Source organism: Xiphophorus couchianus, chromosome 16 (genome assembly GCF_001444195.1).
Source record: "Xiphophorus couchianus chromosome 16, X_couchianus-1.0, whole genome shotgun sequence".
Taxonomy (NCBI): domain Eukaryota; kingdom Metazoa; phylum Chordata; class Actinopteri; order Cyprinodontiformes; family Poeciliidae; genus Xiphophorus; species Xiphophorus couchianus.
Window position 1 is genome coordinate 11,223,253 of NC_040243.1, and position 127,727 is coordinate 11,350,979.

The window sequence follows — 127,727 nt, forward strand, 5'->3', positions numbered from 1 at the left end:
CCTAACAGGAAGATTTAAGCCTTCGAAAATGTAACTCATCATATACAAAAAGAACACTAAAGAAATATTGAAAGTCATTCTTTTAAGAATAAAATATACTTCTACTTTTGTTTATATATTTTCATGTAGAAAATTCCTACACTCCTTCTACCCACAGAGAACATGTTTTGTGAAATACATTTTTACTAGAGAAATTTGTAACACAGACATTACCCCTAACAGATATTTATTACATGGTTTTAAATATAAAATACGCAGCATTCAGTTAACATGACACATGCAATTTATGCAACTGTTTGTGTAATCATGATTTGCAACAATCTAATTAGAAAACCGATGTAAAAAAAAAACAACAAAAAAAAACATTTTGATGTATATGATCCACATAATAGTATAACTGGTAGAACCAGAAATTGAACTCTCTGGGAGAACATCCAGCAAGAGAACGTCCAGCCATCTGTCTGTGACCTACAGTTCAAACATCTGTGGTTATCCAACAGAACAATAAGGTGGACCCCACCTGCTCCTTTGGCTCTTGACACATTTTATTTTAAAAGCAAACATGGTTCTTTGGATAGTAAAGATTACTGACTTAAACTAATGTTTCAAATCAGAAAACAAAAAAATCCTGCTATGTTTATTTCAACCATGTGTTGAAGTAAAAAAGGCAGATATCAAAGGTTTTGCTGAGTGTGAAAAGTGAAGATGGTACCTGATGCTTGAAATAGAGTTCAAACTTCACCTACCCATAACCCGACTGCAAATTATACTTTGTGGCTGGAAGGCTTGATGAATGTCAAGCCATTAATATACTATATCATGGAAGAATGATGTGAAGTGTGACCTGAAATGCATATTAAAAACTCAATATCTATGTGTAATATACACATTAATTATTGTGAAAACAGGCATTAAATTTGAGGATTTTTTCAGATATCCTACAAATGATTTTTGCCTAACCGTCTCAGTTTTGGAAACATTAAATTACTATTTGCACAACTGGGAGTCTTGATTTACATATACATCTAATTTAATTCTGACACATACAAATGTCATTCGGAAAAATTCTCGACAGAAATCTGGTGTGGTTATATTCTACACTGGCCTGCCATAAACTTTGCATCATTGTGCTGAGAAAAGTAGCAACCATTACTGGTTCATTACCACTTTAATATCTCCGATTCCCTGTGCAATTTCCTGTTCTCCGTGGACTTTGTAGTTGGATAGCTATAAACATATTAAATGTTCATTACAGTTTTATTGTAAGTTAACTGTATGTGTATTTATAACATGATGGGTAAACCCAATAGTTTTAACGCACTAGTGTACAAACATGAGTAAAAATGATGAATAGTTAAAAAATAAAAATAAAATCTCAGATAAACTGCTCTTCTGGACACATGATTTGCCTCGTGAGGCTTGATTTTCTGTGTTTTTGTCACTAGGGGGCAGCATTTTGCTACTACAAAGTCCATTGTTCCATTATGAGTCAAACTGCTTTCCCGAGCAATTAGTTATCACAAGGTCATGCTTAATTTCTGCTTTTACCTGAAATGAAAGAATTTAATCTTTCAAACAAATGCTTAATTCATGCATCAACACTGAAATAATCAATATCCAGCATATTAACACAGCATTTACATTTTAATAGCCAAATGTACAAAAACAATCTGAGCTGGACATGCATGCAAAATTCTTTTGCCTCCAAAATCCCATGTGAAACCAGCACAAGATATCACATTGCAAAACACAGAAAAAAATTATACAATTTTATATTAAAGTCAAGTGACAACTATTTTCAGCATGTATGCAAGAAAAATGATTGGTTACAAACCCTCAATATGCAACAACCCTAAAGGTTTAGTCAGACATTTAACACTGATCTCATTTGTCTTTTTTAATACAAAATCTGTATATTAAACTAACACATTTGTTTTTCCATATTTTTATCAGTGGCATTACTTGCCAAAAGAATGATCAGAATGTGCGCTTCTTTTCCTAGAAAGTTTGAATAAATGTGTCACTTGCCCATTGAAAGTGTTTGTAAAAACAAAATGGTTCTAAAAGTGCATTTTTTCTCTGTTCTAACAGGTGGGCAGGGGGTTGAGAGGCACTATAAACTTGGAATGCCATGAGAAAATTTCAAGTTTCTGAATGCTGCATTAAACATTTCCATCCCACTTTAAATAAAGCAAAATTAATTCATTACAGATGAGAAGCACATGAGGATAAATACTATAAAACGGTAAACTAAACAGGTTATTTCAGCTGGAGAATAAGTGGTTGATGAGGAAGTGCTTCAAAAAAAGGTTGAAGTGGGGAAAGGTGCAGAGTTTTTCATAACATGCGACCTGAAGTAATTAATAGCTTTCCTCTTTCCAGAGCTCCCACACAACAATTAATAATAAAAAAAGTCTACAAGGATTTTTTTTTTAATTTGTGTGTGTGTGTGTGTGTAGGGGTGTATGTAAATGTGTGTTGGAACATTTAAACTGCAACCATCTCCAGATTGTTCCATAAAAGAGGAGTTATGGATCTTCAATGTCCAGGAAATCCTTTCTGGGTGGCACGCTGCCTCTGTACCAGGCGCACGAATCATCGCTCCTTTTGATGCAAGCGAAGTGCTTGGCTTGCTCCCCGTTCACCGTCTTCTCAATCACCCAGTCTGTCCAAAGGCACTCCGTCGGGCTGTTGATCATGCAGGGGATGGAGGTGCAACGGATGATCTGAGGGTTTCAAAGGAGACTGAAGTGAGGAAAAGCTACTTTTAGACATAGTTTAAGTTTATCAGAATAAGGGAAAAGGTTTGTACCCTGCAGTCACAGCCGGTCTCATAGCGTTGAGTCAGGCTCTTCTTCTGCATGGCGCTCAGGGCCTCCCACTGCTCAATGAAGTCACACAAGGTGATGTGCATCGTCCCATCTGTCTCCAATTTACCTACATTTAGGGAAATAATGTAGAAGAAGAAATTCTAAACGTCAAAAAGGGGACATACAGATCCATTTTGAGCAACGTTGCAAATGTTAAAACACATATTTGGAGATGAGGCAAACATAATACCAGTAATGAGGTACTCCTTCTTTCCGTTAGTGTCCAGGGTCACTCCACACACTGCTGAAGTTGGTGCAGTGTAGATGGCATCGATATCCTGAGTGGGACCCTTGAACATCTGATGATTCAAAGAGTAAAAAGCAGATTTACTATAATGATTATTTGTAGTTGTAAAGAGAATCAAAATAGTTTGCCCTTGTACCTTGATCTGTTTGACATCAAACCGGATACGTTTGATGGGATTCCCATAGACGTCGTTGCCGCTCTCAACTTCTTGCATTCCAACAACCTTTGCCCTAATAACTAAACAGACACACACAGCAACCCAGATGAGCAAATTTTATTTCAACGGACAAAAACTGACAATGCTAAATTTTCGTCCCTTTTCAACAACATATCTGAAGACATCATCGCCACCATTTCATTTGGCAAGGGAAGACAAAGATTAAATACATCTTTAATACAGATCAAAGATGTATTAAAGTGACTTGAAATCTGATCTCCACAGATGCTACTCATCTAATCTGACTGAGTTGGAGTTGCAAAGAAGAACAGACCAAAAAATATATTCAGTCTATATATGCATAGATGGTAGAGACATAGCCCCAAAAAGTTGTACAAGTAATTGGACTTGAAAGCTCATTTTTATAAATAATGAACATAGGATGAGATCAATTCACAAAAAAGTTCTGGATACTTATAAAAATATTTAAAGCATCAAAGTTTGTTTGTAGAGTTTTAAGTAACATAAACATTCAAGGGGCATAAACACGTTTGCAAGGCACTGTAAATCTGAGGGCTCACATGTGCCAACTGCTGAGAAGCCAGAAGCACGAGTGTTTCATCAGCTGCAGTCAAAGAGAGGAATGCGTGCTGCCTGCTTGGAGGTTCTCAGGCCTAGTTAGGAGGAAGCCAGTCAGCAGTCTTTGAAAAGCTGAACAAAATATCTTCCCTTTTGCCTGCCTGCAGGCCTCTTTCTATCAGCCGGCTTTGCCATCTGGATAGAGGTGCTGACGTGCAAATCAAGCACTTCCTTTATTTTTTTAATGCATGTTGCCTCAGCTCCTCCCTCGTGAGCTCAGAGAAAAAAAAGAAAGAAAAAAAAACAGCAGCTCATATTCTCAGTGCAAAATATGGCACCAACTGGAACCAAATACCTCTGGATTACCTGCATAATGCATAAAGTATTACTGTAAATTCCTAACACCACCGCAAAAGGAAAGGGCTTACAGTTTACATTTTTAAGAGGGGGAAACCAGCGACGGAGTTAATGCTAACCAGATGTTCTTTCTCAAATTCCAGTTTGGTCTATGCTTTCTCAAGGTGGCAGCTGCAGATTTCCGTGGATCAACACTTACCTACTGCTTTACCAAATAAGAACAACTATTTAAATTACGCCGTCTCTCATAAGTGAGCCAAGTTTCTTTACTCCAAGTTTTTAGAAAACTTTTAATTTTCTTTTCAAAGTCTGTTGCAGACTCGAGCCAAACGGCAATCATTAAACTTTTCTTTGTACCAAAACAGCTCTTAAGAATGTTTAATGACCTTATTTTATGTTTGCTCTGAGATGTCAGCTGTCTTGGTGCTTTTAGACTCTGGTTCTGCTCTTGCCACTGTAGAGAGTAGTATGAAGGCATAAGGGCGGGAGCATTAAGGGGCTTGGTATTAAGAGGAGTGATCTTTGGTTGGCCAGGTCTTATTTATACAACTGGAGCTTCTCAATCCATACTTTCTCTTCAACAGCAACAATTTTTACTCAAGGAGTTCAAAGTTCTATTCTGAGCCCAGTCTTGTTTTCACCATTTTGAGAGTGATATCCAACTCTTTTTTTCCTTATTAATAAAATAACTAACAATTTCTTGAAGCCTTCACTTGATCATCAATCGTGCGAAGGCGTGGACGACTTTAAATTCCCTGCATCTCAAAGTTACCAAGACAGAAGTTATTGTACGTTTGGACTTTCTTCACAGGCTTTGTGATCCTTTCACTTCATACAGTCAATGTTTTATTATAGTTTTGGATCTCTCCTTTGAATTCAAAAAGCAGATCAGTTCTTTTAGAGACAAAATAGTTATCCATACATTTTTAAAACAAAATTTAGTGTATTTTAAACCCACTAACCAGGGCTTAGATCACTAATATCCTGAAAGTTGTAGAAAACTTTGCTGCTGCTCAACAATTAAAAAAAACATATGGGAGTACATCACTCAACCGTCATCCTTACAGCAATAACTTCCTTGTAAGTACAGAATAGAATTTATTACTCTGTAAGATTCTAGTTGACAACAATGTTTAGACTTTTCATCATGAGGAGAAAACTATTGTTTGAAGATTTCCTCCCCAGCTGTTCGCTCTGGAACCCATGCTGAGGTGCTGAAAAACACTTGGAAGTTTTCTGCCCAAGCAGAGGATTATTGATAATCCTCTTTTGCTCAAATGTGCAGAATTATTCAGATCACTGCTGGTAAAGCAAAGTAGGACAGATGCAAAACACATAGGAAAACCATAATAGAGAAAGAAACTGGAGCACAAGACTAAAGGGAATAAAAACATGAAGTTGTAAATATGTGTGGGCTGCAACTTTTTATTTAATTCTGTTGTAGTGGATTGCAAATTAGGTTGAGCTATATTATTCCATCAAGGTTAAGCATATACCCCTGTCCTCGCACCTCATCTCTATTTTAAAAGTAATCTGAAGTATTTTTTGCAGCTCAAGGATTTATCATACTTAAAAGAGATTTTATATATAAATCAAAACCAACCAATTAGTTTACCACAAAATAGATTACTAGTGGCTTTTTTTTTCTTAAGTCACACTGCATCTTGCTTCCTTAGAGTTTAATCAATATACACTAATTAAAGCAAAATTTCCATGGCCAACAATGATTTTTCCAAATATTTTAGAGATATTTTAAGACTTAGGGTTTAATCAGAAATTTGATTCCTTTCTGTAGTGAAAAGAAGTGTTTTCAATTTTTTAGAACTGACTTTGTATTATTTTGAGGTTAGAAATTGGGGTAGAAGAGGTAAAAAACAAAAACAATTCCAAGTTTCCAAAACACTTAGGCAGGTCAACTTCTTAGCCAAGGAAGATTGTGCGGACTAGATTCTATTAGATGCTCTTAGATTTTCAGCACACAGCTGTTTTCCAACAAAGACGTTGTCCTGCTATAGGGAACTAGTGGTTTTCTTGTTTTACTCAAGTTGAACATTGATGAGTTAAGGAAAAAAGAAACCAAAAATGTAGATGATCAGGCGTTTTTGTAAAACAATTTTTTATATTTTTTAAAGTCGAGTTTAATCATGAATTAATTATGGATTGCCGCAATGCTTTTCCATTTGAATGAGATCATTCAGATTCAGGAACTTTCGAAAATTGATAGGTAGGTGCATTTCAAATTTATGGACAAACATCCAAACACAGAGCTTTTGATTATATCAGCATTGCAAGTTCTTAAAATACCTACATCTTGAAGATTTGGGGATTTTTTTGAGGAATAAGAGTTTCAATTGACATGCGTTAATGTCTTGGCAAAAGCGTTTTGAAAGCCTTGAGGGAAATAATTAAATGTGTAAAAAGTCAGATCTGTGAGTTTGTAGCCACTAGAAACAGAAATATACTGAGAAAAAAACCCCCAACTTCCTATCAACCATTTCAAAATAACATGAATTTAGCCAATATCATCATCATTCATTTTCCTATCCCGGTTTGTTTTTCGTACCCAAAGGTTGGGTAGGGAGAATGTGGGAGGAAACCCACACAGGAACGGGAAGAACCTGCATGCATACAATGTCCGCGTTTGTTCTGGAGTGACAATGCAAACTATCACACCACCATGTTGCCCACAATAATCACCAAAAACTATAAAAGTGTTTATTTCATCACTCCCATACCACATTGTTTTTTCTCCTCCACCCCTTTTGCTGCAATTGATTTGATGTCCTTTACTGGTACACAATTTATATACATCTCTCCTCGGATATGATAATTACTGAAAGAGGCTGACAAAGCCCCTTAGAAGGCTGTGAGGTTGACAAAACTGGGAACTGAAGGAAGCATTGAATTTTCCAGTTACTCAAACAATAAACATAACTTTTTGCAAAATGGCATCGTGGTTATGGGAGTGGATTAAAACAAAAACAAAGAGGCGAAAAAGAAACATGCATGTCATGTAATTGCACCCGTTTTCCTCTGAAAAGTCACAAAGGCTGAACGAAAGAAATGTGAAAGAGACTCACAAACAACTCTCAGTTCTGTGTGAGCATAAAAAAATACAACTTTTTTTGTGCTACAAAAATCCCTCTGCAAAGTAAGTTATTGAGGGTTTTTTAATGTATACATTTCTTTTAATCAACCCTCCTGATCAACATCAAGCTAAAATGTAATTTTATCAGGCTAACAAAAGCTCATTGAATGCATCAAGCGTCCAAGAGAGATAAACAAACACATCAGTAAGTGGAGGTAGCAGAAAATGTTCTCAGAATTTGGACAGACTGTTTCTCTTCTGCTCTTCAGAAAATGACAGCAGTGAGATTTGAAAGACTTCAAACTTCACACCAACAGTTTTCCATGCCAGCGCACAGTGGCAACTGACCCTACTCTGCAGACTGATGCAAATTTTTAACTAGTTAAAATTGAGTAAAATAAATAAATAAATCATGCAGTGTCTCCCTAGCTTCATGGGTCCAGCAAAGAAACATTTTCCATACATCATAGTAAAGTCATTTAGAGCTGGAAGAGTGGAAACTGAAAAGCCTTTTCAAGACTTGCTTTTCGTAGGAAATGCAGGGTTGCCCATCTTGACTGCATGAGTCAAGTTGGGCAAACGTTCTGGTAATTTACAATTACCATCAAAGTAAAAAGAATAAAGCATAAAAATAAACTAACCCTGAACTGCCCTTTGCAGATGTTACCAAGTGGTTGCATGTGTTGTTTTTGAAGGCAAGTCTCTCAACAAGTTTCCTGAATAAATCCAGTGCCTTATTGCTTGCAGGACGCGTTGGATTCGGGCAGCTTTAGTGAGAGAGAAAGGAAGAAAGGAAGTAAAGATTCCTGGTTTCAGTGTCAGCACTGTTTGCACAGCTTGAAGAGCTGTGTGTTTATCTGGGAAGCAAAGTTTAGGCTCAGTTCTACTTTCATGGTCTCAAATGATTCACCCTCCTTGTACAAAAGGGAGATTATCTTTTTTTTTATGAAATAAAGAAGTGCAGAAGTGCATGATGAAGACACCATCTGGCTCCTGAACATTCTTCTGCCTCAGGCAAAAAGCTAGGAGATGGAGTTTCATTAATCTGTAATGTTTTGATACATCCTCCGATATGATAGGATAAACAGACTCGAGGGCTTCTAACTAAGCATTACGTTTGCTATAATAGTGTAAGAATGACACACTCCAATAAGAAAATGGTAAAGCTTCTAACAGGGACTGTATCAGTGGATTGTGACTCTCATTACTGTCACTTCACTGCAGGAGTTCATCTTAGAGTGAAATTGTGATGAAATGTTTCCATTTCTACATTTTTTAGGATCCTCTACGCAGGAGGTTGAGCAACTGGTGTTAGTGAATGTTCTGCACTGCTGGCATTCTGACCGTCCCTATATCTTGGCAAATTAAGAAATTTGAGATTTAGCAAATCTGCATACCAAGCTAGTTTTATACAGATGCATTACTCTCAACGCTTCATCTTCACATAAATGTTCTACAGCTCACAAAGTGGACCATGAGTTAAATCAAAGCACTGAAAAAAAAAATCATAACCCTTCTGTTTAGTGAGTTCGACCTCCCAGAGGTTTTAAGTTTAGATTTTTTTTTTTTTAAGGGTCTATCCATGGTGCTGAAGCTGCAGCGGAGGTGTCAGCGTTAGTGTCGTGTCAGGGCCTGACCTCAAAGACTCTGATTCAATGAATCAGTCAGGAAGTTCAGGTGACTATCCGCATCCTGGCTTAGTCAGAGCTCCACATTGTCTGGGTTTAAAAAAAATATACATATAGTGCCTTATAGAGACAATTTTGTTGGTTTACAACCACAAGTGTCAATGGATTTTATGAGACCAACACAAAATAGTGTGCAACAGTGAAATGAAGGGAAAATGATACATGGTTTTTGACAATTCCTCTTTGGAAAACTGCTCAGACTCAATCATATTGAATACGGACAGACCGTGAACATCATTTGTCAGGTTTTACTACAGATTAATAATTGAATTTATATTGCATCTGTAGTTAGGCAGATGCATCATAAGAGACATGAAAATGCTATTAAGTAAACCACTTCCTGTAGCGGTGGCTTTATGATTGTTGTTCTGACAGAAGGTTAACCTCATCCCCAAATGTAAATGTTTTCTTTCATAAATCCTCTACATTTAGAGGATTTAGTAATTCAGTAATTTCAGCCAATTACTGAAGAAAAACATGCAAACAGAATAATGCTGCCATCACCTTGTGTGACAGTAGTGTCTTCAATGTGATGTCCAGTGTTGGTGTTTCACTACACAGCCTTTTGTAGTGATGAGACCAAAATGTCTCATCACTCTCATCTGACCAAAGTAACGTTTGTCATTCAAAGGCCAGCATGTTCCGACAGTAGTCTTTGTAAGGCTTACCACAGAACAAACAGTTTATACTTTTAATGCAGTGGTTTTTAATCTGGTCCTCGGCATCTGCTGTCCTGCGTGTTTTTGAGGTTTTTCTGTTCCAGCACACCAGATTCCTACACGGCCTAAAGAAACTGCAAACGGGGAGCTTTCTTTCAAAAATGTCTCTCTTCTCACGACTTTTCCAAGGGTCCGATTTGTGGAGTGCAAGGGTTAGAGTTGACCGGTTCACAGGCACTTATGCAGGAGTTACCATTAGCTTCCCGGCCACATCACTGGCTTCATTTAGGGGTACAAGTGTAAGATTTTTATTGGTACTTGTATACGTTTTTACAAACATGCAATCATTTACATTCCATTTCACCATGATGTGCTACTTTGTGTAGCTCTGCCACATAAAAGCCTATTAAAACATATTAAAGCCTGTGGCTGCAAAGTGAGTTAAAGAGTAAAAATGCATTTCTTCTATTTACTCACAACGATTAAACATGACTAACTCATTTCAGGAAGAGAGAGGGGGCGAGGGCTCACTTAAAGTCAACAGGTAGCTAGGTGGATACCTGTAATTAGAGGTGTTGGGTTTTTCCCACTGTAAACCTTATCCAGCAATGGCAAAACAACCATTTCACACACTGGAACACTCACGGAATGATGCAACCACGTAAAGAAGTAAAATCGTCTTCATGCAACATCATTTGAAATATTCGCCTTTTTGATGTAGCAAAAACTGGGCTCTATAGTCTGAAACATTCGTGCCCTGTTCCCCAGCTATCAAACTGCTCCATCTAAACGACAAAAAGAAAGAAGCAAAACCAGCCTTTCGTTGGCAGTAAATTCTTCAGGAAAAAAAAAAAAAAGTTTCTTTAATCTCCATAGCAGAGGAATCCCACGGCTAAGGAAAAATCACTAAATGAGTTCTCTTGTGTATAAATGCCACACATTCAGGCTGCTAGGGAGTAAGGAGAGAGGGCGTGTGTGTGTGTGTGGGGGGGTGGGGGTGGGGGGGTGTCTCAGAAACCCTAATTCAAATAACAGCACAAGCTGGTCCCTGTTAGCTCAAGGTATTTCTTAAAAGGAAGAAACGAGCAGTGTTTTGTAAAAGGCAAAATGTTTACTTCACCTTCGGAAAATGAAAGAAAAAAATAAATAGCCAATAAGGAATCTTTCATATGTCGCCAAATCTCTATGTTTGCACAGAATATCAAAGGGAAATACTACAATATGTCAACGTTTTCAGACTTCAGAGATGATGTGTGTGCGCTATATAAACACAATTAAGACAGAGAAAAGAAATGTAGCAAAAACTTTTTAGGAGATTGACGGTATTTCTTTAAACTTCACCTTATAGCATGTGGTTTGACTATAATATATATATATATATATATATATTATAGTCTATACCATTAGACTATAATATATATGAGGTTTTTATATTATATATATATATATATATATGGGAGAGAGTGCAGAAAACGCAAATGCAAGATTCAGGAATATCAACAGATGATGATTAGCTGGGTAAAAGGGGAGGGACATGGAAAGAAAACTTAATCCTCCTACATTTTTTTTTATACCGTAAATAGAAAGTAAACATTCTTTCGAGAGACAGTGGACGACTTATGTGCAACATAAACAAATGCATCTTTTGCTTAACAGTTGTATTAAATATTAGCCGTAAAGTCAACTCACCGACGTCTGAGTTGCAGAATGCCTGTTGAGGATGCGCAGGGGAGCAGCTGCAGGCTTCTGCCATTTCTTCAACGCGCCACAGAAACAGGATCGACAGAGCGACCAAACAGTTGTTCATTGTGCAGCTCATCTTTAAAAACTTTCAACTTACAAAGAGGGTTTAGAAGAAGGCGGTTGCGCAGTGGAGAGTACCCTGTGAAGGCTAAAGCCTAACAAAGACGTGAAATGATCCCCTGCTGTAGAACAGACGGCGCAGACTGACTGTCAAAAGTATGAGGCGGCCAGTGGGGGCGAGCAGAGGGTCTTTCCGGTTGCAAAGCCGATCACACTTGATCCCTGTCTGTTTTCCACAAGAAGAAAGGCGAGTTTTATTTGCAGGCATCAGGCTCCGCCTCTTCTTCAGGGCGGCGAGCTGAGAGGTCAGGGCCTCCCAGTTTTTCACATGTGAGGGAGAACTCCGTCAGCTCCGATCTGACGTACGTCAGTTACACGAAGAGGCCGGATTTTGTACAATTAAGTCACACTCCAACGTCTGACCTTCTCCTTTTTTACATACAGACAGAAAAAACTGTATTTCTTAAATCTATGACTTCTTGAACTAAACTTAACCTGTGTCCCGTAGTTGGCTGCCTGGTTTGGTCTCCATGTTTCTGTAAAAAAAAAAAGAATTTTAATAAGGATAATCTTTCTGGAGTGTGCACGCTTTGTGCATATATTTTTGGTCATACACCTGAGGTGGAAAACATCAGTTGTCTTTCTTTTTGAAACACAAATGTAATGACTACAAGCTATTATGTTTAGGGCTGTAACGGGTGATTGACCGCACATTTTAAATTGGCTTGAATTTCTTTTGACATGTTTTCACATGAAATCACCGGGAAACAGAACCAAAAGTTTGATCCCTTTTGTGAAATTCTAGGTTCTCTTCACACCTGAACTTGAACTAGCAAAGTAAATGTTTGCTGACGTCACTGCCCATTTAAAGGACGAGCGTTTTTTAGCATAAGGCTCACACGTTTTTTTAGAAACATTTTCTTGTCCACTCATACTCGTGAAAATATATATATATATTTTTTTAAGACCGACATCTCAAGTTTTAGTAGTCAGCAACCAGTAAGGAAGATTTCTGTCATGTTAAGAGCAGCGGAGCAAAATTGTTGTAAATGTGCTCTGATATTTGTTTTCTACAGAAAAGATAAAGAAATTTAAACAAACTCATCAGCAAAAAAGTAGATATGATTTCTAAAAGTCTGACACCCTTAGCCTGTTCTAGTAAAGTTTGTTCTTTGATAATGTGCCCATATGCCGATAAGGTGGTTTTGACATCATGCTCATATTTTGATAAGGTGATTTTGACATCATGCTCATATTTTGATACGGTGATTTTGACATCATGCTCATATGCAGTGAAAGCGCAACCATTAAAGTGGATAGCCGTTGATAAGTCTCATTGAATTTTGTGTTTATCCTAAATGTTTTTGAATCATTTAGATTTGTTGGATTTTTTTTTATTATTATTTTTTTTTATCAGAAACTGATTACTCCAAACTACAAAACATTAAATTGAAGTACAAACAGTTTTTTTTCTGTTTTTTGGTCGAAGCTGGATGAGCAGAAACTTAGATTAAGATTCCCTTCATATTTAAAATTTAAAAAGTATCCAGCAACCTAACCAGAATTCTCTTATTCTGACATCCTCCAAACGTCAACCGGCACTAATGCGTCATCCCTCGTGACATCACTGCCCGTATAAGGTGCGGTTGAGAGTTTTTGAGTGCATGCTCAAATACCCTAAAAATAATAAAATAAAACAAACAAATACATCAATATTCTCATCTAAGCTCTTCAAAGTTTTTGACGTGTTTACGATATTTTCTTGTTTCATGTATTTTTTGTGGTGAAAAATACACAGAACACTTTTGAATTGAAAAGAAGAAACAGCGCCTCTTACTGATAGAGTATCTAATGTTTGTCTAAGACAGTATAGGATTTTGTTTCTCTTACTAATGCTTTTTGACGTCATTAAACCAAAATGCCTTGTTTTCCTTTTTCAACTTTCTTAAGATTATAAAGTTAAACTATGCCCGACCATTTGTGCACTAAAGATTAATATTTCAAAAATTAATATTTCATGATTAAGTATATTTTTTAGCATAGTAAAAAAACCCAGCAATATATTTTTTAGAAATTTTAATTGTTTGTTTTTCAGCTTTCTGCAACAGCCAACCTTACAGCAGTGTGAATATTCATAAACAGAAACAAAAATGGTGGATTCAGATTCTTTTTATTTTTGTCCAACTCTATAACAAAGCTACATCCAACAATATGTGGATTAGTAACTCGACTTATAGCTTTGCTGCTGCTTGTAGTTTTTCTTGAGTTTAGTTGTTTTTTTCCTTCAGACTTTTCATGAAAACCAGTAATACCAGACAAAGATACAAGAAAGAGAAAACTAGTCATTTGAAACTGTAATTTAATTTGTTTTAGGGGATTAAAAACCCAAATAACCAAACCTGGCCATTTGTGAAAAAGTAGTTCCTCCCTGTTGATTACTGCCAGAATGGTCAGTGGAAACAACAAATCACTCAGATAGAGCTAGTCTCACTACATGAAGTAGGCTAAAAGATGATAAAAAGTGGTAGGTCATGCCCCAATCTAAAGAAATTAAAGAACAGCAGAGAAGCAAAGTTCTTAACATCCATTCATTTGAAAAACATTTTCAAAGGCTATGGGACTCAACCAATTCACAGTGAGACTCATCATTTACAAATGGGGAAAACAAGGAGCAGCAGGATAGCCAGATTGGCACACCTGTAACAATTAGCCCAGGACATCACAAAGAACTCGAAGCAACATTTGAAGCATTGCAGGTTTCATTAGTTGACTTCAGGTTTCAACAGTAGAAACAATATTACTTGTCCTATTGGATTTTGTTTATTTGTTTATGCATTTCAGAAAAAAATAGAATAAACAATATAAACAATTTAACACAGTACTGATAGTGTGATGGCATGAGACAATATTACTTCCTCAGAACATGGGCAACTAGCTGTCATTCATAGACCTCTTCATTCTGCTCTGAAGCCGATTTAAAAGGAAAAAAAGCCACAAAAAACAAACAAACAAGCAAACTAATGGTAAATGGCCTGTGGTTGTCTAGGGACAAAGGACTCCAAAGTGCCTCATAAAACATTCAGTGTTTCACCCGTTCATACACACATTCACACACCGATGGTGGCAAGCTACTGGACTATAGCTCCTTCTGCTGATTTACAGAGTTGACCTGGATGAGGCAAATACTTTTCAAAAAATTGCATCATAAGAGATCGTTGGGGAAATGAGAGCAAAGTTCAGCCAGGCGGTTTTAGGAAAATTCACAAGGTCTGTGCAGCTGGATAGTCTAAAGCTCCTCTAAAGCTCCTGAAATGTAAATTTAAAGAAAGTAGGTGATATTAGTTTAGAACTGTTATTGTCATTCTTCATGCAGTTGACTAACAAACAACTAGCAGGGATGAAGCTAGTAAAGGGCAGAAACAATTTCATAACATGGACTCAAAAACTCTCATAAAAACCATACTAACAATGGCAAATATCAGCATCAATTTTGTAAACTACAAATAAAGATTAACCACAATAATCAACCACGCATACAAAGTATCTGTAAATGCAATAATAATAATATCCAGCTTTTGACCTAATTACCCATATTGGTTTATGGGTAATTAGGACACCCATAAACCAATTCCCTTTTAAAATGGCTCAAATAAAACATGAGTACCGTAGTCTCGTATTGCTCAATCCGGTGAGCAATACGAGACTAGGAAAGTCCTAGGCGGAGTAAAATCTCAGATCTTAATCTCGCTGAGATGCTGTGGGGGGACTTGAAACAGGCTGCACACACAAGAAAACCCCTCAAAGGTCTCACAGTTGAAAGTGAGGCATGAAGCAAAATTTACTTAGAACTGTGTCAGAGACTAGTAGATGGCTAGAAACAATGCCACTGAACATATTCCAGCCAAAAATGGGTAAGACTAGCTATTAGGGATTAGGATTTCCCAGTGCTTTCCACAGTGAGAATATACATTTTTGTTGGTGCTGTTACTTTATTGAGTAAAACAATGTCTATTTTTGAATTCTTTACCAGCGTCTATAAAGAATGAAATTTTCTTGGATTTTATTTTCCACATTCCAATACTGAGCAGCAGCTGCATTTTTTCTCCTAATATCTTTGAGAATGTTTTACTGTAATCCTGAATAGTTCCCTTCCCAATATAGCATGCTGAAGATAACTGCTCATCCCACACAGCAGTTATCAATGATTTGTTTCAGTGAGAGTGTTTATGCATGTAGACTCACTATCAGGAACTTCTAAAAAACCAAAGATGTCTGTAGGAGACTTGGCATGGTGGTGAACAGTGACATCATCCCCTCATGCTTAATAGATTCAGTCTGGTAAGTCCCTCAGAGTAACCAACCCAAAGGCCTCCATTTCTCCGTAGAAGAAGCATATTCTCATATTCTTACATTATTTTTATTTCTAGATGCATGGACAGAAATAGACTGTTCGTTTATTGGAAACTTCACCTCTTTGACAGTGCCTCTGGAAGATGAGGAATTGCTGTGTTTAATAGCGGTGATGACTGACAATAAAAATAAGAGAAGGGAAAAGATGGAACAAGGACTGTGGCTGCTTTGCTCGCTGACATCATATTTGGCCGCTCACTGTCAGTGGTCTCGCCACTCTGGCAAATATTTCCACTGTTTTTTATAGTTTAGCAGTTTTCCTCGATTCTTTCCACAGGTCTCTCACTGGATGCCTGACTAAAAACTAGCAAAAGGATGACACAATCAGTGTATCGTCCCTCTTGTGTACTTCCATTTCACTTACCCGTAAAAGTGGAGACAGTTATATTAGGAAAATTCCTAGTTAGCCGTGTGACTCGAAAACAGCGTGGAAGTTACCAGAAACAAAAGGCGTATCAGGGACAATAACACATACGTCAGGGTGTGATACAGAGATCAAGGAACACGAAAGGAAGTGACGCATCCCGCCTTGTTGGGAATTTGATTCTGTCTCACTCAGGAGGTTTACTGGAGGCAGCAGAGGGGCACCAGATGCCGCCTTCTGGGCAATAACCTGCCTGTCCCTTCTCCAAACGTTCAGCTTCCTTTTCTCAAAGATGCTGAAACACTGGGTCAACAAGCTTCTGGGCATATTTGAAATGACCTCGCAACCTGACCATTCTGTGTATCTTTCCGCATTGCAGATTTCATTTTAGACACAACATTTCACATGATTCAAGACCTGCATTATTATATCAACATTTGGATTTAATTTTGCTGAAATGAGGTGGATTTGTCCAAGAAGTGCAATGTAAGCAGTCCCCCTTCTTGAAATGCTAAAAAGGGCCTGAAGCTGGCCCGGTGAGCTGGCCCTTATGCCTTAAATTACAGACTTTCTTAGCCAGGAATAGTCTCTAAAGGAAGAGCTCAATAAGGCATAAAAAGAGGGTCTCATTGTGGGGAACTGGTGGGTGCTGTGGTAGAGGCCCACATCCTAACTCACGCCTCCTGTTCCCGGGTGCTTGCACACTTTGTGCATGACCTGACCATTTTGCAGCTTTTCAACCAATTATCCATCCATAAACACAGGGGATTTCCGAAGAGTTTTCCATTCATCAGTGCAGCCATACACATATGAACAGTGACAATACAGGACAGTGAATCAGTCTTACGAACTGCATGAGGGACATAATGGAGGTGGGAAAACATCTGCTTTACAGATCCTCAAACAATAAATAACATAACCACATCACACACTCAAGGGTCAACTGGTTTGACCTGTGGTACAACGTAGGGTCAAACCACATTAGTCACTGTGAGTATGCTGAAAGGTTTCACAATGTTTCCTGCAAGTCTTCATGGTGTTACAATAGATCTGTTGGGCAATTCACATGCACGCTCGCAGGGACTTTCACTTTTACCTCATGAACATCTGTAAACGTTCGTAAGAGATTACTTAGTCATTTCCTCTGCAGAACACAATAACACCAGTCCCTGATTTGCAGCCATGTTAATGGCAGCTCTTGAAATGACTTGTAATTTAATCTACTTTGTAGAGCTTAGAAATGAGTTTGAAAGAGCCTTTGATGGGCAAAGAGAAAAGACATTTACCTTTCTTAGAAATGACACTGTAAATTTCAGAAGGACTATTTTTTTCCAGTAAAACCATTATGACCACCTATTTAAAGCTGATATCTGTTTCTTAACTTGCCATATGCTTAGGCGATTCTGAAAACACTTGTAACAATGGTCCAGATGTGACAAAGTGGATTGGATCCCATCATCTCTGTAAGATATGTGTGCCACTTTTAATAACCCCCTGTGTATTTACATATTAACTTTTTCCTGATAGGGACAATACACATTAACATAGACAAGATGAGTAAAACAAGTGTTCCAGGCCTGTATAAAGGTGCTTATAGTGGGAGCTAATTATGCAGCACTTTCTCTGTAATGTATTTATGCGCTGGGGTGATTTATAGTTGAAATCAGAAGTTTACATACAACAAATAAAAAGAGAATTTTATTTCTGACTGTCCGAAGTTGAATCAGAACAAACGTTTTGTTTGGTCTGATTTTTTCATCTTCGCATTAGCTGAAAACAAAGCCTTAATTTTCCAAAATGTAGTAATATTATATAATATTATATTAGCTGCTGACAAGTATTTGCATCTTTGTTTGCCACGTTTTGAAAGTAATCATACATTTCCATATTTTAGTTACAATAAACATTCCGCATGTGTTCAGATTTGGTACACGTGAATGCAAGACAGAATGCGAATAGCAAACGTTTTCTGCATTAATACATTTTGTTACTCTCCTTGTTATTGTTCTCATGAGCAGGTTGGTATTTTATTGCCATTCCAAAGATTCATTGCTGACATGACCCTCTAAAGGGGGGTTATATTTGCTTTATACTGTGCCATTATTGCATTAAACATTGGGTTGTTTCTGTTTCTTTTATCAGTATATTGTCTTTTGTTTAAATATGTTGAATGTTTGTCACTCGCATCTAGGGATTCATAAAGCCTTATGAGTCCTTTTCATCTTCACAAACTGTGTTGTTTGTTATTGGGTGTGTTCTTTCACATGTTTGTGTTTTGTTGTAGCCAGCTTGGAAAATTGAGAAATTTTGGAGTTCAAGTGATGAAACTACATGCAAAGAGTCATGTTCATAAATGCCACTCAAGAGAATTTCACAATTTTGGAGCGAATCAGACAAATAAACAGTCATGACTTGTTGAACGAAATATTTTGTGGGTAAAGAATTAAATTATGATAAACAGTTAGTCATACCCAAATGATAACCTATAATGAAATATCTGAACTTTTTATTGTGGTAAAAAGTTTCTGAACAGGAATTCCTCACATCCAATACTCTCTCCTCTCTCTGACTAATTCACTTCTGCTAGCTTACATCAGACTGGTGGAGCCATCATGAATCAGTTAAGCATAAACAAGGATCACCTTTTTGTTGCACGGAAGTTTTTGCAGTCGCCAACAAATCTTGACTAAGTCAGAAAACTTAGTCACAGTTTTCTGACTTTATAAACCACATGTCCATGCATGTATGTGAGACTGTGAGACTCGGTTGTGTGTAGCTGAAATTTAGGAATGTGAAAAAAATTATCCTCTGTTTGTTGAAAGCGTAACTGCCTTGGGAGATTTGATGATTCATTGGGAGAAAACTGTTCAGCTTCAGCTTTCTGGCAGACAGCTCAAGTGTTTGGGCCTAAACAAACCAGTATTATTTATAACTTTCCTCACTTTAAAAAAAATCAATGAGCAGGATTATGTGTTTCAGTCATAGAGAAATAGGCCTTTTATAATTTTCCTCACTGATACCTTTGTATAATGACATTATTAGGACAGGTAAACATGGTACCAGTCACCATAGGTGATGGTGGGTGTGAACATGAGAGGACTGAAGGTTGGCACATTTGGCACATTCCTCCCATCGATTGTTGTAGCTTTATTTTAATTTCTTTTATTGTATTTTTATTTTTATTTTTTACCTCAAATCATTTTATACTTAACTTGAGCTGTAAAGGAAAAATGACCACATTGCAAAAAAAGCATTAAAATGATTTTCCAAACAGGTCATTGCAAAATTTTCAAAAGGGCGGTTTCATATTTGAGAGCCAATGTCTGATCCACCACCTCTTCCTTACTGCGCTGTGAGCCAAAAATCTACTATGTTGTTCCCAAACTAATCTTTTTAGTTTCAAATTTCCTGACGCACGTAAAAAAAAAGAAGCAGCAACACTTTGAAGACATTTTGAATCACTTTAATTGTTTCCCCAAATGAAAGATATGATACCAAAATTCATTGAAATACAATAGAAAATTGTAGAAATGATTGGTTGTAGGGACAGAAAAAAACATTTAAAAGCAAATTTGCTATTTGATTTAAATCAGTTAAAGATTAATAACACAACGTATCATACAACTTGTAATCGTCATTTTTTTAAGTGCCCAGACCACCCGCTTCGTGAGGCCATTCAATGGGGCTGATAACCACTGATAATCGCCATTCTATTGGATGATAACATCCGAAGCGGGTGCCCAGACAGGAAAGTAGGTAATAAGAGAGAGGGAAGACAATGCGGCAAAGGTCACCAGGCCAGGATCCGAATCTGTGACGGTCACGTCAAGGACTAAGGCCTCCTTATGTGGGTTGTGCTAAACCCCTGTGCCACCACAGCAACCCGAAATCATTATTTTATGTAATTTCCTGTCATTGGATCACACAAACTCTGGTCTCACCACAAATGTGTAAATGTAATTGTCGTCAGGACAGGGATAGACAAGAGCCTGATCAATGTGAGCCATGTCACTGTGGAAGGCCTGAATCTGACAGATGTACCTATTCTGACATGTCAGCAGGATGCGGTTATCAAAGCTGATGTTGCGGCTCAAAGTGTTGTTCCGCTGAGTCAGCCTTGCTGCAGGAAGTGAATTGCAATGAACACCTTCCCTTGAACACTCGTTACTGGTTTTGAAGATATTTGCTGCCCAGGTGACCTTGTTGTCCTCACATACAACAATACTGTGGAGAGATGTATGAAGCAATTTTTCTGATGATAATGGAATGCTATTGGAGTATAGGCCATAGTAATAATGATAGTTGTACTGGTTTAGCCCTTGATCTGATGATGACAATTTTGATGAATCAATAGCAATACTCCAGGTGTTACCGGTGTAGATTCTGGGCTTATAATCATCAATCTCTTTGACTAATTTTAATTGGGTCAGATTACTGTAGAGTAGAACATTGAACTGATATGCTTTCAAGACACTGTCACGATATAGATCCCTGTGAGCACTGAAGAGAAGAGATTTGGTCTCCAGCTCATACAGCTTCTCAGCAGGAATCATGGGGAAGCGAACGAGACGGAGCAAGTTGGCCTGCTTTTCTGAACTCAGGGAGCCGCCATTGTTGTTGATCCAGTCTTCCAGTGTCTGAAGTAAAAAATACTCATCGGCAACCACCAAATCTGAGCGAGTGAGGAGGCTACGAAGGAGCTCCACAGGAAGGTCAGGCCAAACAGGAGAACTGGTCAGGTTTTGGAAATTCCAGGCCATGTACTGGACACAGTTTTCCTCGAGGACCAAGTCCTTTGACTCCACAGCATATTTGTAAAGTGAAACTTGGGAGTAAAAAGAAGCATCATCTGGGAGACTTTTAGAGATCACCTGACCTACATCCTCTAACAGTTTCCTTAATCCAAACTCTGAAGCAAGCTGATGGAGGCACATTGCAGAGGAATAGGTCACATTGATCTGACGAGTATAAAGGTACCTGTAATGGAACAGATTATGAAACATTTCCAAAAGAACTAAGTGCTTACACAATAAACAAACAGACATAAATTAGGTTCAGCTTACCTTATTATGGGAGTGGAGTATGACTGGCAGGTTGTGTTAACAGTCACTGTGATGTTATTTTCACCAACTGAAGCATTGAAGTAAGGGTATAACATGAGGATAGCTTTGTGTGCACAGATTGTAATCATAGTCTCTTCTGGGACGCCGTCTTCTTGTTTGGCTCCAGTTGAGGTCTGGAATGCGATCAGGAAGTCACAAGCGGTACCACTGTCAAAGATTTTTCCGAGATCATCTGAGAGGGTGGTGCTGTGATCCAGAGAGTGTATAGAGTCACTCTGGGTGCTATCGTAATCTGAGAACCAAAGAGGCAAAAAACATATACAAGAAATGTATTTATGATATCATAAGAACAGCTAGAAAAAAATACTTTAATAAAATATTAGACAATAAATAAAGCGATATTTAAGGAATCTAGAACACAGTGATCAAAAATTGTTAAAAACAGCCTAAATATATTTCATTGAAAGATAATGGTAATTATAACATGTAATGAAGTGGTTAGCTTCATTACATGAAAAATGTATTCCAAGCATTGGTACTGAGAGGGCAGAACAAATTCTTAATCCACCAACATCTGCAGTGGAAGTTGACACTTTCTTAGACAGGAATGTGAGTTCAGTGTTCCTTACAGCAGTGAGTGAGTAAGGAATTTACTTTAATTTAATCTGCTTTTAAATTTACAACTAAGACGTACTGACTGTGATGATAGAGATACATGCTAGACCTTAAAAAGATTTTTGAGGGAATTTCTAAACTATTACTTCTGTATCTTACTGTTTCAAACTGGTATATTTCCAAACAAAATGAAAGTTGCAAAACACGTACTGTACCTCTGTATAAGACTGGGAATTAACACGCCTTTATGAACCACGTGTGACTTGGAGAACTACCTCGGTTCTCCAAAATTCTAGAAAATTCTCTTTAATAAGCAGTTAGATAAATTCATTGACAAAAACAGAAACAAACTGTAATTTTGACACCATAAATCACGAATCAAACATGAACGTTATGTCAATAGGGGCAACATGTCAAACTGGAAGAAGAGCTATCTTTGTGACAGGAAGCAGTTTGTCAAGTTGGGTGATTACTGTTCCTCTTGCTTAGACATTACTTATGGCGTCCACCAGGGGTCAGAATTGGACCAGTTTTGTTTATTAACGGTTTGTGTACACACTCAGAGGGCAGCATAAAGATGGATGTGGCCAAATGTTGCATCTACTTACTCTTTAAACGAGTGGAAAAAGAGATTTTGGTGAAATGAAAGACATTTTTTTTTCCATATTAGAGTTAACATACTTTGTGTGTCACAGATAACTCCAGCATCCTCCTCATGATTGCAGTTATGTACTCCCCAGTTACTGGATCTACAAGACACAAGCTGTTGCTCTTGGCCACTACATTCGACGTCATCAAGCCAAATGTGTCCATGTGCTATATTAATGACAAAAAAAGAATAACAATTATTAACTACTTAATAATTGTAAATCTTCTAGAAATGACAAAAATGACCACAGATGAGTTTAAACGTAGTTCTGAAGTTACAACTCTCCATAGATAGCTCTCTTTTCACTGCCATCTGGCAGTGAATGACTGGAAAAAAAGGGTACCTTGTCCTAAGTGTCCCCAAGTCATTGCAGCTTTGGCCCCCTGGAAGTTCAGTTGACGACAGACCACCTGGGCGTCAGACAGGTCCCAATTGTCGTCACACACTGATCCCCATTGCATATGATGGTAAATCTCAACACGGCCCTCTGAGGGGAGGCTTGAGTTAGACAGCCTCACATCGCCTTCCTTTGGCTCACGGCTGCTTTCTATTTAGCAAGATCAGATAGAGATTTGAAAAACAAATATCTGTCATTCAGTAAGCCAATATGCATCAAAGAACTTAAGTGACTTACTGTGATTGTTGAGCACACAATCTCCTTCAGAGAAATACAGAAGTGCAAGAAATATTGCAGCAAGTAGTTTTGTCAACATGTCCAAACTCTAATGTAGAAATCTATAAAGAAAAAAGAGAGAGAGAGAATCATTCATTTAGATGTAATTTTTAAAATTATCTCTAAGAAATGGATCTGTTACATACGGCTTTCATAAAACTTATTTTCTTTTACCCCAAACATATTGAAACAAGGTGGTTTAAAGGGGAGATGCATTAAATTGGTGTCTGATGCTCAGATGTTTTTAATTGGATCAAGAGGAATATTCTAAGATATGTACAGTGTTTGCTTCAAAAAAGAGGCACTGTTGGCAGAGGTTGTAGCACATACATAAGACAGATTAAAGAAATGTAAAAAAAATAAAAAATAGGACAAACAAATTTGAATACTTTATTCAAGATGTACATACCTGCTATTATTGAGAAGGAATTGGCATTTGTGAGAGGCGTTAACCTTCTTTGCATTTTGACTTTTTAAAGTTAAATATCTTGACTAATGCTCATTAGCTACTAATGCATATGTTATAAATGAAAAACGATAATTTTCTGAAGCTTGCAGAAGGATTAAAAAAAATCCAATTAAAAGTCAAATACAAACCTCTATGACATTTTCTGACAATTGCATTTCAGTTAAAGTAAAAATAAAATAAATTCAACATTCTTTTTCTGTATGTCTTACTGCACTGGACATAGGATATCCAGACTAAATAATAAATTGTTGCCCTATAAAACAATACCCACCTTCAGGCCTCTGATTTTGATCCTCTGGAGGTGCTTCTCTTTTCAATTCTGCAGTTCAAACTTCTCCCCTTCTCACCTGTGAAAGTATAGTTAATAATGAGGGATGTCAAATATGTATGTTCTGTCACCAGATTTGCCACTCCCTCTGCTTTCCCACCAATTTGTTTTAGTGAATTTATTAAAGTCAAGCCGTTGTGTTTCAGTTTAGAGCCGTCAACACCTGTTTAATGACAGTCTTGCTTAAAATGTTGTACTGGAAATATGTAGTGACATGTACTTAATAATTACTCAGAAGGCTCAACGAATAACAAACTCTATTTTCACTTTCAGATTGGTTTAACAGCCACTTTAACCTGGGGAAGTTTTTGTAACACTAAAAATTTCTTAAAACTTAAACACATTTAGAGAAATAACCAAGACAAATGAATTGTTCAATTATCATGTCTTACTGTTTCAATAGGATATAGCTTAAAATGCAAATATGAAAATGTAAAGCTTTTCTCATTTGCTGTGGCGCATTAATCTAATCATTCTCAGCATTTGCTAAACATGAAGTGCATTCTCAGAACAAGTCATAAAAACAGCATTGATTACTTGCAAAAACCAATTTCTTTTTCAAAGTCGTCTGTTCATGTCTAAAAGAAAATATCTGTGTCAGTGCAAATCCTTGTTTCATTGTGTTGTCAATATTAGTCATTAGTCATGTTGTCAATATAACAGTGGAAGGATTTTCTTATGTGAACTATGGCTACGGTTTTTCAAATATAACCTGTTGAATTACCTGTCAACTCTGATTATATTCTGCTAATTTTACTCACAGAAAAGCCGATCAATCAAGAGGTTCCACTACCATTTGTGGTCGTGTCAAAACATGTTAGGAGGCTGTTTGAGAAACATACTCTGTCCTGATGTGAAAGATTCAAGATTACCAAAAAACCTAGAGAAAATTTGATCTGTAAAGGGGGAAAGCAGTTTCTCACAGACCTTTATAACATATCAGCCTGGTGAATATTTCATATAGGGTAAATCAATCAAATCCTGGTCCCGTGTTGACTGAGTAAACCCCTCCAACAGGCATGGTCTTGCCCAAGGACACAATGACAGAGACACCGATTGCAGGACAAAATCCTATCCCCCTCAGATCTATAATTGTGGCGTCATTTTTAAACACCCAGAGCCAACATCCTTTTTTTTTTTACCCATCCAGGGGGTCTTTTGTGGGCTCTAGTGTCCCTTATATGATAGTAGGCAGACAGGAAACAGGGAAGGAGAGGGGGGAAGACATGCGGCAAATGTTGTCGGGTCCGGGAGTCAAACCCGCGACGGCCACGTCGAGGACTCAAGGCCTCCAAGTACGGGTCGCGCTAACCCCTACGCCACCACGGCACGCCTGCCAACGTCCTTTTTTGCATGTGATCAACCAGTTTGCTACACATCTAGAGGCCATTCCATCTAAAACCACCACTGTGTACTGCCTCCTTGCTTACTTGCCCTGGCATGCAAACCTAAACGTTGTTGTGAATTGATGACTATGAGAAGCGAAAATGTAAGAAGGCAATAAAACAAAATAATTTGCTGGGAAAACGCAACCCCATGGGAATAGCCCACGTTTCACTTTATGAGGAAAAAAAACAACACTATGTTCAAGCAGAACACAGTCTTACTGGAAATGTCATATAGTGACATGCACTTAATAATTATTGATGAGGCTCAAAGAATAACAGAAACTATTTTTCACTTTCAGATTGTTTTAACGGCCACTTGAACTTTTGCAAGTTTTTGTTACACTAGATACAAAACACACAGGTAAAAATATATATTTTTTACTTACTTTTAAATGTTCTGTTCTTCTCCTCTAACCAATCAATTTTCATCTGTATTGGTCTCATATCTTTTATTTCAGGAAAACAATTAATGTGACTGTAATCTAAGAGTTGCTGCATCATTTTTCACATGTTTACCAACTGAGAAAATGTGGTGTACCGGGAGAATCCGGACAACAAAAGTTGTACCCAACAGGTGTGCTTTTGGACTTCAGGAGGAAGTGAAAGTACCCAGAGAGAATCCAGACATGTATGGCGATAATATGCAAGATCTATGCAGAAAAAGCCTAGGTTGGGATTCAAACCCAGGATTTATTGTTGCAAAGCATCAGGGCCACAATAAACAAAAAAAAAAGTTAACTGTACTGCAGCTATGAACCAGGCTTTTAGTTATTTTTCACATTTCCTAGAACATTAAAAAAAATTCAGACTCAGAAAGGTTTTGTTGTTGCTTTATTTTTTCTCCATAACAAAAAATGTATAATGGATTGATACAACAGATATATAAAAATGTATTATAGAAATTACTGATCATAGGAATCACTGAAAAAAATCATTTAATGCTTTGAATTGGCTTTGAATCAGCTGATAATTATTGATACAAGGCAATTGCTCTGTTCGTGGTCATTATTTTATGAAACTCCCTTTTCATTGGATCACACATACTCTGGTCTCACTACAAATGTGTAAGTGTACTTATCATCAGGACAGGGATAGGCAAGGACCTGGGTATCATTTGTATTCACATAAGCCAGGTCGCCTTTGAACCCTTGGATCTGACAGACGTACTTGCTCTGGCACGTCAGCAGGAGGCGGTTTCGAAAAAGAACACCGCTCTTCGACTGATACTGGTTCTGGAGAGCCAGTCGGGCTGCAGGAAATGATTCACAACGCAAACCTCGCCATGAACAGTCATTCTGGGTTTTCAAAATATTTGCCTCCCACGTGATCATGTTGTTCTTAAACAGAAGGCTGTTGTGGAGAGGTGTGCTCAGTTGCTTGTTAGAGGATGCAGTAGGATTTGGGTAATAACCACCGTAACGACCATAACTATCTCGGTAGCCATAATTCTCGTAGCGGTTTCGACTTTGAGATGACAAAGAATTTGCCAAAGGGTTAATAGCAATGCTCCAGGTCTCACCTGTGTAGATTCTGGGCTTGTAATCATTATTCTCTTTGACTAATTTTAATTGGGTCAGATTACTGTAGAGTAGAACATTGAACTGATATGCTTTCAAGACACTGTCACGATATAGATCCCTGTGAGCACTGAAGAGAAGAGATTTGGTCTCCAGCTCATACAGCTTCTCAGCAGGAATCATGGGGAAGCGAATGAGACGGAGCAAGTCTGTCTGCTTTTCTGAACTCAGGGAGCCGCCATTGTTGTTGATCCAGTCTTCCAGTGTCTGAAGTAAAAAATACTCATCGGCAACCACCAAATCTGAGCGAGTGAGGAGGCTACGAAGGAGCTCCACAGGAAGGCCAGGCCAAACAGGAGAACTGGTCAGGTTTTGGAAATTCCAGGCCATGTACTGGACACAGTTTTCCTCGAGGACCAAGTCCTTTGACTCCACAGCATATTTGTAAAGTGAAACTTGGGAGTGAAAGGAAGCATCATCTGGGAGGATATTAGAAAACAGTCGACCTATGTCCTCCATTAGTTGGTTAATTCCAAAGTCTGAAGCAAGCTGGTGGAGGCACATTGCAGAGGAGTGGGTGATTTCAGTCTTACGGGTGTAAAGGTACCTGTCAATAAAGAGATTGGGAAATCTGTTTAAAACAAGAATTAATTGATTTAAGAAGAAAAAAATAGCACATTAACTTCAGTATACCTGATGAAGGAGGTAAAATATGACTGGCAGGGTCTGCTGACAGTCACTGTGACGTTGTTTGCCCCCGCTGAAGCACTGAAGTACGGGTATAACATGAGGATCACTTTGTGTGCACAAATTGTAGTCTCAATCATCTCTTCGGTCCCATCATCCGTTTTGTTTCCATTGGGGGTCTGGAAAGTGATCAGGAAATCGCAAGCGGTACCACTGTCAAAGATTTGACCCAGGTCACCAGAGAGGCCGATGCTGTGGTCCAGTGAATGTGTAGAGCCACTTAATGTCACGTCATCTGGAAGCAAACAGATATCACAAAGAGCATTTGAAGTGCAGGAAAAAACAGCTGTTCTTTAACTGTTCTTTAACCTTAAATACTCTGGTGATGTTTCCCTTGCCTTTTAAACAAGATCAGGCCCATACAGAATGACAGGACCGCTACTGAGCATAACATCGAGCCTCACAAAGCACATTGTGAAACACAAAAAAATTTTCTGATAAGCATAATGGAAACATGGTGCCCACTAGAATATTGAAAATATCGTTAAATTCAACCTAGTCTTTAAAAGAATGAATAGCAGCAGTTAGATGATACAAAACATACATATTTTTCCACATATGTTTGGAATAAATTTTCTAACTTACTTCTTGATTCACAGATAACTCCAGCATCCTCTTTATGGGTACAGTCAGTTTTTCCCCAGCCACTGAACTGGCAAGACACAAGTTGTTTTTCTTTCCCTGTACAGGCAATTTCATCAAGCCAAATGGGTCCAGATGCTAAAATGATTTTTAAAAATGGAGAAAAAAAAAAAATGAAAGATTTAAAATAAATCTTTTAGCAATACCAAACACACCTAAATGGAGAAGTGAATTGAACTGAAATCACATCACTCTATTGATGGGAATCATTTTACTGCCATCTTGTGGAGGAAAAAAAAAAGAAGTACAGGACACCTTTTCCATAGTCCTTCCCAATCACAACTGATTTGGCTCCAGGGAAGTTGAGTTGACGACAAACCACCTGGGCTTCAGCCATGTCCCAGTTGTCATCACACACTGTTCCCCATTTCCCATCATGGTAGATTTCCACACGGCCCTCTGAAGGGCTTTCAGAACCAGACAGTCTCACATTGCCTTCATTTGGCTCAGAGTTTCTCTCTAAAAGCAAAAAGTCCAAGGACACATAGCAGCGTTAAACAAATATTCACAGAGTCTGAAGTTTACCCTCAGCTCATGAATAGCCAGAGCATTTTCATCCTACAGCACATGCTTGACAATTACTTATTTACCCACAAAAGCATTTTTCCTTTCTCATGACTACCAAAAATGTTGTTTTCTTAACATGAATGACAAACCATTTCGATGACTTACTTAGAATGTCAAGTCTGTATGCTCTTCCAGAAACATACAGGAGAGAAAGGACGAAAGCAACAAGTAGATTTTGTGGGAAAACGTCCATATTCTAGTGTCGAAAAAATAGAAATATGATAAACACATTATCGACTGGGATTTAAGTAAACAATTTCTTTCACACTATATAAATATATAATGCTAAATGTCCGTATATCAAGTCATTATATTGAATACAAACACCTACCTTTGCCACCTCTGAGCCTCCACTGTACTCTCCAGCTAAAGGGGGAACGTTGAATATATACTGTCGCTGCAGTCGGCTACTCCCACCTTCTCCCCTAAGTTTCATTTTGCAGCAAAACAGAAAAAGCCAACTGTTGCACAACTGTTAGTGGATCTGAAAGTTATTTGAGGACACAACTTATTATTGACCAAGTCTTGCTAGAAGTGTCTGGCTGTCACATGCACACTCGAAGTAAAAAGACAAGACTCTTGGAAGAAGAATCAATATTTTACTGTGAGCCCCCCCACCTGTTCCATACAAATAAAACAAAAATATCCCATACAGCGAATTCCAGTTTTATAAAAAAAAAACATCCTTCAGATTTTGTTGAGACAAAAAAAATATGTTCAGAGTGTTTACATTGGAGCAAAGAAGAGAAAAACAATGTTCAGAGTGTACAGTGCGAGCATGAATTTGCATTACTTACTGAAAAGAAAATAAACCTCACAGCTTCATAAATCAATCCTATGTATACATTCATTACAAGAAAGGCTACAGTACTGTCAAAAGCCACATTTCATCTTCCAGAAAACAAGCTGACAATGCTCAAATGGTCTTACACAATTCCCAAACTCACAAGACAAACATTTTTTGCAGACTAAGTCTTAAAGTCTTTTGTCTGCAATGAAGACAACCCTACAAGGGCTTTAGTGATGGATTTCCAGGAAGCAGCAAGTGTGTCAAGTCCAACAGTGTCTGGATTGTAAACAATCTTCAACAGTGCAGTGGCCTCAAGACTAAGAGTCTCCATCGTTAAGCCTTCTATATAAACTCTAAACCTTCGTATTTCACATCACCAATCTTAGTCTCGGGTAAGAGAATGCGTCCGTCAAGAGTGAAGGCCGTGATGTAGGTCGCGATCTTTCCCGCGTCTTCCTCTGACTTGAGTGCCAGAATGATTTGGTCATCTGTGTTGGGGATGAACTTGAATGAAGAGAAACCGTGCGTGGGGATATGTGGCCCCACACGGCTCACTTTGATGTCTTTGAAATCGGGCGAGCAGCTCAGGGCGAGGTTGGTCCCGCGGCGCTCGTCCGCCGTCTCCTCGTAGCGCTCTTTGCTGGCGCGACGTGGGAGGAAAAACCATCGCTGTAAGGTGTCGCTCCAGGCGGCCGACTCGTGAATAAAATATCCTGTGGAGATGAATGAAGTGTGAATGAAGTAAAGAAGAGAGCCAGAAGTCGATTGGATAAAAAAAAAAACAGAGTTTCCTCACCTGGCGGCTCAATTCCCGCAGCTACTTTCATAGATTTGTACCTGGGAACCCAGTTTTCGTGCTGCACATCACCCCGGAAGCCCACCACTTTCACCCACTCTGGGTTGTTGTTGACAAACTCGCCTTCAGTGGTTGTCCACTCTTTCCCCAGGCCACCAATGTACAGGTGTTCATCCTTCACTGCCAGCCACTCAGCTTTAAACCCTGCCAAGCGAAAGCACAACTACATTTAATTTGACATTTAATTGAATTGTTCTTGTGGGCAGCTGCAAGTTAATAGTCAAGTTGCACAGTATCAATTACAGTGTAGATCAGCAGCTTTAGTTCATGACGATGCAAAACTGGTTTCATCATAGACTCTGGTGTAGTTTATTGCAAGCTTGAAACTTGAAGGTTCCTGTTTTTTTTTCTGAATACAGTGTTTTTCATCTTGGGGTGACAGCTCAGGTCAGATGGTATAAACTCAGACAAAATCGGGGAATTGCAATATGATCTTAAACTGTTATCAAAACTTGTTAAATGATGGACAAATTTAACTTTGACTAAATCAAACGTTCCCCCAATCTGTTCAGAATTTGTGGACTCTGGTCATAAAGGCCACGACTGTGTCAGGAACCCATCAAATGTACATTAAAGGCAAAAACTCTTCAAATATTCTTGCTGATGGCTACAAAAAACCACATGGCTGAGGTACAACTTACTAAGCAACATTTAACCAAATATTTTGAAGGTGAGTGTGTATGTTTGAATGTGACCCAGAATTAATCGTTTTGACTCTTTGTAAATTAGAAAAAAGGAACAATAAATTCAGACGTGTATATCTCTGCAATCGTGACTCAGTGGGTAGAGTAGCCAACTTGCAATCAGCAAGTTGCAGGTTTAATTCTAGGCCTCAAGTTGCCTGCCGTGTACAAATGTGAATGTGGTTCTATGTAAAGCATAGTCTCTTTCTTCCAAAGAGATTTTATGCAAAATTTTAAAGTGATCTTGTTTGATGACACTCTGGACGTCTTCCAAACAAAAACCTTGAAAGAACTTTAGAAATTCTGAGGAACTATTAATTTAGACCATGTTAACAGGTCAGGAGGCAACATTTGTTCTTGGAGGTATCAACTAAAAAAACTGAGATTATGTTTAAAACCTTGTCAAAGTACTGCCTGATAAAAAGTCCATTCTTATACCTTTGGCAACATTCCCATCTCCATCAGGCAGGATAACCCAGGGCACGGCCTTGTCTCTGTCTATATGGTAGATGATACCCGTTCTATCGTCGACGGAGTAGAGTTTTCCATTGAACCCCACCAATTCAGAAAGCTCCATGCCCCTGCCCTTCTCTGACAGGTGACTCTCCAGCACCACTTTGTCGGCATCCCATTCAACCGCCACCTTGTCTCCACTCTGCGACACCAGCAGGTGCCCCTTCCGCATGTAGCTGAACCACGTCAGCTTCTTCTCACTGGCAGAGTTTGTGTCCAGGTCCGCGATAACCCCGATGCGGTAGCGCATTCCCTGCGATGTGCGCTCAGGTGCAGTTAGAGGGTAGGTGTCGTTGTACTGCGAATCAGTGTCCCTGACCGCGCTGCCGTGGCAGGGTCTCGAGCCCTGCGAGCTGTATGAGGGGCCTGAAAAAAAGTGCATGAGGAGAAGAAGAACCAAGGCCAGGGATGCGGCCACGGCCACGATGGGCCTCCACTTGAGCCGGAACCGAGGGTCGGTGGGACTGGCCATGGTAGTCAGGATGGGGAGGCCTCCTACAGAGATACGCAAAGGGTTCATGGGCTCATTCTGCTCCAGTCGAGTGTAGCCTGGAGGAGCAGACATGGAGGACAGAGGCCGAGAGCGACCTATGCAAAAGGACAAATTACAATTCAGAAATTGGCATTAAAAAGACATGATCAAAAGGTCTGCATGTACAGGTCAACAAAACAAAAATCAGATTTATCACACTGAGATATAATTAGTTAAAGCAACTCAAAAATTTGGTTTCTTCAGAAGTGATTACCTGCTGCAATAATACTGTAATTCTCACAAAAGGAACCTCAAACACATTCTGATTGAAAATAAATTGATTTAACAGCAGTCTGACATTTGCATATTAGAAATCCTTTTCTGACTGCTCATATCCTATACATTAGCTGATGCCATATTCTTCAAAGTGAAGAGAAATTAACACTTTTTCATATATTACACAACATATAATAAATGCCAGTTTTACATTTTGAAATGAGTTATTTAAATGACTTTATTTTTCAAGGATATTCTAATTTATTAACATGCACGTGTAACGTGGCACTACAATTAGTGAATGGGTAGGTTGTTCTGGTTCCACAAGTTTTACTCTTATTGCTTTGCTTGCTTACCATCCTTAAAAATATTCAAATACCAACGGCAGGAAGAAACCGGGCCCAACTTCTAATTTGCAACCAACAGGTGAAAGGACAAGATGTTCCTATGAATCCTAAAAACATATTTAGAACTAATAACAATAGAGAAACAAATAAAATGTGCTTCATGCAAAGTGGATCACTACATTCTAAAGTGCTATATTTACTGCTCCACTGTCAGGAAAGCAAACTGATTTTGTTGTCATTAAGTTACTAACAAATACGTTTCATTCAGACATCCTTCCAAAACACGAATACGAGTTAATTACTCACCGCCTTCTTTCGGAGTCTTTAGTTCAGACTGTATTCAGTTAACTTTTTCTCTATTATACGCTCTCACAAGTGTGGTTGTTAAAGCATAACCAGGAGCAGGAAGAAAACTAGCTGTGGGCGGGGTAAACATCAGAATAGCCACCAATGTGCTTTGTCTGCGTGGACGTTAGGAAGAGATAATGCAAATCAGAGGCTCTAACAGGAAAATCAGGAAATACAGCTCTAGGTGTGTTTATTACAAGGTCCAAAAGCAGACACTAATCTTTTTTCACTTAGACTTTACTGATTCTTTCAATTATACATATTAAATTTTAAGTAAGATTTTCAATGTTATCTAAATAAAAGATTTAAGAGAGACTGAGGTTTTAAAAAAAACTGGTTCTCCAAGGAATCTCTTCAGCTGTTGTATGGATTTGTAGCGCAAGACAAAGACGTTTTAGAATTCAGAAATAGATATGAAAAGATTCTAAACCGTCAAATAATTGATTTTCTATATTCAAATGGAGACTCAAATTATCGCCAAGTTGTTGCTCAGCAGCTCTGTAGTAGCAATCTGCGTATGGAGTTTGTTGCTAGGTGTCAAGTTTGTTGCTCAATCCTGACAAATAAAATTTCCAAAGACCTAAGAAAAAAAAAATAAGAAAGAGCATCTAATAATCGTCTAAAAATACAGCCACCTACTTTGAGCAAAGCACAGAACAGGTGGAATGACATGAAGTTAAGTGCATTTTATCTTTAGAATCATGGATACCTCACACATCCACAACACAAAACACATTGCGTGCGTTACGACACTACAACCAAATAGCAAAATAACAAGTAATCACTGTCTTATTTAAAATTTAACTTACTTTTCTCCACCAGCAATAGTTCTTTTAAGTTGTCTTATTTCTTGCTCTATCTGTATGTGGATCCGGTGAGTTGAGCTGATGTTTTCTTATAGCAATTTCTTGGGATTAAGATTAACACCAGTTCTCTTGTCTTTCCCATTTTGAAAAATGGTTAAGAGAAATAGGCCTTTTTCACATTGTATTTGTACCTCAGGGAAAAAAGAAATCATAGATCCGTACTTACATTTACATACATAGCCTCCACAGACATGATTTTTAAAAAGTCATTCAATAAGCTCTCTTTTTTTCTCACTTGCATAAAGATTTCATGACCTGAACAAAGGTTGAAGCCTTAATTTGATTCGGGGTTTTTTTATTTACAAGGCATGACACACCACAGAAAGCTGCTGAAAGAGCCCATAAACTACTGTAACCTTCATCTCGGTAAACAATGACAAGAAAACTCAAAAATGCATGTGTTCTTTCACGTTTTAGAGAGCCTGTAACATTAAAGCTCGATTTACTTCAGTACTAATTCAGCCTGAGGGCATGCGGCATTTTTACCAAGACGAGACCCCGATCTGAAAGACCCTTTCATACAAGGGACCTCAGCCAAAAAGCAGCCCGTTATATTTTCAACATCAGGGGCCACACCGACAAATCTGCCCACCTCCACTGAAAGCTGGAAAAACACAGCTTACCTTTTCGCCTCCGTCCCCCAGAGTTCTTAACCTGAGTCATTAAATCTGCTAAGGAAGGCCCTCGCAGTCAAATCTGAGCTCCAAACTCCCTCTCTGCTCACTGACGATCTGCTACGCAACCGGGACGTGCAGCCATTTCAGCACAGTGCTTGTGAACTCTGCCTACACTTGGAAGATTATGAACCAGTCCAAAGGGGCAAGTCCAACACTGGAACAACCTGGCTCATTCAGCTATCGTTCATCAGAGTAATCCCTCCAAATCACAGGAGTTAGGGAGGCACAGGCTGAACAAGAGCACAACCAGGTGAGAGGGGAAAGGCGGTACCTCGGTCAGGAGAAAACAAACACAGATCTTTGAATGGATTTTACATAACATGGCAGTTGCTGTGATGCAACCATTACTCTGACCGAGGCCACAGATCACTCGGGTTGGAGCAACACAGCTGATGTTTCTGGCCTATAATACCCTCTGTTAATTACTGACACACTCCTTCTAGGCTTTGGGTCAAAAAAGATATTCTTGCTCATAATCGATGGACACACAATCAGTGAGGCTGATATGAAAAAGGGCAGCTGAGAAACAATAAATGCTTTTATAAATTATTAGCTAAAACCCTCCAAGTGCAGTAGTTTTTACCAAGCAATATTACAACACAGTAAAACGCAAATTTCCAACATGGTTGCATCCATATATGGGATGTGTGAGACTCTGGATGAGACCAACATGCACATGCTGGTCTGTTTACTTTTATATGCTATAGAGACATTAATAAAATGCTTTGGTTTCATTGTTGGTAAAAACTGACCAATCAGAACCCAGTTAGGAGAAAAAACATGAACATGCAACAAAACTTGTGCTGGTTTGACATGTTCTGCAGAAGCTTGATCTTCCCAGTCAGAGCAGACTCGCAGTGACACATGTGCATCTCTACAAAATATAGAAAGAAGCAAAAATATAACTTCTGCATGTACTTTTTAAAATCTGTAATTAAATTCCTGAATTCATATTTGAAATTGTCATGCGCACAAATTGAGACTTAAAAGTTTGCACTCCCACCTTTAGGAGGACAAGACACGACAGTGGTTTGACCATCAGCTTGAAATACCACAATCCGGTGCATGACCCATGAAGGTCACACAGATCCAAATGTCCTTTCATCATGGAGATACTCTGCCATCAAAGCTTCTTAAACTGGTTACCTATGCGGAATCTATTAGATACCATTTTCACATTCAGTCTGCAGATCACCTCCTGCAACTAACTTTAGGATTCACAAGCATAAAAGGCACAACTCTGAAATCTTATAGGTGATTTTACATTAATTCAGATATTGCCCTCTACTAAAAAAAAAAAAATCTTGCTGCTGATTGGGAACCCTATGACTTTGATTTTATTTATTTTTTAAGAGCACATTTATGTTGGTACATAAATATCAAGTATTGACATTTTTATTTGTTGTTGTTATTGTTTGCAGACAGAAAATGTAAAGATTAATTAGATTTATTTATTTGACCTCAGATGACACAGAAAAGCAGGTGTGGGTGTGTTGTAACTATCAGCCAAAATGAAGTGGCTGAAAAGTAATTAATGAAAGTAATAATTATTGCTCAGTTGTACACCATATGTCAGGTGGCTTAAAGGAGGATCCTGTAATGTTCCCTTGCTCACAAGGTAACCTAATGTTTTTATTATTATTATTATTTAGCCTCACTCTCCCAAACATGCAAACAAGAACAAAAAAACTGAAACTTAAATGAGCACGACCATCTCTCTTATTACAGCAACACTGTCTGCTAACCAGCCCACTGACAAAGCATATTTCCCCTGACTAGTTAACCAGGAAAGATCAGTACATCATAAACAAGAGTAAGAAAATGTTATAGATAGCATTATTAGAACTGTAACACATTATTTTGGCATCAAACAACAAACAGTTGTTGCCTTTCTGTTTAAAACTGAGGAAATTAGATCATATGAACCATTTTTGCTGTTGAAATAGAGGACATAGTCTATAAAGTAATAAACAATGCTATTGGTTTGTAAACATTCTTTCTTTATTTGCTTTTATTCACAACCACTCTGCAGCATCACTAAAGCTGATGATTCCAAGGACTTCCTAAAAGTAGGATCGGACACATGAAGTGATGAAAGGAACTTCATAGATCTGGTCTTGTCCAATAGGAGGGCTTTGCTTCCAAGAGGTTTCGGGTTTTGTATCCGGGAGACATTTCCGTTTTATTTATAGGCAGACCTATGGATATTAATGTTAAATAACCCAACACCTGAACTCCGACAGCTTCACTGAGGGTCTCAGGAAGAAAGGAAGTCTGTTCATGTTGTATCCCTTTACAGTTTGTAGATGAAGGGACGGACCTGAGCGAGTGCCACACTCGCTCACACACGTATGACTGGAGCTGGGTTATTATGTTTGTGTCCTGCCAGAGTCACCAATTAGATACAAAGATGCTGTGACGAGTCAGATGACACCTGAGATGTTTCAAGTCGTACACCCTCCTTCAAACTCACCTCAGATATTAGATCTTCACCTTGTGACAGCAGCCAGCGACTTCGAGCACTTCAGGTGTCATCATCGCGTCGCTTCCTCCTTCTTTCTTACACAGACAAAACTGGTCGCTACTTCCTATCATTGCCGATGACGACAGCAACGTGTCAAGTGACGTGTTGGTCTCAACCGAGCCGACAAAATATGCCTGTTCGGTTATATCGCGCTGGATATTACATTTTTGCAAATATTCCTGGAAGACAAATATAATTTCAACCATTGGTGTAAACATCTGACCAATATTTCTCATAACGATAAATCAGGAGTTGGCAGAAGCGAAGTGTCATTTAGCTGCAGACGGAGCTGGGACAAATTGTTCAGATCTCATGGAAGGGCCGGAAATCCCATTTCATGACGTAGCACAATAACTAGCGTTGCGTTCAGGTTCTCTGGAAAATATTAATCTGGGAAGTAAGTCTTCGTAGTACAAGGTGCATGGCTTTGTCTCAGGAGAGGGTAGACTACCCAAAAATTGTCCTCAAGTTAAAGTAGCACTACATCAATATATTTTTACAAGTAAAGGTAAAAATTACCCATCTGAAGCGCTACGCAAGTACGTATAGAAGTTTTCTGCAAAAAAGATAAGCAATGTCATGCAGAAACTTCTTTTTCAAACTTCTTATTAAACTAATATTTAGGTAATTTATTATGTTAAACAAGGTGCAGTACTTCCAATGACAATATGTACTGTATATTCACAAGAAATAGCACAGCTTCAGCAGATATAAAAAATAACAGCTTGTGTACAAACAAGAAGTTTCATCAACATGTAGGTGTATGTATACCTATCTTTGGTCCATTTTTGTTAAAAATATTGCTCTTCATTCAGTGAAATTACTCAGAATGTGAAAAAGAGCGAGACATTTGACACTAGTTTAGCAATACTTCATGGTAATATCGCTCAAGTAAAAATATGACATAGTAAAACTACTTTTAACTGTAATTTCTCTGGTAAATATAACTAGTTACAACACACCACTGCTCAGTTTACAATAGTTGTTGTTTAGCATGCTGTCACCCACTTCAGTAAAGACCTTGTTACTGACAGGAATCTAACTGCAGGATTTTATATATATATATATATATATATAAGCACATGTGCCAAAAAAAAAAAAAAAACCTGAAGCCTGGACCAATGCCAATTGTGTTATTCTAAACACAATTTATTAATAATGCTGGGCCTCCTTTCATTCAAAAGAGGTTCCTCTAGGCATAAACTATAGTAGTCAAACACAGGTATTAAAACAGTCCTTTTACAGTTTAGGAGTTTCCTCACATTCACAAAGACAATCCCATCTCAAATATTTGCACAAAGTAACTGCACAGGATATCAATTATGGGCTGACCCGGAGAACCTGGAAAAGTTTTTATTTGGCAAACCCCATCTGATACAGAACACTGTATAAGGCACTTGAACAATTTATTTTAATAAGAACAATAAACATGTTCAAAAAGTAATCTAGAAGAGAAAAAAAAAACTGGATTGCCATGTATCTGTTTTTAAAACAGGATTATAATATATATATATATATATATATATATATATATATATTATTATAATATAAATATGTCTTCAAATTTACCCAAAAATCAAAAACCTTCCACAAATTTAGCCTCAAATATATGCTAAGAATTGCTAATCTAAACTAAAAACATGCTCACCAACCAGTTTGGGCAAAATGGAAAACAACCCAAAACATAAAGAAAGATAACAATCAACGTAAAAACGATAAACTTACAAAAAATGACTACCAAGCTAAAGGAAGATTACTCAAACTGCCAATCGAAGACATTAAATCTTTGAGGATTAAAGCTTTTCAGTGGTTGATCATAAAAAAGAAAATACAGTAGTTCAAGCAGGGATTTTAATAAAAATAAAATAAAAAAAAAAAACAACTTGTGACTACATCATGTGCATTTGCTTATTCATTAAACAACACTTGCCAAGCTAAACTGACAACTTATGGTTGTGGAACAGCTGCACATTAACATCAGAATACCAAACTAAAGTACTGAACAGTAACACATTTGAAGAAAAACTTCACTTTCCTATTTAAAAAAAAAACAAAATGCATTTCTCGAGAAACATATAATTCAAATCACTTTGTTATCATTTGACACAAAAACATCTCAGTTGTACACAAAATTGAAACCGAAGGAGCTGTGAAACTGTGGCAGGTGTCTTGGTTTAAAGATAAACATTGGCATCTTACTTTGTCCTAAAGGGTAAAAAAAAAAAAAATCACCTTTGAACATGGAAAAAAAAGGAAAAAAGAAATCTCTCCAGATTTCATTTGTTTGTCAAACAGCACAACAACACATCCACCATACAATGTGCAACTATAATGCAGCAAACTAAAACTCAGTGCCCAAACATATGCAAAAAAAAATGGAAGTGCTGAAGACAATCCCAATTTGGAACAAAACCATTGGCACATTTTTTTATTTATTTATGTATATATATATTTTTAAGAAGAATCCCCTCCCATTAGGATTCATGTGTGTGAGTCCTTCAGTAAGTTGGAGGTCGATACTCCCCCTGTGGCCCTTGGTTGTTGGTGAAAGGCGCTTGCTGGTAGTTCGACGGGGCAGGCGGGTACGGAGAAGAGTGGTCCTGGGCGGGGTCTGTGTAATCCTGATTAAACTCACTCACTCCTTGGCGATATCTTCCTAATGCAAAATAGGACAAAAGAGCCTGTAGAGAGAGATGTCTGTATTTACTAAGTGTAAGAGGTTTCAATCCCTACCAAATTCTAGCAAGATCAAATTCTGTGAAGTCCTTTGAGGGGACCAAGAGGCTCACCCAGGTAACGATCGAGAAAAAGGAGAATGCGATCACGGCCCTGGCGGCGTCAGCCTTGACAAACTCGACGTCGGTTTTGGTCCACTGGTTGGTCAGGACACAGAAGCAGATGAACCAGAGGAATGTCCAAGCCCCTGTTTAAAAGATTAAAAAAAAAAAATCAGGTTATTGGTAGGGCACAAAATCCTGAAAATCACCTTATTTCTATTTTATCCATGTTTTACACAAATACAGTGAGAACACTCCATGTTAGGACCACATATATGTCACAAATGTACCGTTATTTTGATATAATTGTAAGCAATATCAGTTTGATATAATTGTATGCAATATCAGTTTTGCAAATAACTGCATGGTTGACTGGTAATTATACTCTGAATTCTTTGAATTTAGAAGATGTTTTAGGAGGGCAGGTGTGATGCATGTGATGTAAACTAAGAACATTTGCTCTTAATTTACATCTGTCAACTAAGGTATTTCTCAACCAAATTGCAAAATTTTTAATACAACCAATTATTAGGATAGACATAAGGATTAAATTTTATCCATCTTGGGGCTGTGTCTGCAACTAAACTAATGCAGTAAGACAACATTATATAGTTCAGTCTATTCAGTGCCATGAGTATTTTCTAACACATAATCTTTTCTAATATCATGCAACAGTTCTTGGCGTTCTCTTCCAAATCAAAAACATGACTTTTTTTTTTTTTTTTACTACTAAACTTGTTATTAGGGTTCTGAGCCCACAGGAGTGAGTGGATGGCCAATGCCAGGGACGGCTGTTCGCCTGCTCCCTGCGGAGGTAGCGCTATGTTACAAAATATGCATTTCAGCTTATAATGCCAACACTAGAAGTCACATGAAAAAAATTGATGGGGGAAAAGTTTCTTAGAAAGAAATTCAATTAAATTCAAAAATACTTTTATTTAATCCCATAGGGAAACAAAATGTGTTCTTCGAAGAGATACAGATGGCTGTGGGCAGGAAGGAACTATAGCGGTCTGTAATTGGACAAGCCTTTAAATTGTAGATTTAACCAGGCTGATAAACTTTAACTTGTTGGGATGTTTGCAAAAACTAAATGACCATTTATCATACATGCATCTCCTTTTTTGTTTAATCTGACACAAATACATAAAAAGGAAAAAAAACAAAAACAAAAAATACAATCACCTGAAAAGGATAGATCTCCAACAACAATGTATTTCCTCTCTTTGGCATTACTGATGTTTGGGAAATAGGCGTCCAGTAGCAAGAAGATGACACAACCCAAGAAGGCCAGGATTCCAATTCCCACCGCATAGCTGCAAGCACTGTCGTTACTGTTGAACATGCATTTGGTTCCTCCCTCTGTATGTGGGTTAATGTAGCCTTCAGCTGTAATGCTTGCAAAAACCACTATGGAAAATACCTGCGAAAGAAGAAACAAGTAGGGTCAATTTCTGCTAGGCTTCCTCTTGTGTAGCCCCATAAAAAGTCCCCAAAAAACCCAATAAAGAACACGTGTGTTCCCTGACCCAAAGAAGTACAGTCAGCAGACCATGCTTGTTAAGTTTCAATTCCTGCCTGGTTTTAACAAAGATATTATTAAAAAGAAAGAGGAACGAGTCTGTAAGTCACTCTACAGTAGTACCCATCTCATAAAAAAAAAGTCAGACCTCACTGTCTCTACTATTTCTTCACATCTGCATTTGTGTACATAGTATGGCTTTTTTATATAATTTAAGAGCACCGACCATAGTTTTTCAAAGCCCTTCACTTCAATCATTTATATAGTGATCCTTTTTTTTAAATTGAACTTTTCTGACCTACATTTGAGAAATGACTAAATGCATTTTTTTTTATAACCCTATATAAAATATAAAAACAAAAGATGAAGCGTTTGGGGGATTTTTTGTTTTGTGTTTAAAACAGAATACCCAGTTATGTGATGAATAACCTGTAAGGTGACTCAGTGGTTAGATCTGTTGCCTTCCAGGTTAAAATTCCAGTCTGGACTCTTTTTGCATGGAGTTTTCAAGCATAAAGATGGTTTATCTTCATTCCACGCACATGACTGCAGGGCTAATTATTCACTCCAAGTGGACTTTAGGTATAAGTGACCAATTGTGAATGTTGCACACATTTTTAATTAGGGCTGTAGCGACACACTAATCTCACGATAAAAAATTATACACGATGTTCTGCTCACAATACAATATATATCACAATATTCAGCAAACAATATGATTAAATATGATTAGACAAATTTTTAAGATTTTCTGAAAGATTTTAGAGGGACAGAGTGATTTTGGTGACATTTTGTCTGTTCCATAGACTTGGACTGAGTTAATTGAACTGATGGTGTAATACTGGTGTAATAAATGTTGTTTTTGTTATACATTTGCTTCGCTTTGTTTAAATGTTAATTGTGTGGCTTTGTGTATATGGTTATGCAGAAAAGGAACCTTTTTTTGTCTTATTGACTTATGTTAGATAATGCAAATTATCTATTTAATTTCATTTTTTAATTAATTGTAACTAGCTGCTTTATTACATGTCATTTTTAATGTACATGTGCAAGTTGGGTAAAAAAATGTCATGTTTGATAGCAGTCAATTCATGACAGGTCTCACATAAAACTCAAAGTGGGATTTAATGTATCGATACTCGCGGATGAAAAATCAATACTTTGAGGAATAGAATATTGATAAATATCGTAGAATCGATAAAATTACGCAGCCCTATTTTTAATCAAAAACTGCATTGTGAGCCCACATAATGCTCGCATAATGCAACTTTCCCTGCGTCAACAATAACGCATTTGAAGCTTTGAAATATATTGAGATTTTTCTAAACTGTTAAACGCGATCAGTCAGTAATCAGTGTAAAGTCGATTGACCTTTTTACGTGCTCTGAAATGCTCCTCCTGTGTAAAACTTAACTACCCTGGTATAGAAAAGCAAAGAAGGAGGAAGGCAGGCAGGCAGCAACAGATGACGCTGGGACATTTTCACAGTTCCTGTGAACTACCAACACAAAACACAGCAATACGTGCAGAAGCAGAGCTACATGTTTTGTTTCCCTACTCTTTTCTTTCCCAGTTATGTACTATTAGTGTAGCTTCCAAGCATTAAGTGGACCACAGGTCAGATCCCCCTGTACTGTATTTGTCTCTTTTACTGCAGTGACACAGCAGTGCACATGCTAGCCACAAGCTACAATCAACTAACGACAGCTTAAACATATTATGGACACTTTTTGAAAGTTCATAATCGGCTCATACTTGAGAAACGCTTAATGTGCGATTCAAAGCGCACACACAGCCAACAAGCAGTTTAATCCTTACTTCGCTGTGAAGCCAGGAAGCTGACATATGTTAATAACCTTTAAGGTTGACAGTTGCTAACGTTAACGTCCAAGTCACTCACCCAGCTTAGGAAGCGCAGAATAGTCTGTGGTTTCTTCACAAAGCTCTCGAAATCAAAGGCCCCGCCGGCCAGAGAGGCACCGTAAGCATTGCTCTGCATTATTTCACGCTCTGAAAAAAAAAAGTTGTCAGGCAAATTTAAGACGAGTTGTGAACTCTTTCTGTCAAAGTTCGGGAGGAGTTTCGATCTATAGCAACCTACTTCCTGAGAACTTTTTTTTAAAGACCGCCCCCTTTTTGATGCGTTTAGGATTAGCTCGGAAAGATTGGATCATTTAGCAAGTGTATTTGTTGCATTTTGTTGCATAAAAAACACAAAAACAAACAAACACAAAAACAACAACAAAAAACATTCACGGATAAAAATCTTTGTAATTAATCTATACTTATTTTTCAATATAGGAAAGTCTAAATATCAATAAATGTTTCCAGGAATCAATAAACAGTGCAAAAGCACTTTTGCATTTAACAGTGCAATAGGACTTTAGCACAAAGGTCGACCTTTAGCATCGACCTTTGGCTTCCTTAACTTCTTCAACCACTTGTGGTGCGTTGCCCACTCCCCCCCACTCCTTTTTTTTTTTACACTGCTTACTATGTGAAGAACACAGGAGGGTGCCACAACTGCGCCGCCCATAAAATCTAATCTAATATTACGATTGAATATCATGTGATATAATTGTACACTATTGGCTTGTAGCAAGAAGGTTCGGGGGTCCAGCCTGAGGCCTTTCTGCATGTGTGTTACAAAACAGATTGTGTGGACATTCTAAATTGTCCATTATGTGTGTGGGGGTACGCGTGGGGGGGGTGTGCGTGTGCGTGGGTGGGTGTGTATGATTGCGTGTCTCTGTGTTGCCAGATTTATTGGCAATCTGTCCAGGGTGCATCCTACTCCTGACCTCACCTAATAACTGCTGAAGATCATGTGCCCATAACCTGGCATGGACACGTGGTATGTGCTGTATAACATTTTGGTCTTTGTCCTTTTGGCGTGATAAAGTAAATTGCAGTTCTAGATTTTGACCACTGGATGGCAGTGTGCACTCAGGTATGAAGGCATTGCAGCAGATTCGAAGGAATTTCAGAATGCAAGGGGAAACAAACCAACAAAGATATAAAGTATGTGATTGGATTTTAAAAAAAAAAGCATATATTGTCATCATTTTTGCATACAGTTATCAATATTATTAGTGATAATATTAGCACTACCACAACATGTCGCGGTGGAGGACCCAATCAGTTTATTCATAAATTACTGAGTAAAGTTCAAACTTTAAACAAACCTGTTTAATGCCAGAATCATAGAAATCATCAAAATTATAAAATCAAATGTGCCACTTCAAAAACAAAATGTTAATCTCTTTATATTTGACATACAGAAACCTGCAGAGATATAAGAGACCCCATTCTAATTAAAAAATATGACCAATTTTATATTAACTTGTTTTTCTGTCGTTTCCTCTGCACAGAACATGTCAAAGATGCAAGCATACACTAATTGCAGATAAGCTGCAGCTGTAAGAGAGAAAGAGGAAGTGTAGCTTTGTCTTTTGTTTAATGTTTCTGCCCTTTGACCAGTTTATTAAGTCTTTCCTTTTTGACATATTACTTATTGGTGTGAGACATTGAAGCCCATGCAAATACAAAAGCCTGAGAGAAGCATTTATTCTGTGCATATTCCAGGAAGAAACAGAACCTTTTACTCTTTCTTGCTCCTTAAGCAGCTTTGCATGATAAGAAAAGGAACTGGTAAGCTTTGGTTATCTATTTTCAGTGTCTCTGATAATTTACTACCCCTAGCAGCTATATGCGGTTGACGTGGACTAAGCCAGTGTAAGTTTCACAGAAAACGGTGATCAGCATCAACCATGGCAAACGGTGGGAGCTTCAGCGTCAACATTTATGAAGAGGATTATGACTATGAGTAAGTTTTGTTTTTTTTTCTTTCCATGTGATGTGAATTATTTTAATTTTTTTTTTAGAATATATTCAATGTTAAACAGTATTAAATGTTTTTACTCAAATTTAAGTAGACATTAAGCAAAAGGTAATGTTTCTTTAAAATCTTGCAGTATTTAAAGCCTTTCCTCCTTTTCAGAATTGAAGCATCAAAGGATTAAGCTAATTTAAAGGCGTAATTCAGTTTAGTGAAATCAAAATTCTCTATTATTGAAAGTTATCCAGGAGGGCTTTGCTGAAAGACTGTGGGATATTTACTCAGTGTTATTTCCACTCGCTTGCAGAAATCTTGGCGAAAGTGGACCCAGTCAGGACCCTTTCCAACTCTTCAAAGAACCAGCATGTAATGTTCAGGGCAATCCTGGAGACATACAGATGGAAATGTTCACAAAAAACTCAGACACATCTGGTATTCACTCCAACCAAAGTTTTCAACTCAGAATATTGTTTAAAATACCAATAAAATAAATGATGTTTTTCAGACAGCGAGTCAACAAGCAGCAGCGAAGAATCATATAATGGATGCCGAATGAGATCTTTGCAAAGAAACAACTGGTCAGCCGCTACAAGGAGGGTACTCTCCTCCATGCCCAGTCGTAAAATTGGTTAGATAAAGCCCACTTTTTGACAATTTTTAATCTACACAACTGAGATATTTACGGTTTCTTTCCTTACTTTCACAGGGTTACATAGTTCTGCAGGCATGGCTGTGCGAGAAACATGTGCACTACCGACGCACCAGACCTCGTCCCGTGTCTCCCTCCACATCCCCAGAGTGACCCAGGATGATATCACATCACCAGAGTTTGAGGAAATTAGTACTGAAGGTAAACAGAAGATATGAATTGACCAAATGGAAGGTATAAACAGGCAGCACTCGCACTCTCAGGCCGAGGTGAAACTGTTTCTATATTGATGATATCCACAGACGGAGCAAATAATTTGGCTGGTTCAGGCTTGTGGTGCACTGAAACCAATAAGGAGCAGCTGGTGTCAGATCTCCGAGGCCTCTCTGAGAGTGAAGGCTTGCGTAAGCTGCGAGCCATGCCACTCAGCCTGGCGGACAAGATGGAAATCAGGTAAATGGAACAAAGATCCCATTCACATATGGGACAAATATCCTGAGCAATCCAATCAGACAGTTTTTAAACCGGGCGTGACCATTGTCCTAAACGTTGGGATAGCTTCCCACAAATCGCATTTGGATGTAACTAATGAGGCGAAGTGTGGATGAATGTGTACCAAGGATCTCCTAAAAATAAATTTACTTTTCTGAAATGACTCCCCTTGAACAGCTGCATTACCTAGGATTCTCTTTTTAAAAGATGTATAAACAAGATCAGCTAACCTCCAATAATTGAGCTTTTGCATGGAATCGTCATCAACAGCTTTAATTTTTTCGTAGTTTTAGTGGCTAGAATTCTAAGTTAAAAAGGAAGCTCTTTTTAAAGTAAAGGATGTTTTCATTATTGGATATTATTTAGTAGAGAGAGAGAGTTTGTTTTGGGGGGGGGGGGCGGTATTTGTAGGTTTTGAATTCTTTTTGTGTCTGAGTAAATTTGGCATGCTCACCAGGTTGTAAAATCACTTCTGTTATTTACAGGCCCTCACTGTCCTTCTCATGAAGCACATGTGATCTATTGCTTGTTTACAGAAATCCAATCGCATAACAAAAATGAAAACTCTTTAGGCCTCTAGAATGGGATTTAATTTTGAAAGGCTGCTGTTTAATGAAGCTATTATGGCACTTGTTGATACCAGGTCTGAACACGCTAATTTTGGAGTTTGAATAAAAAGTTGTGTGCTTTTTGCCAACATTTGGAGTAACCTATTTCTACTTATCTGTTTTCACAAGGAAGCATTTTTTTAGCCCTTTAGCTAAGAATTCGGTCATCAACAGGAACTTCCCTTGTCATAATCTTCCATGCATGTACCTTTCAAGGGTAGGTTTAAAAAGATTTACTGCTCCTATAAGGTTTGAACTGTTTATTGGCTATTGATCACTTACTTGTGGTTTGTTTGCTTCCTCAAAGATGTGGCGCCATTGCAGATATACCCCCCGATTTTCTACCTCTCTCAAGTTGTGGAACTCATCCATGAAAAAACTGAGTGGACGTTATGGAACTGGAGTTCTCTCCTACTTCACTTTTCTCCGAACGCTCCTGTTCATCAACCTGCTTTTCTTCATTACTACCTTCTTGTTTCTGGTTCTTCCTCAAGCCATCCACCCTCCACCTGATTCCCATGGCAAGTCTTTCTCTTGGATTGAAATTTTCACGGGCATGGTGAGTTGGTTGTACTAAATTACTAGATTATTTGTTTCTATAGATCCTATTTTACAAATTTGATCTGAAACTTGTCTCAATGTTTCATCTTTGGCAGGGTTACCTTTCTCGGAGCTTGATGTTTTATGGTTACTACTCAAACATCACGATTAAAACTACGAGCATAACATCTATGGTACCTTATTGCATACCAACTGCCTATTTTTTTACCATCACAATTTCCTTCTTTATTATCTGCATTATTCTGGTGTACAGGTTGGTATACAATATTCACTTTAAGATATTTTGCTTTTTTTTTTTTTTTTTTTCATCAGTTGTGTGTATGTAACAGTCATTTTCCTCCTTGCAGCATGTCCAAGTCTTTTGGGAAAAGCTTTCAGGTGTTCAAGTCAGACGGGAATCTGTCAGAAAACGTTTTCTGCTCCTGGGACTTTAAAGTCACCAAAAAGCCGTCCATCAGACTTCAGTCTGAGAAGATCAGCACTCGGCTCAAAGTATGCAATCATTTTATTAGTACGTTTGTAACAACAAATTTATACTTGCTGTCTGAGCTTGTTTTCTTGCTAAGACTATTAGATTAATTCAGTGAAAGTAATTCTAACACAGGAAATTTCTTATGCATTTGTTTTCACACCTCTGGTTTTGTCTTGCTCTTTTGCAGGAGCAAAAGATCAAGCATGGTGTTTTGTGTGAGATAAATTTGGTCAGCATCTTGTTTGGGAATGGTTTCACCCTAAGGTTTACATAATTTGTACACAGCACAAGAATCAAATTTAGAAGAGTTAAGTTTGAGTGGTCATTTTCTGTATAACTTTATCAATCTTTGCAAAGGAGTTTTATCCTATCCTTGCAAAATTTACTGCATTTTAAACAGGTTGGGGTCTGGACTTTGATTGGACAGAAGGTTTCCTTTTTTCACATGACAGCCGTGTCAGTTGTTGCAAAATGGGGAGCAACAACCTAGCCTAGCCTTCATCTAGCCTTTATCCACTACTTTGACTCAGAAGATCCAAACAAAATGCATTTGAGTTTACAGTGGCAATGTGAATAAATCCAAAGATGGTGAAAAATTCTACAAGGCAGTGCACAGCGAAGTTCACAATTTACTCACTGACAAAGATTCAGTCATATAGCTACAAAACAAGCTCCAATAATTCCTCCTCCACACGTGTTTGATGGCTATAAAATGTATTTGTGCTAATATGCTTTTTGAGTTTTTCCCATACTATGACCAAACATCTCAACTTTAGTCTCTTTTGTCACTGGTAAGGATCTTGTGGCCCATTTGCAACTTTGAAAACTTCATTTACAAACAAAAATGTTTTCGTCTCTATCATACTACCTAAAAGATGTAGCTTTTTAAAAAAATTGACATCGAGGTAAATGTACCAGGACACCCACGTCTGAAATGAATGCCAACTTTAGTGTTTTCTTCGCATTAGTGATCACTCTGACTTTAAGTTTTAATCCTTACCATATTGACATGCAGCAGCAATCATTTCTCTAACAATCTAGCGATCATATCTAAGGCGATTAGGTATTGCTGATGTCCTTCTTGGCATCGTGTCATCACACAACAGTTCTCTCCAGACCAACTGAATATTGAAGCTTCTGTTTTGATGGAGGTAGTGTCCCCTGTACTGCTCAATTCATTAAATTATTTCCCCTCTTGAATCCTGCAAATACAGTTGGGGTGTAGTATTTTATTTCCTCTTTGACTGTACTGACACTAATGTAAAGATCCTTTTTCTCGTGTCTATATGTGTGAGAGTAAAACTGTTAAACACCACTGATAACGGTGGTTAACATTTAATCACTAGTTATCAGCGCCACCTCAAGCAGACTGCTCTTCCAACAGGAGCAGCTTTCTGAGCTGACCAGCAGAGAAGAGGAAAGGACTCTCATGCAGCGGTTCTGCAACTTCCTTGTGCATGTGGCAGCATGGTTCATTTGCCTAGCCAGCATCTTCTTCAGTGCCTTGGGTGTCTACTTTCTTTCAAAGGTTAGAGGAAAAGTCAGAGACTTGACAGATTTCAAGCGTACATGAGAACTCCCTTGAGTCTCCTCACCACTGAGGCATACAGAAAAGACTTCCTGTCACATTGATTTAGTTCTGCTTTTCTCTTCTGCCATGTGTTATTATCAGAAGTACTTTTTAACACCATCAATTTTACCATCAAATGCAGGGTACGGATTTCCCATGTGACATTTATTACACTCGAGACAGCATTTTATAAATACATATGTAGCTTCCTTCTAAGAAGTCTTTGCAATGTTTCAGTGTATCATTAAATGGGAATTTAGATGGACAATAAAAGAACTAAGTTGGAAATAAAAGTTGAATTTTATGTATTCTTATTTTGTCCCCATCACAAGTTGCTCTGAACTTTATGCTCCTTACTGTGAATTATTCTCCTTCTTCTACAGAAGACCATCAGTAAAGTGCTTCAGAATCTTGATTTGCTGTTCATGGCTGCAGTGGTGTCTGGCTTCAACCTGCTGCTGCCTGGGATCTTCAATTTCTGTGCTTGGATGGAGAAGCATAACTCGCCCAGCACACGTGTTTATGTCTCTATCTTCAGGTGAGAGGCAGTATTTAATCAGTTAAGCTTATTTGTATTGCAGCAAGGCAGCTGAAAGTGCTTTACATCATAAAAACACTAAAATAAAAGTTCTAAAATAAACATGCAGTCAACATAGAAACCAGTGATGCATATTACATTTTGGATAGTGCAAATCAATATGAAAATCAATACAAGTTGAATATATTGGTCAGTTCTTCATTTGTTATGGTCCAAAAACATTTCTAAACAGGTGAGTGTTTAGTCTTGATTTAAAGGCAAGGCAAGGCAAGGCAAGTTTATTTATATAGCACTTTAAAACAGTACCACTGACCAAAGTGCTGTACAATCACAAAATTAAACAAATAAAAACAAAATTAAAACACATCAAAACCAACAATGTAGTGACGTAAAACACTCTATATAATACATAAACATACCCAGATAAATACAGAAAAGCAGCATCTCAAACCGAATCAAAGGCCAACCGAAAAAGGTAAGTCTTAAGAGCAGATTTAAAAATTGCTAAAGAAGGGGCCTGTTTTACCAACATAGGTAAAGAATTCCAAAGTTTGGGAGCTGCAACAGCAAACGCCCTGTCTCCTCTCTGCCTCCTGGAAGTCCTCGGCACCTCCAGGTTCATTTGGCTCGCTGATCTAAGAGCTCGAGGAGGACAGTGTATATGTAGCAGCTCAGAGAAAGGAACTCAGTGTTTCAGCTGTTTAGCAGTTTTCTGGTAGTTCATTCCAGATTTGTGCTGCATAGAAGCTGAATGAAGTTTCTCCATATTTCGTTCTGGTTCGGGGGATGCAGACCTGAAAGGTCTTATTTAAAACAGACCTTTAATGGATTTTGGTGCTAAACCATTCAATGATTTACAAACTAATAACAGTGCTTCAAAATTCATTTTCTGAGCTACAGGAAGTCAGAGCACAATTTCCTGATGGTAAATCTTCCTGGTCTTAGTGAGAATGCGAGCTGCAACTTGCCACTCACATTCTCACTAATGTGAGTTGTAGCTTTAGTGTTTCTTTCTCTCTTTGTTTCTTTGTTTCTTCCTTTCTAAAATATATTTTAAAACATTTTAGAAACAATGAATTATTTTCCTTCCACTGTACTATTATGTTGTGCTTTGGACTCTTATTTTATTGCGACAGTCTGAAAAAGTTTATTTGCATGAGTACCTGAGCAAATATCTTCACGTAAATTATAACTGTAATCTTAAACCGGATGATAAATATATTCTTACTGCAAAAGGATGTATAATGTTATTTTATTTTGGTCACAGATGCAGGAACATTGTTAAATGGAAATGTTGTTTCCGTCTTGAATTCACAGGAACCTGCTGCTGAAGATCAGCCTTGTTATCATACTGTGTTACCACTGGCTTGGAAAAATTGCTGTGGAACAAGACCCTCAAGTTTCAAAGGTTATTAGCCTCCTCATTCTTAAACCTGTCAATGTGACACCACACAGTTATAGCATAAAAAAATATTTGGTTCTTTCCCCACATTGACAGCAGGTGATCTCATTAACACTCGTTCGTTTTTTTTTTTTTTTTGAACTTCTTAAAAAAGCAAATAGATTTTTCTTCTTTGTGTGTCTGCATAGTGCTGGGAGAATTTTGTGGGGCAGGAACTTTATCGCCTGCTCCTGATGGACTTCATCTTTACAGTGCTTTACACTTTTCTAGGCCAGTTTGTATGGAGGTAAATCTGAGCTTCATGAGTCATGTAAATACATTGTAATGTTTTCACCAGGAGGAAATGACTTTCATTCACAACATGCTGTCTACCCACCAGGATTTTCTCCCAAAAGATATTAAGAAAGAACAGAAAGCCAGTGTTTGACATTGCTCGAAATGTTCTGGAACTTATATATGGACAAACGCTGACTTGGTGATTGTAATACATTTGAAATTGATCAGATCATTAACAGACCTGCCTTAGACTGATTTCCCATTTTCTGCCTCCAGGCTTGGAGTGTTGTTTGCTCCTCTCCTCCCCGCTGTCCAAATTGCAAAACTGTTTGTGCTGTTTTACATGAAGAAGGTTGGCAAAGCATATGTCATTGAATCATTTCCATAAAGCACACATAAATATCCAGATGACTTACTTTCTCTTATCTTTCTGTTTTTGTCTCCACAGAACAGCCTGATGCTCAACTGTCAGGCATCTAAAAAGCCCTGGAGGGCAACTCACATGACAACAGCATTCATTACTCTCTTGTTCTTCCCCTCATTTCTTGGTGCTGCTGTTTTTGTTGCGTATACAGTTTGGATGTGAGTGCCATGTTACTTCTTGAATATGCTGCTCACAGGAAATATTGCCGTTTTACATAGCAGTGGCATGAAACCCAGAGGAGACCCGTGAATGTTTTCATGTTTATTCTGTCAAAAAACATGAAAACTATTTTGGAAGTGAATATTGTATATTATGTGTCTTGACCATAATGTCTCAGAATCTCTGTCCTTTACAGAATCAAACCATCATCAGGATGTGGCCCTTTCAGGAACCTAACCAGTATGTTAGAATCCGTGATGCTGTGGGCTGAGAGGATGAAGGACCATCACCAAATTCTTTCTTGGCTCATTCGAGCTTACAATGCTTTCACAGATAACCCGATCTTCTTGTTCATGCCCTCTGGCCTATTTTTGTAGGTCCTCATAATCATAACTAACCCAGATTATGTAATTTGCCTGATGTGGTCTAATGTTTTTAATATTTTTCTCCCGTTTTCAGACTGTTGATATATTTCCGTATTCAGGTAGTAGATGGCCAAAGGAGAATCATCAGACGGTTAGAAAAGCAAATTGACGATGTAAGTAAATCCTGACCAGTGTGTTGGAGTCTGAGAAAAACAAAAGAAATAAAACAATATATTTTCCTTTCACTTCACCATTATGAGCTATTTTGTGTTGATTTATCTCATAAATCTCAACAAAGGGATTTGTTGGAAGCAAATTGACAATGTAAGTTAAGCCTTGCTTTTTATCTAGTTTAAGTCTAGATTAAAAGACCGAAACTATATTTTGAAAATATTAGTCTTGGATTTCAACATTGAATTCCTAGCTCTATTTTAGCTCAACATATGGAGACTTTAGATTGTGATAAAAGCAAGACACCAGTAAAATGTGAGTTGACCTAAATATTGTTTTCTCTGTATTCAGGAAGGTAAAGACAAAAAATTCCTCATCACCCAACTGCAGTATTGGTATGAGGAAAATAATCCAAATTCTAGTAAGAGACAAAGGTGAACTGGGTTCACTTCCTTCTTGGAAACCTTTCTGGTAATTGCAGCACCCATCACTACTAAAAAATGGCAAATTGCACTGATAACTGTCATGTATTTTGAATTTGTTTTCTTTTCAGAGGAAGATGATACCTCCATGTTGTCATGCACGCTTGTCATTAAATAGTGTTATCATCACTGAGATGTCTAGACACTGAGAACTTCCCTCATAAATACCGTAGAAAAAAACCAGGAAAAGCAGCAACATGCTTTGTGAAGTTTTGATATACTTTGTGATATTTGATTAATTTACAACAGGCTGAACTCTTCTGCATCCTTTCACTATTCTAAATAAAATACTTTGTATACTATGTAATTTTAGATTCACTTTAAAGTTTTTGTTTGTAAAATGCAAAAATAAAATTTTACCCTCATATTATAATTCTCCAAATGTGTCATGGGGCTTTACACAATAGTCCACAGGAGAAATTCTCTGAGCTGTGATGTTGTCTTTCTAGAAATATTCCAGAGATGGTGTTTGCAGGTTTCTGCAGAAAATCATATATTGGTATAACTTCATTATTTTTCATGAAGGAAAATTTTCCTGTCGGCCTGGTGGAAAAACAATTCTACACATTACAAATCTTTACTTAAAATTCTACAAGATTTTAAAGCATGCACTGTCAAGTAATTGCTGGCCTTTTTCCTGAGATGAGTCATTTATCTTCAAAAGAACAAAATATTTTTACTGAGAATTTCTTTAGTTTATCATTGCTGATCAATGCCACGCTAAAATGCGTAGAAGAGAACTAAATAGAGCTTAAAGTGTCTGATAGAAATCCGGAATGACTGGAAGGCTTTTATTTGGAAGCTTTAGAACAGAGAAGTGGGTGTTGAAAACCTTTTACTAAACAATCTCTGTCTGCAAAACATATGGACTTTTGTAACAGTGGCAACAAAAATGTTTCACATATATCTAATTTATATAGTACCAACACATTCATTTGCACTACAGAAATTATCTCAAGTTAAAAAAGGGATAATTGGGATTTATGTTTTGTAGTGAGGTTTTATGAAGTTACTATTAATATTTCCCGTAGAAATAGTCCTATTTGTCTGAGTTATTTTAAAATGTTGACCTCTGTCATATTTTGGAGGAGATAATCTGTCTGGCTGTTACTTTGCACCACTCTGAGGATTGCTTTGTTTTTCTACAATCTCGCTGAGATATATCTACTTCAAATAAGGGGTTGGTAGCAACTCCCTATAACATGCCTTCGGTGTCATCTCAAGCGCTTTTGGGCAAGTGTTTGGGCACATTATGGACAGGTAGTCAGTCCTTAATGATGTCCCATCATTTGTGATAATCGTTTTCATCAAACATGCCAAAATTCATAGAATAGATATGCTTTACTGTTGTTATCCCTCTATGTTTGCTTGAACTTGTGAATTGTTATGGAATATTTAGTGCAGAAAACTAAAAGCTCTCATATTAGCAAAAAATGGGTTGCAAAAAATACTACAGTCAATAATATAAAATTAACAACTGTCAGTCATGTTTTGACTGTTTTTATATAATCTCATAGTGAATTTCACTGAAAACTTCAGGGCAAATAAATTTATGTAACATATCCTCCATGGAATATTTTCTTTTTTTTCTCCATTTCCTGTTTACCGCATCAGATGTCGTGAAACAAAAAAAAATATGTTTATAACTGTTCAACAGTAGTAATCACCTGTTTAAGGTTTTCCCCTGGCTGCTTAACTGGTTTTGTGACATTGATCTGTTTGAAAGCATTTTTCTTTTGAACTTGAGATTAAAACGAAACTAAAAGAAGGAGGAAACTTTCTCCTCCTACGTATAAGGAAATATACTCATTTCAAAAAGTATAAATGAGGCTTCGTCCACTTGTTGGGCATAGTTTTTCTTTCCATTTGTCTCACATCTGCATCTGGATAATGGCCTCTGGTAAGGGAAAACTTCCATTCATGATTTTAACTTCTAATTTATGTAGGGTTTTTTTGCCTGAATTTTTTTCTTGGTAAAAAGAATATTAAAAAAGGATGATGAATTCTATTTATTTCAGATATCGGTGAGAGAGCACCTAAAGAAAGAATGTTCATTGAGCTCCCAAAGAAATACCGGGCTGTCTTGTCCAAATTCTATGATTTGGTAAGCAACTTTTGATGCTACATGGATCATTTTAATGCTAAATATTTTTGGGATCTTTAAGTTTGATTGTTTTTCTGTCATTTAACAGGATCATGGCTTGTTCATCACAGACCTGGATCCCTATATAAATGAAGATTATGTAGCTGCCTATTTTAAACCTTTTGGATGTGTCACAATGTGCCAGGTGGAGTCAAACCCACATTTTATTTTACCTTTTTTCTATCATTTTGTCCTGATTTATCTACAGAAATGATTCTATAACCATTTGTGTTTTGATTTGATCAAAGATCAAGAATAGTCCCAGTTCTTCAAAGGATAGACTGGCCTATGTGAGGTTTTCCACCGAAGCTGAAGCAGACCTAGCAGACTGGGCTGGTCCTCACTTTATAGGAGGGACAGAATGTAAAGTGAGACGGGTTGTCAGTCCAAAGGTGAGGTGTAATTCATTTTACATATGTGAGCAAAATATGCATTTTTCATCTATCACCTTGTCAGCTAATATACAAATTTATCTTGTAGGTCGAAGGCTAGTCAGACGGTGTGCCCACTCAAGTGCAAATTCAACCTTTACTTCGCCGTCCAATGGATCTGGGCTACAGACTGGAAGACCCTCAGTGGTTAGATGAAGATGATAAGAATAAACAAACCAATTAGTTTTGAGATAAATAGGGAAACTCGAGAAGACTTGCAGACTTTAACAATGAGGAATGTTCTCAAAATAACATCTAAACTCTTCCTAATTTGCCATCACATCTGTTATATGTGTTATGGAGACATGACACATTTTCTTCATAAGGCTTTCTCACATTTTGCTTTGATATGCCTGTGTATTTTTGAGAAATATTTTGTCCAAATATATCATTGTCAATGATAGATGAATAAAATATAAAGTGTGCATTTGCAAATTGTACAAGCCAAATTCCTATGTCTTACTAAATACACAAATCAGATCATCACACAACTCTGCTGTGAAAAATAACTGCATTTTTGAGCCACATTTTTTTTTTCTAACATGTGCAATTTTTTGTATTATTTAAATGTATATAAATTAAATTGAAAATATTGTGTTTTTATTTTTTGTAATCAAAGTGATTGTCAATAAACTAATAAAAATTAACTCTTGTGAATCATTACTCAAAGTAAATAATTTTTTTGATATGTCATGCAACAACAGCAATTTATGGAGCAAAATCTGTTTAAATATAAGGAACAAATATTAGCAACAGACGTTTAATGTCAGAAACAGGAAACTTATGGCAAGCTGTTTTAATAGAGATACGGTTGTGCCGCGCTGGCATTCCAGATATCTCTCTTTTTTTATGACTAGACGTTTTAGCTTTTTAGATATCCATAATTATATTCTGACTAGTCGAAATGACGTCAGATTTACAATTGAGTTGTATGGAGACTTCAATTCAATATATCTACAATGAATTAGCGACTATCTGAAATACACATTTCAGATATCTTCAATTAAATTATGACTATGACTTCTTCTAAGAAGTCTTCACAATGTTTCGGTGTATCATTAAATGGGAATTTAGATGGACCATAAAAGTATTAGTCAGAAATATAAGTTGAAGTTTACTGTATTCTTGTTTTGTCCCCATCACAAGCTGCTCTGAACTTTATGCTCCTTACTGTGAATTATTCTCCTTCTTGTACAGGAGACCATCAGTAAAGTGCTACAGAATATTGAATTGCTGTTCATGGCTGCAGTGGTGTCTGGATTCAACCTGCTGCTGCATGAGATCTTCAAGTTCTGTGCTTGGATTGAGAAGCAATAATTCGGCCATCACACGTGTTTATGTCTCCATCTTCAGGTGAGACGCAGTATTTAATCAGTTAAGCTTATTTGTATTGCAGCAAGGCATCATAAAAACACAAAAATAAAAGTCCTAAAATAAACATGCAGTCAACATAGAAACCAGTGATGCATATTACATTTTGGATAGTGCAAATCAATATCAAAATCAATACAAGTTGAATATATTGGTCAATTCTTCATTTGTTATGGTCCAAAAATATTCCTAAACAGGTGAGTTTTAGTCTTGATTTAAAGGAACTCAGTGTTTCAGCTGTTTAGCAGTTTTCTGGAAGTTTGTTCCAAATTTGTGGTGCATAGAAACTGAATGCTGTTTCTATGTTTCGTTCTGGTTTGGGGGATGCAGAGCAGACCACAACCAGAATACCTGAAAGGTCTGGAAGGTTGATACAACAGCAGACCTTTAATGTATTTTGGTGCTAAACCATTCAATGATTTATAAACTAATAACAGTGCTTCAGAATCTCTTTTCTGAGCTACAGGAAGTCAGAGCACAATTTCCTGGTGGTAAATCTTCCTGGTCTTAGTGAGAATGCGAGCTGCAAATTGCCACTCACATTCTCACTAATGTGAGTTGTAGCTTTAGTATTTTTTTCTGTCTTTCTTTTTAAAATATATTTTAAAACATTTTAGAAACAATGAATCATTTTTCTTCCACTGTACTATTATGTTGTGCTTTGGACTCTTATTTTATTGCGACAGTCTGAAAAAGTTTATTTGCATGAGTACCTGAGCAAATATCTTCACGTAAATTATAACTGTAATCTTAAACCGGATAATAAATATATTCTTACTGCAAAAGGATGTATAATGTTATTTTATTTTGGTCACAGATGCAGGAACATTGTTAAATGGAAATGTTGTTTCCGTCTTGAATTCACAGGAACCTGCTGCTGAAGATCAGCCTTGTTATCATACTGTGTTACCACTGGCTTGGAAAAATTGCTGAGGAACCAGACCCTCAAGTTTCAAAGGTTATTAGCCTCCTCATTCTTAAACCTGTCAATGTGACACCACACAGTTATAGCATAAAAAAATATTTGGTTCTTTCCCCACATTGACAGCAGGTGATCTCATTAACACTCGTGCTGTTTTATTTTTGAACTTCTTAAAAAAGCAAATAGATTTTTCTTCTTTGTGTGTCTGCGTAGTGCTGGGAGAATTTTGTGGGGCAGGAACTTTATCGCCTGCTCCTGATGGACTTCATCTTTACAGTGCTTTACACTTTTCTAGGCCAGTTTGTATGGAGCCAAATCTGAGCTTCATGAGTCATGTAAATACATTGTAATGTTTTCACCTGGAGGAAATGACTTTCATTCACAACATGCTGTCTACCCACCAGGATTTTCTCCCAAAAAATCTTAAGAAAGAACAGAAAGCCAGTTTTTGACATTGCTCGAAATGTTCTGGAACTCGTTGTTATGGCCAATGGCCTTTTTCTGTGTTTGTTGTTTTTCAGTGGCTAATCAGATTGTCTCCACCTGGAAGTAGGTGCTGCCCTGCTTGTCCTGTGCCACATCCTGAGGCCTACCGTGATTGGGTCATCAATTGCCGGCTCCACCAATCACTGTTGAGGCCCCCCTTTAAGAACCAAGGAAATCCTGGGAGAAGGCGGCGGCTGTTTCTTTGTTTAGACAGCTTGCCACTTTGTTAGGGGTTTGACTGCTGTAAACTTGTTTTGATAGCTTTGATAACCTTTGTTAGCTTGGATAGCTTGTGTCACTCACTTTGTCCCTGTGTGGTATCTTTGATTCTCTGTTAGAGATTTGTAGTTTGATTTGTGTACCCTTTTCTGAAAGTCTATTTTTGCTTGGTTAAGTTCTTTTTGTTTCAAGGCTAAACAATTAGCAATGAGATGACCCGTTTTGTGACAATAGAAACACTCCTTGTCATTCTTTTGAGGAGTTGATTTGGGTTGTTCAACAGCTGACTTTATAGACACACTTTTATTGAGCACGGACTGAAAGGTAGACTTATGTGTAAGCACATACTCCTCAGCTAACACAGCAGCAGAAGACAGTGAGTTTACCTTTTGCTCATTCAAGTGAACAACAACACGTTCAGGTAGACAATTTTTGAACTCTTCCATTAGAACAAGTTCTCTCAGAGTATCAAAATTTGTCACCTTACTTGAAGCACACCAACGGTCAAAGAGACTTCCCTTTTCTCTGGCGAACTCTACATAGGTCTGAGAGGGGCTTTTCGTAAAAGACCTAAATTTTTGCCGGTAAGCCTCAGGAACAAGCTCATACGCTTTCAAAATGGCAGCTTTAACCACATCATACTTTTGGGTGTCTGAAAGAGGAAGGGCGGCTACAACCTCTTGAGCTTTACCATAGATTTTGCACTGTAGAAGCAAAGACCAAACGTCAGGTGGCCACTGTAAAGCCTGTGCTATTCGCTCAAAAGCAGAGAAGTAAGAATCGATCTCTGTCTCTCGAAACTCAGGTACTAAAGAGACATACTTGGTAACATCAAAGGGTCTAATAAAAGAGGGCCCACTAGAACTACTAGTAGGGCTCTCACTGGTTGTTTGAACTGGATATCTGGCCTTATACTCAAGCTCTAGCTGTCGAAGCTTTATAGCTTTTTCAGCCTCAATTTCCAACCGTTTAATTTCAAGCTGATATTGCCTGAGTTGTGCTTTCTCCTCAGCCTCAGCCTCAACTTGCAATCTGGCAAGACGAACCTTCAGGCGAGCATCAACTTTGGACCCAACAGATCCAGAGGAAGCCAAGAGGGGATCAAACCTAGGAAGTGTGACAGGAGTCTGAATCCCACCAACCATCTTCAGGTCCCCCTCTGGTGTTAGCTCCTGAGGCCTCTCTGCAAGGTTTGAGGGGCCAGCAGATTCCATCTCTGCAGCAGGCACAGCAACAGTTGGTAGAGCAGATGAGATTGGAATCTGTGAAGGCAAAGATAACACATTCAACTCAACCAGTTTATTCACAATTAGATCCCTTAGTTCCTTCTTCAGCAGTTGCTTGGAATAGGAAATGGAAAAGTAACTTGCAATCTCAGCTAAATCAGCTTTACGACAAGATGCAAGTTTTTCAAGAGAAGGCTGTTCCAAGAACTGGTCAATATTAAACTGAGCCATTTCCGAACTAACAACGCAAACTTTACAGCAGCACCTCCAGGCAGAAAAGACAAACAAATTTCCCTAAACTGTAGCCACGGGATTGTATTAAATAGATCCCGGACGAGCCCCCATTTAATGTTACTTCCCTTTCCCCTGGCCGAGCCGGGTCGTAACACTGGTATATGGACAAACGCTGACTTGGTGATTGTAATACATTTGAAATCAGATCATTAACAGACCTGCCTTAGACTGATTTCCCATTTTCTGCCTCCAGGCTCAAGGAAATTTTGCCGTTTCACATGTCTGTGGCATAAAACCCAGAGGGGACCCGTGACTGTTCATGTTTTTTCTGTGAAAAAAAAACATAAAAACTATTTTGGAAGTGAATATTGTATATTATGTGTCTTGACCATAATCTCTCAGAATCTCTGTCCTTTACAGAATCAAACCATCATCAGGATGTGGCCCTTTCAGGAACCTAACCAGTAAGTTAGAATCCGTGAAGCTGTGGGCTGAGAGGATGAAGGACCATCACCAAATTCTTTCTTGGCTCATTCGAGCTTACAATGCTTTCACAGATAACCCGATCTTCTTGTTCATGCCCTCTGGCCTATTTCTGTAGGTCCTCATAATCGTAACTAACCCAGATTATGTAATTTGCCTGATGTGGTTTAATGCTTTTAATATTTTTCTCTCGTTTTCAGACTGTTGATATATTTCCGTATTCAGGCAGTAGATGGCCAAAGGAGAATCATCAGACGGATAGAAAAGCAAATTGACGATGTAAGTGAAACCCTACTTTGGTCTAGAGTAAGTAAATCCTGACCAGCGTGTTGGAGTCTGAGAAAAACAAAAGAAAGAAAACAATATATTTTCCTTTAAATTCACCATTATGAGCTATTTTGTGTTGATTTATCTCATAAATCTCAACAAAGGGATTTGTTGGAAGCAAATTGACAATGTAAGTTAAGCCTTGCTTTTAATCTAGTTTGAGTCTGGATTAAAGGGCTGAAACTATTTTTTGAAAATATTAGTCTTGGATTTTAACATTGAATTCCTAGCTCTATTTTAGCTCAACATTTGGAGACTTTAGCTTGTGAAAAAAGCAAGACACCAGTAAAATGTGAGTTGACCTAAATATTGTTTTCTCTGTATTCAGAAAGGATTCCTCATAATCCAACTGCAGTATTGGTATGAGGAAAATAATCCAAATTCTAGTAAGAGACAAAGGTGAACTGGGTTCACTTCCTTCTTGAAAACCTTTCTGGTAAGTGCAGCACCCATCATTACTAAAGAAATGGCAAATTGCACTGATAACTGTCATGTATTTCGAATTTGTTTTCTTTTCAGAGGAAGATGATACCTCCATGTTGTCATGCACGCTTGTCATTAAATAGTGTTATCAGCACTGAGATGTCTAGACACTGAGAACTTCCCTCATAAATACCGTAGAAAAAAAACAGGAAAAGCAGCAACATGCTTTGTGAAGTTTTGATATACTTTGTGATATTTGATTAATTTACAACAGCTTGAACTCTTCTGCATCCATTGACTATTCTAAATAAAATACTTTGTATACTATGTAATTTTAGATTCACTTTAAAGTTTTTGTTTGTAAAATGCAAAAATAAAATTTTACCGCATATTATAATTCTCCAAATGTGCCATGGGGCTTTACACAATAGTCCACAGGAGTAATTCTCTGAGCTGTGATGTTGTCTTTCTAGAAATAGTCCAGAGATGGTGTTTGCAGATTTCTACAGAAAATCATATATTGGTATCACTTCATTAATTTTCATGAAGGAAAATTTTCCTGTCAGCCTGGCGGAAAAACAAAAACTGCAGATCCAGTCACTCGATAAATGTCAACCTATTTACTACAACACAGCTTTAAATATTTCTGTTTGTAATTCGGGCAAAGAACAAGAGAGTAGGTTGAATTCTACACATTACAAATCTTTACTTAAAATTCTACAACATTTTAAAGCATGCACTGTCAAATAATTGATGGCCTTTTTCCTGAGATGAGTCATTTATCTTCAAAAGAACAAAATATTTTTACTAAGAATTTCTTTAGTTTATCATTGCTGATCAATGCCACGCTAAAATGCGTAGAAGAGAACTAAATAGAGCTTAAAGTGTCTGATAGAAATCTGGAATGACTGGAAGGCTTTTATTTGGAAGCTTTAGAACAGAGAAGTGGGTGTTGAAAACCTTTTACTAAACAATCTCTGTCTGCAAAACATAAGGACTTTTATAACTGTGGCAACAAAAATGTTTCACATATATCTAATTTATATAGTACCCAACACATTCATTTGAACTACAAAAATGATCTCAAATTAAAAAAGGGATAATTGGGATTTATTTTTTGTAGAGAGGTTTTATGAAGTTACTATTAGTGTTTCCCCTAGAAACAGTCCTATCTGAGTTATTTTAAAATGTTGACGTCTGTTAAATTGGGAAGGAGAAAATCTGTTTGGCTGTTACTTTGCACCACTCTGAGGATTGCTTTGTTTTTCTACAATCTCGCTGAGATATATCTACTTCAAATAAGGGGTTGGTAGCAACTCCCTATAACATGCCTTCGGTGTCATCTTAAGCGCTTTTGGGCAAGTGTTTGGGCACATTATGGACAGGTAGTCAGTCCTTAATGATGTCCCATCATTTGTGATAATCGTTTTCATCAAACATGCCAAAATTCATAAAATAGATATACTTTACTGTTGTTATCCCTCTGTTTGCTTAAACTTGTGAATATTAATGGAATATTTAGTGCAGAAAACTAAAAGCTCTCATATTAGCAAAAATGGGTTGCAAAAAATACTATAGTAAATAATATAAAATTAACAACTGTCAGTCATGTTTTGACTGTTTTTATATAATCTCAAAGTGAATTTCACTGAAAACTTCAGGGCAAATAAACTTATGTAACATATCCTCCACGGAATATTTTCTTTTTTTTCTCCATTTCTTTTTTACCATATCAGATGTCATGAAACAAAAAAAAATATGTTTATAACTGTTCAACAGTAGTAATCACCTGTTTAAGGTTTTCCCCTGGCTGCTTAACTGGTGTTGTGACATGATCTGTTTGAAAGCATTTTTCTTTTGAACTTGAGATTAAAACAAAACTAAAAGTAGGAGGAAACTTTCTCCTCCTACGTATAAGGAAATATACTCATTTCAAAAAGTATAAATCAGGCTTCGTCCACTTGTTGGGCATAGTTTTTCTTTCCATTTGTCTCACATCTGCATCTGGATAATGGCCTCTGGTAAGGGAAAACTTCCATTCATGATTTTAACTTCTAATTTATGTAGGTTTCTTGCCTGAATTTTTTTCTTGGTAAAAAGAATATTAAAGGATGATGAATTCTATTTATTTCAGATATCGGTGAGAGAGCACCTAAAGAAAGAATGTACATAGAGCTCCCAAAGAAATACCGGGCTGTCTTGTCCAAATTCTATGATTTGGTAAGCAACCTTTGATGCTACATGGATCATTTTAATGCTAAATATTTTTGGGATCTTTAAGTTTGATTGTTTTTCTGTCATTTAACAGGATCATGGCTTGTTCATCACAGACCTGGATCCCTATATAAATGAAGATTATGTAGCTGCCTATTTTAAACCTTTTGGATGTGTCACAATGTGCCAGGTGGAGTCAAACCCACATTTTATTTTACCTTTTTTCTATCATTTTGTCCTGATTTATCTACAGAAATGATTCTATAACCATTTGTGTTTTGATTTGATCAAAGATCAAGAATAGTCCCGGTTCGTCAAAGGATAGACTGGCCTATGTGAGGTTTTCCACCGAAGCTGAAGCAGACCTAGCAGACTGGGCTGGTCCTCACTTTATAGGAGGGACAGAATGTAAAGTGAGACGGGTTGTCAGTCCAAAGGTGAGGTGTAATTTGTTTTACATATGCGAGCAAAATATGTATTTTTCATCTATCACCTTGTCAGCTAATATACAAATTTGTCTTGTAGGTCGAAGGCTAGTCAGACGGTGTGCCCACTCAAGTGCAAATTCAACCTTTACTTTGCCGTCCAATGGATCTGGGCTACAGACTGGAAGATCCTCAGTGGTTAGATGAAGATGATAAGAATAAACAAACCAATTAGTGTTGAGATAAATCGGGAATCTCGAGAAGACTTGCAGACTTTAACAATGAGGAATGTTCTCAAAATAACATCTAAACTCTTCCTAATTTGCCATCACATCTGTTATATGTGTTATGGAGACATGACACATTTTCTTCATAAGGCTTTCTCACATTTTGCTTTGATATGCCTGTGTATTTTTGAGAAATATTTTGTCCAAATATATCATTGTCAATGATAGATGAATAAAATATGAAGTGTGCATTTGAAAATTATACAAGTCAAATTCCTATGTCTTACTAAATACACAAATCAGATCATCACACAACTCTGCTGTGAAAAATAACTGCATTTTTGAGCCACATTTTTTTTGTTTCTAACATGTGCAATTTTTCTATTATTTAAATGTATATAAAATGAATTGAAAATATTGTGTTTTTATTTTTTTTGTAATCAAAGTGATTGTCAATAAACTAATAAAAATTAACTCTTGTGAATCATTACTCAAAGTAAATAATTTTTTTGATATGTCATGCAATAACAGCAATTTATGGAGCAAAAGCTGTTTAAATATAAGAAACAAATATTAGCGACAGACGTTTAATGTCAGAAACAGGAAACTTATGGCAAGCTGTTTTAACATAAATTCTGTTGTACCGCCCTTGCATTCCAGATATCTCTCTTTTTTTATGACTAGACGTTTTAGCGATTAAAATATCTCTAATTATATTCTGACTAGTCGAAATGACGTCAGATTTACAATTGAGTTGTATGGAGACTTCAATTCAATATATCTACAATGAATTTGCGACTATCTGAAATACACATTTCAGATGTCTTCAATTAAATTATGACTATGACTTCTTCTAAGAAGTCTTCACAATGTTTCAGTGTATCATTAAATGGGAATTTAGATGGACCATAAAAGTATTAGTCAGAAATATAAGTTGAAGTTTACTGTATTCTTGTTTTGTCCCCATCACAAGCTGCTCTGAACTTTATGCTCCTTACTGTGAATTATTCTCCTTCTTCTACAGGAGACCATCAGTAAAGTGCTACAGAATATTGAATTGCTGTTCATGGCTGCAGTGGTGTCTGGATTCAACCTGCTGCTGCATGAGATCTTCAACTTCTGTGCTTGGATTGAGAAGCAATAACTTGGCCATCACACGTGTTTATGTCTCTATCTTCAGGTGAGACGCAGTATTTAATCAGTTAAGCTTATTTGTATTGCAGCAAGGCAGCTGGAAGTGCTTTACATCATTAAAACAAAAAAATAAGCGTCCTAAAATAAACATGCAGTCAACATAGAAACCAGTGATGCATATTAAATATTGGATAGTGCAAGTCAATATCAAAATCAATACAAGTTGAATATATTGGTCAATTCTTCATTTGTTATGGTCCAAAAATATTCCTAAACAGGTGAGTTTTAGTCTTGATTTAAAGGAACTCAGTGTTTCAGCTGTTTAGCAGTTTTCTGGAAGTTTGTTCCAGATTTGTGGTGCATAGAAACTGAATGCTGTTTCTATGTTTCGTTCTGGTTTTGGGGATGCAGAGCAGACCACAACCAGGAGACCTGAAGGGTCTGGAAGGTTGATACAACAGCAGACCTTTAATGTATTTTGGTGCTAAACCATTCAATGATTTATAAACTAATAACAGTTCTTCAGAATCTCTTTTCTGAGCTACAGGAAGTCAGAGCACAATTTCCTGATGGTAAATCTTCCTGGTCTTAGTGAGAATGCGAGCTGCAACTTGCCACTCACATTCTCACTAATGTGAGTTGTAGCTTTAGTATTTCTTTCTGTCTTTCTTTTTAAAATATATCCTAAAACATTTTAGAAACAATGAATCATTTTTCTTCCACTGTACTATTATGTTGTGCTTTGGATTCTTATTTTAATACGACAGTCTGAAAAAGTTTATTGGCAGGATTATCTGAGCAAATATCTTCACGTAAATTATAACTATAATCTTGCACCGGATAATAAATATATTCTTACTGCAAAAGGATGTATAATGTTATTTTATTTTGGTCACAGATGCAGGAACATTGTTAAATGGAAATGTTGTTTCCGTCTTGAATTCACAGGAACCTGCTGCTGAAGATCAGCCTTGTTATCATACTGTGTTACCACTGGATTGGAAAAATTGCTGTGGAACAAGACCCTCAAGTTTCAAAGGTTATTAGCCTCCTCATTCTTAAACCTGTCAATGTGACACCACACAGTTATAGCATAAAAAAATATTTGGTTCTTTCCCCACATTGACAGCAGGTGATCTCATTAACACTCGTGCTGTTTTATTTTTGAACTTCTTAAAAAAGCAAATAGATTTTTCTTCTTTGTGTGTCTGCATAGTGCTGGGAGAATTTTGTGGGGCAGGAACTTTATCGCCTGCTCCTGATGGACTTCATCTTTACAGTGCTTTACACTTTTCTAGGCGAGTTTGTATGGAGCTAAATCTGAGCTTCATGAGTCATGTAAATACATTGTAATGTTTTCACCAGGAGGAAATGACTTTCATTCACAACATGCTGTCTACCCACCAGGATTCTTCCCCACAAAAATTATTAAGAAAGAACAGAAAGCCAGTGTTTGACATTGCTCGAAATGTTCTGGAACTGGTATATGGACAAACGCTGACTTGGTGATTGTAATACATTTGAAATTGATCAGATCATTAACAGACCTGCCTTAGACTGATTTCCCATTTTCTGCTTCCAGGCTCAAGTAAATTTTGCCGTTTTACATATCTGTGGCATAAAACCCAGAGGGGACCCGTGACTGTTTTCATGTTTTTTCTGTCAAAAAGAACATGAAAACTATTTTGTAAGTGAATATTGTATATTATGTGTCTTGACCATAATCTCTCAGAATCTCTGTCCTTTACAGACTCAAACCATCATCAGGATGTGGCCCTTTCAGGAACCTAACCAGTATGTTAGAATCCGTGAAGCTGTGGGCTGAGAGGATGAAGGACCATCACCAAATTCTTTCTTGGCTCATTCGAGCTTACAATGCTTTCACAGATAACCCGATCTTCTTGTTCATGCCCTCTGGCCTATTTCTGTACGTCCTCATAATCATAACTAACCCAGGTTATGTAATTTGCCAGATGTGGTCTAATGTTTTTAATATTTTTCTGAAATTTTTTGAAAATATTAGTCTTGGATTTTAACATTGAATTCCTAGCTCTATTTTAGCTCAACATTTGGAGACTTTAGCTTTTGAAAAAAGCAAGACAAAAGTAAAATGTGAGTTGACCTAAATATTGTTTTCTCTGTATTCAGGAAGGTAAAGACAAAAAATTCCTCATCACCCAACTGCAGTATTGGTATGAGGAAAATAATCCAAATTCTAGTAAGAGACAAAGGTGAACTGGGTTCACTTCCTTCTTGGAAACCTTTCTGGTAAGTGCAGCACCCATCATTACTAAAAAATGGCAAATTGCACTGATAACTGTCATGTATTTCGAATTTGTTTTCTTTTCAGAGGAAGATGATACCTCCATGTTGTCATGCACGCTTGTCATTAAATAGTGTTATCATCACTGAGATGTCTAGACACTGAGAACTTCCCTCATAAATACCATAGAAAAAAACGCCAGGAAAAGCAGCAACATGCTTTGTGAAGTTTTGATATACTTTGTGATATTTGATTAATTTACAAGAGGTTGAACTCTTCTGCATCCTTTTACTATTCTAAATTAAAAGACTTTGTATACTATGTAATTTTAGATTCACTTTAAAGTTTTTGTTTGTAAAATGCAAAAATAAAATTTTACCTCATATTATAATTCTCCAAATGTGTCATGGGGCTTTACACAATAGTCCACAGGAGTAATTCTCTGAGCTGTGATGTTGTCTTTCTAGAAATATTCCAGAGATGGTGTTTGCAAGTTTCTGCAGAAAATCATATATTGGTATCATTTCATTATTTTTCATGAAGGAAAATTTTCCTGTCAGCCTGGCGGAAAAACAATTCTACACATTACAAATCTTTACTTAAAATTCTACAAGATTTTAAAGCATGCACTGTCAAATAATTGATGGCCTTTTTCCTGAGATGAGTCATTTATCTTCAAAAGAACAAAATATTTTTACTGAGAATTTCTTTAGTTTATCATTGCTGATCAATGCCACACTAAAATGCGTAGAAGAGAACTAAATAGAGCTTAAAGTGTCTGATAGAAATCCGGAATGACTGGAAGGCTTTTATTTGGAAGCTTTAGAACAGAGAAGTGGGTGTTGAAAACCTTTTACTAAACAATCTCTGTCTGCAAAACATATGGACTTTTATAACTGAGGCAACAAAAATGTTTCACATATATCTAATTTATATAGTACCCAACACATTTTGCACTACAAAAATGATCTCAAATTAAAAAAAGGATAATTGGGATTTATTTTTTGTAGTGAGGTTTTATCAAGTTACTATTAGTGTTTCCCCTAGAAACAGTCCTATCTGAGTTATTTTAAAATGTTGACGTCTGTTAAATTGGGAAGGAGAAAATCTGTTTGGCTGTTACTTTGCACTACTCTGAGGATTGCTTTGTTTTTCTACAATCTCGCTGAGATATATCTACTTCAAATAAGGGGTTGGTAGCAACTCCCTATAACATGCCTTCGGTGTCTTCTCAAGCGCTTTTGGGCAAGTGTTTGGGCACATTATGGACAGGTAGTCAGTCCTTAATGATGTCCCATCATTTGTGATAATTGTTTTCATCAAATATGCCAAAATTCATAGAATAGTTATGCTTTACTGTTGTTATCCCTCTATGTTTGCTTAAACTTGTGAATTGTTATGGAATATTTAGTGCAGAAAACTAAAAGCTCTCATATTAGCCAAAAATGGGTTGCAAAAAATGGAGCCTTGGCGAAAATTCAAACTGGGAGACTCGACCAGCTTCACCACATCATCTAATCACTACGCCCGACCGCAGCCAATCCGGACCGGAGCTTCACGCCGCTCCAGCCAATCGTCGTCCAAAGACACCTTCAAAAGTCCAAGCTACCCTGGAGTCTTCCTGCTCGTCAGCCGTGCTTCGACCCACCTCCTCCCCTTCTCCACCTTCACCATGAGGGTCGTCCTCCAGGATCCCTTGTGCTCTTCCTCTCCAAGCTCCGCTCCACCACCAGTTTCGGTCCCGGGGGGAAGACTATCCCGAGCTCGCCGAGCAGACCGCCTGCTCGCGGTGATCCTCGGCTCACGGTCTTCTGCCGGGTCCGAGCGCCAAAGAAATTGTACCATTAAATCTTTTTAACTGCTATTTTCTTCTCTGTGTGAGTCTCTCCAGATTGAAATACTATAGTAAATAATCTGTGTTTTGTTTCTAACATGTGCAATTTTTTGTACAATTTAAATGTATATAAAATAAATTGAAAATATTGTGTTTTTATTTTTGTGTAAACAAAGTGATTGTCAATAAACTAAAAACTAATAAAAATTTAACTCTTGTGAATCATTAATCAAGGTAAATAATTTTTTTGATATGTCATGCAACAACAGCAATTTGTGGAGCAAAAGCTGTTTAAATATAAGAAACAAATATTAGCGACAGACGTTTAATGTCAGAAACAGGAAACTTATGGCAAGCTGTTTTAACATAAATTCGGTTGTACCGCGCTGGCATTCCAGATATCTCTCTTTTTTTATGACTAGACGTTTTAGCTTTTAAGATATCTTTAATTATATTCTGACTAGTCGAAATGATGTCAGATTTACAATTGAGTTGTATGGAGACTTCAATTCAAGATATCTTCAATGAATTAGTGACTATCTGAAATACACATTTCAGATATCTTCAATTAAATTATGACTATGACTTCTTCTAAGAAGTCTTCACAATGTTTCAGTGTATCATTAAATGGGAATTTAGATGGACAATATGGTGCATAGAAGCTGAATGCTGTTTCTATGTTTCGTTCTGGTTTTGGGGATGCAGAGCAGACCACAACCAGGAGACCTGAAGGGTCTGGAAGGTTGATACAACAGCAGACCTTTAATGTATTTTGGTGCTACACCATTCAATGATTTATAAACTAATAACAGTGCTTCAGAATCTCTTTTCTGAGCTACAGGAAGTCAGAGCACAATTTCCTGATGGTAAATCTTCCTGGTCTTAGTGAGAATGCGAGCTGCAACTTGCCACTCACATTCTCACTAATGTGAGTTGTAGCTTTAGTATTTTTTTCTGTCTTTCTTTTTAAAATATATTTTTAAACATTTTAGAAACAATGAATCATTTTCCTTCCACTGTACTATTATGTTGTGCTTTGGACTCTTATTTTATTGCGACAGTCTGAAAAAGTTTATTTGCATGAGTATCTGAGCAAATATCTTCACGTAAATTATAACTATAATCTTGCACCGGATAATAAATATATTCTTACTGCAAAAGGATGTATAATGTTATTTTATTTTGGTCACAGATGCAGGAACATTGTTAAATGGAAATGTTGTTTCCGTCTTGAATTCACAGGAACCTGCTGCTGAAGATCAGCCTTGTTATCATACTGTGTTACCACTGGCTTGGAAAAATTGCTGTGGAACAAGACCCTCAAGTTTCAAAGGTTATTAGCCTCCTCATTCTTAAACCTGTCAATGTGACACCACACAGTTATAGCATAAGAAAATATTTGGTTCTTTCCCCACATTGACAGCAGGTGATCTCATTAACACTTGTCCTGTTTTATTTTTGAACTTCTTAAAAAAGCAAATAGATTTTTCTTCTTTGTGTGTCTGCATAGTGCTGGGAGAATTTTGTGGGGCAGGAACTTTATCGCCTGCTCCTGATGGACTTCATCTTTACAGTGCTTTTCACTTTTCTAGGCCAGTTTGTATGGAGGTAAATCTGAACTTCATGAGTCATGTAAATACATTGTAATGTTTTCACCAGGAGGAAATGACTTTCATTCACAACATGCTGTCTACCCACCAGGATTTTCTCCCAAAAAATCTTAAGAAACAACAGAAAGCCAGTGTTTGACATTGCTCAAAATGTTCTGGAACTGGTATATGGACAAACGCTGACTTGGTGATTGTAATACATTGGAAATCAGATCATTAACAGACCTGCCTTAGACTGATTTCCCATTTTCTGCCTCCAGGCTCAAGCAAATTTTGCCGTTTTACATATCTGTGGCATAAAACCCAGAGGGGACCCGTGACTGTTTTCATGTTTTTTCTGTCAAAAAGAACATGAAAACTATTTTGTAAGTGAATATTGTATATTATGTGTCTTGACCATAATCTCTCAGAATCTCTGTCCTTTACAGAATATTTAGTGCAAAAAACTAAAAGCTCTCATATTAGAAAAAATGGGTTGCAAAAAATACTATAGTAAATAATCTAAAATTAACAACTATCAGTCATGTTTTGACTGTTTTTATATAATCTCAAAGTGAATTTCACTGAAAACTTCCGGGCAAATAACAAGGGCGTAAATTTGGTCTAGGTTTTGGGGGGACCTTACAACTTACTAAACTAATCAATGTAGATTTTCGTTTATTTATTTTGTTTTTGTTAAAAAATACATATGTTTTTTTTTTTTAATTAATATGGTAAAAATTGGTCGGGACTATTTTATATCCCTTGAATATTGGTCGTGACATGTCACGACCGTCCATACCCAAACCTACGCCCATGGCAAATAAACTTATGTAACATATCCTCCATGGAAGTTTTTCTTTTTTTTCTCCATTTCCTGTTTACCGCATCAGATGTCGCGCAACAAATAAAAAATATGTTTATAACTGTTCAACAGTAGTAATCACCTGTTTAAGGTTTTCCACTGGCTGCTTAACTGGTTTTGTGACATTGATCTGTTTGAAAGCATTTTTCTTTTGAACTTGAGATTAAAACAAAACTAAAAGAAGGAGGAAACTTTCTCCTCCTACGTATAAGGAAATATACTCATTTCAAAAAGTATAAATGAGGCTTCGTCCACTTGTTGGGCATAGTTTTTCTTTCCATTTGTCTCACATCTGCATCTGGATAATGGCCTCTGGTAAGGGAAAACTTCCATTCATGATTTTAACTTCTAATTTATGTAGTTTTTTTGCCAGAATATTTTTCTTGGTAAAAAGAATATTAAAAAAGGATGATCAATTCTATTTATTTCAGAAATTGGTGAGAGAACACCTAAAGAAAGAATTTACATAGAGCTCCCAATGAAATACCGGGCTGTCTTGTCCAAATTCTATGATTTGGTAAGCAACTTTTGATGCTACATGGATCATTTTAATGCTGAATATTTTTGGGATCTTTAAGTTTCATTGTTTTTCTGTCATTTAACAGGATCATGGCTTGTTCATCACAGACCTGAATCCCTATATAAATGAAGATTATGTAGCTGCCTATTTTAAACCTTTTGGATGTGTCACAATGTGCCAGGTGGAGTCAAACCCACATTTTATTTTTACCTTTTTTTCTATCATTTTGTCCTGATTTATCTACAGAAATGATTCTATAACCATTTGTGTTTTGATTTGATCAAAGATCAAGAATAGTCCCGGTTCGTCAAAGGATAGACTGGCCTATGTGAGGTTTTCCACCGAAGCTGAAGCAGACCTAGCAGACTGGGCTGGTCCTCACTTTATAGGAGGGACAGAATGTAAAGTGAGACGGGTTGTCAGTCCAAAGGTGAGGTGTAATTTGTTTTTCATATGCGAGCAAAGTTTGTATTTTTCATCTATCACATTGTCAGCTAATATACAAATTTGTCTTGTAGGTCGAAGGCTAGTCAGACGGTGTGCCCACTCAAGTGCAAATTCAACCTTTACTTTGCCGTCCAATGGATCTGGGCTACAGACTGGAAGACCCTCAGTGGTTAGATGAAGATGATAAGAATAAACAAACCAATTAGTGTTGAGATAAATCGGGAATCTCGAGAAGACTTGCAGACTTTGACAATGAGGAATGTTCTCAAAATAACATCTAAACTCTTCCTAATTTGCCATCACATCTGTTATATGTGTTATGGAGACATGACACATTTTCTTCATAAGGCTTTCTCACATTTTGCTTTGATATGCCTGTGTATTTTTGAGAAATATTTTGTCCAAATATATCATTGTCAATGATTGATGAATAAAATATAAAGTGTGCATTTGCAAATTGTACAAGCCAAATTCCTATGTCTTACTAAATACACAAATCAGATCATCACACAACTCTGCTGTGAAAAATAACTGCATTTTTGAGCCACATTTTTTTGTTTCTAACATGTGCAATTTTTTGTATTATTTAAATGTATATAAATTAAATTGAAAATATTGTGTTTTTATTTTTTGTAGTCAAAGTGATTGTCAATAAACTTAAAACTAATAAAAATTAAACTCTTGTGAATCATTATTCAAGGTAAATAATTTTTTTGATATGTCATGCAACAATAGGAATTCATGGAGCAACAGCTGTTTAAATATAAGAAATAAATATTAGCGACAGACGTTTAATGTCAGAAACAGGAAACTTATGGCAAGCTGTTTTAACAGAAATTCTGTTGTACCGCCCTTGCATTCCAGATATCTCTCTTTTTTTATGACTAGACGTTTTAGCTTTTAAGATATCTCTAATTATATTCTGACTAGTCGAAATGACGTCAGATTTACAATTGAGTTGTATGGAGACTTCAATTCAAGATATCTACAATGAATTAGCGATTATCTGAAATACACATTTCAGATGTCTTCAATTAAATTATGACTATGACTTCTTCTAAGAAGTCTTCACAATGTTTCGGTGTATCATTAAATGGGAATTTAGATGGACCATAAAAGTATTAGTCAGAAATATAAGTTGAACTTTTATGTATTCTTGTTTTGTCCCCATCACAAGCTGCACTGAACTTTATGCTCCTTACTGTGAATTATTCTCCTTCTTCTACAGGAGACCATCAGTAAAGTGCTTCAGAATATTGAATTGCTGTTCATGGCTGCAGTGGTGTCTGGCTTCAACCTGCTGCTGCATGAGATCTTCAACTTCTGTGCTTGGATTGAGAAGCAATAACTTGGCCATCACACGTGTTTATGTCTCCATCTTCAGGTGAGACGCAGTATTTAATCAGTTAAGGTTATTTGTATTGCAGCAAGGCAGCTGAAAGTGCTTTACATCATTAAAACACAAAAATAAAAGTCCTAAAATAAACATGCAGTCAACATAGAAACCAGTGATGCCTATTACATTTTGGATAGTGCAAATCAATATCAAAATTAATACAAGTTGAATATAGTGGTCAATTCTTCATTTGTTATGGTCCATAAACATTTCTAAACAGTTGAGTGTTTAGTGTTGATTTAAAGGAACTCAGTGTTTCAGCTGTTTAGCAGTTTTCTGGAAGTTTGTTCCAGATTTGTGGTGCATAGAAACTGAATGCTGTTTCTATGTTTCGTTCTGGTTTTGGGGATGCAGAGCAGACCACAACCAGGAGACCTGAAGGGTCTGGAAGGTTGATACAACAGCAGACCTTTAATGTATTTTGGTGCTAAACCATTCAATGATTTATAAACTAATAACAGTTCTTCAGAATCTCTTTTCTGAGCTACAGGAAGTCAGAGCACAATTTCCTGATGGTAAATCTTCCTGGTCTTAGTGAGAATGCGAGCTGCAACTTGTCATTCACATTCTCACTAATGGGAGTTGTAATATTTGTGTTTTTTTTCTGTCTTTCTTTTTAAAATATATTTTAAAACATTTTAGAAACAATGAATCATTTTCCTTCCACTGTACTATTATTTTGTGCTTTGGACTCTTATTTTAATACGACAGTTTGAAAAAGTTTATTTGCATGAGTACCTGAGCAAATATCTTCACGTAAATTATAACTATAATCTTGCACTGGATATTAAATATATTCTTACTGCAAAAGGATGTATAATGTTATTTTATTTTGGTCACAGATGCAGGAACATTGTTAAATGGAAATGTTGTTTCCGTCTTGAATTCACAGGAACCTGCTGCTGAAGATCAGCCTTGTTATCATACTGTGTTACCACTGGCTTGGAAAAATTGCTGTGGAACAAGACCCTCAAGTTTCAAAGGTTATTAGCCTCCTCATTCTTAAACCTGTCAATGTGACACCACACAGTTATAGCATAAGAAAATATTTGGTTCTTTCCCCACATTGACAGCAGGTGATCTCATTAACACTTGTCCTGTTTTATTTTTGAACTTCTTAAAAATGCAAATAGATTTTTCTTCTTTGTGTGTCTGCATAGTGCTGGGAGAATTTTGTGGGGCAGGAACTTTATCGCCTGCTCCTGATGGACTTCATCTTTACAGTGCTTTACACTTTTCTAGGCGAGTTTGTATGGAGCTAAATCTGAGCTTCATGAGTCATGTAAATACATTGTAATGTTTTCACCTGGAGGAAATGACTTTCATTCACAACATGCTGTCTACCCACCAGGATTTTCTCCAAAAAAATATCAAGAAAAAACAGAAGCCAGTGTTTGACATTGCTCGAAATGTTCTGGAACTGGTATATGGACAAACGCTGACTTGGTGATTGTAATACATTTGAAATTGATCAGATCATTAACAGACCTGCCTTAGACTGATTTCCCATTTTCTGCTTCCAGGCTCAAGGAAATTTTGCCGTTTTACATATTTGTGGCATAAAACCCAGAGGGGACCCGTGACTGTTTTCATGTTTTTTCTGTCAAAAAGAACATGAAAACTATTTTGTAAGTGAATATTGTATATTGTGTGTCTTGACCATAATGTCTCAGAATCTCTGTCCTTTACAGAATCAAACCATCATCAGGATGTGGCCCTTTCAGGAACCTAACCAGTATGTTAGAATCCGTGAAGCTGTGGGCTGAGAGGATGAAGGACCATCACCAAATTCTTTCTTGGCTCATTCGAGCTTACAATGCTTTCACAGATAACCCAATCTTCTTGTTCATGCCCTCTGGCCTATTTTTGTAGGTCCTCATAATCATAGCTAACCCAGATTATGTAATTTGCCTGATGTGGTCTCATGTTTTTAATATTTTTCTCTCGTTTTCAGACCGTTGATATATTTCCGTATTCAGGTAGTAGATGGCCAAAGGAGAATCATCAGACGGTTAGAAAAGCAAATTGACGATGTAAGTGAAACCCTACTTTGGTCTAGAGTAAGTAAATCCTGACCAGCGTGTTGGAGTCTGAGAAAAACAAAAGAAAGAAAACAATATATTTTCCTTTCACTTCACCATTATGAGCTATTTTGTGTTGATTTATCTCATAAATCTCAACAAAGGGATTTGTTGGAAGCAAATCGACAATGTAAGTTAAGCCTTGCTTTTAATCTAGTTTAAGTCTGGATTAAAGGACTGAAACTATTTTTTGAAAAGATTAGTCTTGGATTTTAACATTGAATTCCTAGCTCTATTTTAGCCCAACATTTGGAGACTTTAGTTTGTGAAAAAAGCAAGACACCAGTAAAATGTGAGTTGACCTAAATATTGTTTTCTCTGTATTCAGAAAGGATTCCTCATAATCCAACTGCAGTATTGGTATGAGGAAAATAATCCAAATTCTAGTAAGAGACAAAGGTGAACTGGGTTCACTTCCTTCTTGGAAACCTTTCTGGTAAGTGCAGCACCCATCATTACTAAAGAAATGGCAAATTGCACTGATAACTGTCATATATTTCGAATTTGTTTTCTTTTGAGAGTAAGATGATACCTCCGCGTTGTCATGCACGCTTGTCATTAAATAGTGTTATCATCACTGAGATGTCTAGACACTGAGAACTTCCCTCATAAATACCGTAGAAAAAAAACAGGAACCCAGGAAAAGCAGCAACAGACTTTGTGATATTTGATTAATTTACAACAGGCTGAACTCTTCTGCATCCATTGACTATTCTAAATAAAATACTCTGTATACTATGTAATTTTAGATTCACTTTAAAGTTTTTGTTTGTAAAATGCAAAAATAAAATTTTACCGCATATTATAATTCTCCAAATGTGTCATGGGGCTTTACACAATAGTCCACAGGAGTAATTCTCTGAGCTGTGATGTTGTCTTTCTAGAAATATTCCAGAGATGGTGTTTGCAGGTTTCTGCAGAAAATCATATATTGGTATCACTTCATTATTTTTCATGAAGGACAATTTTCCTGTCAGACTGGTGGAAAAACAATTCTACACATTACAAATCTCTACTTAAAATTCTACAACATTTTAAAGCATGCACTGTCAAATAATTGATGGCCTTTTTCCTGAGATGAGTCATTTATCTTCAAAAGAACAAAATATTTTTACTGAGAATTTCTTTAGTTTATCATTGCTGATCAATGCCACGCTAAAATGCGTAGAAGAGAACTAAATAGAGCTTAAAGTGTCTGATAGAAATCGGAATGACTGGAAGGCTTATATTTGGAAGGCTTTAAAACAGAGAAGTGGGTGTTGAAAACCTTTTACTAAACAATCTCTGTCTGCAAAACACATGGACTTTTGTAACAGTGGCAACAAAAATGTTTTCACATATATCTAATTTATATAGTACCCAACACATTCATTTGCACTACAAAAATGATCTCAAATTAACTTAACAGGATAATTGGGATTTATTTTTTGTAGTGAGGTTGTATGACGTTACTATTAATGTTTCCCCTAGAAACAGTCCTATCTGAGTTATTTTAAAATGTTGACGTCTGTTAAGTTGGGGAGGAGAAAATCTGTCTGGCTGTTACTTTGCACCACTCTGAGGATTGCTTTGTTTTTCTACAATCTTGCTGAGATATATCTACTTCAGATAAGGGGTTGGTAGCAACTCCCTATAACATGAATTTATGTAACATATCCTCCACGGAAGATTTTCTTTTTTTTCTCCATTTCCTGTTTACCACATCAGATGTCGTGCGACAACATTTTTTTTTATCACTGTTCAACAGTAGTAATCCCCTGTTTAAGGTTTTCCCCTGGCTGCTTAACCGGTTTTGTGACATTGATCTGTTTAAAAGCATTTTTCTTTTGAACTTGAGATTAAAACAAAACTAAAAGAAGGAGGAAACGTTCTCCTCCTACGTATAAGGAAATATACTCATTTCAAAAAGTATAAATGAGGCTTCGTCCACTTGTTGGGCATAGTTTTTCTTTCCATTTGTCTCACATCTGCATCTGGATAATGGCCTCTGGTAAGGGAAAACTTCCATTCATGATTTTAACTTCTAATTTATGTAGGTTTTTTTTGCCTGAATTTTTTTCTTGGTAAAAAGAATATTAAAAAAGGATGATGAATTCTATTTATTTCAGATATCGGTGAGAGAGCACCTAAAGAAAGAATGTACATAGAGCTCCCAAAGAAATACCGGGCTGTCTTGTCCAAATTCTATGATTTGGTAAGCAACTTTTGATGCTACATGGATCATTTTAATGCTAAATATTTTTGGGATCTTTAAGTTTCATTGTTTTTCTGTCATTTAACAGGATCATGGCTTGTTCATCACAGACCTGAATCCCTATATAAATGAAGGTTATGTAGCTGCCTATTTTAAACCTTTTGGATGTGTCACAATGTGCCAGGTGGAGTCAAACCCACATTTTTTTTAACCTTTTTTCTATCATTTTGTCCTGATTTATCTACAGAAATGATTCTATAACCATTTGTGTTTTGATCTGATCAAAGATCAAGAGTACTTCCGGTTCGTCAAAGGATAGACTGGCCTATGTGAGGTTTTCTACCGAAGCTGAAGCAGACCTAGCAGACTCTGCTGGTCCTCACTTTATAGGAGGGACAGAATGTAAAGTAAGACGGGTTGTCAGTCCAAAGGTGAGGTGTAATTTGTTTTACATAAGCAAGCAAAGTGTGAATTTTTCATCTATCACCTTGTCAGCTAATATACAAATTTGTCTTGTAGGTCGAAGGCGAGTCAGATGGTGTGCCCACTCAAGTGCAAATTAAACCTTCACTTCGCCGTCCAATGGGTCTGGGCTACATGCTGGAAGATCCTCAGTGGCTAGATGAAGAAGGGAATGAACAATCCAACCAATTTTAAGATGTATTGTTTTTAGAAGACCTAAAACAGAGACTTCGAAAAGTTGTATGTTGTCAAAATAATCTGTAAATGCTTCCTAATCTGCCATCAGGTCTATTATGTTACGGAGACATAACACTTCAAAAATCATTCCCCTTTTGCTTTGATATGCCTGTTAATGGGTAAATATTTTGCCCAAATATATGTTGTTATCAATAATAGAAGAGCATATTGTCAAGAAAATCCGAGCTCATCCCACTTCCCCATGCTGGAGATTTTAGTTTAACAGTAATAATAAATAAAGTTATCTTTAAAATGAATCACTCAAGTGACATCAAGGCCCAACAGTAGACTTAAGTGTCAATAAAGTTAGTTTAACAGTAATAATAAATAAAGTTATCTTTAAAATGAATCACTCAAGTGATATCAAGGCCCAACAGTAGACTTAAGTGTCAATAAAATAAATCTGGTTGTGTGTGTTGTTTTTGTCTCATGCAAACTTTGCTTTAATTCTACATTTTTCTATCTAATCATAAGAAATCATAGTCAGTCAGAGAGATTCATGAAACAGGAAAAGCAGGTTTCCTGGAAAAAGAGGAAGTTTCCAGCCTGCAGATTTATAAAAATAGTTGAGACTATTTTAAAGCATGAAAGTTTTAAAAAATTAAATCTAAACATTATTAGTAATTGGATAAGATTCAAAGTAAAATACTTATATGAATATTGGTTTACTTGTAATAATACACTTATATTTGTGGGAACTACAAGAAAAACAAGTAACTGTAACTTTAGTAGTAAATAATTAGAATCATGTATTATTCTTGGTTTCTTTTCAGAAAAACATCTGTAATAACTCACATTAAGATTATAATAAGAATAATTAATAAGATATGGTTATAAAATCATAAATGAATGATAGATCAGAGAAGCTGAAGAAAATAAATGTGATATAAGTTATGGTTATAAAATTATAAATGAATGCTAAATCAGAGAAGCTAAAGAAAATAAATGTGATATAAATGTGATTTTGACATTAAACTTGAAATGGTGTAAAAAGGTGTAACTGCAATTAAACATCACTGATATGTTGGAGGTAGAGAGTAGGTGAAAAGTTGTGCAGGCAAGGGACACAGGAGGTTGAGCAACCCTGAGACATTGGCACAGACATCAGGAAATGTCTGTAAGACAGTGATGGATATGAGATCATCTGTCTAAGCAGACAGCAGGCGCACCAGGAGGGTGGATAAACCCTATAAAAGGTGGGTGCAAAAGAGGAACCTTTTGTTGGATCCTCCGGGCAGCTTCGAGCCAAGATCGAGATGGACAAAGAACTCTGCAGCTGAAGAAGAGCCGGGGCCACGGAGCCGGAGACTGTCCTGCACATGGAGACCAACCCGTCTGGCCCACAATCTGTGGCTTCGAATCGCACTTCTCTCATCGGCTGGGTTCAGACCCCAAAGACAAAGATGAAGACAAAGACAAGGAAGAAGAACTGGTGCCTTTTTTCCTGCCAGCACCAAGTCCTGTGTGACCTCAGCATCCATGCGGAGAAGAAGCTCATCGGACCTGCGGAGATCCTGACCTTCGCCGATCAACATCTTCCTCCTGCTGCCACACCTTCTTCATCATCAAGCCAGGTCTGGGGTTCGAAACGCCAAACTCCGTCCGTCTCTCTCAAAGGTTCCCTTTTTTAGTTCTCAGTGTCAGCAGTAGGGAAAGATAGACTAGATGACTGATTTTACTTATTTGATTATTTCTGCTACTGAATTAAGCTGTACTGACCCTTGCAAAAATGCCTTACTAATAAAATATTTAGCATAAAGAAAATCTAAAAGATGTTGTGGACATTCAGTTAATGAGTCACCTTAAAGTTCTTTGATGGTTGTAAAATAGCTGTGATGTTTGATTCTGGAGAGGAAGAGGTGGAAAATGTTTTTAGGTTGCTGGTAGCCCATATTTAAAACCTCATCCTTGGGACTCGCCCGAGTCACTAAAACCTACCTGGTTCAATAACAAATGCAAGTTGCAAAATAGAGAACGAGCGACCGTTAACAGGTGTGCTCTGTGAAACTAGTTGGCTGTAGGCTGCTCAGTCTGGCTAATTCACAGGGGGAAGAAGGGTGGGACACCTGGATGTAGGCCGTCAGATAACCAGGCGAATCGTTTCTCGAAACCAGCTTAAACAGAGTTTACTTCAGTTCTGGACAGGGTAAATCCCAGCAGATTTAGGAAACTCAACGGACCCGTTAGACGGAGAGCTGGTAGCACATCTCCCCTCTCAGAAGAGGAAGTACGAGAGTGAGAGAGTAGAGACAGAAAGGAGGGGGGGGGGGTGTTGCGCAACAACAATATACAGTACTTTTTAAACAAGTCAAACTCCTACATACTACTAAATGTCAAACAACTTTGATTTAAAAAATAACTGTACTTTTGAACCACATTTTTTTGTTTCTAACAATAAACATACTTAAACTAAATTGAATTTATTGATGTGGTATATTCATTTGTGGTGAAAATGATGGCCCATGTACTTGAAACTGCTAAGACAACAAAAATCATGTGACCATAAACTATTACTCAAGGCAAAGCTCTTATTTTGATGTGTAATTTAATGTAATAACAAAAGCAAATTGTTAAGTAAAAGTTAACAATTTAAGTTTTGCTTAAATGCAAAAGAATACTACTGAACACGTATCCTTGGACGCAATGATTTACATCACAATTAACATTCAATCACAGTGCAGAGCATCAACACTGACTGTAAAAACATTACTTTTCAAAGGAATCTCCATGCCTGAAAGCATGGAGATGTCATCTTGTTTAACAGTGTTATCTCATCAGTTGAGATGCCTGGACAGAACATCACTCATAAATGTCAAGGAAAACAAAACTAAAATAAGTTGCAAGTTCTGATATACTTTGCGAGTTTTCATTAAAATACCATATCAGTCTGAATTCTTCTACATCCACTGTTATCTAATAGCATGTTTTGCATTGTATGTATTTTGTAACAAGTCTAATAGTCACTGATTGTGGTTTGGCCAAAGAACAAGTAAATAGACTGTTCTGAGAAGAATAACCTTGAAAATCGTCTTTATCGTCCGGCCGCCACTTTGTGATGCCTAAGATTAGAGCCAGAACCAAACCCTTAACCATCTAGACAGGGATTGTTCAAAAAAAGATTGTTCAAAGATACTCTTCTGTCTGTCCGTGTAAACCAGTGAATTGTTATAGAATATTTAATCCAGAAGACTGAGAGCTTTTGCCTATTGCCAAAAATTGGTTGCATAAACTTTTAACAGCTGTCAGTCATGTTCTGACTTTTTATATCATCTCATACTGCAGTTTTCTGAAAAAATAAGTTTGCATAAACTTATCTAGCATATCCTCCAGTGAAGATTTTTTCATTTGCTTTATATCAATAACTGATGTTGTGCGACAAAAAAAACCCAACAAACTTTTATCGCTGTTCGTTTGAGTAAAAGAGTAAGCCCTTGATTACAGTTTTCACCTTGGTTGCTTAACAGGTTTTGTGACATTGACTGGTTTAAGCACATTTTTTCTTTGAACTTCAGATTAAAACAAAACTAAAAGTAGGAGGAGATTTCCTTGTACTTGAGCATAAATGATGCTTCATCTGCTTGTTGAACATAATTTTTCTTTTCTGGACGACGTTTGTCTCACATCTGCATCTGGATAATGGCGTCTGGTAGGGCAAAACTTCCATTCTTGATTTTATGTTATATTGCTGAGTCTTTTGGTTTTTTTAAGACTGGCTTTATTCCTTGGAGCAAAATAAAAAAAAGGGTCCTGAATTATGTTTATTTCAGATAACGTTGGGACGGCACCAAAAAGAATTTTCATAAAACTTCCAAAGAAACACATGGCTGGTCTATCCCTATACTATGCCTTGGTAAAGAATTTCTAATGAAATCTGAAGCTAAATGTTAATGGAATCCTTAAGCTTATTTGTTTTTCCATGACTGAACAGGATCATGGCTTGTTCATCACAGACCTGAACTCCAATGTCAGTGAAAGCCATCTGGCTACATATTTTACAGAATGGGGTTGCATCACAATGTGCAAGGTAAGTTCAAACCCACATTTTATAAGTACTGTTATTTCATACCTTTATTTAAATTTGTCTTGAATTACCTGCAAAAGTGATTGTATAACCATATTAACATTGCCATTTGTGTTTTGATTTGATCCAAGATCAAGAATAGTCCCGGTTCTTCAAAGGATAGACGGGCCTATGTGAGGTTTTCCACAGAAGAAGAAGCAGACCAAGCAGACTGGGCTGGCCCTCACTTTATATTTGGAAAAGAATGTATAGTAAGACGGGTTGTTAGTCCAAAGGTGAGTAAAATTTGCTTTCCATATGAGAGCAAAGTATGTATTTTTCATTCATTGCCATGTCACCTAATAAAATTCTGTCTTGTAGGTCGAAGGCGAGTCAGACAATGTGCCCATCCCAGGGCAAAACAAACCTTCAACTCGCCGTCTAAAGGGTCTGGGCTACAGACTGGAAGATCCTCAGTGGTTAGGTGAAGATGATAAGAATAAACAAACCAATTAGTGTTGAGATAAATCGGGAATCTCGAGAAGACTTGCAGACTTTGACAATGAGGAATGTTCTCAAAATAACATCTAAACTCTTCCTAATTTGCCATCACATCTGTTATATGTGTTATGGAGACATGACACATTTTCTTCATAAGGCTTTCTCACATTTTGCTTTGATATGCCTGTGTATTTTTGAGAAATATTTTGTTCAAATATATCATTGTCAATGATAGATGAATAAAATATAAAGTGTGCATTTGCAAATTATACAAGTCAAATTCCTATGTCTTACTAAATACACAAATCAGATCATCACACAACTCTGCTGTGAAAAATAAATGCATTTTTGAGCCACATTTTTTTGTTTCTAACATGTACAATTCTAATATTAATTAAATGTATATAAATTAAATTGAAAATATTGTGGTGTTTTTACTTGTTCTAATCAACTTGATGGTAAATGAACTAAAAACTGATAAACAACTAAATTCTTGTGAATAATTACTCAAGGTAAATAATTTATTTTGATATGTCATGCAACAATAGCAATTTATAGAGCAAAAGCTGTTTAAATATAAGAAAAAAATATTAGCGACAGACGTTTAATGTCAGAAACAGGAAACTAAGCTACTAACCTTGGACGCAATGAGTTACGTCATAGATTAACAGCCAATCCGGTGCACAGCGTCAACACTGGTTGCGTGAAAACATGGCGGAGAAAGAGGAAGAAGTCTGCTTCAAAAAGGTAGGAGCGGGAACTTCGCTCAAAATTTAAGTTTTTACCGACTTGTTTCAGCTTTAAATACACTCAAAATAACTCGTGCCGTATCCTTCTTGTATGCTTATGTTACGACAAGTCCTTCCACCTTCAACAGACCTAACTACGAAAGCACTGTTTGTTGTTTAACTTTAGACCAAGCTAATGCAAATTATGCATTGCCGAATTGAAGTTCGTTTCTTAAGCATTTAATAAAGTCCTAAATATTCTGTGCTTGGCTTGACAACATGTGGAAATCCCCATGGTGTTTCACAGAATGTAGTTTTTCAAAGGTAAGTCTGGTTGTTAGAGAGAAGGAAGTAAAAAATATTTAGAAGCTTTCAAACGAAAGCTTACACATCAAACGAAAGCTTCTAAATAGTATTTAGTAGCAAAGGAATTTGCTTACTTCCTTTAAAGCAAATTCCATGAATTACAGGTCTTATCACTAAATGCAAAGTCACAGGAAAAAATAAAAACACCTGGCATCTCATTAGTGTATGTAGTGCACAGTTAAACTTAACTTATTGAATTACTTGTTGAAGTTTTCACCAATATTCTAATTTAGTGAGATTTATTTGTACTCTCCTTCACTGTGCTGTTATGTTCTTTTACATCTCATAGGAAACTGTGAGCAAACTCCTGTGCAGTTTCTTTAAAGAGGACAATACCAGATGTGAGTTTCAGAAAAGTGTTTTATTTTTATTATTTGTAATTTGGTGACAAAACTGAATAAATCTTTGTGTTATAGTAGGCAGTGATGCTACGCTACTCATGAGAGAAATGCTGAAGGTGTTTGTGCAAGGTGATGATTTCAGTGTCTAGATTACATGAGTACTGTACTCAAGTTAAGTTGTACAGCAATAAAATTCTTTGGTCATTACCAGAGGCTGCTTTGAGATCGCTGAAACAAGCTGAAGCTGAGGACTGCAACCAAGTTGAGATTGAGCATTTTGAAAAGATCCTGCCTCAGCTGGTAAGTTGCTTAACAGGTTCAGGAATTTTTGTGATTTGGCATGCTTACATGTAGCCATTGTAATTTAATAAAATCTTATTCAACTTTAAAGTAAGAACTGGTTTAGTCATAAACAGATCTACTCAAGTTAGATCTGTTTAACTTATATATATATATATAAATTTATGTATGTATGCGTAATGGATCAGATAGGAAAATTGTGATTTTGGTTAAGATTTAAAGGAACAGTATTGTGTGTTTTATAGGCACAACGTGACATTTTATTGTATAAACAATTGAATATGTTAACTTTTGTTATGAAAATGAAATGTATAATATACAATTATATTGTATATTAAAATTGTAATTGGGTCTCTTTTTCTTTAAAAAAATACTGCTCTTTCTGAAACTCCACATTCAGGAAGTCATCACAACATCACTCCTCTATTAACCCCTTAATAGCGTTTTTTCTAGCGTTGCACTGATACTGGAAACTGCAACTCCGAGGAGGAGCTATGGTCCTAGACCCACCTAGGCATTTTGCTCTGCTTAATGGTTGCCATGGGAGATTAAAGGATTTCTCAAACATCCATGAAAAAATCAAGCCACACTCCAGCTGTGTTTTTGATTAAAGAATAACATCATAACATGATGTGGAGTTCAAAAAAGTCGATTTTACATAATACTGCTCCTTTAACTAAAATGAAATGGGGGTGTCATGCAAATGTAGCTTGAATCAAGTAAAAACTAATTCATTCAATTTCTTTTCAATCCAAAAACCTGTTAAATAGTAAATGTGCATTTTTTGAATAAAAGTTTTGTTTTTAACTTGCGGTTTTTCATCTTGTTTCCTTTTGCAGCTTCTGGATTTCTAGTTGAGCCACAAGATGGAGCCAGAGGGCAGCTAACAAGTTGCTACAAGCTTTTGCTTTTGAGATTTGTTTTTTTCTTCAGTAAAAATACCTTCCAAATTAAATCTGAGGTTACACTGATATTTCTGTCATGTGTTTATATATATATGTATATATATTTTTTTCAGATTTAAATTTAAAAACCCCACATCGTTGTCCAGACGTAACCCCACTTCCACCAATAAGGGCCACCTGTGCTCATCTATGGAACAACAGGTGCTTCCAGCATGCTCCATGGCGCCCTTCATCAAAGCCTCCAGGAGCAGTTGGAAGCAATTAGAGTAATAAGGGGAGCAGCCAGTCCCTTAGATGATGACAAGTGCCAGGAAAAAAGGAATACCCCCTCTGGCCACTTTGAAGTTCCCTTTTGCTGTCCTGCGATGTTTGGTTAGAGGTAGGGGGAAGGGCAAAGGGGACCTCTGGCACAGGGAGGAAAGTTGAATGGGAGTGTGTGTGTGTGTGCATGTGTTAGCCAAACACGGCCGAAGACCACACGCATAGAAATTCTGTTTGAAAGGAAACATAACAAAACACATCGGAACATGGTCCAAGAGGAGCAGGGTGTAATTCTGAAGGTAAATAAACAAAACAGGCGAGGAGTAGAGGTGCTCTCTGCTTTCATCACAGCAGAGAGAAGGTGGGTGGGAGGGGAAGCTGGGCCTACCGGAGAGAGGCTAATGTGGGGTTTTTCAAACCCAAGTGGCTCTTATGTTTTTCCACCAGCGGTGTGTTTGACCAAAGTGTCTATACTGTGAGTCAGCATAGCTGTACAACACCTCACTCTGTTTATTTGTGTGCCTCTTGGGTGACTCACTGCACTCGCATGCAGCTGGAAGCAACTTAAGTGAAAGTCAAGAATCCAGGCTTGGATAGGTGTTCAAGGACACGGCACCTGGGGTTTGACCCAGAACCATTTATAATTTGAAAGGCCCAGGCTAGATTTGTGTTTCCCTGGTGTGATCTCCAGAGAAGACGATCAGGAAGAGTCGGGTTTGGGTTGAGTGATGTGACGTTTTAGAGTACTAGTATAAGGTTTATCAGGGAAGACACCTCATTTTTGATTAGTAAAAACAACCATTTTAGTTCTTTGGCATAACAATACCTTTGAACTCCCCTCAAACTTTGTCATTGCCATATTTGTCACATGCAAATGTCATTTTTTATGTCCTGAAGACTATTTTCCTTGATTTCTTTCTTCTGTCGGTGAGAATTCTGTACTTGCACTACCATATGACTCCTCTGCTTATGCATCCTAATGGAACAAATTACATCTGAAGGCAGTATTATTAAACATGCGAAAACAGTTAAGACAAAGAATGGGGAGGGGCGTTAAAAGTAATGAGGTAAAGCTTTTCTTCATCCTGCATTAAGGGCAGGGAGTGTCGACAGACAGTCCAGACGCCTTGGAGAAGCTCCGGAGTGAGAAGCTTTTCCCGGGAGACAGAGGCTGATCTGTGTCCAGCTTTCTTTTTCTTTTTTTCCGGGACAGCCTAAAATATGACATACAAATACTCATCTGATTTATCCAATGTTAGTATTGGTTTTAAACTAATTTGCCTGCCAAAATTATTTCTGACATGTTGGTTTTGCATTTTGGGCAGTTTAGCAACATCACAGTTTATAAAGTCCCGGGAATTACCAGCTTTTTACATAAATAAAAGAATAATTGCATACAAAGCTGGTATCAGGAATCATGATTTATAAAATTGTTTTCCTGAGGTGGAGTTGACTTGATTATTGTGCAGAGTCCCGGTGAGGAGACGTCAGGATTATATTGGATTTCTCGCCTTAATTCTCCTCTAACTAGTCTGCGGTTGCTCTTTCTGACGCAGTTTTCCAACTTTCCGTCACCTCAAAACTTCTCGGGTCCAAACGAAAGCTCAGTATGTGACAAGTCAACATAGCACACCCACTTCTGTGACTGCTGGAGTTTTGCTTTAGCAAAAGCCTATGAGTTAATGCCTATGATTTAAGGTTAAAATATAAAATGTAAACTAATGAACAATATCTTTGTATAAGAAACATTTTAATACAGTTTGAACAGTTTTATTCATTTCATAAACAAGAGATAGCTACACTTTTGGACAGAGGCCTGCACCTGTCATCAGTCTATCATGATTGATGATAGACTGACAGATGCAACCTATCATCAATCATGATGATATCATGGCATCCTATCATAAATTTGATAGGGTGCGAATTTAAGTTAGTAATTTTTATAAAGCAGTCAATTATTAGAAGACCCTCACAACTGTAAACCACAGTAAAGTAGCATTTACCATTTGACACATCAGCAGAATGAAATGAGCTTCCTTTAAGGAGCTGTCAGCCTATTGTGCATAAACAAGTTATCCTATAAGACATTTGCAAGGAGTCTTCTGTCCCTTCAGAGAGTATTGCAATTTGGCTCAAAGGACTGGAAAAAGAAGCAAAGTGCCCCGTTAGAACATGCCAGATATCTGAGTGTAGTCCAGGTAAAAATACCTCATAGGTCCTGAAGTGGTACCCATCAAACACCAGTGATGACATCAATAGTAAGAAGACAATGGAAAGGGCTAGATTTGCCAAAAAAGCAGAGTGGAAAATGCTGCAAATAGATGAGCCAAAGTATGAGGCATTTATGAGACAGAACAAATGAAAATATATAGAAACAGTGCTCATGGTGGAGTGAGTGTGATGGTCTGGGGGTACTTCAGGCGCAATAAAAAGGGAATTGTACAGACTGAAAGGCACATTGAGGAGGGAAGGCCATCATTGGTTTTTGCAAGAACACCCTGTAGATAGCATTTTATAGAACCAATTTAGTGCTATATCAGATGATGAAACAAAATACACTTCCAAAATATGTTAAAAATCTGTAAAGAAGTAGAAAAACCAGATTCTTTAACTGATCTGAATCTTATTGTTGGGTGCACCTTGACCACTACATTATAGTACAGGAACAGTCAGTCAATGAAGCCATTCTATCTTATGGGATGTGCTTCTGGTAACATTGAACAAAATCCAGTCAGAGCACCTTTGAAAATTAGGCTACACACCTAGTTATGAATGCAAAGACTTCTGAACCAATTCAACACTTCCATTAAAATCCTAATTTCTACCTCTGGTTGTCTATCCAATTCATGTATAATAATTTCTATTCAAACTCAATTTAATATGTTTCCACAGAAAACAGAAATATTATTCTAACCTTTTGAGCGACAGTGTTTCCATAAAATAATCTGTGTTGAGGCTCTGTTTGACTGAGACCTTATCTGTATAAAGCTGGAGGAAATGAGCAGTTATCCATGTGTTTTTTTAAAAAAAATTAAATTTTGTCTTTTTACAAAGACAAGTCAAAATTCCTAATGCAGAAACAGGTGCCATGTACCGTAAGTGACACTTTTAATCTCCATGGTTTCAGCTACATATTCAGAAGTACTGAGAAAGTGAATATGATGCCATAAGATGCATCTGTTCTTGAACGTATGTGCGTGTAAGAATGCTACACTTCATCTAGGGCTGCGATGCATTAGTGCTCAGGAGACAAGAGGCCCTAGTGGCCCCCTCATGGGCATGGAACTGTCTAACCATGGAGGAATGCTGAAGGGGACTCGAAGTTAGTGCATTCCTCTTAGATGCCCCATGCTAGACTCTCACTAATGTTTATTGTTAAGAAAATAAATATAAACAATCCCTGCTGCAGATGTTTACTGTCCATGCATCTCGCAGGAAGCTTGCGTGTGAAGAGAATATAAATGCATACACAGCATCTCTGATGAATGTGTATATTTATTCAGGACATGTAGGTTTGTGGGAGGCCCTGGGCCCCTATAAGGGGCCTGGGGTCCTTGGGCTAAGCTTTGTTAAGGAGCCACGAGGCCCACGCTGGGGATGATTAGAACATACCTGGCAGTTTGAGCCACTTGGGCGCTCTGCTGGGATCACTTCTAAATGGTTGTGGCGCTTGGCTGTTAGTCTGAGGCTGGGGATGGTCTGCTGCTGTGCTCTGTGTATCGGCCGGAGCTTTGGTAGCCACGGGGTGCGGAAAAGATTCTTCCGGAACCAGTGAGGTGGATGATAAGGTTGAAGACCTTGGCACGCAGCTGAAGAAGGAAAAGGGGAGCAAGAGAGATGTGCAATTAGGCCTGCAGCTGGGTTATTTCTGGAGCACTGTACTACTACTACTACCTGAATTGCATTATCTTCACCCTCCACCTCAGGTCTCCTTTTCTCCCCTTTTGCACTCTTCTGTGTGGTGGCCGGCATGGTCAGGTGGATAGGTGGTAAAAACAGGGTAATCCCCTTACATAACGGTGCACAAACTCAACAAAACAAGACCGTTCAATTAATTTCTTTGTGCATCTAAAAATAGAGGCCCAGTTCAGACGAAGTGACGTCAAAACATGTGTGGGGGGTAGAGGTCAGCAGAGCACTCTATTTTTAGAACTCTTCAAAAGTGGCTATTTAAAAAAATACTCGCAAGATCTGTCGATCATGATTAAAGAAGCTGTGAACATGAAGGTCACGCATTAGGACTGATGAAAGCACTGATGTTAAAAAAGGAGCCAAAGTAATGACAGAAATCTCTTTAGCTGCTGGCTGGTGGCACAGTGTGTGGTTGGCTTTTGTGAGACTTGTTAACAGACTTTATCAGAAGACGTGGAAAGCCCTGAGTGAAAGGGTAGCAATCTCTGCAGTACCACCGGGATGGACAAACAAGCCGGTGTCTGAATTCTGTCTTAATTTAAAGAAGGCTAGAAACTATACCACAAGGCCAAATAAACATTAATACTGACATATTTTCCCTCAAAAACATCTAAAATATATCTTAAGCCAGTGTAAGCAAGTGTTTGCATAAGGTCAAGCTCGTCCGTCTAAGATTTCCTCCACAGGTCCAGCATGCTAGCTGTATGTCCTCACTGTGGTCAGGGGCACCGGAACTCTAAATTAGCCCCGGTGAGTCAACAGAACCACTTTCATGTGGACAATGTAGACAAGACCTCTTGTCAGATTGTAAGAAAGGTCATGACGTAAGGGTTAGAGGTCAGCACGCAGTGTTGGTCCTTGTCTTTAACAGCTTCCTCTCTGCTGTGTTGTGCAAACCTGAGCTGTAATCCCTTGTGATGCACTTCAAAGCAAAGAGTTTGCCGCACCCTTCCGCAAAGGAGAGGAACAGGACTCTGCTCTGCTTGCATTTGGTAGGGAGGCAATGCTGAGGTAAATACACGCCAGACAGAGGCTGCTTCAGATCGGCAAAACCAAATCCTGAGGAGAATCAAAACACAGAACGATTGCCCATGTAAATTTCTTTAAGGAAAGAAAAAAAATGCATATTAATTTTGTTTTAAGTGTTTTACTCTCACACTGAGAATAAATCGGAATTCCTTGAAACGTAATAGAAAATGGCATAATCTTTAAGCAGAAGGTAAATCCTACTTTAATTTTAAAAGAAAAACCTGAAAAACATGGTGCTCATTTGTATTTCTCCGCACTTCTGAATGAAATCCAGTGCAACCAGTTACATTACATGAACATCTGCGTAATTGACGTTTGTGGTAGTAATGTGACAAAGTGTGGAAAAGTTCAAGAGTCTTATCAAGGCTTTTTCATGACATTAGACATGCACAGTCATACAGCAACCTGATAAAAAAAAAAGGCTGGTACTGTTGTGGGGAACCACAGGATGATGGCATAAAGAACACTTCTTTATGAAATCAAGAAAGTTATGGACGACTCACAGCTTCCTCTTCAGTCTGAGGCTTCTTCAGACCATACAGACTGCTGTGATCCTTCCTGTTCACAGCCAACTCTTTTGAAGAACTTTAGTTAATATGACTTACAACAACATTTAATTCCCCTTTGGGATTATTAAAGTATCATTGAATATTAATTAAATTGAACAAAAGAAAATGCTGACCTTTCCAAGGCAGGTATTTGCACAACTCTACTGGAAATGCTCCACCTTCATCTTACAAAAGTGAACAAGGTACTTCTCATTTCCAGACATAAAACAAGAGCTCTCGCCAAAAACAGCAATGGAGCAGATCCACTCCCAATGCATGGTAATTATTTTGAAAAAGCGTCTCCTGGAAAATCAACAATAAATTTAAAAGGGCTTCAAAGGGGCCGCCGGTGCTCTCATTTCTCTTTGCGTAAAACAAAGCACTGGCATGCTCAGAAACCACTCAGTTGCTCAGACCTTGATGAAATAGTGATCAAACAGCACACTGAGAGGTGAGTCTTTTGAATTTGACTTACTGTCCAGAGGACTCACTGTTGAGAGACTTATAGTCTTTTTTTTTAATCTTTTACAATCTCTGACTTAATCTTCTCCTTAATATGGTCATAATTTAGAGCAATGGACATAAAAGGAACCATGAATATGTCGACAAATCAGGTGCATCCCACACTGTTGGATGGAAATGAGTAAACAAAAGTCACAGCCAGTTAGAGCTGAGTCAAGTCATGTTGAAGAAAAAGCAGATGAACAAAGCAGTCTAAGTGCACCTGACAATGTTTCCTTAGTAGAGGAGGGAACTTTTCAGTCCATCACACCCTTTTCATAAATACTACAGTCTGCTCATAGTGCTGATGAGAGTTTCCTGCTTACAATATTTTTGCATGCATGCTTTGCCATATGTAAAAAATTGCAGCTGGTAGTCATCAAGCATACATTTTCTCTGTTTATATATTATTCTTGTTTTGATGAAATCACATCATCTACAGTAAATGCAAACAAATCTGTGGATGTTTGTGGCCTGGATCCACAATCTTCTGGTTTTGGGAGAAGATGCTGTGTTCTTATTATTTCCATCTATCGTTTTTGGCAGCGGTAGAGTTAATGTCTTTGCCATTTCTGCATATGCTTGCTCTGCTAGGCAAAAAAAATAAAAATCTAAGTAAGTCCCTCTGCATTTAGCTTTGTGATGACATTGCACAGAGATCCTTCTGGTCATCCATCATTTTGTGGATGTCATTCCAGTTATGAAAGTAAAGGGGATTTTTTTCTGGCTGTGTCCAAAGTCTTTGCCATGAAAGTGAAAATAGTCAGGTTCAATGTATACCTGGTCACAAACATGTTAATTGATTTTGTATGAAATATTCTATTTTTACCAGTTAATGAAAAATGGAGAAATTTTGATAAAACAAGGTATTCTGAATTTCGTAGAAAATGATGGAAAGGGCCTTGGACTTTGTCTTCTTAAAAGAAAGAGATACAATTTCCTAAACTGTTCTGATTCCATTGCTTTCTACAGGTGAGCCAAAAGTATTTATGTCATTGCCAGAACTGGGTTGAAAGTAATCTTTTAATTTACCAATATGTCTTTTCTGACTGGATGTAATTTTAACATTTTGGAGCGGCTCTGCCAAAGTCCTGACTTGATTCAAACAAAGAATCTATAAAGGCAGCCAAAGATTAAGATGACGGCAAGGCGGCCTTCCAAACTCAAATATTTGGAGGTTGTTTCCAAAGACACATTCTGTAATACCAGTGGAAACGTGAAAAGTGGGACAGCAACAGGAAAGAAAACATTAACTAATTTTGAGCTTAACTTTATTTTCTTGGTTTAGAAAAAAATGTAGTCACTATTTCCATGAACAAGTTTAATCAAGCTTCATTAATGTCTGGTTTTTGGTAAACATCTCTTGATATTTTTACTACTTACAATTTTATAAAAGCAATTTTAATGTTGTCTGCACCTTTTTTTAAAGACCTCACATAAGTAAAAGTAATTTTCGAAGTGTCTATCTTCATTAACTACCTGGACTGGGGGGACAGATTTGTACCTTCCTACTGCAGTCCGAGGCTCCCTAAATTTATTCTGAGGGCTTTGAATGGACTCCAGGCCACACTTTGAATACTCCTGACAGAATATTTTACCAGATCATTGGAAATGTGAGTAATTTCTGTTTACTGATTTATCCACATCAAAGTCTCAAAAGAAAAGGAATTATTCAGTCTTTAATGCTGTTTGAAGCAATAATTAAGAAATAAAAACTAGACATGATTAATGCATGTCTGGGGATGCAGTGATTTTCCTACTGCATCAATGTGTGTGTGCGCGTGTGCGTTAGGGGCCGGGGGTTGTGAATACAGGTCAAGGTTTAAGAGACATTTGGCTTTCAAAGTACCTTGTCCTGTTTATTGGAGGAACATACAGTGTCAGTCAGCTATTTGCTCATTATTGCCCCTAAGAACATATTTATGTTGGGATATAATTTATGCATTTTAACCATTTTGTTTTTCATGATGGGCCAATGAATCAAAAACATGTATTTAATATATCTTAATCATATATTTGTACTTCTATTACATACCAATGCACAACAGTACAACATATATTTTTATTGCTGCTCAAATGCCGCTTTGACATGCTGCATCTTTAATGCATTTAAAATAATCGGTCACATCTTTGCCCTTTTTGTAACCATCGACAATTTTCCAGCATTATTCTGGCCAGATTTCTGACCCTTCTTCATTTTTAATCAGTTGGTCCCCTGCCACAGTTTTTAAGCCTTGTCTGTTCATTCTAGCTGAGGGTAAATGCCAACTTTGGAACAATTCACCAGTACAACTGATATGAAAACAGCTGCAGAGCATCATGCAGCCACCACCATGCTGGTAAGATGTTTGTAAGTTTAAAAACTTCACCTTCACTTCTGCAAACACTAAGGATATACAGTTCTTATTTTGTTTCTGCAAACTATAAAACTTTTCCACATAAACCAGGTAGTTTTTACATCTGTGGCAGATTCAAATTTCAGTGGAGCTTGAGGGTGTCAGTTTTTATAAAACTTATTTCACTGGTCATTTGAATCTCATCTGAGGAAAACCGTCTGGGACAGATGATTGAAACTTGGGCACTTTATCACAACTGGAGGATACAAAATATCCAGTTGTACATCCATAAATGTACAACTTGCAAAGGTACATTTAACCAAATATTAGTATAGGTGTACGGATATGGGGTGTATATGTAGTTTAACTTGAGGAATTACAAAAAATATGCCATTACTTTAAACTTGTGCATCCACTAACTTTTTTTACAATTTATTCAAGTTGTTTTTGTATGATCATTTTGAGCCACGAGCAGAATGGCTAATGTTAAAAAAATCACTATGACATCCAAATCTATGAGTGGATGCAAAGTTTTGACCAGTTTTTTTCGCACCCACTCATACAGCACACATTTTTTAATGTTTGTGAGGGTGGAAATATATTGTTACTGGCATATTTCCATTAAAAACTAATCTGACTTTTGCAACCAGATAACTAGCTGAAGCTGTTGGAATTTGCCCTGATTCATTGCATAGATTAAGGAGCTTCAGGACGCCCTTCAGTGGATGTGTAATATCCTGCATCCTGCTTCTGTCAGGCGACACAGCCATGACACGTCTGAGTGGTCAAAGAGAAGAGGGCAGGTGTCTTCTGGACTTCTTCCTGTCCCCCACAATCCAATGGTGATGTTCCTCATTATTGGCACCAGAGGTCTGCCACCTTTTACACAGTACCCTGGTTCACTGAGCCAAGAAGCCGCATGGAAATGAGAACTTAGTTAACCACTGCTTAGATGAAGAAATTAGATCAAAACAGGAAACAGTTGATTTATTGTTACCCTTTTGAGCTACAGCCATCTGCAAGGTATTTACCATGACTAATTAATTTGACTCCATAACAATATATCCATGTTCAATCCAGCTTGTCAAAACTATTTGACATGTGGGTTTTAGTGGAATCCAACACTTATTTAATTTAAAATGTGTTTGTGATTATATTTTTTTTAAAGTCAAATCCTGGCTCTTTTTCTGTTTTGACCGAATGGTGAACTTTAAAAAGTGTTCTAAAGTATCATGAAGACATATTTCACAGAATTTATGTTATATTTTTTAAACACAAATCATAAAATAGAAGCAAAGCTCAATAGAGCAGAACCATTTTTATTTTTAACTTAAAAGTTACAAGCAATGACAACAGAATAGTGTCTGGAATAGTGAAACCAAAAATCTATTCAACAAAAATTACAACTTAGAAAAATAATAACCAGAAAGATCAACCACAAAAATAAAGTATTAGACTTCTATCAGACCCCTGTATCTGTAGTGGAAAAATATATATTGCAGGTTTTAAAGATATACCTTTTATGGAAAGTCATCGTGCTGAACAAGGAATACTTGCCAACTACACACCTACATACAAATTTCTCATTTTGTTAATGTAATGCAAATGTTACTCAATCAGTCACCTCCATGAGTCATGGAGTCTTACAGAGTTTAGTGCTTGAAGTACTATTTTTAATCTCATATCTGTATGTCTATTACATAATATTACACAACTCATATATTTTACCATTTGTTGACAGCCAGTTGTTCTTACATGTATTTTTATTGCTGTTCAGATGTTACTCAGATATGCTATCCTGGCCCATGGTACTAGATGAAACCTGATTAGAAGTTATTCTTGAAGCATGCCTGCGTGATGCATTCAGATAATCTAGAAGTTGGATTTGGGAATGACAGCATGCCTAAATTTAGCATGCTGTTATGTATCAAAATCAGAAAACGAGAGGCAGTGGTTGGTGTCGGTGTTCAGTCTAACTAAAACTAGAAAGAGATTATCCCAACCCTTCTCTCCCCCATCATCACCTCATCTCACACATAACCAAAAACACAATACACTCCAGTGAGAAGTGTAGACATTCTGCCTAAAAATAACAGTAGACAAAAACAAAACAACAAAAAAACAGTAAATGTACTTCACCTGATTTGGTCCTTGTGAGGTCCAGGGTGGCTTATCTTCAGTAGTCACCTGGAAAGTGTTAAGGTACACCCTGGACAGGTTGACGATCTATCACAGGCAAAACGGAATAAGCAAACAAACACATAATGAGAAAACTTCTGTCATGTTAGTTACCATCCATATAACCGTTTCCACACTTTCCATTCATCTGTGCAATGACCATAAGTATTTGACCTTAACCGTTTAAGTTGTTCCAGATTTGCAAAATGAGAAAAGTACATTTTCAAAAAGCTCCATTGTAAGCAAATGCTAATTCTTCTTCACCAAACAGTAAGTTCTGCGTCACTGAGGACTTTTCACGTCCTGGAAATTTAGGGATTCTAGGCTTCTGACCTAGGTGTTGAAAACACAGTCAGGACTGGAGCTGACGTTTACTGCACTTCTGAGGTTACGAAACATTGTATTTGCTGACAGCTGCTCAGTCTCCTTCCTTCATCTTTCTTAGCTGAAGAAATATTGTCTCAGTGTGAAAAGGAAGGTCAGATGGTTAGCAACAACTTTAAAAATACAGCCACCAAAACAATTTTATTCGGTTCAGCAACTGTGACACTGAGAAAGGAAGTGGACCTTGTTCATCCACAGCTGAGTAAACTACTTAAGTCCATCTTATATGGCTACAAACATGATTCTGAAATGAAAAACCCAATGCGGTAACGACGGAGATGGACAAAAACATAGCTGCATTTGGTTACCAGACTTCCTTTTATTATTTCACAGTGTGTTTGAAGTCGTGAGAGAGTGAGTTCTCAGTGAACTGTCTTTGGATTTTGCACTTCTTGTGAAAGAAAACCAAATGATAAAATGTGCCAGATAAGATTCTTAGGCTTTAACTGCTGCAATGCCTTCTACCCGAACATCTGAGATCTTCTGTTGTCCTCTGAAACCAGCTGTGGCAAGCTTGACCACAACAAGATAAGCTGTGGATCTGTTTACTGCACAGCCTATAAATATGGCCTAATTACTCTCTAGTTGAACTGGCGGGACAGATGTTAAAGCTGCATCCCTCCACTCGCTCAACTATGTCGTGATGGTTCACAGACTGTTTACACACTTTTCATTCATCTGTGCTATGACCATTTCCAGTTGCAGTCGTCCGCAGGCCCTGGTAGTTTACAGAGCTGGGCCCTTCCAGCATGTGGAGCCCATGCTCTTTTACCCTCTGCTTGTTTCGTGACTGCACACAAGGAAATAAATAAAAAGGGAATATGTATGCTCGACGGTAATCCATAGAGGAGCAGGCCTTGTGGCTGTGAGAATTAAACAGACTCTGATGACTGTATATATGTGGGGTGAGTTAAACAAGTGACACAGAGTGTTATGCTTTGATCTTATAATTGCAGCGGGAAACAACCTAAAAACTAAATGGCTGTGATCAAGCCAAGTGCATTACCTGCATTTTCCACTTTGCATGCCACAGAAGTTCTCAAGATAGGGTTTTTGAGGTCATTCATCTTATCCAAACCAGTAATCCATTAAATATTAACATTTGATTGATTTAAAAAATATTATTAAAACTATTTGATTGAGTTGTCCTTAAATTCTTTAAATGTTACTTCCATAAAAAACAAAACATTTTTGTAATATTTGGCAGTTGTCTCGATCCATAGTTCTTCATACTTTTTGCATACCTGAAAATACTTAAGGTCTTGTTGTTTATCGGTTTGATTGGAAAGCCACTGAATTCTGAGCTATGGATCCTTTAGATATAAGAAAGACACCTAAGCTAAAGGCCTGATCCAGTTTGGAGTCTGGATCATGCCAGATCCAGACTCTATTAGCTGTTGGGGTTGTAACCCATATCTTGACACACTTCAACGATACAAGACAATAAAGATACACAAAGCAACCAAATAAGATATAAATACAGTAGATTAAACTTGCACATGAATTACACAAATCAGATTGACCGTGATTCAATCTGATTCATAGTTTTGATTCAACTGAACACAATACACTGAAATATGACAGCAGCTAAGGATGAAACAAGAAAATTATGATTTGTGACTTCATAACAATAACCTCTGCTGAGCCAGTTCATCCATAACAAAAACTAGTTCTTTATTCACCATATATTTTAATACATTAATTTACTGTACATGTTTGAACCTATATTTATTTTCTTCAGGAAAAATCATAGCAGAAGAAATGTTGTTAGTTTTTGAATGAATTTTTCATCTGAACCAGTAGTATTGTTACTGATAAAAATATTTAAAACATACATCTAGATTTTAAGAATTGGACTTTTAGGTAGTTTATGTTTTGCTCCTGTCACAACAGCCCAGTATTAAAGAAATGTATAGAACATTTTTCAAAAGCCCAAAGACAAATTTTTAGGCCTTTCAGAAAACTTGACAAAATTTTGATCAAGATCATTACCAAAAGGTTAAAAGAAAGTCTGATTGTGTCAACTGAAAGTAAAAGAAGTGTGTGTGGTTCAAAATGTTTTTATGACGTCCTCTATATTCTGGGTGGTGCACAGTTGGTGTTGGAGTGTTCAGCAGTTAATCTTGGCCAGACCACCGCCTTTCTGTATGGCGCTAGTTTCTGTCGGGCTATTGAAGTTTTTTTTTCCACAGTCCAAAAGCATGGATGTATTTGGACTGTGGATCTGTTCTAGTAATCTAGGCGGTTCATCGGCGGTTAATCTAGGCCAGACAACCGCCTTTCTGTATGGCGCTAGTTTCTGTCAGGCTACTGAGACTTTTTCCTCAGTCCAAAACCGTGAATGTTAGGTTAAGCTAACAATTTAAAATGCACTCTGTCTCTGTTCTGACTTAGCATAAGACTGGCAATCTGTCCATGGTGTATCCAGCCTCTTGCCAATTGGCAGTTTGAGTTCGTCAAGGAGCACTAGGTTATTTTGCTTTTTAAGAAAATCTTATATAGTATAGTGAACAAAATAGGAAAGTCAATTAGCTGCAAATGTCCCTAAAACTAAGGGGAAATTAAAATGTTCTATGTTTTGCTTGACTTTAATTGCTTCCAAGTACTAAGCAATTAAAGTCAGAACACGATCAATGTTTACGACTTGCAGTTCTCATTACCAGCCATTGTGTTTGGCTTGGCAATCCTCTCTTCACAGTGGTAATGCTTATTTATATCACACGCAAATATCCAATAGGCTTAACATTTAGTTTTTATTATTACTTAGAAACTGTGGAGTACTCATTATTTTTTACAAATTTAGAACACACTTAGAAAGTCCAGAGATTACTTACTTACTTATCTAGCAGCCCAGAAGTCCAGAGGATACTTACTTACACTTATTTAGCAACCCAGAACAGGTATTAGAACTTGGAACCCAGAAAAACTACCTTAGCAACTAGACTCTCATTCTCTCAAACCAGAAAAGGAATTAGACCAGAGGATACTTACTGTACTTATACTTATCTACCAACCCCAAATAGGAGTATCTAGTTTATTTACTTTAGATCAAAATTAGATTATTTTTCTTCTTTTGCTCTTTCCTTTGGTTTGTTATTTTGTTTGTATTTCCTTTTAATTCCTGTATTGCCTTGTTGCTGAAAATGTGCTATATAAATAAAATTATCTTTATGTTTACCTTTACCTTTTATAGCATAGCTTTCTTCAGGATCAAGTTGGCACATTGCATATGTCACAGTCAAATGTTAGTGATTGGGCAAAATCAGGTCCAATCTTCCAAGACTCCAACAGAGTTCACACCTCCACCAGGTAATCATTTCTCAATAGCTGAGGGTCCAGACCCTCTGTGCCAAGCAATGAGTAGAACAAGAGTCTGGTTTTTATCAGGCTACTAATTTCTTTCCATAGGTCAAAAATGTGTATGCTAAGTGTTTCCCAACACTAGATGCATGTCTGTTCCAGCAAATCTGATTCCAATGATTGCATTACCTCCTCTACATGCCATCTAGTGCTAATTGAACTTGTTAATCACTCAGTTATTTAAGTCAGGTGTGCAGCAGGAAATAAAAAATGATCTAGCTTTAACTTGGATGTAGCTTTCATTGGGTTGATTTGTAAGCATTTGATTACAATAAAGTTGTCTTTACTTGATATCCTTAATTGTCCTAAAAAATTATTAACAACTGCACATCGGTTATGATTTTAATTGCAACTTAGCTTTAAGTTGGCTAAAAAAAATAAAATGCAGGGGCTGTGTTCAGGTTTAAGGAGGTCTTTGGCGAAACAAGACTATTGTGTTGGCACAAATGTAGCTGACAAAATTTGCCTCCAGTGAACCAGAGTAGTTCTGCAGTGATTTGATGTCTCTGCCCCACTATGGGGTTGTGAAGGTATGTAGTGATATCTTTAGCTCTTGGTGTGTAGGGGTGAGCACACATAAATCACAGAATAGGAAGGTTAGTTTTCAGTATCACAGAGTAAAGTATGTTGGCATTGCAATAGTGGTGAAAAGCCAGACGGAAGAGAAGTGTTTTTTCTTGCACCAACAACAGCTGGAGACTTTCACATCACTTGGGTGCACAAAATACAATATTAGAACACAAAGTGCCAACACAGACACAAACAAGAATGAGTACAAGCAGACCCATTGACAACAAGATGTAACTCAAAGCAGAACAGAGCCAAAAAAAAAACCTGACAACTATGAACTCCAGGCCTTTTAGGCTGTGACTGTGAGGGGTACATGGTTCACAGTCTCAGATGGAGTCCAACGCCTTCAGGCCCCATTCCAGTTACTTTGATTCTTTATTCACCGGTCCCCTCTGCTAACCCCCGCCGCCCCATCCTTGAGTCCAGCTGATGGAGGCTCTTTTGTCAACTAGCACCCAGGCAACAACATCAAAGAGTTGCTGGGTGCAAATGCAGAGTGCCTGAAAAACAAAATCGAAAAATAAAGAAGTCCCGGAGGGAACGGGAGATATTCACCACAGCACCCTGGAGAGGGAGGGAAAAACAAGGTACTTTACTGTAAAAAAGAAAGAAAAAGAAAAAAAGAAATTACCTAGATTTCCTAGTATTCATTATCAACAATGGTCATATGAAGAAAGATGTTAGACTCTACCTAAGACTGTAACACTGTCTTTGTGCTAGGTCATCAAAGCCCATTAGGACATGCTGAAAGGCCTTCCATTGCTGGTTGTGACCACTTCCTTACTCTGTGACAGCTGAATTGACAGACTGCTGGATTGTTGTGTAAGACAATGTCATACTTTTGGCATGAATGCTTTGCTTTGATCTCATGGGGTGCCCTTTAATGTTTGTCAATGGCTGATATGTTAACAACCTATGTGATTATTCTGCTTTTTTTTCTTCACATTCTGCATGGGGTTCTGCTGTCAGTCAGACCCCCATGAGGAAGGGAAGGTGGGAGAGGAATAGGGTAAAAAGAGACAAAAAAAAACTTTCATCACTGCCCGCCTTGTGAGAATCCTGCAGAGTTGTGTGAGGCACGGCAGCATGCCTCATCTCATACCCGCAAAGTGCCCGCCAGTGACACACTGACTCCAGAGCTTGGCACCGGGTCGCCAGTCAGCGCAGAGCAAACCCTCTATTCAGCAAGATGAAGGAAACACAACTACATCGTGCCCTTGGCTTATAATTAAAAGTCCTCAGCCTCAAAGAGCAAAGCATCTCCGTCTTAATGTTAGGCTTCCATCTTAGGCATCCGTTTAATACTTACTCTGTGTCCCATCAGATGTGGACATAAGAAAAACAGACACACATTAGGACTACAAAGAACATGTGTCCAATCAAAGATTAGAGGCTCACTTCTCCTTCAGTGGCTTAATAGCCGGATTGGAAGATCAAAATCGCTTTGTTGCAAGATCAAGACCATTGTATTTCTCTTGTCCCACTGCTGTTGCACAATAACTCACCAAAAAGCAGCGACAAACCGGGAGGGAGACCAGGAGTCATGGAGCGAAGATGAATGTAGTTCATGTTTAGAGAGCATGTTGTGTGATTAAGGGAAACCCACATCAAACACTGTGGTTTCAGAAAACCACCAGTTGAAAAACAAGATGCTTCTTCAGTGCAGAGCCGAGCCGAGCCGACTGGAGATGCTGTTGTTCAGAAGGCAGCCCAGCCCAAAGCTAACCCGCCTGTCTGTCTCTCAAGACAAACAGCGAAATAAGAGACAGTGGCGATTTGACAAAGAGCCTGGAACATATCCTCAATGAGAGAGAAGGATTAGCTCCAGACTTTTAATTCAGATTACTACTGAAAACATAGTTGTTACAGTTTGTGCCCTGGTATGACTTTTGTTCCAAATACGTGCAATATGAATTAATTTATAATTTTTTTCCAAAGTTTTAATATATGGTTTTGTGTAATTATCTATTTTCATATAATGCAAAAGTATTCACCTCCTTTGAAATGTTTGGGATCTGTTTCTACCAGATTGTCGTATTTAAATCGTGAATTATCTGCACATTCTTATCAGTCAGTTTGACTGGAGAGTGTCTGTGAGGATCAATTTTCAACTCTACAAATATTCAGTTGAATTTAGGTCTGTGCCTTGAGTATGCCATTGTAATACTTGAATATGCTTGTGACTAAACCATTCTGTTGTGCATGGCTGTATGTTTGCTGTGACATGATTACAGAAGGGAAATCTACGACCGAATAACTAAATCCTTTGCTTAGGTCCATCAATCTTTTCATATACTATGATCAGCTTCTGCATTCCTGCTGAAGAGAAGCGTCCCTGCTGATTGGCACTGCTTCTAACTTTTTTAACAGTAGAGAATGCGTGTTCAGAGTTACATGGAATGTTTCCTACCACACATAAACTGTCCCTTGTTGTTCAGAGGGACAACAAGGGACAGTTGTTGTCCCTCTGACAGCAACTGTCAGAGGGACAACTGACCAGATTGTCAATCTGGTCAGATGACTTTGGTCTCATCTGACCAGATTACCTTCTTTCACGTGTTTGCTGTGTCCCTTGCATGACTTGCGGCAAACAGCACTTACTATGGCTTTCTTTCAGCAATGGCTTTCTTCTCGTTCCTCTTTCGCAATGGCCAAATTTGTGAAATAGATGTGTAATAGTTGTCCAGATAATTCAATTTACCACCTAAATTGCATATCTCTGCAGATCTTCCAGCATTACTATGAGTCTCTTGTGCTGTTTCTGCACTTTCAATACTCTTCTTTCCTGCATGCTAGTTTGGATGGGTGACCATGTCTTGGTAACCTCACTGTTGTGGAGAACAATTTTCTTTGTAGTGCTCTTTGAGAAGTTCAGAGGCATTGATATTTGAATTTCTGCTTTCAATTTGTCAACAGAGTACCTCCTGACCTTTGTGTTGTATTCATTGTTTTCCATGAGTCCTTTTGTTCTCTAAGGTTCACTACCAAACCTCTGAGGTCTTCAGAAAACAGTTGAGTTTTGACTGAGATTAAATAGCACATGGATGAACGTTCTTAGTTGACTGCTAAGAACGTTTAGAGGTACCAGAGTAAGGGGGTCTGATTACATGCAAAATGCATACTACAAGTTTTTTTTTTTGTTTTGTTTTGTTTTTTTTCCACTGAGAGAACCCTTCTGGACAAAAAAACCTAAATATTGCAGCCACATGTGTGAGCCTGTTTACTTGTGTTTGACTTTTAACTACAGGAATTTTATGATTTCAACAATAACAACATCCCAGACTAAATTATTAGCATGTTATGGCAGAACATGATGTTTCTGCTTGACTGGAATTGGAGAAGGTGCACACGTGTCCAGCAACACCAGCGGGCATCCTCGTTGATTATGCAGGAAGACTTGAGACGCCTGATGTCTCACACACACCAAATTCCCCAATCTCTTAAGTAAAGACATGGAGAGTTTATTTCTAAAACTGTAATCATGGAAATCTTTCCTTTCAACAATAAACTTTCAACTTTTCTCCATGTCTCGTCATGCCAAGACCACATCAAACAAGTTCTAAGGTCAGCTGGGGTCAGCAGAAAGATTTGGATAATGATGAAGCTCAAAGTTGGAAAAAAAAGAAATAGGGGCACTGAAAGGTAAATGGTAAAAGAAGGGAGCGAGGTTGATGGGAATAGAGGAGAGAATGTAGAGAAGGAAGGTGCAGAGAGAAGGTTGTGTATCGTTGGACCCTCTGATTACATTATAGCACAAATAAACAGGTCCTATTCAGGCTCCCTGGAGCCCAGCTGCAGTGCAGGAAAGGAAAGCTTTCATTTTGTGGGTCTGAAGTTGAGCCAGGGAAGAGATGGGATGGGGTCTGGGTGTCTACTCACACAGTTGCCCTTCTCCATCACCAATTCAATGAACACAGAAGAAGGTTAAGGTCTCATTTGAGAGACTCATTGATTCTTTCACTTAAAGATTGCTAAAGAAGCTGCATGTGTTCAAAAGGAAGGATGAAAATATTTTGCAGTTTTGGTGCTTCATAATGATGAGGGGGCCATCTGCCTGGGGTCAAATAAGTGTTGGAATAAGGAAGGGCGTGAGAGACGAGGTTAGGTTAGCCTCGAGTCACATCTGTAATCGTCTCTCCTTCACCTCCGACCATTACTGGGTCCTGGTTCGCTCTTCCCTCTGTGTCTTGCAACTATCAATTCCCACATCAAGGCATGCCCCTGCCAATTGTGTGCCCCTCTATTAAGGGGCCATCATCAGATAAAGAAGATAAACAATTCCAATTCATGACGGGACTGATCAAAGGACTCAGTGTTAACCCCATGGCCAATTTCAAGTAGGCAAAAATCAAACACAGCTGGCTTCAAATGAAAAAGGAAGAAGTTGAGCCATTGTCACTATGGAGAGGACAGTGAACAGGGTACACATAAGAATGTAGTGATTTCTAAACAGGAATATACCCTCAAACTTTATAAGGTACCAGGATGGGTCCACTTTTCCCTTCAGAACTGCCTTTATTGTTTGTGAAAAATGGTGTCTGGCTGCACATCCTCATGTGAATCTCCCATCCCACTATAGTCCAAAGCACTAATCGATTAAGATATTGTGACTATAATGGCCATTGATGAATTTGATTTCATTATCAGGATTCAGTTTGAGGTGATTTGATCTTTGCGGTATTATAGATTATCCTGTTAGAAGTAATCATGACGGACCTCCTGCATAAAGAGTGCGTGCGGCGCCATATTTTACGCACAAGTCCGCATGTATAAAATTTAGCTTTGTGTCAAAGTTTGCGTAAATATACGCACACTTTTTCGCTGGCGTGAAAATGTACGGCAGCCACGCAAACTTTTTCTGTGGACAATATCAAACTACAAAACGTCAGAACTCACCTAAATACATTAACATCTGACTACATTCAGTGTTATTTAGACGAAGAAACATCGAACCCGATGGTTTTTTTTTTCATGATTTAAATATTTTATTGTTTAAAGTTAACAATGAAACTAAACTGCATTTATCCTCAGACAATAAGCTAACACGCACACAAAATAAAGAAAGCAACAATAAAAGGATGCGAAAACCTCACTCAGTTTTTTCCTCATAAAGATGTAACGCAGTGTTCTGTGCGAAATGCATCTATGGGGTAATTTCATTCTCACTAAAGAAATAAAAAATAAATAAATAAAAATGGTTGGTGAGCTGCTAACTGTGTAGAGCTTTGGCTCTGATGGAGAACAGCGCCAAGGGAAGGCTTCAGAGGGCACGATTGATCATATAGATCTGCTGGGAAATGTTGATGATGGTTTGTTAGTGTTTAGAATAATCCAGACTGATTATCCTGGAGCTCTGAGCAGAACTTATAGACCGTGCCGTGCTGTAACGGTACAGTCATCCTTCAGTGGAGCCGCCACATTTGTGAATGCTCCTTTCTGGACAGAAAGCATCTCTATTCTGTAAATGTGCAACTTATGCACATGATTCCACTATTTATAATAAACGTCCATTTTACCAACTCAAATGACTGTCTGTCTTTAAATCTTGGCTTAACGCTTTGCTGTTCGAACAGGCATTTGCACAATCTCTTTATTTTCTTTTTTTATTATTTAGCTTTTTTCTTTCTTTAAAATGTATTATTTTTATTTTTGTGAGGTTATCTTATGTTCCCTGAAAGCACCTTTTAAATAATACATATAATTATTATTATTATTATAAATACTTATACTGCTACAAACAAAGACGTTGTCATGGTTATTGCTTCACTTGGTGGCAGACTTCCGGGTATTTATAGTAATTTACATATGTATTTATGGAGGCGACAGGGCGGACCATCAGCTGCGCTCTATTTCCCGGAAATTTGATATTTAAAGGAAAGGTGCATGGCCACGTGCGTGCGCACGGCTTTATACATCCGAATTGTTTTGGGCGCCGCACTTTTCTAATTTTTTCCGTACGCAAAGTTTTAGTGTGAAAACTGCGCACTCTTTTATGCTTGAGGCCCCATGAGCAGTTTACATTGTGGCCATTAAGAGATGGACACAGTCAACAACAGTACTCAAGCAGACTGTGGTGTTTAAATGGTGCTCAACTGATACTAAGGGGCACAAAATGAATCAAGAAAATATTCCCTACACCATGACGCCTCAACCATTAAGTCAAGGCAGGCTGGAGCCTTGCTTTAATGTTGTTTCTCATCTCTGACTTCTGTCTAAATGTTACAGCTGAAATTAAGACTTATCAAACCAATAATCTACTTTGGTGAGCCTATGTGAACTGTAGCTTTAGTTTCCTCTCTGCTGACAGGAGTGACACCCTATGTGGTCTTCTGCTGCTGCAGTCCATCTGCTTCATTGTGTTGTCCATTCATCTTTTACATGATTTGTTTGTGGTGATTGGCTGAGTTACCTTTCTTTTATTTCAAATCAGTCTGGCCGTTCTTCTTTGACATCTGACATTCGTCGGTTATTTTTCAGCACACAACTTATAATCACTGGATCCCTGTAAATAGAGAAAATTAAGCATTAGATCCAATTAGATTAGCAGTTTTTAAAATAGTCAGACCAGCTTTCCTTTTAGCCAGCTTTCCATTTATGCCATGTTCAAAGTTGCTTAAATCCCCTTTCCTCCCCATTTTGATGTCTGCTTTAACTTTAACAAGTCATCTTCACATTTAAATGCCTTTATGCACTGGAGTGCTGCCATGTGATTGGATGAGTTGGTATTTGCGTTGACAAGCAATTGAACAGATGTAACCAGTACCCAGTAAAGTGGCCTTTTATTCATTCATCATCAACATAAATTTCACTCTTTCGATGAAGCTGCATGAGCACCTGCCTCCTCCTGCCATTTCTATGAGAGCATTAGCCAGTGAATCCCAAAGTCTTGGAGGGAATACAAAGGGCCATGCTCCAAGCTGTTAAACTCATTTTAGTTAATGATCATGGGTGTAACTATTTGGCTGCTGCACATCTACACAAGTGATGAATGTGAAACCCTACACTTTCTTTTGGATTTCCCTCGTAGATAATTGCGTCACTATGATCAAGCATTTGCGTAACTGGGTGTTTCTTTTTCCAAAGCTTCTTCGTCATCTCCTTTAAGTAAATCAATCCCCCTTCAAACAGCCACGGAGGACATATCAAGTCATATACATTTAAAAGAAATGATTGTTTTGTTGTTCGCTCAAATATTGAAAAGTCCTGATTTCTTAAACACACATTCTTTCAGGGACAGCTGTGACTCAGGAGGTGAAAGACCCTTTCTTTCAGTCTCAGATTTTGTTTTTGTGTCCTAAAAAGCAAAGTCTTTTGCTTTATAGGGCACAAAAACCACTTCAACAGCTTTGCCTGCTGGTGGTGGACCAGTGACACTAATTGAATGGCAGCTTCATTTCTGTCAATCTGCTCAGGGCACCACCATCAGTGTGTGTATGAATGAGTGAGTGACTAATTGTAGTGTAAACCACCTTGGAATCCTATGTCTTGGTAATGCTCTATGCAAATACATACACAGCATTTTTACCATTTCAATATGTCCATGCTGAACTGTAATGAGAGGTTCAATCCAGCATAATCAGACGACTCCCCCACAAGACCACCCACAATGAGTAAAGCAAAAATATGTATCTCTACTTTTCATGGGACTATCATCGTGACCAAAAACCAGGAAGCACACATAGTGTTGGGCATAATCCTCCAAAAGGTTGCTGCTTTCTTGCAATGAGTATCATTGTGGTGAATTGTTAAGTATAAAGTAATTTCATTTAATGGATCAAATTCGAAACAAAAATGTTGATACATCTTACTTGCAAAGTATTCAGTTTTAAGTCTTATCTTATTATGGGAAAATGTCGGTCTGAGCAAGCATAAGTCTTACTCTCAAATGATCCTGAAAATGATAGGCTTGGTCTAAATTTAGCTCTTGACTTTCTGAAAAACCTTTAACTGTTGTAGCTGGAAGAAGAAGACATAAACAAAGCTGGAGGAGCTCAGAGAAATATGTGATCCCAGCAACATACTATCCTCAGTTACTATAATGGTGACAGAATTAAATTGTGACAGAAGGGGATATTCCAACACCACATGAAAGTCTGAGATATCATCAGACTGTCTTGGTGAGCCTCATAGGTTTGGATGATGAAAACAAGTTCTAAGTCAGACACAAGACAGACTCTGTCAGCATCCATCAAGGCTGCAAATAAGGCCGTCTGATGAAGTACATATTTGTCAAAATAGAGAAATCGCTCTGTCAAGTTGTGTCTTACATAAAAACTCCAATTTTCATATTTGTCACCTCGTCTGTTGGGTGGAGAGTTTTGCTTGGGTTGGTAGACCAACCCAACCCAGTTTCTTTAGTCTTGGCTAATTATAGGACCACAAGTCATCTGATTTTTGACAAGTTCAAAGAGACCTGAATGTCCTCTTCTGTAATTTCAAATGACTGATTTCTGTTATTAATTATACATCTTAAGTGCCTTTGAAGAATGCTGCAGACCATCCTTCAGCAGGAAGACATAACGTCTAGTGCAGAAAGAAGAAAAAAAACACTTAAGAAAGCAATGCTTTACCTCATTGGCTCCAATAAATCAGAGTTTCCAGGAAAATCATCAAGTCTTGTCCTATTATATCATTAATATTTGTCTGCCTCCTGTTTTTTGTACCAAAACACTTCAGTCTGACATTAGTGCATCATTGTCATTTCAAACGTTTCTGGAAGCAGAGCATGGGTTGTGATTGAAGTCTGGGCCTTGCCCCGGAGCTGTACTTTGAGGAAGAAACCACGGAACCACAGATAATGCTTTACAGTCCACTGGTCTCAAGTACTGTCATCAGATTTTCACTTTGTAGGATACTTGAAATAGATTGTCACTCTGTTCTTTATGTCATACTAAAGGGCATTGCACTAATGTCAAACTAAAAACTTTCTTTGTAGTACTTTAGACATATGATAAGTTTGCATGACAAATCAGACACTGTGCTTGAAAACTGGGGAAAACATCAACTAGCCACAAGAAAGCTTGAAGGATGAAGAAGAGACATTTCGATCTCTGGGCAGACAAACACTGTTGACATTGTCTTCATTGTCATCAAGAGTAATCCAGGCAAATTTTATAGTGAGAAAACAAAAACATCTCAATGTCAAGCACACAATAAAAAGGAAACCACCTCTGTTGACTGGTCAAAGAGTTGTAAGGGACAAGACTGAAGTTCAAACAAAGCAGAGGCTCTTCCTTGTCTACTTCCCACTCAGCTGAAGACTTTTTAGGAGACAGGGGAAGGCATCTCTCTTTCATCCTTCACCACAGCCAAACATAGACATATAAAAACATCCGTGCTGAAAAAGTGGCAATAGTCCTTTTAATTCCAGACAAACCCAATGAGAAGAACTTAATTACAGAACGGGGGCAACCCAACCCTTTTGAAAATTACACTTACAGTAAGACCTTTGAAGCAAGTACATCCTTTATGGTATTCTGCCCTTTGTTAAATGTTTTGTCTCTTTTAAAGCATACCATCGACTTCTGTGGTTTCTAGTGCGTCCCAGTCTTTTTTTCGAACTTGCAGCAGCATTCACTCATCAAAGGCATATCTTTCGGACACACAGAGGAGGGCAGAAAATATTAACTTACCATGTAATCTGTTAATTGATGCCCCTTTTAACTGCTAGAACGAAGAAAATTAGACTTTTATGTCAAACAATAAAAGGTGTTGCTTTTGCAGCACAACATTTGCAGTTAAACAGGTACATAAATCTCCCCTTGCTACGTTGGCAACACAGTTTGGTTGTTTTTCTTTGTGGTCTTGGTCTTTGATCCTTGTTTCTCAGCAAATTCTCATTATGCAAGAATTAGGAAACACTATTTGCAGTAAGTGAAGATTGGGCAACAACAGTTGGACTACTTTTAGCAGGCCGTCCATTAAATTCTTGAGAGTTGTTGACGGGTTGTTACATGCTGCGCCTCAGAAATAAGCCAGGTTCAGGTTGCCAACTTAAATTACAACACTATTAGTCAAGTACCACAATTTTCTTTTTTTTACAATTCTCAGGTAATACTGCTTTAAAGATGGAGTAGAATATCATGACATAATGGAACTAAAATACAGATGTTTCTAATTAGTTTTACAAGAAACCAGTTAATTGTGTGATTTTGTACATAAATTGCTCATAAAGGGATCATGTATTCTCTGTATTAGTACAGCAGTTTCTCACATAAAAAAGGCATTGTTGGACTGGATCAAAACGTTTGGCTTTTACCTAAAGCTGTGGTAGTAAATTTATAGCGGGAGTGGTATGGTGGAGGCCACATATCATTCTTAACTTTTTCTCAAGCAACTGTCGGATGCTGTGCCAACTCTAAGTGGCATTAGAGCTAAGGTGTTGGGTTCACCAGTAAAGCAGCCTGGTCTACAGGGATCAAAACGTTTTTCCATTTCCCACGCTTTTATCTAATCTCATAAAAGTCTTAACCTTGTGATGAACAGAGCCTGCCTGCCAGGGGAAATGGGCCGCCCATTGCATTGCAGTAGGTGCAGTTTTGCTGGTTTACTCTTCATACCAGGATCCAATTGAAAAACAATACAAATTCCTATAATATCTTTAAACAAAAACTCCCAATACAAATTTCTTACATCAGACTTTGCATTCTTGAATAGCCCAAGCTTACAATTATTTTAAGATTTTGCATGTCAACTTTGACGTATTGTAAAATGTTTCTGAATATAAAATGAGTTATACATGCACAGTCACTTCCCAATTTTACACTCTGAAAAGAGGCTTGTGCAAAATGTATTGAAAGCTTATGTGTCAAGCATGCATTGAAGTATTGTGACAGCTCCTGTGATTAGGATTATTTTTTTTCTTTTTATTTATTCTTTCAAAATTTCATCTTAAATATTTATTTGTCTATCATTTGTAGCTCTTTGACATCTGTTTTTTTTAGATTTTTAAATACACACATTTTCATAACAAATGACACTTATTTTATTATCTTTTCTTCCTATATAATATATGGAGTCAATACCTGTTAACCTCCTGTAGTGGCAATCTAACATTAGCTTGTAGAAACATTCACATCAATAACATGTGACATTCATTCATTCAGTTTTTAGCTGTCGTGTTTTTTAAAATTTTATCTTTAGTTAAACACTATGGCAATTTATATGAGGAACAGCGTTTAATATGTTTTCAAGTTCTTAAGTGTGAAGCCAAAAACACATGAGAACTCCCTCCGTGCGTGCATCACCTTATGCCATAAGGCTCAACGGATGAATTGGTCATACATTGTCATGACACAACACAGATCAGCTATATGTAATTCTTCTTTGCCCCATCTTTAAAATATAAATGTGCCTAGACAGATCACTGATAGCAGTGGCACATAGTTACAAATTCTTTGATTTGTAACAAAACTGAATGAGGATTGTTTCATTTCAAAAATGGATTTTCTGCTGTTAATATAATTTCCACTGTAACTATGCAACAGATTAAAGTAAAATCAATTGACATGCAAATCCTACACAAACAAAGCTTTGTGAAAAAAGAGAATCAGGCACACTGTGGCACTGAAATACAAAGTTTGCGTGTGAAAAATAGGTGGCAGGAAGAAGACATGAAACGACTCCATGGAAGACTAATAAAATGTCTGGAACAACAGCAACATATAACGAAACAGACAAACATCAAAAGGTTTCTTGTTTGATCTCCAAGTTTTTTCCTCTCTCTCTTTTTTTTTTTTTAACTTCGCTTCATCCTGTTAGCATTCTGGTTTACATTATCTTGTTTTTCCTTGAAAATCATTTTAAATTTAGCAGGTCTTACATGAGAAAGGGGCACACAACTTTCAGATAGAGAGTAAACGAGATCTTTATGGTGACTAATCCAATACAAACATTGTCCTGTCAGTGTGACATCCTCTCCAACCGAAGGACACATCTAATGTGAAATCTTGTGCTGCTTTCTACATAGTTGGAACGGGTGATCTGGTCTTTAGAGAGGTTTATGGCTCGCTTTTCAAGATGAAGATAAAACACAAGCAGTCACCCACTCCATCCTAAAAGAGGATAAATCCATAAACATGAAAAAGAGCAGTTAATGCGCTGGATAGCTATACGGTGGGAGTAAAAACTTTGATTTGGCCTGCTGTGTAAAGTCTTTCAGAACCAGTACTAGATGCACGCATGACCAAGAAATTAATGTTGGAAGCTGTTGTGGTCAGGGTGTATCAAACATGTTCTGTTAGGCCAATAAAAACTAAACACTGGCAGCTGCACAAAAACTCAATCACAGCTTGGTTGGCTTGGCAGGATTGAGAAAATGTCTATGTAACAAGTTTTTCAGAGTCTTTTTTCCTCCTGATTAAGCTTTCCCTGAAATCCACATGGATATTTCCCTGTGGTTATAACTAAACATGCTTTATGTGTGTAGAAATACTTTTTTCTGTCCTTTCTCCATTGCAACATGTTTCCAAGTGTGTGTACATCAAGCCTCAAAGAGACAAGATCACTTGTGCCCATAGCGTCTGGTAGAGCTCGTGACTGGGCCTGTTTAAATCCACCAACAGAGAAGCTGCTCCACAAAGCCCATCACGCAACCCACAGATGTCCCACAGAACAGACAGGACTGCGCTGCAACCAATGAGGGGCGATAATAGCACCCCCCAAACCTCCACCCCGGTCCCCAGCATAACACTGAGCCATGCACACACACATTAGAGACATACACACCGCCAGATGAAATGAATCGTCTTCAGAGTGTGGTGATTACAGCTCATTCTATTTGTTGCGACCAACATCCATCTGAAATTAGTCATTTTCATTGCTTTTAAAAGTTCTGTGTTGTACCAGCCTCATACAGTGGCACCAACAGAGAAGCTGTTACACCAATTTCACACGGCAGCATCAAAAATGTTGGCAATCGCAATTTGCATCAATGTTTGACTTAAGTAGTGATTAATAATAATAATTATTATTTTGGCAGTAGGTCTCCTCTCCAGCACAAGGAAGTCTTGCAAGTCCTTGAACAAAAATGGAATCCATCATCCATTTACAGTTCTTTGACCTGAAAACATATTACATAATGTCTTTGCATATTTGATTCTACACAAAGTCGCTTGCGCATTTTTTTACACATTACATTTTGGAGAAACTGAAAGATTTGCGTTTTTAATCGGGCACAATTAACAGCAGTAAGAGTACCATTTGATTGAAAATGAAAATGTCAAATATGTTTGTTTGTGCTAGTGAGAAGGCGGACATGGGTCCAGAGGGAAGTCAGAGGGGAACTCAAGCATGTTTTGGTTTTTATCTTTATATTCACAGTTGGGCAACTCTTCAGGGTTTCCTGGGGCTGACAGGCAATGTGAGCACAGACTTCAAAGTAACCAAAGAAAATATATACATACAAAACCATTAGCCAGCATGTTTTCTTTAGTTAACATTTCAAACACACTGCGGAGTGGATCATGTTTTTCAGTCCCCCACCTTCACCCACCTCTGCGACTTAAAAGTTGATGTTGGTTTTTTCTGATGGTCCTGTAGTGCCACAGCTGAACAGTCGGCAGCAGCCTGAGAAATGACTTAACAAATACACCCCAGACAGACTGAAAACAGCAACCTTTGGCTGGTGTGGACTTTCCAGCCAGCTGTCTCTTTAGGAGACAATTTGCATTTGACCATCAGTAGATCAACTAACCCAGCAGGATCCAATATCAGCGATAGATCAAATATACACACATCTAAACCCCAGAGGTGGTAAGTGGTAGGCAGAACACAGAGAGAGACAGATCGCTATATTTGATTAAACACTCTTAAACAGTGAGTGTAAAATAATTATTTATCTGCAGACTTCAGAAGAAGAGTTTAATTACAGGTGCTCTGCATTTTCAACTTTGGATCTAAAGGAGATTCTCTATGTAGACAGATTACCACTTCATTATACAATTGAAGCTCTTAAAAGATTAACAGGGCCTTGGCCCCTCACACCACAGAGTGTGAACAACACATATCCAAAACCCACATGAGACAGTAATGTTGCCATTCCAAACATTTATTTGGAGGAAATCAAAAAATGGGAGTTCTTTTGTCTTCAATACTCATTCGTGCCCACACAATTACTTTTAGGCAGTAAAGAACTTTATAAGCTTTGGGTACAAATGCTTGAGAATAGCATTTTGTGGCTATTTTTAAACTCTGCTTGGAGCTAAAATAACGTCATAAAAATACACATGAATCAGTAAAAATCATGTGCCGGGGGAAAATAAAAACCTTCGTCTGTTCCAAGTAGCTATTATAAAATTACAGACAGCTGTCAGCAGAAGACTTTGACATGTGCGACCACAGTGCAAGTTTGACCAGGTTATGCTGTAAAAACATAACAAAGCCTCAGCAGCATAATGGCACCATGGCAAATTTTGTGAAAAGTGAGGAAAAATACTATAATCATACTCTAGTCAGCTATCATGGAATTTTCTAGGCCTTTCATTTATTGAAACCCATGAAGCATTAAATCATTTGCTCAAACAGATTAAAACAAACTGCTGCTCTAATGTTCCTAAGTTATATATTTGTAATTAAAGTCATCAGCCAGTGTAGCTACGTTTATCTATATATACACAGTGTCTTACATAAACTTTAGTTTTTTTTTTTACATTTCACCACATACCTGCAAAGTTTAATGTATTTTATTTGAATCTTGTGTGATCAACCAACCCACTGAAAAGAAAGATATGTGGATTTTAACAATGTTAAATACATATCTGAAAATATGGTGTGCATTTGTTTTTAACTCCCTTTTACTCTGCTGCTCCTAAATAAAATTCAGTGGAGCAACCTATTTTCAGAAGTCAACTAATTAATAGGAGACTCAACTTGTTTATATAAGTCTTGCAAAAAAAAAAATGTGTCCCTTGTTTCAGTTTTCACTGCTCTTATTCAAAATATTTTTTATTTATTTGTTCAGATATCTTTAACCATCTTGCTTTATCCAGTCGCAGTGCTTAAATATTCATTAAAAGATGGAACATCTTGAAAGGGTGTAATTGCTTATCACTCATCAGCACATTAATGTCACTAAATTGTCATAAAAAGGCTATAATCATGTTGATTTTGTAATTTTAAAAATGCATAATATCAAGTAGACATTGACTTATTGAATCTAAATCTGAGCTTTATCAAGTGTTCCAGAGGTTCTAAGACAAGATTGTTTGATCAGTTAGCTTTGTGTCACGCTTTACAATTTTTCATTGTAAAAAGTATTTGAACCTTTCTATTTCAACATGTTGAATACTTTAAATTTTCACTGAACAGGGATTGATTAATGCACAATTTTACATAAATGACATATTGATTCAAGTTTGAAAACACAATTCGAAGCAGTACCATAACTTTTCCAGCATGAGGACACCTCAAAGTTAGACAAGCAGTCTAAACTTTACAGATTATAAGTTCTTTAAAACATTGTTTATGCAACTGAAACAATGAGATTTTTAGCTTTACCACAAAACTAACAATTTTGTTTTCTCAAAGGTCGTACCATATATCTTCTTGTATCAAGAGCTGATTATTTCATTACACATTTAATGATAAATAATTCTGTTCATCAATCAAAATAACCGAGCACTGTTGTGTCGTTGTTCGAATTCACAAAATAAAAAATCTTTCTCAAATTTCTCAAATAAATATTACATTTGAGCCAAACAATCTGGTCTTTGAAAAAGGATTTTCGTCTAATCCAATCACATTCCAGAAAGCGACGGGCAGTGGCACGGTGGAAAACTGAGCCGTTCTCACTTCAAAGAGCCAGGAGGGGGGGGGGTGCTTTTAAAAATCACACCGGCAATAAACTACAGCCGAAGTTCATCACTTTTCTACAACATGAAAGAGGTCCTCAGAGCTGGATCTCCTCAAGTGGTCGCCCCTTCTCACTGACCTGATTCTGCACAAAGTTTGAAACAAAATTTGCATCGGCAAAGGGCCGGCGAAGCTGAGTCTGTTTACATGGGAGGCGTAACCAGGGAGTGGTCAAATTATTTACATTTCAAAGACAGTGGACAACATGCCACTGTTTGAGAAAGGAAGAAAAAAAACAGGGTCTTCATTTAAAACTAATAAATCACAGCTACAAGCTAATATAATTTCTTTGAATGAAGGACTGACTTCTTAGGTGTCTTTCATCCTGCTACCCGTGGACAGAAATGGGCGAAATTAAAATGATGAATATGCCAGTGACACTGCGGAGTTTATCTTTGTTTGGTAGTAAATTATAATCTCAGAGACAGCAGCTGAAACCCTCCTCTCCCGCATGACTAATTGAAGTAATTATAGAAGGGACATGAAAGGGGTACAATGCTCTGCCAGTAAATCAAGTCTTTGCAGATTCCAACAGGGTAAACATATATAAAAAAAATTACAAAGAATGAAAATTGTAAAAAAAAAAAAAAGAGAGAATGAAAAGGAACATTTATTCTTACACATTGACAACATCTAATGTCACCTGGGCCGAGTTCTCATAATCTGTTCCTTTTTTTCATCAAAAGAAGCTGGACTCCAAAACACAGGATGTGTGCTGATAGACTAGAAAAAAGGGGGTGAGAGAATAAAAATACTGAGAAACAGCTCTCTGATCTTTATTCAGTTTTCCAAAGGGAGGTGTGGATTAGAATTACATTAAAAAAGTGTGTACAGATGGTGACAGGTGACAAGGCCTTCTGTCCACAGCTTAGACTCCTGAGCAGTTGCAGCTCCCTCCTGAGGTAGAGGTCTGAAACAGCATTGGTGCACGTTGCATTTTATATTAGTTTAAAAAACGTGGACAAGTTATACCAAAAAAATATCCATGTGTATTTACTCTGAATTAGAATGCTAATGGTTTCCTTTTATTCGTATTTGATCGCAAGTGGAGTGTCTTAATACCTATTTTAACATTTGTATGCTACAAAAGACAACAGTAGTGTAGTATAGGGAATATAAATTGCTACAATATCTGTGAAAATGCACATTTAAAGATAAATTAATTGCTTTTATATTGTTTTTCATATACGTAGGTCCAGCATTAACCATGTAACACAAAATCCTCACAGGCACGAGACAGGACAATGTGATATTTTGGAAAGAATCAAATTTTCTCTCTAAGCAACCCGCATGTTCATTAGATTTCATTTTTGCTTTGCAGCTTTGATAATCAAATCCATCTATAACACATTGTCAGTCACAGCCTGGTGCAGATCAAACAGGCTACAGACAACTTCTGTGAGCTCAGAATCTTATGTTGGCATCTGTGCATGCAAACTTCATAAGTTTGTATCTTTTAGCCGTAATGTTAAAAATGAGATTTTTTCATATTTTCTTTGCGTCAGAAAATCTTTACATTGTGATAGTAAATAATACTCAACTGATCTCTCATAAAGGCAGGCTTTAATAAAATGGAATCTGTGTTAGTATGTGGAATGTGCCCTAACAATGGCAGGGTGAGACAGCTTTTGTTTGTTGATGACTAAACAAAAAATCCTATGTTTTAGCAGCCTGGCCATTGCCTTGCAGTGCACTTGATTAAAATCTCACTTCACAAACAGTCTGGAACTTCTGCCATTTACTTAGATTCCTCTAGTAGAATTTCAATCAGCAAACAGAAGGAGAAATTACGAACGATGAAGCCAGTTTTCTGCTATGTTTTAGAATTGCATTCGTTCTGTAGTTTTAGCAATCGCAGTGGAGGAAGCGAACGAAGCTGTTCAATCTGCGTTGGCCACGCTTCCAAATATGGAATTAACATTAACAACCATCCCATTGGGCTGGCACTTCTCTGTTCACAGTGGGGGATGGTTGGTTATAGCACAGGTAAGCTTCTTAGCGTCGAACTGGCGCATTACAGACGTCTCGACCAAACGTTAGAGACTGGGTAACATTTAACTTCAACAGAGTCCACGCTTCCAGGAAGCAATCATTTCTCAATAGCAGAGGGTCTGGACCTTCTTTACGAAGCAAACGTAGAACAAGGAGCTGGTTTTTTTCACCAGTTTAATGTTTTAGAGACATTCAGGCAAAATTCAGAGACTTGCAATTGGTATAAGTTATGCAGAGGTTTTCAAGTTCTGTCACATTACAACCACAAACCTCAGCATAATTTAATCAGATTTTAAGTTATAGCCCCATAAAAAGCTGTCAATAACAAAGTGGAATGATACCGCAAATAAAATCCAGTGCAAGCGATTGCCCTTAGAAGTTAACTAATTAGTAAAATGATTACACCTTTGTGTGATCTAATATCAACATAAGTACAGCTGTTCTGTAAAAGGCAACACAAAACACTGAATTTTTGTGCCTTCATGCAAAAGTCTGTGTGTGGTGGAAAACCACCACTCCAAATCACCCTTAACACAAAATCCCCACAGTGGAACATGTGGGTGGCAATATATTGCTGTGGGGTCGCTTTTCTTCAGCAGTTGATGGGAAGATGAATCAAACTTAATAAGAGGCTATCTTTGTGAAAAAATTCTACTTGAAATAAAATGTCTATGAGTTGGATTATCATGAAGGTTGCCTGGTGGCTTTTGTTAACCCTTTTTTAATATATCCTAACTTTGTACATGTAAATGAATTGCACTGCGAACAAAAAGTCAAATCAAACTAAAAAGGGAAATGTGTCCAGACACGTCATGCACGTTTCTCTAAGCCCCTTTGCGATGAAGAAGAACGAACAACAAAAAAGAACTGGAGGTCAACAAGACAAAACCGTTTTGTAAATTACAAGGCTTTGTGTCTACTATTCTGAGCTTTAACATGATATTCATTTGAGCAACATGCTAGTTTTCTGGTATTTGTTTTTCTTTTCTTTTAAAACGGAGAAATGAGAAGAAAATACCACAGTTCGCTGGAAGAACACAGTGAAGAAAAGAAAGGCCATAATTATTGTGGAGGTTGAAAGAGGCGAGCGAGTCGCCGTCAGTTGTACTCATTTGCTCATCTTCATTTCATCCTTCACATGGGAGTGTGGTCAGCTCCGATCTTGTTTGGATGAACACATCAACAGTCATTCCAGTAATGACTGCATGCGTCTGGGGTCAGAGCATTTTTCAGAAGGTTCATTTTGGTTTACTGGAGCAAATCATAATCGCAAGAATTTTGCAGCTGATACAACCATTACAAACCTGTAGTCACCTCTGATTTTCACTTTGTGTAGAACGGAGTTAAAAATGTGCCGTACAACTGTTAAAATTTATTGGGAGGAATTATTTCCTGGCTCCTTTGCAGATGCGATTTCCGCTTCCCATCTGGACACAGATGAAAATATGTCCAGATGAGCTTGTACTCACCTCAAAGACACAAGTGAGTGTATACATGCAAAAAAATAAAAAATAAATTCCATAAAACTGATGAGAAACAAATGGACTATTAGAATAAAAAGAATGATTCATTTACTGCAGTATTTTTGCCCAGTTTTTAACAGCCTTTATGCCTTTCTTCAGAAGAACTCAGGGAGGAAAAGAACAATTTAAAGCTCACTAATTTCCAAATAAATAAATAGATTGTGTGTCTAGTGGAAACATTTTCATATTACAACACTCTTGCTAAAACACGGCCTAGTCAAAACAAAGTCATTCTTCTCCACTGCTACCACATGATTGTTCAGTGTTAGTGATTGGTGCAAAGTTAATGGTCCAATGCGATGGCTTGGTTTGGTTTCCTTATATATATATATATATATATATATATATATATATATATATATTTTTTTTTTTTTTTTTTAAACAACTGGATTTAATAACTGAATCTGACTGACATAACTGGGATATAATTGGGAAGTACCACTCAATGGGTTAATGTTGGAGAAACAACTTATTGTTACATAAAAACTGTTTATCCATGTATCCATTATTGTTGGCCATGTTAACTAGCCTTAGCATTCATGACAGGTGGGGAAGAAACAGTAGCACAGCAGATATCAAAAAAGGAGGTGTGAGGAGCATATACATTAGCTTGATTGACAGCATTAAGCTCCACCTCTTGGCTTGGTTGTTTCTGACTGAGTGTTGCGTATTTGTAGCAGAAGAACTTGTTTTTTTCCCTCACAGATTGCCTGTCTCATAATTCCAGGACAAAGTGACAGTTGTAACAAATATGTAAAAAAAAAACACATTGTTCATAAAAGTTAAATACTGCAGCTTTAACATTACATTCAGTCAGAAGAAACATGTTGATATTGTCGATTAATAAACGGATCAAGATGACATGATTTATTTGGATTCAACTATTTACAGGTTTATGCCCAGTTCTTTTAAGTTGCACATTTTGCTCCTTCTACCTCATTTATCTTCTAAGCTGTGCTAACTGAGAAAGCCAGCATAAAAATGCAGTTAGTGTTTAATTTTTAATACAGTTTGGAGCAATTTTTCATTTCTGGAAAGCCCAGCAATTTTTTTTTTCTTTTTTGTACATTATTCAACTATATTTTGCTCAGTGTCTCTGCTTTCAGGGGCTTCAGTTCTTCTCTTGTTTAGATACAGAGACATTTAAAGATAATTTTGGGCCAGCTTTGATCAGAGACTCGATTCTGTCTTTCTGGTCTCCACCATATGGTTCCCTTGTCTGTGTATCTGTGCAAGTATCTGCACAAACATGCTAGATGCCTGAGCATCATTGTTTTTCTCCCTCCAGGCTCGGCCTACTGTTCTCAAGTGGATATCAAAGGGCTCCATTTACAGTTATCTTTGCTTGGTTGCGCCACGGAAGTAATCACTGCAGGTCAGAGGTCAGAACTCTGGGCCCAGACAGAAACTCGACTGACTGACGTGGAACTTCAAAGGAACGGGATCCTCTGACAGACTGTTGTTTTAGCCAGGAACTCTGGCTATCATAATCAGAAGAGTGAAGGGGGACAGTAAGAAAAAAGAAAGGGGTAAATGAGTGTGTGGAGGGACTCGTGTCTCTGAAAAGAAGTAGAGGAGAGAAAGACTACCTTTAAATAATAAGAGGCAACAAGATCAAAGAACAGGCTTGAGTTTGGTCTGCTTAACCTCTGTAACACAGAAATGGAGCACAACAAAAAGGCGTCACTTTATTCTGTCCTGTTGTTATTTCTATGCTTGGTGAAACCCAAAACCATGTTAAACATAATGGAAAATATTTGAGGTCTTCTTTTATTAACCAGGGGTGGCTTTGATGTTTGATGTCTTTATTTGTTTTAGAAGAAGAAAGAGAAAGGCCCAAAATGGCATGCTAGCGATCTTCTTTTGGAGAGAACACATGAAGTGTGTGCGTGCGGGCGTGCGCGTGAGTGTGTGTGTGTGTGTGTGAGGGAGAGGGGGGAAGTAATGAATGATATGAGAGCAAACCAAGCTTGTTTATGCTATGTAATCAATTAAACATCATTACTAACCCTTTCAAGAGTACCAAGATGAAAGACCAGAAGGAAATGATCAAAGTGACGGCATTTTTTAAGCACTAAGCTGTCTCTGCTACTGTGTCCTTAGCTAGTGAACTTACAGCAGAGCTAATGATATGTGACCAAAATTGGTGTTACACAAAGTGCATCAAACTCTGATACACTGGATGCATGCTACTGTTTTCTGTCCATATTTAACATGGCAAAAAAAAACAAAAATGTCAAAGAAATAAAAAAGATAACAGATGGAAAAAAGACAGAGTACGGTAATACCAATGGCACCAAAGGAGAAACATATATATTTTCCCCATTGCTATCTTCAGTAGTATTTTCAGTATAAAGATCAAGTTGTATTGACTGCCATAAGCTGCTGCACAAAGTCTCCCTTATTCTGCATTACTGTAAAGCTGGAAAATAAATAGGTTTTTCGGATAGTGATGGAGTGTTTTGACCCATGTAAGAAAGTCCAAAACAGCATTCCAGACACAAACCACAGACCATCTCAAGACTACATGTTCAGCAGCATTAGGGCACTTCAAATGTAGTCTGAAAAGGAGCCTCTTCAGCTTTACTGGGTGTAAAAACAGGTAGCGGGAGTTTTTTGTGGATATCCTGTCATGAGAGAAGGGCAAGGGTGTAGCGACATCACAGCAGGATTTAAAGGAAGTCAGCGTTTCAGGGTGGTCAGCTGGAAAGAGCAGGAGGTCAAAGGAACCTTGTTGGCTACATAATCCACCTCTTATCTCTGAATCATTGTTGGATTTGGGTTTTCAAATGGGCTAAAGTCTATCAGTGCTCATGACATACGTATATATAAAGTACAGTTATGGAATTGCGGCTCTTTCTCATGTCTGAATTGTAGACAGAAAATGTAGTAAACTTTTATTTTGATTAGTAGATAAAAAAACAATTGACACAGCTGGATTTAAAGTATTGTCAAAGTGATTCTTAATTTTGCTGCTGAAGGGCCTCTCTTAAAAATAATCTGATTTGCCAAATCTAATCTTTGACCTTCATTGTTTTGCTTGTATGTAAAACACCATCACTAAGATCAGTGTTTGAACATGTGCACAACCTTTGTTTATAAGATGCTGTAAAGGAAGTCAATCTGATTGGCTGAAAGGTCTCCTTAGATGACTCTTCATCTTGTAACTTCAGCTGCTTTTAAGCTGTACCATCTTCAAAGAGACACACAAGACAAACTCTGAAGAAACTTGTGTCCAATAAAGAAACAAGAGCTAATCGTGTCACATGGCCTGACCAAACTTTTCAGATTGCTGATACATTACAATGTATGCCAATCAAAGCTGTCTAATTTTGAGTGCAGCTCAGCAATGCTACCTTAATTGGGGGTAGTTATGTGTTAGAGGTGTTTCAAAGTAGTTCTGTCAACTCGGTAGCTCTCCATGGGAAAGAGGCCTTTAGGTCAAAATCGGTAGTTTGTTTAATCAGCATTATGTAATATTAACACCTTAAAATTTTCTGATTAATTACTGAAGGCTGTTTCATATTTCTAAGGACTCCGTATCTGAATTTACAATCCAGTTCTTATATGACCTAAAGTAATCTCAAGAGCTTTGAAGAGATCAATAGTCTTTTGATAACTTTTAGTTTCTTTTAATGACTGCTGCCTGAGTGCTCTTTTAATGATTATTAGTGTTGCATGTCTTAATGTCTCTGAGTGATTTCATAAAGATTATTATACTGTAATTAGACTGATTGAAACGTTGACATTTTGCTGGTCCAACATAGTTCATCAATGCTGCATAAACGGTTGGGGAAAATTGATGTTTGTTTAACTCAAGCAGAAAGTCCGGTCATATTATATGCTAGCCCATCAAAAATTAGTTGTGCAAGACTTTGGTTTGGCGCTGGTCTCTAAGAGAGTGTTTCACCAACGCATAAAAGAAAAGATATTAGATCTAAAGCCAAAGTGGTGTTCTGTTTGGTTTGCAACACATCACATACTGCTGAACTATGCCAAAAAGGCTATTTGATTAGCGTCAGACTCGGGACTGGGTGACGTACCATCCGACAGGATTCACACGCTTCCCGCTCTTGAGCACAAAGGGGCAGAACAACAATATTATGGTGTCCACTCAGACCTTACCCCCCGTTCCCCAGTAAAAACATTTCTGTGAGAGTCGGCTTGACCAACCTCTTCTCTCATATAAAAACACAAAGCTGTGCGTATTCTGACAGCTGCTGCCCGGGTGCCCTGTGGAGAACAGAAGGAGAGCTTTGAAGATCTTGACCTTCTGGAACAATAAAATGCCATCATCAAACACTCCTGAGAAAGGCTGCTGACCCACAGATCCATGTGTCTGCTTGAAGTAATTCATATTAAGCTCTGGGGATTCCTAGGATGAGTTGGGTGCTAACAGAAGCACAGATAGAGTCAATCTCTTGCATTATGATGGTCCTAACTGGGAACAAGTGCAACAGAGTTTACCACTGTCACTTGGTTTTAGCAACATTTTTCAAATGGTCTTTCAAATCTTCTTAGTTGAATAAAATGAACTCTAAGAAAACAAAAAGCACATTTCTCAAACCATTAAACCAGTCTTAGAATGCTAGAGAATGCTTTTTTTTTTTGTTGACATTCCACATTGTTATTTTTGTTGTGAATGTTTAAAACCTTCTGCATCTTTTCCACGATCTTGTTTGTTGTCCTATAGGTCAACAGTTTCATTTATTTGAAATAGTCCATAAGTTGTCATCATCTTATAAGACTAGCTTCTCTAAGGGTTTGTCCTCCATTTCTGTGGAGTTAAAAAGGAAGTCTGCACTTCATTTAATTAAATATTTCCACTACAGTTGTATTGTGTCCATGTACTGTATTTGAATGCAAATGCTGCTCCCTTCAAATATTCCCTTACTTAGCAGCTTTGCTTTCAGGGAAAACTTGGCCTTGGTTACTAAGTTGTAAACACAGGAAAGAGAAACAATCTACCTTGGTTCCTGAAAAACTTCCTGTGAAAACTGGAGCCTTTTTATACATTTCCAAACCGTAAAACTATTAACAACAACCTTTCCTTTCCTTTCCTTTTAGTTCCTTAACCTGTATTATTATGACACACTGTTACTATATATTCTACATATTTTCAGTATGTCAGCTACTTTAAGTTAAAGTTAACTTAATATTTTGTCTAAAAGAGAATAATTTTCGTAGGCTAACCTTCAAAAGAAAGGGAATAAACGGATAACTCCAAATCAAAGCTATTCCATCAAATGGAGTCAGTGAAAGAGAATTGACCACATATGAAGTTGGTAATGGATGACTCAAAAAACCTTTCTGAACTTGATGATCAACATCTCTGCGGGGTTTTGGACTGAACAAGAGATCAGAGGAGATGAAGCGAAAAGCGACTTGTCTGAGCCGTCTCCAAGCCTAAGTTTGTGATCTATCAAGGTGAAAACAGGACCTGTCCCTTTGATACAGCAGGGAAAAAAACAAAAAAAATAACTTCAGAGAGTAAAAATATGAGGCACACGCTCAAAACAAAAAGGGCACACAAAAAAACTAATTCTGGATAAAATAGAAAACATTTTTCTTATCTCTGTTTTCATGCTTAGAGACTGACTTTCAGTCACACGACTGATAAAACAAGCCTTTGATCTTACATAACTCTGCATTTGCATAACTGTCAAAGAGGATTGCAAAGCAGAGATGCCAGCTGGGTCCACTTGCTCCTCAAGCCTTCTGTCTTTGTCCACATGTTAAACTTTACAGGGCTCTCAAGAAAGTGGTGTTGACAGTCTCGATTTGAGGTCAAGAGGGGTCGGGGGTCAAGCACTTCCTGCTGACATGAAAGCACATCGGAGCACACCTTGCTCTCAGAGTCTGTCGTCGACCCCACGGACCATCTGTACCTACATAATCTGGGGTTCATCGGGCCCAAACAAAACCCATGTGTTAATTACCTTTGAAGGTGCAATGACTTCAGAGCCACAGCTGATCTTCATCTTGTTTCAAAGGTAAAGCTGGAGAACAGGTTACGCTTCAGACACGTTACAGTTGTCCTTTCCCAGAGGTAACCCGGCTGTTCAACAATCTCTTTAAGGAGATAAGCTTTCCGCTCGGTGTCCCTGATAGTGGCTAACCCCTTCAGTCTCACTCCGAGGAGCTCCCTAAAAATAGTATTGCAAAGATACAGTATATTTCTGATACAAGACGCACTCTGCTACACCTGCACACCAGATGTGACAGTGTTCTCTTTGTGGGAATTCAAGTTGTTCTCCTGATGGTTTCCAGTTTTTTCATCCCCAAAATTAACTTTGTTCCACCATAATAACTGCTTAGTCCTTCAATCGATCATTTTTGTACTTTTAGTAGAAGAATCACCAAAATACAAGAAAATTAACTGGAGCTGGAAAAGTAACTGGAGCATCATGAACGCATTTATAAAGTTCTTTTTAGTCGTTGTATTTTATAAA

The 127,727-nt window shown here is 37.5% G+C and overlaps 7 protein-coding genes and 4 long non-coding RNA genes across 18 annotated transcripts; 6 read left to right on the top strand and 5 right to left on the bottom strand.

Moving 5' to 3' along the window:
* Positions 1–1,625: 1,625 nt before the first annotated feature.
* timp2b (TIMP metallopeptidase inhibitor 2b) lies at positions 1,626–11,694 on the bottom strand. Its single transcript, XM_028042005.1, has 5 exons — positions 11,335–11,694; positions 3,254–3,354; positions 3,061–3,169; positions 2,813–2,937; positions 1,626–2,726 (listed from the first exon to the last, which is right to left on the bottom strand). Exons 1-5 carry the CDS (start codon positions 11,462–11,464, stop codon positions 2,529–2,531), a joined length of 663 nt encoding a protein of 220 aa, XP_027897806.1. The 5' UTR covers positions 11,465–11,694; the 3' UTR covers positions 1,626–2,528.
* Positions 11,695–19,960: 8,266 nt separating this feature from the next.
* On the bottom strand, positions 19,961–24,064 carry LOC114159382 (galectin-3-binding protein A-like). The gene is made up of 6 exons (XM_028041325.1): positions 23,963–24,064; positions 23,184–23,284; positions 22,893–23,096; positions 22,582–22,716; positions 21,286–21,577; positions 19,961–21,199 (listed from the first exon to the last, which is right to left on the bottom strand). The coding sequence occupies exons 2-6, from the start codon at positions 23,260–23,262 to the stop codon at positions 20,143–20,145; spliced, it is 1,767 nt and encodes a 588-aa protein (XP_027897126.1). The 5' UTR covers positions 23,263–23,284; positions 23,963–24,064; the 3' UTR covers positions 19,961–20,142.
* A 2,157-nt stretch (positions 24,065–26,221) lies between these two features.
* Positions 26,222–29,365, bottom strand: lgals3bp.1 (galectin 3 binding protein, tandem duplicate 1). Of its 3 annotated transcripts, none has more exons than XM_028042296.1 (6): positions 29,212–29,365; positions 28,986–29,076; positions 28,569–28,772; positions 28,257–28,391; positions 27,618–27,903; positions 26,222–27,531 (listed from the first exon to the last, which is right to left on the bottom strand). In XM_028042296.1, the coding sequence occupies exons 1-6, from the start codon at positions 29,314–29,316 to the stop codon at positions 26,442–26,444; spliced, it is 1,911 nt and encodes a 636-aa protein (XP_027898097.1). In that variant the 5' UTR covers positions 29,317–29,365; the 3' UTR covers positions 26,222–26,441. The 3 variants fall into 3 exon arrangements, with proteins under 3 accessions (XP_027898097.1, XP_027898096.1, XP_027898098.1); XM_028042295.1 differs by having other exon boundaries at positions 27,618–27,906; positions 29,212–29,364; XM_028042297.1 differs by having other exon boundaries at positions 27,618–27,906; positions 28,986–29,079; positions 29,212–29,288.
* Positions 29,366–29,459: 94 nt separating this feature from the next.
* Positions 29,460–37,317, bottom strand: cant1a (calcium activated nucleotidase 1a). 3 transcript variants are annotated; one of them, XM_028042299.1, is made up of 4 exons: positions 37,182–37,317; positions 31,648–32,310; positions 30,467–30,670; positions 29,460–30,383 (listed from the first exon to the last, which is right to left on the bottom strand). In XM_028042299.1, exons 2-4 carry the CDS (start codon positions 32,285–32,287, stop codon positions 30,013–30,015), a joined length of 1,215 nt encoding a protein of 404 aa, XP_027898100.1. In that variant the 5' UTR covers positions 32,288–32,310; positions 37,182–37,317; the 3' UTR covers positions 29,460–30,012. The 3 variants fall into 3 exon arrangements, with proteins under 3 accessions (XP_027898100.1, XP_027898099.1, XP_027898101.1); XM_028042298.1 differs by lacking the exon at positions 37,182–37,317 and adding an exon at positions 34,655–34,875; XM_028042300.1 differs by lacking the exon at positions 37,182–37,317 and adding an exon at positions 33,124–33,318.
* Positions 37,318–39,093: 1,776 nt separating this feature from the next.
* Positions 39,094–43,650, bottom strand: syngr2a (synaptogyrin 2a). Its single transcript, XM_028042475.1, has 4 exons — positions 43,432–43,650; positions 41,195–41,432; positions 40,022–40,155; positions 39,094–39,913 (listed from the first exon to the last, which is right to left on the bottom strand). Exons 1-4 carry the CDS (start codon positions 43,528–43,530, stop codon positions 39,731–39,733), a joined length of 654 nt encoding a protein of 217 aa, XP_027898276.1. The 5' UTR covers positions 43,531–43,650; the 3' UTR covers positions 39,094–39,730.
* A 1,312-nt stretch (positions 43,651–44,962) lies between these two features.
* On the top strand, positions 44,963–53,707 carry tmc6a (transmembrane channel-like 6a). 4 transcript variants are annotated; one of them, XM_028042472.1, is made up of 21 exons: positions 44,963–45,182; positions 45,280–45,357; positions 45,677–45,801; positions 45,875–45,997; positions 46,076–46,219; positions 46,321–46,471; positions 47,248–47,335; positions 47,426–47,677; positions 47,775–47,932; positions 48,027–48,171; positions 49,536–49,679; positions 50,105–50,259; positions 51,577–51,667; positions 51,850–51,947; positions 52,041–52,136; positions 52,214–52,289; positions 52,386–52,519; positions 52,717–52,893; positions 52,980–53,058; positions 53,408–53,527; positions 53,610–53,707. In XM_028042472.1, the coding sequence occupies exons 2-20, from the start codon at positions 45,302–45,304 to the stop codon at positions 53,492–53,494; spliced, it is 2,379 nt and encodes a 792-aa protein (XP_027898273.1). In that variant the 5' UTR covers positions 44,963–45,182; positions 45,280–45,301; the 3' UTR covers positions 53,495–53,527; positions 53,610–53,707. The 4 variants fall into 4 exon arrangements, with proteins under 4 accessions (XP_027898273.1, XP_027898272.1, XP_027898274.1 ...); XM_028042471.1 differs by having other exon boundaries at positions 44,963–45,357; XM_028042473.1 differs by having other exon boundaries at positions 44,963–45,357; positions 50,108–50,259.
* An 8,024-nt stretch (positions 53,708–61,731) lies between these two features.
* On the top strand, positions 61,732–62,197 carry LOC114160076 (uncharacterized). Its single transcript, XR_003598711.1, has 2 exons — positions 61,732–61,816; positions 61,900–62,197. It is a non-coding gene; the product is annotated as an uncharacterized LOC114160076 (long non-coding RNA).
* Positions 62,198–67,815: 5,618 nt separating this feature from the next.
* On the top strand, positions 67,816–68,262 carry LOC114160074 (uncharacterized). The gene is made up of 2 exons (XR_003598709.1): positions 67,816–68,071; positions 68,154–68,262. It is a non-coding gene; the product is annotated as an uncharacterized LOC114160074 (long non-coding RNA).
* A 2,832-nt stretch (positions 68,263–71,094) lies between these two features.
* Positions 71,095–71,668, top strand: LOC114160075 (uncharacterized). Its single transcript, XR_003598710.1, has 3 exons — positions 71,095–71,233; positions 71,411–71,508; positions 71,602–71,668. It is a non-coding gene; the product is annotated as an uncharacterized LOC114160075 (long non-coding RNA).
* A 5,474-nt stretch (positions 71,669–77,142) lies between these two features.
* On the top strand, positions 77,143–77,415 carry LOC114160077 (uncharacterized). The gene is made up of 2 exons (XR_003598712.1): positions 77,143–77,234; positions 77,318–77,415. It is a non-coding gene; the product is annotated as an uncharacterized LOC114160077 (long non-coding RNA).
* A 7,409-nt stretch (positions 77,416–84,824) lies between these two features.
* On the top strand, positions 84,825–86,900 carry cenpx (centromere protein X). The gene is made up of 5 exons (XM_028041459.1): positions 84,825–84,939; positions 85,576–85,627; positions 85,703–85,756; positions 85,839–85,927; positions 86,767–86,900. The coding sequence occupies exons 1-5, from the start codon at positions 84,904–84,906 to the stop codon at positions 86,779–86,781; spliced, it is 246 nt and encodes an 81-aa protein (XP_027897260.1). The 5' UTR covers positions 84,825–84,903; the 3' UTR covers positions 86,782–86,900.
* The last annotated feature ends 40,827 nt before the right edge of the window (positions 86,901–127,727 follow it).

What these genes read in the sequence shown, in the direction of transcription:
- timp2b (XM_028042005.1), bottom strand. Translation starts at nt 11,464, where the DNA reads ATGAGCTGCACAATGAACAACTGTTTGGTCGCTCTGTCGATCCTGTTT. An exon ending in ATTCTGCAACTCAGACGTCG is followed by an intron (nt 3,355 to 11,334) that starts GTGAGTTGACTT and finishes GTGTCTGTTTAG; the next exon opens with TTATTAGGGCAAAGGTTGTT. An exon ending in TTGATGTCAAACAGATCAAG is followed by an intron (nt 3,170 to 3,253) that starts GTACAAGGGCAA and finishes TTGAATCATCAG; the next exon opens with ATGTTCAAGGGTCCCACTCA.
- LOC114159382 (XM_028041325.1), bottom strand. Translation starts at nt 23,262, where the DNA reads ATGTTGACAAAACTACTTGCTGCAATATTTCTTGCACTTCTGTATTTC. An exon ending in TTGTGTGCTCAACAATCACA is followed by an intron (nt 23,097 to 23,183) that starts GTAAGTCACTTA and finishes CTTGCTAAATAG; the next exon opens with AAAGCAGCCGTGAGCCAAAG. An exon ending in TACTCCACTCCCATAATAAG is followed by an intron (nt 21,200 to 21,285) that starts GTAAGCTGAACC and finishes GTTCCATTACAG; the next exon opens with GTACCTTTATACTCGTCAGA.
- lgals3bp.1 (XM_028042295.1), bottom strand. Translation starts at nt 29,316, where the DNA reads ATGAAACTTAGGGGAGAAGGTGGGAGTAGCCGACTGCAGCGACAGTAT. An exon ending in GAGGCTCAGAGGTGGCAAAG is followed by an intron (nt 29,077 to 29,211) that starts GTAGGTGTTTGT and finishes TTTCGACACTAG; the next exon opens with AATATGGACGTTTTCCCACA. An exon ending in TATTTTACCTCCTTCATCAG is followed by an intron (nt 27,532 to 27,617) that starts GTATACTGAAGT and finishes CTTTATTGACAG; the next exon opens with GTACCTTTACACCCGTAAGA.
- cant1a (XM_028042298.1), bottom strand. Translation starts at nt 34,694, where the DNA reads ATGACTCAGGTTAAGAACTCTGGGGGACGGAGGCGAAAAG. An exon ending in AGATGGGAATGTTGCCAAAG is followed by an intron (nt 30,671 to 31,647) that starts GTATAAGAATGG and finishes TTCGCTTGGCAG; the next exon opens with GGTTTAAAGCTGAGTGGCTG. An exon ending in TGCGGGAATTGAGCCGCCAG is followed by an intron (nt 30,384 to 30,466) that starts GTGAGGAAACTC and finishes TCATCTCCACAG; the next exon opens with GATATTTTATTCACGAGTCG.
- syngr2a (XM_028042475.1), bottom strand. Translation starts at nt 43,530, where the DNA reads ATGCAGAGCAATGCTTACGGTGCCTCTCTGGCCGGCGGGGCCTTTGAT. An exon ending in TTCTGCGCTTCCTAAGCTGG is followed by an intron (nt 41,433 to 43,431) that starts GTGAGTGACTTG and finishes CTTCTTTCGCAG; the next exon opens with GTATTTTCCATAGTGGTTTT. An exon ending in TTTTCTCGATCGTTACCTGG is followed by an intron (nt 39,914 to 40,021) that starts GTGAGCCTCTTG and finishes CTCTCTCTACAG; the next exon opens with GCTCTTTTGTCCTATTTTGC.
- tmc6a (XM_028042471.1), top strand. Translation starts at nt 45,302, where the DNA reads ATGGCAAACGGTGGGAGCTTCAGCGTCAACATTTATGAAGAGGATTAT. An exon ending in TGAGGAAATTAGTACTGAAG is followed by an intron (nt 46,220 to 46,320) that starts GTAAACAGAAGA and finishes TGATATCCACAG; the next exon opens with ACGGAGCAAATAATTTGGCT. An exon ending in GTTTATGTCTCTATCTTCAG is followed by an intron (nt 50,260 to 51,576) that starts GTGAGAGGCAGT and finishes TTGAATTCACAG; the next exon opens with GAACCTGCTGCTGAAGATCA.
- cenpx (XM_028041459.1), top strand. Translation starts at nt 84,904, where the DNA reads ATGGCGGAGAAAGAGGAAGAAGTCTGCTTCAAAAAG. An exon ending in AAGAAGTCTGCTTCAAAAAG is followed by an intron (nt 84,940 to 85,575) that starts GTAGGAGCGGGA and finishes TACATCTCATAG; the next exon opens with GAAACTGTGAGCAAACTCCT. An exon ending in TAAAGAGGACAATACCAGAT is followed by an intron (nt 85,628 to 85,702) that starts GTGAGTTTCAGA and finishes TTTGTGTTATAG; the next exon opens with TAGGCAGTGATGCTACGCTA.